General features: G+C 42.1%; 2 protein-coding genes across 6 annotated transcripts; one reads left to right on the top strand and one right to left on the bottom strand.

Annotated features, from left to right (window-relative positions):
• Window positions 1-81,008: 81,008 nt before the first annotated feature.
• Window positions 81,009-115,461, top strand: ZDHHC15 (zinc finger DHHC-type containing 15). Of its 4 annotated transcripts, XR_004002003.1 has the most exons (14): window positions 81,009-81,230; window positions 88,627-88,653; window positions 92,031-92,125; window positions 93,046-93,166; window positions 95,590-95,659; window positions 96,338-96,370; window positions 97,565-97,685; window positions 101,260-101,392; window positions 103,163-103,289; window positions 104,559-104,668; window positions 104,867-104,932; window positions 110,964-111,046; window positions 112,780-114,920; window positions 114,956-115,461. XR_004002003.1 is itself a non-coding variant. In XM_030575617.1 (13 exons), exons 1-12 carry the CDS (start codon window positions 81,113-81,115, stop codon window positions 111,005-111,007), a joined length of 1,065 nt encoding a protein of 354 aa, XP_030431477.1. In that variant the 5' UTR covers window positions 81,009-81,112; the 3' UTR covers window positions 111,008-111,046; window positions 112,780-115,461. The 4 variants fall into 4 exon arrangements, 2 of the variants coding, with proteins under 2 accessions (XP_030431477.1, XP_030431478.1); XM_030575617.1 differs by having other exon boundaries at window positions 112,780-115,461; XR_004002004.1 differs by lacking the exons at window positions 112,780-114,920; window positions 114,956-115,461 and having other exon boundaries at window positions 104,867-105,059.
• Window positions 115,462-121,768: 6,307 nt separating this feature from the next.
• UPRT (uracil phosphoribosyltransferase homolog) lies at window positions 121,769-143,596 on the bottom strand. Of its 2 annotated transcripts, none has more exons than XM_030575062.1 (7): window positions 143,319-143,596; window positions 131,103-131,145; window positions 127,484-127,553; window positions 125,227-125,289; window positions 124,185-124,346; window positions 123,198-123,296; window positions 121,769-122,206 (listed from the first exon to the last, which is right to left on the bottom strand). In XM_030575062.1, exons 1-7 carry the CDS (start codon window positions 143,594-143,596, stop codon window positions 122,100-122,102), a joined length of 822 nt encoding a protein of 273 aa, XP_030430922.1. In that variant the 3' UTR covers window positions 121,769-122,099. The 2 variants fall into 2 exon arrangements, with proteins under 2 accessions (XP_030430922.1, XP_030430923.1); XM_030575063.1 differs by lacking the exon at window positions 143,319-143,596 and adding an exon at window positions 134,191-134,951.
• Window positions 143,597-144,179: the final 583 nt, after the last annotated feature.

Genomic DNA, 144,179 nt, shown 5'->3' with positions numbered 1-144,179 from the left:
CAGACTTATTCCTCTAAAATTTCTCATATGTAATTGCAATGCTGACAGAACCCGGGTGTTGGTGGGTGGGATCAAACCTGAGACCTCTGTATGAGCCAACAGCTATTCAACTTTTAGCCAAGGCTGTAGCAGACTCATCAATTGCTATTGGGCTAGGTGCCACTAGAGGGGGACAGAGCACAACACCAAGCAGGCATGAGTTACATAATGACACACATCCTAGTAGGGTTTAAATTCCATCAGTCTCTTCATCATGTAAAGTTTGGCTCTTTATATTTCCTTTTCAGTCAAACGTGAACACTGTCCTGAATCAAATGTCTTGCTAGTGATTTTTTAATATGTAATTAAATACAAATATTTACTTTTGAATTTATTAGGAGCTCTTATTTTTTAAATGGCTATTAGACCTTCATGTGGATTTCACATGGGCAGGATTTGACCAAGCAACCTAGAGGTGAAAAGCTATACATCCTATTGCAAGTTATCCCCCTCAGCCGTTCAGTGTCCCCACCACACATTTTAGCCTTGATTAATTATTTTTAGCTTTTTAAAGATCTGTGTTTTCCTATATGTGCCTGTGTAATCTGATTACATTCATCCTCATTATGTACTGCTTCCACCATCCATTTCTGACCAGCACTATTCTTTGCCTTTGATTTCTGGAGCAAATTTCCACTTATTCCATAACTGCTACACCTTCAATATTGATATTAACCTCAAATGTAGAGCGCTGTCAAAAATATTTGATGGACACAATTTTATCATTAGGAAACTTGCAGATGGACACTGGAGATGACTCATTTTTATTAATGCTCAGACTCTATACGTCATAGCACCTTTCATCAGTGTAGCTCAAACACTTTAAAAATTAATTTGTGTTATAAAATAAAATCACCGTGAGGTAGATGTTGGTATCTCCACAGCACTTTGAATTGGAAAGGAACATATATGCTGATTTACAAATTCTTTAAAGTTTAAGAAACATTGATCACACATCTAACAGTCGGAAAATCCAATGAAAAATATTCCCATGGATAAAGTTAAATTAGACACACTAGATCCGATTCTGATATTGTTTATACTAGTGTAAACCAGGAGTAATTCAATTGAAGTCAGTGGATTTACATCAGTGTAAGCAAGATCAGAATGAGGCCCATTGTACTCTAAAAATGTCATGAAAGCAAAACATGGTGATATAGTGCTTCTTTGCTTGTTCTGCCAAATTTTAATAGCATTTCTTGGCAATTTGGTGAAACTGGAGGAGACTGAAGTCCCAAAAGGGACACTGTAATGGTTTTAAGTATTGTTTATATTTGATATTGTCGAAAGATATTGGATTCCCCAAAGAAACATTTTGAATTATAATTTGCTACCCTGTTCAGACCTAATTACCATTCAGCCCACATGTTGGGAATGGGAAGACAATAGCTTAGAATAGAAGCCACAGCCCTTCCATGAGGTATTAAGCAGATGTATTAAATGACAGCTGAAGTATAGTATCAGTGTATAGATAACATGGAAAGCTACTGGTCTTCTTTCCTGGTGTTTATTGCTAAGTTTCTGCTTTTTTGTGACTAAGGGCCCTATTCAATATTCCTTATTCCAGCAAAATGCCCATTGGGAAAGAGCCCGAGTCCTATATTCAGTATGCACTCAATCCTTACCTAGGCAAACTCCAAATGGTTTCATAGCCAGTATTTCCTAAGTAAAGAGAATAGGATTATACTCTAAGTAACATCCATAGATATGCTCTCTGATAATTGGATCTGCCTTCAGTGATTCCAAGGGGTGGGAGTGGCAGAACTGCTCAGTTCAAGTCCTCGGATGGCTAGGTTCTGCTCACAGTTGTGTGTGTGTTTCTTATTGACTTGAATTTCTGCACACCTAAGGGCAGAATTTGGCCCAAAGTGACCACCGCTAAATTATTGCTGATAACTACTGCCGTACATCTGCAATAGATATTTCACATCTAAGCAAAGAGCACCTTTATGTTGTTTCTCCCTCTCTAAGGCTAGCACCTGTCCTCGGTTTAATTAATATTTGGAAAGCATTATGATTATGTTTTAGCACTTAGCAGCTCTCTGCACAACAACTGCTCTTAACAGTGTACTGGAGAGGATGAAGCATCGATTGAGTATCATTCAGTGTACTCTAGCGGAGAAGTGAGACTAGGGTGAGAATTAAGGAAGAAAAGAAAAATAAACCCTCAGGTTTTGTCTCCACTTTGTGGACTTGAAAGATCTCCTGGCATGTTTCATAAGAGTAGGGTTTGCACAGTATCTTTTACTAAAATTTTCTTTCCCTCAAACAATTTATTGTATTGATTAGCTGCCACTATTGGTCACAACAGTGATGCATTTCAGTAGTGATGAAGTAATTTGGGAATATTGGGATGAAAGACTTGCTATAAATATAAAATATTTATATAAACCTAGTTAGTTGTCTAGCTGATCGTTCTGTTGTGCATTTACCACTAGTTCATATTCAGTCGTGATATTTGCAATTGCGTATTATGTGTGTGTGCAATTCTCAAAATTTAGCTCATATCCATGTTCCATTGGGAGGGAAATATATATCTGGAAAGGAATACAATAAAAACCTATATTGAACAACCACCCAAAGGAACAGCAAAACTCAGTTGCATAGCAAGTGTGACCTTTATCTAAAGGGGGAACACCATTGCACTGTAAAGCTTGCAGCAGGGGTACTCAACCTTTTTCTTTCTGAGCTTCCCTTCCCCCAACATGATATAAAAACTCCACAGTCCACCCGTGCCACAACAACTGATGTTCTGCATATAAAAGTCAGCGCCGGCATTAAGAGGTAGCAAGCAGGGTAATTGCCTGGGGCCCCATGCCACAGGACCCCCGCAAAGTTAAGTTGCTCAGGATTTGGCTTCAGCCCCAGGTGGGAAAGCTCAGGGCCCTGGGCTTCAGCCCCATGCAGGGGGCTTTGGCTTTTTGCCTGGGCCCCAGTGAGTCTAATGCTGACCCTGCTTGGAGGATACCCAGAAACCTGTGTGCAACCCCCATGGGGCCCTGAATCCCTGGTTGAGATCCACTGACTTGGAGGCTATTTTAAGTGTTTACGTCGAGCAGTGGTTCTCCTATTTTTACTCCAGGCAGGTCATTTCAAAATGAAGAGATCCTCTCAGCACAGAGTTCCCCACTGCTTGGTTCTCAAACTTCCCCTAAGCTTTGTCTGGTGCACTTTTTGTTCATGGACCACATTTTAAGGCCACTTGTTAAGAGAAAGAGCCACCTAGTTTCCATATCTCTGGACCTGCCACAATAGAAGTAAGACTGGGGATGACCTCAGCAAACTGCAGATCTTCTGCCCAGGGGCGGCTCTAGGCATTTTGCTGCCCCAAGCACGGCAAGCAGGCTGCCTTCGGCAGCTTGTCTGTGGAAGGTCCGCTGGTGCCGCAGGACCAGCGGACCCTCCGCAGTCAAGCCACCGAAGGCAGCCTGCCTGCTGCCCTCACAGCACCGGCACAGCGCCCCCCGTGGCTTGCCGTCCCAAGCACGCGTTTGGCATGCTGGGGCCTGGAGCACCCCTGTTTCTGCCCACCTGATCTCCTTGTTATTGTACTCAACTGAGCAAAAATAGGATACAGTCTGGGAAATGATTGAAATGGGGGACCAGGTTGTCTGTTGCCCTGGAAAGCTAGATGTAGCGAATGATTTGGGGCAAGTGCCTGCTTTTCCTTACGTATCAGTGCAACTGAAATATCTGGTGGGTGATAAATATAGCCAAACATTCATTTTGTTATAGAGATAGCTAAGTAACTTGGAGGTGCAGCCAGTCAGAAAGTTTCAAGAATTTTAACATGAGTTGTTTTGGGTTTTTTTCCACTTTTCAACCAGCTCTACTTAGAAGGCCATGTAATGATCCCATAAGAGGATGCTCCCACCAGAAAAAAAAATCCATAATTTCAGCAACACAAATTTCAACACAGTTTCAGCTGTGTTAGGACTAGAAGCCAGCCTCCTACCAGACCCATACTGTAACCACTAGATAATGCTAGCTCTTGCCAATATTTAATTGATCATTATGTAATGAAATTTAAACTCTGGCATAACTAATGGGAAACATGATACTGAGTCTTTTTAATGTATATGTTCAAAAGGTATATTGGAACTAGCAAATCAAATAAATTTGCTTGTAGCAAATATGTATAATGTACTTATGCATTTTCTGGTTAAAGAAGGTAAATGGTACCTTTCCTAAGCTGTACATTATGTGATCAGAACTAAAGAAAATATGTGGCATGTGACATTTCAGGCCACTAAAGTTGCTTAAAGTTAGCTTTTTGCAGAATACCAGTAGAGTAAAATGCCAAGATGTACTGGAGTCAGTTAATTCCAATGGTAAAGCATTGTCAATAATATCTGGATCTCGTGTAACAAAAATGCAGCACTCAGAACTAACTTGGCAGATTGCTCTCTCCAAAGTCAGCAAATCCTGACAGAAACTCATCAATCAATGACCTCATGTCCCTGCACATGTGCAGGTATAACAAACTCCTCATCTTTTTTCAAAACTAGAGAGATGTTCAAACTTTTCAGTTTTCTTTCCTATAAAGTCCCTTGAGCTAAGAAAAGTTTTCCTTTTCCTTGGGAACTTGACACTTGTCACACTAAGATGGCCAGACAGACAGATGCAGCTATAAACAGTAATCATCAGACTGACCTCTTCTTTTTCATTCTTTAACAGGCCAGATGATTTCTTTTATCTCCTTCTTTTCTGTATCAAGCCAGAGAATATGTGTGAGAAACAATGTCCAAACAAGTCCCATGCCAAACTGCTTTGAGAAAGTTGCTTGATTTTGGCCTCCCATGCAGAATTTATATAAAATATAGCAATGGGGCATCACTGAAAGACATTCCTCTGTCAATATCATTTCTAGTGCAGGTCTCTGTGTGTGAATGGAGAGCTGCATTAATCACACTATTACCAATTACTGTTGTGGGTCATTAGTAGACTCACTGCTTCTGTCCTCTTGCCTGTTCTAATTAGGTCTTCCTCCATCCTTTTCCTGTCTGAGTTGCTATTTTATTGTTTCTTTGAGTTTCTTATAACAATAACCTAGCTTGTTTTGGCAAAGAGATCTCACATCAGCCACATCTCCACTGGGCATCTATATTGGCTAGTAGTGTGATAAGGCTTACACACCAATACAAGAGATTGCTGAGCCTCAGTTTATTTTGCTGAATTTCAGAATGGTCTGAATGACTATTACTGCTATCTACAACTGTTATGACCTTTCTATCTGAGCTGATCATCTGTGAGTATTAGGAAGGAATTTTATCCCTCTTAGTCTCCTCAACAAGGGCCCAAATACTAGTTTGCAGACTTCACTGGAAGCTGCTGGGATCTCAGCTCTTTTGAAAATCAGGTCATTTATTTAGGTGCTTAAATATGATGTGGCTAGTTTAGACTCTTATTTTCTAAAATTTTGGCCTACTGTACATCACTATTCTCCTCCTCCTGTGGTCTTCAGCAACAGAAACAAGTAGCATGACAAAGGCCATGAGGTTGCTTGGTATTATAGTTTTACTTTCAGCCAAGGTCCCAGGCTACATAAGAATTTGGTCCAAGGAATTCTTATTCCATGTGGTCTTGACCTGAGAGGAACTTTTACTGTGTATCCATTTTTGTGGGTGCTGCGAATGAGTAGTTTGGCCAAAGCCTTTGTCCTGCAATCTGTGGGACTGTTTCAGTAACAAGAGTAGACGGTACATTCTCAGTAATCTGTTACTGTTTCTTTTAAACTGAGCACATTGAAGGGTCTGATACCACTCTCATTGACATTAATGGAGTAGAATTAGGCCCTAAGTGGTTTAATTCTTTTTCCTCCAGAAAACCCCCACATTTTAATTGAAAAAGCCTCCAAAGAACTAAATTTTTTTTGCTAGTAACTAAATTTAGCTAAATGAATTTATTTTTAAAATGTGCATAACGTGTAATTCCTCATCTGACTGATTAACTCCTTAGTTAATATTTACAGCTGAGTTATAAACACCTGGAATAACAGAGAGATTCTTCAAATGCTGACAGACCCTTCACTTTAAAGTGGAGGAACGGCACTGTTAGAATTAAAAATGCCAACATTAATAATCAGCACAGCTACTCTGCCACCAAGGAGTAGAGACAGCAATGCGATATTTCCTCCAGGATATGCTAGAAGGTTGCTGTCAGACTCCACTAATAGTTTTAATGTCTATTTGATATGTCACCTCTCTCACTCACCTCAGTAATAATAATGCCAGCAGGACCTGTCCTTGACTCATTTTCATTGTACCCAACAATGCAGTTTGCTGCAGTTAAAATGTTTCATCCTGACCTGAGGCCATGAGTGGTCAAGCATTTATTTCATGGGAAGCCCAGGCTATGGAAAAGGCTGTACATTTAAACCTAAGAAGTTAGAATGTTTGATGTTCAGAGGTTTGGCATCTTTAAATGCAAGCCTGATACGAATCCTAGGTTGTGTGGCCTAGAGAACAGAGCACTGGACTTGGATTTAGGAGACCTTACATCTATTCCCATCACTGTCTTGCTGGGTGACTTTAGGCAAGTTACTTCACCTTTCTATGCCTCTGTTTCACAACTGTAAAATGGGAATAATTATACTGGCTTCCTTTGAGATCTACTGGTGAGCAGCCCTACATAAAAGCGAACTATTATTATCCTTTTAACCTTAAAGTGATAAACACTTCATTTCTACATTTTATGCCATGTCTAAGGGCCAAACCTTGCCTATCTGTAGTTCTGCAGCTTGGGAATGCAGGAGGAAGAGAATTTATAGAGACTCTGCAGATAGTCCCTTGTGCACCACAGAGTCCAGCTTTGTGGGCAATTAATTCTCTTGGGAGATTTGGGTTGGAGGGTGCGGGGCATAAGAAGAGTTGTGGTAGATCTCCTACTGTGTAGAAACACTAATCACTGTTCCCACAGAGCCAGTGAGCAGAACCGAAAAGGGCTACTGCCGCCTCAGGGCTGCATGAGAGACTGCAGAGTGTCTCCAGTGGTCTGAGAGGGCATGATTTCTCTTTCTGTGAAACCTACACTGTGCCAAATTTAGCTTCTTGGGCATGATAGAGGGGAGGAGGATTGAGATCTAACATTTCGGCTAGTATTCTGTAATGGAAACAAGTTAATTCCCAGTCTGCTCTGTGTGCGTTGCCATTATTAGTCACCTCCCTAAGCACCTGGTTTCCCATATTAAAGCTATGCAGCTCCACAAGTGAGAATTTTCTATCCATACCTCCAGATGAGTCTTCTTTGGATATTTGTGCCTGGAACCTATTAATATTAATGAAAGCTATGTATGCACAGTGGGAGGAGAGTACAGCCTTTTGTGTGTGAGGTACAGGAATCTCTGTGACTGGCAGGTGAGGGCTAAAGGGAACAGTGCCAACAATGCCTTGTCTTCTGCTTGCAAGATGTATTCACAGATATTAAGCCATTTCTTTACAGCTATTTTCCTCTCATAAACTCATGTAAAACCAACTGCAAACTACTAAATAATTACCCGTTCTCTAACCTTTAACAAGAATAAAAGGCTCAACATTTACTTCAATATTTGCTTTTAAGTGCCTCCTCCCTTCATCTTGACCTTGACTTAGTCACTAAATTTGCCTGTAGCTTTTACCAAGTCATCAAAACTAATGGAATATATTTGGGGTGTCCAGCACGGGGGGGGTGTCATTATTCTTGGGTGGAGATACAATATGGGTAAATAAAATGTTAAATTGCCAAACTAAAGGAAAGGGAAAAGAACATTTATAATGAGCACTTGGTGCAGCTTTCCATTGTTCTTTTGCTCAAGGAGTGTGTCCATGACATTGGATGATGAACATTGTGGTCTTTGGGGTTTTTTATGACACTTACAGACCTTTTTTTTTTTTTGCTAGGTTTTACTGCATTTTGATTAATGTCCCTAAGATGAGGGGATAGATTATCTAAGAGAAAAAAACATGTCCCTTTTAATGCCAGCAAAACTGAAGAAATACCAAACTTCCTCTGTTTCACAGCAGCAATTGTAAATGCCTTTTCTTCTCAGCGGCTTTCCTACTGCTGTCATGGTGGTAGAGTGCACTTCCCCAATCCCCTCAGAAAAATGAAACAACGTCAAAATCATCCTTCCTGATAGAGGCAAAGCTTATAACAAGAACTCTACTATGCACTTGAGTTTTGCCAGCCTTTCTGTGTACAGGAACCTCTACATGGCTCCTTTAACAACTTGTATTAGCTTGTATCACTTTTCAGCTTTTCAAAGATGCAGAGCTCTTCTGCTGACTTATCCTGGCAACAAGACCAGGTCAGTTTTATTGGCTACATCTCGAGAGTACATATTAGTTTCATTTTCTCTCAGAGGCAGAGGACATGATGTTAAGGAACAGAGGGCTGCTGCAGGGAAAAGCCCTAAGGACAGTCAAGCTCGCAAGAAAGCTTAGGCTAAGGTTTATGTTGTAAATTAACATTAAAGGCAAACACAAGGAACAGTGTAAATTTGAACTATATTTAGTGTATTTGTACTGTGGTAGAAGCAGGGTGAGACTCCGTTTTCCTAAAAGCATATATATAATACACCTGTTTGTGTATATGTATACACCATATTTTAAGCTATCAAAACTTCTATTTTTAATATATATATGATTATACAATATATCTCGCTATATAATATTAGAACAACTATTACAGTTCTATATTTAGAGGTACCTATAGTCTCTTAAAGTCACTAACACATCATCCCAAACTGGAAATTTTTACTGTATGAATACTTCACTTGTAATGATATAATAAAAAATGTAAGTCTTAGCTGAACATTTGCAAATTCAAATTACTTTTTGAGTGTTTTGCCAGTTTTCTTAATATTTTTATAATAGCAGATCTTTGCAATAATCTTCTTGCTAACATGAATCTAAATTTCCTTGTAAGCTTATGTCTAAACAATGTTAACAATTTTGTAAATAATAAAGCATTCCTCTATAAATGCTGATTTGTGCATTCTAGATATTCTCTTTGTCCTCTTAATCTCTCTCAACACTCCTTCAAAAATAAAAATGACCAAAAGTTAAAAGTCAAGCATTTCCTTCAGTAGTACTGGCTACTTTCCATTTGTAGTTAAAATTGTTTATAGTCTGTAATGACTAGATTCTCTCTCTCTCTAACTCACACACACACACACACGTCACTTTCACGTAAATTAATCATAAATAACTCTTTTCTTTTATTCAGGCTTCTTTGTTCTTCACCAAATTATTCCTGCTGAAAGCAATGGAGAAGTCAACATTTTATTGTAAGAAAGGTGTAAACAGAACCACTCCCAGAAGACACAAGAAATATGTTTGTAGTTTCTTCTCTTTGAAACTCCTGGTTTTATGGTACTTGCAACCTGAGCCCATATACAACAAACCTTTAATTACAGAACAGTCTGTTTTGACAGTACTAAATGATCCATGCAAGTCACCCTTGCTGTACAAGAATTCAGTAATGTCTCCATGTCAACACTTTTTAAAGAATATGCTAACATTAACTTGCAAACATGGGCCGGAACCCAGATCTTTTCAAAAGAGTGACATTTAGCATAATTTTTGATGTTCTAATGCCTGATCTGTATGCAGATCTTGGAAGCTCAATGCAATGTGAGTGTCATACTGGAAGCAAGAGAGAGCTTGGGAGTTAGCTGTTCGTAGAACTCATTTGCTGACTTGTTATAGACTTACTAGTCATAAGACCAGAAGAACAGCCATACTGGATCAGACTAAAGGTCCATCCAGCCCAGTATCCTGTCTACCAACAGCGGCCAATGCCAGGTGCCCCAGAGGGAGTGAACCTAACACATAAATTGTTGAAAGATTTCAATTCATTCCATCACTAAATAAATTTTGTTGTGTAAAACCTGCTAAATCACAAGTGATTGTCATTATCACTTGTTTATGGTACTTTAACAAATCCATACCCATCAGAACTTCTAGGTTTTCATTATTCTGCATCCTGTGGCCTCTCAGAACTTCTTGGTGACACTGGGGATGGAATTCAGACTCTTTCTGCTCAACTTGCTTACCCACCTCTTGAGCTAAAGGAGAATCTTCTTTGGGTAACACACTACCAAGCAATTCTTGACTATCCACTTGAGGGTATTCAAGGCTGAAATCTTGGCGGGAAAGCTCAGGAGATCATGGCACTATTGAACCTAAACCCTACCCCTCAGACTTGAACCACAAACTCTAATGTAAAGAAAACTAGATCCAATCACTCTCCTCAACTCATCTCTCATGAGAAGCAACAGTTAGGGCCAGGCAGAACTCTGTGGTTTCCTTTGACAGAGGGCTGTGAGGATATTTTCATGGGGGGTTGATCCTACACATTATGTTATGTTTTGAGTTTCGAGTTTGAAACAAATCCAAAGACTCAAAGTGAAACTCATTTGAAATGACTTTAATGGCAAATTCTCTAAAAGAGAAATCATCAGTAAAAACTTTCACCAGCTCTGTTGTAAAGTAACTTCACCTTTGTCAATGCCCTTAGGATGATGTATGGAACTATTGTAGAATCAAATATACACTTGAAATGTAGAGTTAACTGGGATTTCAGCAGGAAAGGAGTCCTTGGATCTTGCTGTTTATATGGAGTTAAACATAAAGGACAACCTATTATGTGTGAAAACAATGTGAGAAATTCCAAGAGGACTATAATTGTTCCTTAGGTTGATATTCAGGACTGTGACTAGAATTTGACTATACTCCGGTGCTACAATGTAAGCAAATCTTCATATTCATCTTCCCAGCTCTTAGGTTTTTTAAGCAGGAAAATAGAAAGGAAGATGGGTCCATTCACTCAGTCTTAGCACACGGTGGAGTAAGCACAAGATTCCTGGGCTAGTGTGCATAGGCGGCTGGTTATATTCTTTTGTGGTGCCTGAGCTCCAACAATATTCAGAGCTGGGGGCTCTGCTCCACCAATATTTGGAGCTGGGTCTCTCCCTCGGCCCTGCCTGGAGCGGGCCCTGGCCCCCACGGGTCTCCCCGCCTCCCCGCCATGTCCCTGCCTGGAAGAAAGTGGTGCGCACCTCTCCTGTGCCTGCTTATGCTGCCCGTGTAGCACATTCCTATGAGGAGCCTCCCTCCTGGAAGCAACTGCTGTCTGCTGCCCCAGGGTCCTAGTACCCTCGTCCGCTTATCGCAGGGCAGGCTGCCCTTAACCTGCCCTTCCACCCTAGCCCTGAGCCTCTCCAATGCCCCAAACCCCTCATCCCCAGCCCTCATCCCCCCACACCCTGATCCTCTGCCCCAGCCCTGAGCCCCCTACTGCATCATGAACCCCTCATCCTCAGCCAGAGCCCTCATCCCTCCGCACCATAATCCTCTGCCCCAACCCTGAGCCCCCTCCTGCATCATGAACCCCTCATCCTCATCCCCAACCCTCATCCCCCTGCCCCCTAATCCTCTGCCCCAGCACTGAGCCCCCTGCATCGTGAACCCCTCAGCCCCAGCCAGAGCCCTCATCCTTCCGCACCCTAATCCTCTGCCCCAGCCCTGATCCCCCTCCCACACACCAAACCCCTCATCCTCAGCCCCGCAGCCCTCATCCCTGCACCCCCTTCTATCCCCAAATTCCATCCCAGAGCCTGTACCCCTCACTCCCTCCTGCACACCCACCCGCCCCAGCTCAGAGCCTGCACCCAGCACCCAAACTTCATCCCAGAGCCTGCACCCTGCACCCCTCCAGCACCCTAATTCCAAGCCCAGGACCTGCACCCCAGACCTCCTCCCACCCCCACTCCCAGAGCCTTAAGCAGGTGGGGGGCAGAGTTGAGGGGGCGGAGTTGGGGGGGTTTCTGTGCATCACCAAAATTTCTACAAACCTGCCACTCATGCTAGTGTGTGCAGGTGGTGGGAAGCATGTATGCCAGGTAGCTGGGAATTTAGCCATACATTCAGCCTGGCAAATCACTTCCTGTTGGGGCCATTGTGAACCTGTATGATGACTAAGGAGATGGCTAAGGGGGAATATGACAGACATCTATAGAATTATCGATGGTGTGGAGAAATTGAATGAGGAAGTGTTATTTACCCCTCCACGTAACATAAGAACTGAGGTCACACAATAAATTTAATAGGCAGCAGGCTTAAAAATAACAAAAGGAAGTACTTCTTCACACAATGCACAGTCAATCTGTGGAACTCATTGCCGGGGAAAGTTGTGAAGGCCAAAACTATAAATGGGTTAAAAAAAAAATAAGATAAACTCATGAGTCTGTTAGCCAAGATCATCAGGGATGCAACCCCATTTAGTGGGGTTCGTATGCCTCTGACTGCCAGATGCTGGGACTAGATGACAGGGGATGGATTGCTTGATGACTGCCCTTTTCCGTTCATTCCCTTTGAAGTATCTGGCATGGGCCATTGTTGGAAGACAGGATATTGAACTAGATGGACCATTGGGGGTCTACTCAGTATGGCCATTCTTTTGTTATCTTCTTATGCATGTGTAGCTAGTTCCTGTCTCTGGCTATCTCAAGTTTGTCTAAACAGTGCAGACAAAAAAATAAATATGAAGCATCAGTCCTTTACTGACCTTAGAGGTGGGCTTGAGTTGTGACATTCAAATCCATACTCATGTCTAAATCTGACCTATCATAAGCTAGGAAAAAGTGGAAAAAAGTCTGGATCCTTTGCTCTTGTTCAGATCTGAATAAGTGATTTTGGAGGCTAAAATCTTGAACAATGCTCCATGAACGTGAAGATAATCAGAAGGAAACATATATTTCTGCTAGTCTTGTAATGTGTCATCTAGGTATTTGTCTGTTCTGTTAAAATTACTGATGTTCGGGGTATGGGCATACTACATTTGCCTGGCATAACTGGGCAGATTCATTACGAGCTTCCTTCACTTTCCTTTCTTTGACGTGTCAGATTCTGGCCAATCATATTCTGGCTTTAATTCCTGATAATTTTAATTCTCCCAAATGCATTCTACTTGTGACCAAATGAGACAGTTCGACCTTAAACTTCTATAACTAACAGGATAACTTTAAATATCAAAGGACTGAGGCATTCACTTGGTGTTTATTGTTCTTCATCTGTTCTGCATGTTAACATGTTAGCTCAGAATTCCTGTTGGCAAGGCCAGAATTGTGATGTCATTGAAGTTTTGGTAAAGTTACTTTTCCAGCCATATGTTTGGCAAACATTATGAGGAAAGAAATTAAAATAATTTTAGTATTAAGCAGTCAAGAAAAAACGCTAATACTTAGACTTGGTCATTTTAAGATTTTGTTATACAAAATGACAGAAAGACAATTAGACTAGACAGTGTCTTGGAATGATAGCAGTGTCCTGAGGAAAATGGACCTTAAATGGTATTGTATGGAACAGTTGTCCCATTGTTAAGTTAACTAGACTTCAGGTTGTAATTAAGCAATTAGACATAACAGGCACTGCCTTTCTATGTGAAAAGAGCACACCTTGGAGAGTGTTATAAAACACAAGCCCACAGCATTAATGACTTTAACCACATGAGAAGTGTAATCATTGCCATGAAATATATGGCCTGAGGTGTCATATTGCCATTATGGAACAGTATTTATACAGTACATAAAAATAAGTTAGACAGTTAGCTACTCTGCTCAGTGTTGTCATCACCTGTGTATTTACTATATAGTCAAGACATGGCTATGACTTCATTAGCAGTCAATCATAAAGCTCTAATTTTGTCCAGCATTTTAAAGTCATTCCAACATACAAAATGCCCAACATTTTTATTCACCCATGAAACAGACTACTAAACCAACCTTGCAGAAAACATGATACTCCATCTCTACAGATGGGGGAGAAATTGTTTTGCTTGTTTTAGAATTTCAGAATATAACAGTGTTTCCCAAAGTTTATTTGTAGCAAGTCAACTTCCATGCCTTCCATAAACATCTGTACCACACTTCTTGACTGGTAGTCTGTTGCCCTTATGACTTTTACCTGCCAACAAATTACTTTGAGACAACTGGTGCCACCATGAACATCCACATTGGAGAGTCATATTGACTAATATTTAGCATTTGTTAGCACTTGTGTTGTTCAAAGAGCTGCGTGGGACAGGTAAATATTACTAACACTATTTTGAGGAAAAACAGACAAAGGACCAGATTCAGCCCTGATGAAAGCTGGCACAAGATCCGTGAAGTCATATTGTAGCAGTGGGTGTTGAGCCAGCTTACGTCAGAGCTGCATTGGGCCAAAAGAAAGTAAGTCAGTTGCCCAAAAGTACAGAGTGAAGTTCCTTGGGAGTGGCACCCATTCTGATGCTTGGACCAGTAGACCACGCCTCTCTCTAAAACTCCCTCTGATGTCTTTACCACAAGAAGCTAATGATATTGACATATGCTGAATGATGGGCTTGTAAGAAACAATTAGTTTACTACAATAGTACTTTATAGGCATGATGAGCAATACCCATGAGACCAAAGTCTCCCTGGGCAGTCTGTCAGATATAGCTACATTTTATCCAGAACAAAGTTTTGTATTTGGGAATTAAAGCCTTGTATCCATTTGTCATAACTGCCCATTTCTGCTTTGGTGGCAGGTTTCTTTATCATACTCCCCCATCTTTTAGAGACTAGAGCAGAAAATGTCTCTCTGTCTCAAGCTCTCCTCTTTCTCATCCGTTACACAATCATTCCTCTCTTGGTTTGCATAGTTGGAAAAGAGAAGTAAAGCCAGAAAGCGAAAGGAAAAAAGAAAGCAGACAAGAATTAGACAAAGGCAAAAGCTGAAGACTACGAATGAAAAAAAGAAAGATGCATAAGCAGAGAAATTAAGAGAGGTGAGGTTTACAAAATCACAAAGGAAAAAAGATGGGTGGAGAAGACAACTATGGTGGTCCTAAATCCTGTTGCTCCACATGATCTTTTCACAAAGAATTATAAGTCACCAAAGTTTTAGGGGTGAGCTACTGAAATTTTTTGGGGGCTTCCCACTGGACTCCCATGCAGGATGCAAGAAACCTCCCATTAGCTAATGCAGAAAGGATGTAATCTAAAGAAAAGGGAATGTTCCAGTGACAGAGGGATCAGAACCCTGCCAGCTCAGAAGAACAGAGCAGAAGGTCTGGGCATGACTCATGAGTGACTCTCCCACCATCACATACCCAGCACCCAGGACACGTTACATGGTAAGCAAATAAGATGTTGTCAATGTTAGAGCTCTGAAGGAGTCTGGGATCAGGAAGAAAAGTGTGTTCAGTTTGGGGTTTTATCAGTATTCAGTCTTTCAAAAACATTAAAACCGGCTTGCCCACTTCCCTGGTGTTTAATAGCTAGTAAAATAACAACAGAAAATATTATTTAATGAGTCTAATTTTCCATAGCCATGCACATTCTGGAGTTATTTATTCCTGTACAAAGTGAGTGTAAAACATTCCCATTCTAATCTAGTACCATTTAATACCACTTTGCACTGTTGTAAATTACTCCACTAGGTGCCAAGACAGTGGTGTAATGGGTCCAAGTACTATACATCTGTGGTACTTCCTAAGGGTACTCAGGGCGGCTAGGCTTCTCGCTACCTCCTGCCTTTAATGTGAGGGAGCCTGTTCTGTGCCTGCCAAGGGTTAGCTCCCTGACTTTCCACCACAGGCAACACAAACACTCCCCTCTCAGCCCATGCCTGTTTTGCTGTACCACATTCCGGCTTCAGATAGGTACATTCCAACCCCTGAGTCCTCCGAGCATGCCCCTGCATTCCAGCCCCTTATCTACTAGACACTCACAGAATTACAAGACCTGCTTTTCTCAAAGGAACAGCACACTGCAGCTTACTAGTTACACCTTGGAATACAGCTCCACTTAACACACAGCACATAGATTTGTTTACAGAGAAAGCAAGTATACGTTTATTTAACAGAGAATACACATTCACATGACCACAAACAAAAATATTGGAAACAAAGGGTTACATATCAAATAAAATCATAACACACATTCTAGAGTCTAAACTCAACTAACAAGTTGCCTCTTGTCTAATAAGATGCTGCTTAACCCAAGTCCTTCTGACAACATTTTTCAACCAGGATGGTTGAGGCCCTTCTTTCATGAACTCAAACCCGTTGGCAGCTTGCCTCTCTCTGAGGTAGAATGCCAGGGAGTCTTTCTGCACCCACAGCTGGATCAGCTCAGACCTTTGATCTTCACCTGAAAACAGCATCATTGTCATCATCCCCTGCTGTTTATCTCTTCCTGTTAATTTTCCTTCTGAGGCCCCTGCAAGCTCTTCATTAACGTCGGACCCAGTATGCTAATAGACTTCTATTGTAGGACACACAATACAGAGTGGGCAGCTAGGGAGCTGAGTGTCTCCCACCGCCTGTTCAGAGACGTCTGTCTCAAGGCATGCTACCTCTGAGTAACCTCTCTTTCAGTACAAGATCTTAAGTATATAATTTCCAACATATATACATATCTTCTTCTCCTTACATATTATCCACACATACATTTAGCAAAGAGTATGATGACCAGTGAGACATTGGTTTACATGAATTGGTGAAACACAATGGAAATACCAGACTTCTGAGTTCCTTGTAACCCGTAAGCCCCCTGCACCCTCAGCCAGTTTGCATCAAGAAGTCCTAGGGTCACAGTATTTCTCATCCCAAAGGACCTCAAAGCACTTTTTAAACTGTAAATGCAGGAATCCCATCATCCAATACTGAAATTTATTCAGCTTAGAGGTGCCCAGAGGCACCTGTTTAACCATGCACAGAAGCATAACACAACATTTGGGACAGGAAGGCAAGCGTACCCCTTTGCCATTAATATCTGTCATTTTATGTTCTGGAGATAGTTCTCAAAACAATGAAAGTTGTTTCACTGTCATTTTGAGTTTGTTAAAGCCCTTCTCATCTGTCTTCAGCTCTGTGTCTGCTGCTGGAAATGGCATCCTCCTTTCCCATTTAATTTGATTTACAATAACACAAGTCTCAGTAACAATAGGGGACCAAATCCTGCAGTCACCATATTCAGGCCATACATTTCAATGGGAATTTGGCTGAGTAAGTACCCTACAGTATTTGGCCCAGTTATAAAGCTTTGCACTTATATGAGCACCTTATATTCAATGTTTGCAGTGTTCTTTTCAGGTCCATAAATTATTAACCTTGTTTTACAGACACGGAAACAGGGATGCAAAGAGGTGAAGGGACTTCCCCAAAGCCATTTAACAAGCCAAAAGAAGAGGCAGTAAGTGTTAAATCTAAAAGGTGATAAGACCACTTAAGTGACATCATCCCTTTCAAAAATTATATCCAGTGATTTCCTTTACCTGCTGTCAAACTTTGTCACAATGGTGAAATGGTCTCACACAGGAATAGGGGTGGATGGAAAACATGGGAAAAGGAGTGTGTGTGTTTGGGTTTGGGTGTGTGTTAATTATCCCTTTTCACCATCTGTGAATTTAGGTGGAGTGTTTGACCCTAAAATGCAAACAGTTCAAATGCTGCTACTTGCTAGGAAGTGAAGGTGGGCTGTTATGCTTTTCTTTTATAAATGTCCATAAAGCCTTAATCATTAGGGAAAAAGGCAGGCTTTGTTATGAAAAGCAATTACAGAGAGTCACTTTTTCCAAAAGGTACATTGTACTTGCTCTCAGATTGTTGTATTGTGTGGTGATGAATAACACTTGGAAGCAGATGTCAAAGTTATCACTTCTCAGTGGAAATAGTACATTTTTTTCCATTTTATGTCTAGTTTAGACTATATCAAAGAGAAGAAAAAAAATTAAAAGCCGAAAACATGTTGAAACAACATTACGGTTGTTACAGAAGTTGACGACAGCCAGGAAATTCCAAGTTATGGCCCTCACTCAGTCCTTTGTGTGAGTTCAGGATAGAAGTTCAGCCTCCCAGCTCCTGGGACAGTTTGTGTCACAAAAACTTTAAGTTTCTGAAAGATGTTATTTGCTATTACATGTTTGCCTGTTAGTTCCTGCCTGTTTTCCTCCTCCCCCTTTGATCTTTCATGAAAGTTTATAAAAACCCACATTCTGTACCATGCTCCTTCCAGTGCTGCTTTAGGCTCTTGGGTAAATATGTACTTACAAAAAATTAGTCTTAAGTACTCACTACCCCAGAAAGTCCCCCAAAGGATTCATTCTGGTCTGTTGGATAAATACAAATGTCTGTTTATATACGTGTTTATAAAGGGATGTGGTATCCACATAAACCTCATGTTAAAATATTTTCCTTCCATCTGTTAGTAATAAGAGCAGCTCAGATTATTAAAACAGAAAGAATGTTTTAAAAAATCATATTTACTATTTTACCATTTGAATGTTTAAAAATTATTGCATTTTACTCAGAGTTTGACATTAAAAGGAGCTTGGACAGTTTCACTTTAATTCTCACACAGTGTAAAAATGATTCATAGATTATAAAGCCAGAAGAGAGGGACCATTGCGATCATCTAGTCTGACCTCCTGCATATCACAGGCCATAAGATTTTCTTGAATTCATTCTGTTTTTACCAGAGCATATATTTCAGAAAAACATCCAATCTTGATTTTAAAAATTCCACTGATGGAGAATTCACAACAGCCTTTGGTAAATTGTTTCAGTGATTAATTACCTTCACTGTTAAAAACATGCACCTTATTTCAAGTCTGAATTTGTCTTGCTTCAAATTCCAGCCATTGGTTCTTGTTATACTTTTGTCAGCAAGATTTAAGTGTTTTGTATTATTAAATTTCTATTTCCCATGTAGGTACTTAGAGGTTGTGATCAAGTCACCCATTAATCTTGTCTTTGTTAAGATAAACAGATTGTGCTCCTTGAATCTTTCGCTATAAGGCAAGGGGCAATATATGACCAGAATCACGATAGTAGGCTCGAAATATTCAGGAAGCCAGTCATTTGGGGAACCATTGGACAAAGCCATGATGTAACCCTCAGATTAATCAAAAAAGACTTTGCAGATCCCCCAAATCCAAAGCTAGGCGTATGTCTACACTACGAAATTAGATTGATTTTATAGAAGTCGATTTTTAGAAATAGATTTTATACAGTCAATTGCATATGTCCACACTAATCACATTAAGTCGGTGGAGTGTGTCCTTACTACCATGCCTAGCATCAACATACTTACATCATGTTCCTGCAGTCTCTGCTGCCCATTGGAATTCTGGGTTAAGCTCCCAATGCCTGATAGGACAAAAAACATTGTCACGGGTGGTTTGGGGTACATTTTGTCAGTCGCTTCTCCCTCCATGAAAGCAACGGCAGACAATTGTTTTGCGCCAGAACCAGGGTGATTAGAAGAGCCCAGCAAGGTGTGCTGCTCATCAGAGAGGCTTTGAAAACCAGTTTCATGACTGGCCAGGCTTTGGTGTGACAATTGTGTGTATTTCTCCTTGATGCAAACCCACCCCCTTTGTTGATTTTAATTCCCCGTAAGCCAACCACCCTCCCCCCTTTGAAATAAAGTAACTATTATTTTGAAACCATGCATTCTTTCTTTATTAATTTAAAAAAATGAGATAACAGACTAGGTAGCCCGGGTGGGGGGCGTGGGAAGGAGGGAAGAACAAGGCCACATTGCTTATTGTAGTCACACTAAAAATCAAATTGTTTGAATGACAGCCTTCTGTTGCTTTGGCCATCCTCTGCAGCACCCGAGAAGGAGGGACATGGCAAGCAGCGGGATGGGTGGGATGTGAAGTAGAGAAGGAGGTGGGGGTCTCGGGGAAGGACCGGGGCCACTGCAGCGTAGGTGTCCGGCAGCGGGCTGGTGACAGGCCTTCCCTGGCCTATTATACCCACCACCCATGAAGAAAGATATACATTTTCTAGAGCTGAGGGCAATAAAGTATGCTTTTCAACAATTGGCCCCAGTGTTGCCAAATGGTCACATTCTGATAATGACACATAAGGTACATAAACCATCAGGGATGTATGAGCTCAAAGGATCTGCAAAAGAAAGCAGCATTGATGTAGTGGGCAGAGGCCCATCTACAGTCTATCAGGTCCTTGCATATCAATGGCACTAGAAATGTGAAAACCAACTGGCTGAGCAGCAGGTAAATCTATCAGGCAGAATGGAGTCTTCACAATGAATCATTCTGATTGATCATCAAAAAATTCAGAGTTCTGATTCTGGTTCTTTTTGCATCCAAGGCAAACCAGAAGGTTCACCAATACTTTGCAAGAAAAGGGAGCCGAGCGTGCTAGGTATAGATGCCCTGTGGCTCAAATGATCAAAGGACTTACTTTATGCTTTTCCCCCAGTGCCCATCATCTCTAGGAGAATACAGAAGATCAGAAAGATGGACAGGGAAGTGATCTTAGTGGCCTCCCAATGGCCTAAGTGGTCTTGGTTTCCTGACCTCATGAATATGTCAATGGAGCCACCATTGTACCTGAATGAGAGTCCAGATTTGTTATCCCAGGTCCAATTCTTTACCAAGATCCAAGCAAGTTAAATTTAGCAGCCTAGCATTTGAAAGGAAGTTTCTAGAATAGAGGGGTTACTTTGCAACTCTGTTAGCATTGAGTAGAAAATTGACGAACTCAAAAATCTAATCTAAATTCAAAGCTTGGTGTAAAGAGAGACATATTCAGGATCATGTAGGCAAAAAGTCTCATGTTCGGAGTTTTTGCAAGATAGTTTCAACATCAGGTTACAGGCTAAACCTAGAAAGTACATGTTTTTGTATTGTCTGCAATTTTGAGAGCATCCAGAAAATCTTCCATTTCCTATCATAAAGAAAGTTGTCACTTCATTAGAGCAGTGCAGCTATTACATCATCATAAGGTGCATAGAGCTCCATCTGGAGATTTGAACATTGTGCTAACTGCCTTAACGCAGGTGCCCTTTGAACCTATGAAATCTGTTTCATTATTACTTGTCTATCAAGAAGACCTTTTTCATTGCTAGCACTTCAGATCGCTCCATCGTGCTGCCTCATTCACAAAGATAAGATGGTTCTGAGAATGGGTCCCACCCTTATTCCAAAATGTAATAAGATTTTTTACTGAGCAAAAGGGTTTTCATTGTCTTTTTTGTCCACATCATTTTCACCCAAAGGAGAAGCTATCACTTTGCTGAATGTAAGGAGAGTCTTGCAATTTAATCTGAAAAGAACTGAGAGCATAAGACAAACACCATCCTTACTGGTTTAATTTCATCCAGGAAAAAGTGGTGCTACGGCATCTATATCATCAGTCTCGTGGTTGTGTATAGAGCAAAAGAATTCAATCCTCCAATGGGCACCAGAGCTCATACAGTATGAGCAGTGGCAGTATTGTGATCTGAGAAACCTGTAAAGCTGTAACTTGAGCATCCCTGCATACATTTACAAGGCTTTACAAAGTAACTACTCAGTCCTCAGCTGATTGTCCTGCATGCTGTGCTCATATACAACAAACTCTGAGGTTATGTTGACCTATTCCTTCAAAGCAGGGGAACGTTTCAAGTAAGCAACCACAAATTCTCCCAAACTTTGTATCATCTGCAAACTTTATTAGTAATGATTTTATATTTTCTCCAGACCACTGATAAAAATGGTAAATAGTGTAGTGCCTTGCAGGACTCCATTAGAAAAATACCTGCTCTGTAATGATCCCTTATTTACGATTACATTTTGAGATCTATTAGTTAGCCAGTTTCAGTACATTTAATGTGTGATTTTAGTTTCTTAATCAAAATGTCATCTGATACCAAATCGAATGCCTTATAGAAGTCTGAACATATTACATTAATGCTATTATCTTTATCGAGCAAATTTGTAATCTTATCAAGAAAATATATCAAGTTAGTTTGACAAGCTCTGTTTTCCATAAGCCCGTGTTAATACACCTCTATCCTGATATACATGAATTCAGATGTAACTCGGTAAAGCAGTGCACCGGGGGGCGGAGCTGCGCACTCCGGCGGATCAAAGCAAGTTCAATATAAATGGTTTCACCTATAACGCAGTAAAATTTTTTGGCTCCCAAGGACAGCGTTATATCGGGATAGAGGTGTAGGTATTAATTATAATTCTCTTTTAATTCTTTATTAATTGAGTCCCATATTCTGCCCAAGATCAATGTCCCGCTGACAGGCCTGTAATTACCTGGGTTGTCCCATTGACTTTTTTAAAATATTGGCATAACATTAGCTTTCTTCCAGTCCTCTGGAACTTCCCCAGTGTTTCAAAACTTATTGGAATTTCAAGTATTTTAAGGCTTATAATAGTGTGTGTTCTTGAATCCAAACACCCTACCCCATTTCCTTCCACAAAAATAAATTAATACACTCCTGTTTTAATTCAATATATTTCTTAAAAGCATTTCCAGGGGTGTAAAGTATTGTAAAATCCTTTTGTTGCAAAAACCTAAATTTTAGGCCTAAAGGTAGATGGCTTTATCTTTTTAAATGCCATTAGAGTCATTCCAATCTGTGGTGAAATGCTAAATTTTGTGCTGTACACAATATTTAAAAAAACATGTAAAGACAAGCAACTAAATTCAGTCTTGAGGGAAGCACTCACCTCCCATTTGAGTTTAGTGAAAGTAGCCTCTTGCTTACTCCAGAGTTCTTCATTTATCCTGCTTATTTCCACAGATCATGTGGTTTCTATTATTTAAAGTATTTCACATTTTTAACACTGATTTTAATATAGAAAGAAAAATTTTAAAAATATTATTGTGAGCTTCTGTTTAACAAATTTGATTTTTGCCACAATCTTGTACATTCAGGCCAGAACAGGCATATTTATGGCTGAGTTATAAACCTCGCCAAAAGGGGCAAAACCTGAAGCCAAACTCAATCATATCTGGAAAACATATACACTTCCATCATCAATGAAACTAGAGATGGGGCTGAACCTAACTGCTGGATGTGAGCCCTATCAGACTTTGATATGGACCCTTGAATGCTAGGTATGAAGCACCATTTGACCTAGTGCCTTCATGGGGATTGTGGCCAGGTCTCCGAACCTCTGTACAAAGGATGCTCTTAGCTATATGCGTTGTGGGTGAATATGGATTTTGATGCTAATTTTAATAGACTGAACAAAACTGTGGACTATGGTGTGTTTGATTTTCGGATCTAGATCTGAATCTTGTAGCTTGAGACCATCTCCAGTGGAAACTCATTTCTGTCTGACAGCTCTAAGTGGGTGATGTGAAATGAGATGGGGATAGAAGTGGATATTTTATTACAAAACTCCAAATTATGTGGCGCTCACTTGATTTTGAATTTTACTTCCAACTTTTGAATTCAGCCTTCATTCACTGAAAAAATCACAACAGTTCTTGATCCACTCAAGAAAACCTCGTCCCTGTGCTGAGATGACTTGGTCTGATGTATGACAAAATCAGGTTAGATTTTTGGTTTTATATTTTAGAATAAAATTATAGAAACAAAACATAAAATAAGCCTACAAGATGATGTGAATACCAACCTCTTTGCCATGAATGTTTAATATGTATATATTTATGTAATGGAATAATATCTGCACGTGCCCTTCCACCTCTAGCATTCTGGCTTTTTGCCAGGTTTTTTCTGTGCTCCCTATCTGACACTAAACTCAGCTCCCTCAGCTATTGGCTAGAAAGCTGAAGGCACAGGCAGAAGATGAGCAGAGTCAACAGAGGGCAACATCTCTTTCTCATCATACATACAAAACTAGTACATTACAAGCTTTCATTCTGCTGCTCTGCCTTCAGCATCCCTCAAATTCATAATGAAGAATTTCACCCTTAAACTCCAGAAGATCACACTGGCCCTATCGCTGACTGGGAGATACTTCAGCTAACCCCCCAGACTATTGCTTTTTTTTCAATCCATTTTCTAAATTTTTAGTGGACCAATAAACGTAAATGGTGTTTGACACTTGTTTACGGTCCCGTATCAATTTTTTTCTTCATTCTAAATAAATAAATAAACTATACCGTGTATAAACGTGGTAACTTGTGTGAATTTACTGGCATTTAAAAACAGTCACTCTTAAAACTGTGACACGTTTAGTTATCTTAATCTACAGTAGCTCATACAGTGAAGCAATTAATGTGTTGAATTAATAAGTCCCCTTTGTCATTCACAGTAAATGGTTCCTAAAATGCCTGTATTCTCTTCTAGATTAATAGTAGCCTTTCCAATGTGGTTCCTGTAAACAGCTACACTCCCATATGAAAATATCCTGATGTAGGATCCTACACAATTGCAGTGATACATTTTTCCAGGAACCAAGTACAAAATCCATCATTCAATCAATAAACAAACCTCTCTCACACTTTTTTGTTCTTGCAAATGGTATTGGAAACTTCTTTTACTAGTGCTGTACGAGTTTGGGAAATCTGTCAAACATTCTGAGCAGCTGCTGAACAGAGCCCTCCGATCCATGTATGCTTTGGCACTGGAGGGATGCACAGGAGCGAGGAGTGAGTGGAGGGACTGGGCTTTGAAGTCTGCTTGGTGATGTTATATTATTCTTGGCTCTTGGCACTTTGGAAAATACAGTGCATCAAGTTCTCATCATTGCTGAAGTGCACAGTTTTTCTCAAGGCTGTGGAAGGGTGGTTTTAGCATTACATTCGGCTATGAAACACCTCAGTAATTTAGCTGCTGAGATTGTTATTTTTACTAAATTCTTGTTAGGTTTTTTCTTTCTGTGGTTGGACGTGTTCCATGGTTTGTTTCTAGGGGTGTTTCATGCTTTCACCCAGAAGCTCATTGGTACTTCGTCTGTGAAAGCCAGATTTTCTTTGGAGTTTCATTCACAACTGAATTTACTACTTTGAAATGTGGATTCAGCGATATCCCACACTCACAGAATTTGCCTTTCTATAGCATCTTCCACCCAAAGATCACAAAGCCGTTTACAAACATTACCAAAATTAGGCTCAAAATACTTGCGTATTACATAAGAATTGTAATGAGTCAATGTGTGTGCACAACTCTGCCCTCTAACTGAAGGATAAGAACCTCCCTACTGTTTGTCAGAGGTCTTACATTGCTAACAGAGATTCTCCTTTAACTCAGGTGCTAGCAACATGTGCTTTTGGAATAAGAGGGTCACCATGAAGGGCCAAGTGTACATGTGTGAATCTTAATGACAGCCACTAAAGTAATGCACAGCAATGATTTCCCTTTAACGGGGAGTGGGAAGAGTAGGGAGGGTCAATTAATTAGAGTTTGGGAAAATGGGTTCAAATTGCAGGAACAAAAGGTTTATCAAAGGAGCCTTGCAAACTCAAATGGTTGAGAGAGTCATATACCCTCAAATTGGTTCATTCTTTTCTTATATGGATGATTCAGTTTGCACCATTACTGGTAAAGTATGGCGATTGCTATGTGTTTGGCTTGCCAAATCTTGATCTGCCTGTCCCCACTTGTTCCTCCATGAAGTTCAGAAAAGAATTCTCATTTCCTATACTTTCCCTGTTGGATATTGCCTTATAAATCTTAAAAGGGTTCTTCTAACCTAAAACCCTAGAGCTAGAGATGGATTGAATCACAAAGTTTGAGTCCATATCTGACTGGCCTCAGAATTCCTTCCAATGGGTTCAGGTCCAATATACTGGTACTACCTACTAGCTTCTAAGCAGCTAAACTGAATCAACAGAGATGTACCAACTTTACTTTATACGTACTACATATGTGATGTAATAGCTACTATGACTTAGCTAAGGTCTCATCTTAGATATAATGCTTGATTTCCTTTGAAAATGTGATTTATGTTTCTTTTGTATTTTGTGTGACACTCACTGGCTTTGTGGCATTTTCACAAATATGTTTGCAAAGAAAAGATCCTTAAGAAATATAGTTTTTGAAAAATTATACAAAGATTGTAATTAATAAGGGGGAAAAATCAATGAATATTGATTTGTACATTGTTCACATCTCTCATGGACTGCTGCTTTTTGTAAACATTTGAACAATCAAGTTTTACTGGCAAGAACATACCTGAAAAGTACATTTCAAAGTTGCACATTACTAATCACAGAAACCAATTTTAAAACTTGCATACATAAGTACTGCTGGCAGAAGTGCTTGTATATTCACTTGTTCAAGGAATAGAAACAATACCCTATGACCTATTTGACCAATCACAATGAAGCAGTACATCTTGATATTTGAATTTTCACAATTGATTCATAAAGTAAAAAATGTGAGAAGATGTTTATAAAAAACTGCGTGTTGAATGGACTTGAGAGGATCATCATTTCCTTGCAGATGTCTGCAAGCAGAAAAAGGAACAATTCTCCAAATAAATTACTCATTATGATTGATTTGCTAAATTCTAATTATAAATTGAACATAGTTAAAATTCTCTGTACTCAACCCATGTTTTTATGTTGCAGAAATAATCTGAACTATATGTGCAGCCTGATCTTTTGAGGTGCTGAGCATACTCCACGCCCATAAATGTCAAATGGGAGTGGGAGGGGCTCAGAACCCAGCAAGTTTGGGCCATTACTTTGTATCAGCTAAATTGCCCTGTGCATCTAGTTCTGTGTCTGGCTGCTCTTGTTCCTGGTTTACTTACACACTTTTCATCCAAATTTGTGGAAATGCAGCCTCCTACATACTTTTACCAAATGACTACATCACAGCCAAATTCCCCTGAAGTCTAAATAAATAAATAAATAAACTGCTGTTTCCACTCCTTTCCTCCTTATTAATCATACCAAAGATGAAGGAGGTCTTTGATCAGCATAAAATTATGCAAATCCATTGGTACCATATTTTCTTAGTTTCATATTTGGTTTATTAAATCTGAAGTCATCCCCTAAGAACTCTCTTTATACTTTTGTCCCTCAAAACAAACACTCTTGAGGGTCGAATCCCAACATGATATTCAGTACAAAACTTTAAATAAACATTTCATCATCAACCAGAACTCAGTTCTTTTAATACTTTACAACAAATGGAAATTAATTAGTAGCATAGGAATTATTCTGGACTTACATATCACATACTACATCCCTTCCAACTCCTTGGTGCCAGCAGAAAGCATATCCTCCTTTTAATCTTTAACAAAACCACAGAAACATTTAAAAAGAAACAAACTTTTTGAAAGAAACCTTTTGAAAGGTACTACAGTCCATGAATCTGACTCCTTTATCCCACTGAACTATTCACATGAGTAAGTGCTATCCAAAGTGCACAAGGGTTGTAGAATCAGGTCCTTAGAGCATGAACTCTTCAGAGCAGAGATGGATCTTTCTTTTGTTTGTCAGTCTGTCTGATGTTATTTATGCTGCATTTATTTACATGGTATGTGTATTTCTATAAAGTGCCTGGCATACTGTTAACTTAAAAATAAAATATATACTATTATTAATGTGCTTTGAAAATGTAGAATAAATATAAAGTTCTAAATGTTATTAATAACCATCAAAATGGATGCTGACCAGTGGACTGTTTGTGTTTTGATCATTCATCTCAAGGAGACTAATTAGAGCACCAGCACTGAATGCTCCATTGTAATTGTGTTGCCTTTCCATTATTAATGGGGTTATTTACATGAGTAACTACTAGCCAGCATGAGTAACAGTTATAATATTGTGCCCTAATTAGACAATGAACAGACAAAAAAGGAAGATGGAAGGTAGAGAAAAGTGTGAATGAAAAGTGAAATCAAGCATATTTCTTGTTAATTTCACAATTTTGTTTAAAGTTTCTTCAGTTTGTTGGATTTGTCTTTATTGTTTTCATTCTCCCCTGTTAGTTCAGACCTCTGTGAGGGAGGGAGGTGGAGGGTAGGTAGAAAGAGGTTCCTAGGCTTTTTGGAAGAAGTGGAATTTTAGGGGGACTTGAAGGAGAAGAGGCACTATACAAACACTCATCTATTGGATAGCAACAGACAATTTTACATTCTGTATTTTTTCATGTGATTTTCAATGCTATTTTTTTTAAATAGTATAGCTAAAATGATTCTTTTATCCCTTTAACTCTATACTATTGTATTTTAATAGATTCCACAATTGCTGACAGCTGGTTGTGATAGAGACAGATTGGTCAACAAAGAATAAACGTTGTGCATTTTTCATATCTATTCTATATTTTGTAAGGGGAACATTTAGAGTAACTGCTGTATGCCCAGGAGGCTTGAAAAGACAAGTGAATTTTGAGGGCAAATATCTCTATCAGGAGTTTACAGAAAGAAAATGGCCTACAAACAAATAAACTCATGCATCCTGTTTGCAAAAAGAATTATAATATAGGCAGCAAAAAAGGTTGGAATTGTTATTGGAAGGAATACAGATTGAGGTCATGGTGTTTTAATTTGGTTGAAGTCAGCAAGCAGTCAGTAGTATTAAATGTATTCCTTCTTTATCCAGCTAGCAAACTGAACTAGTTCTTCCATCATTAGTCTCCCACTTCATTCCCTAAACGATCTATAGGGTCCTCCAATGTGTACTTCAATAAGCATTAAATACAACATGGAGACTTGAGCTCTTTGCTGCCTACATCATTCATAAAGGTACAAAACCCAACATACATGCTGTTGTATAAAGCAAAGTCTCTCTTTAATTCACAAGTTCCCCCAAAGTTGTATGCAGTGGTGTTGTAGCCATGTTGGTCCCAGGATGTTAGAAAAACAAGGTGGTGAGGAAATATCTTTTATTGAACCAACTTCTGTTGGTGAGAGAAACAAGCTTTCAAGCTACACAGAGCTCTTCCTGGCCCCTTAGAATATGTGCTAACTACTTATACTAAATTATCTGTTCAATCTTATATTTAGCTATGACACTCTGAGTACCTTTCCCAGACCTGAGGAAGAGTTCTGTGTAGCTCATAAGCTAGACTCTCTCACCAACAGAAGTTAATCCAATAAAAGATATTACCTTACCTACCTTGTCTCTCTAACTCCTCCCAAAAGTAGAGTCAGGGTCAACAGCAAAGGGTCTCTCACTTGAAAGACATTCAGGGTATTACTAAGAAACAAGAAATAGATTTAAAATAGCAAACCAGTGAGAAATGTATTCATCCTTCACCGTCTTTCACTCATTCATTTGAGAACTCTCTCTTTCTCTCCTTTCATCATGGAGGTCAGCATGCCAGAGGTGCAGTAGACAGAGATACCACACTGAAAGGCAGATTATAAGAACCTGCATAGATAGAATAAAGAAATAACACAAGAATTTACACTCAGCAAACAGATTTGTCACAAAGGACAGCAGAATTGTTAGTATCACAAAAAGTATCTAGTCTCATCTCCCCATGGTGGCATTTAATTGGTTATAACAAAATGTTAGGGCTGGTCAACTTTCAATACACTTATAATGTCCTTTTCCCAGCAATCAACCTGCCTCAAACTCACCTCAGAGATCTCTCGCTCTCTCTCCAGGAGTTGTGACCTCATTCAGTCCACTTTTAACCATGCTGGGCAGATTTTGGAGTAGTCTGCAATGTATCCAGTCTAATCCCACCAAATGTACTCAGACTAATCCCTCCTTGAGAGGCAATCTTTATTCATGTTATTCAGAGGTAATACTGTCATTGCCCAGAGAGCAGGAACAAATTGTCTCTTCCCTTGATCACTTTTTCCTGGAGTGATGGTGGCTTCCAGTTACCAGCAGGCTGCTTGCAATCTAGCAGTGGCTCCTTACTCTACCAGGTCCAACCCATACAGGGACAGGGCACAATATAACTGGAAAGTACTGCATCTCATTCAAATTCTGTGGCCGTTTCTGAAGTCTCCTCTGCTACTGAACACAGCCAGCGTGTTGCTCACAAACCCAGCTGTATTTTGCTGTTAAAACCAATAAGAAGGTTTAATTGACCAGACATTAGTGCCTTCACTTCAAGAATTCATGTCAGGGCAGCTCAAGCTCCAGAAACTTGATGCTCCATGTGAAGAGCAAAATGTTCATTGATCATAGTTGCCAGGACTTGAACTATGATTTTTCAAGACCAGAATAGCTTATAAACTAGCACATTAGGCTGAGTCACTGATCTGGTAGGATAGGTGTAATTTCTTTTTATATAAACTTATCTCTGAAGTACTTTATCATTCGACAAGCATTCCAATACAAATGTCTTTGGATAGCTGAGTTTTGCAGATACAAAGATTTACATCAGGTAGGGAGGGAGCAACACCATGTTAGGCCTTTCATAAAGAGAAGTAAAAACAAATCAAAGACTTTATTTTTGCCTTGATGCTCAACTGCCCCTTAGACCACTGAGATGTTTATTTTCCATACCAGTTTCCCTTATCCTCTCCAAGAGCATTGGTTCACTTCACATGGCTTTTGAGAAAGGCTCTATCTGTTGTATAAACAAACATACACGGACATGACTTGAAAAACCATGATTGGTAAACAAGACTCTAAACCACCGTGTAAATATATTCTGCCAGAAAAAAACTCTCTCTCAGGGCTAAGTTCACAAATCCTCAGTGTTGTTCATCACCTTTCTATAGCTGTAGGGGCAGAATCAAAGCTGAATGGATGGCTGACAAAGGACTAGACTCCACCTTCTGGAGACCCCCTCAGTTTTGTTCTGCCTCTTGTAGCTACTGGCAGACATTGAATCCAGCACCTCCTGCAAAAGGGAGAGTTTAAAAAAAAAAAACCCTGAAGAGGGATATTGGCTGTCTTCTAGCCCTGTATCCCTGCCAGAGGGTGTAGAAAAGAGAGGTTTGTGTCTTGTGTACTCCAGCCACCTCATCTTCCAGGTCAGAAAGGTTTAGCCTTGACTGCCTTTAGTCGAATCTAGGAGCCAGTTCCCCAGACACCCCACCAGCGGGAGTCAGGCCACAAACATCTCAAAGGATGGCAGAAAAATAAGGAGAGTCCTTTGGCCATCAGAGGTGGTTACTTCAAAGAGCAGTGGCCCAGCACAGGGAAAACATAAGCTGGACCAGCTGAATGCACCCTAGACAGAGTAAGGAGCAGCAGGTAAGACCATTTTGGGCACATTCCCTCCCTCAATGTGGGTCTCATCATCCTCTCCTCACCCCTTTCCTTGCCATGCAATTCAGTCTCCTTTCCTTAGCCCCAGGAGAAGTCAGGAATTATGCATTGCTGGGGGAAAGAAGGGAATCTCCTCTACAGGAAGAAATTCCCTCTTGGGCTAGGAGCTCTTGGATTTGGCACAAAAAGAGCCTTTATCTCAGAGCCTGCCACACTCTAAGCCTTAGGCAGCAGCTGAAGTGTCTTCCTTAAAGGCTGTGATGAAATGGGAATTTTCTGTATGAATTCCTGTGTGTGCCTTAGTTTCCCCTATATGCTGCATTGTTACCCAGTGGAAAGAAAAAAACATAATAAAAGGAATAGAATTGTCTTGTGTGGTTCTTCATCGTCATCATTATTTAATTCATTTTCCTCCTCATCTTCATGGGCCTCACCAAAGAAAAAGAAGGCTCGAACATGTAAGTCCAAGAGAGGAAAAAAGAAGTCCAGGGTAAAATCACGATCTTCTTCATAGTAGGGGTGTGAATTCTCAATCTCAGAGTCTGAATTGAAGGATGAAGCAAAACAAGGACCTTTTCCCAACTGAACCATTTGAAAAGATGTTATGAAAGATGATTGGATACTTGAGTATGCCATCAAATGAACCCATTAAAAAAGACCTTAAGGAAGAAGAAGAGAAGATTGGTACAGAAATTACAAAGAAAGAAATATTTTCCAACTGGTTGGAAAAATCTGAATCACACATTCCCCTTCTTGTCTTTTTGGAAAGAGTAATTAAGTCCAAATGAGAGATACCAGAAGAGTCTATGGATTGTCCAAACATGCCCAAATATTCTACAATATACACCACAGCAAAGCTAATTTTGTGTGTCTTCCCAAAGTGGATGGGGCCATTTCAGCATTAGTCAAAGACACTGCTCTCCCAACAGAAGGGGATCTTTCCTGAAAGAATCCAACAGCCAGAGAATGGAAATATGGTGTCATATGTTTGAGGCTAAATCTTCCTCTCTGAAGCCTTCAACTCTGGCCTAATATTTTGCAAGAATAGTACTGTCCTGACAATTTGGCAGTCACACTGCCAAAAAAGGCTAAGAAATCATTGTGTTTAGGTTCAGAGTTTAAAAAAAAATCTCAATGGCTTCAATATTCATAGCCAATGCAACCAGAGATATTTTGGTGTTTTCAGCACATGCTGTGGCCTCCAGTGTGGTGACCAGATGGTGCATCTGCTTACAACACCTGGAAGGGCAATATAAAGGCCAAAATCATGATAGTGGCTTCAAAATATTCAGGAGGTCAGTAACAAAGTGGTGGTATAATCCTCAGGTAAATAACAAAAGCAAAAAAATCCCAAACCCCCTTAAAAACCCCCTCCCCTCCCAACTCCAAATCCAGGAAAAGGAATAGCTGATCTTATTACAGATCTAAATATTCTTTTCGTGGATGCTCCTGTAAGTATAATAAAAGCAAATGGAACATGTCTAAACCCAGAAAGGGAAGAGTCCAGTCTTCCTGCAATGCAAATTTAAACACTAGAAACAATGCCTGCCTACGTTCAGGTGAGTTCTGATGAGCAACACGTATGTGAGAGACTATTAAAATTCAAGACCCAATGGCCTCTCTGCTCATTGGACAGAAAAGTCCTTGATAGCGTTCTACAAGAGTATATCCTAGAATTTTCAAAGATTCCAAATCACTGTTTTCTCCTTTCTCTGGTATCCTGAAACCCACAAAAGAGGTGAAATATGCTAAAGGCCATAGAACATGTTTTCTGAATCAGCATGATAGAGAGAGTTCTGTAGCTGGAGATGTACTCCAGCCACTACTCAGTCTTGTTTCTGGTACTCAAGAAATCCAAGGAGAATAGAGTGGTGTTGGACTTAAAGCATCTGAGTAAGTTCATAAGGAGAATTAGCTTCAAGATGGAGATCTTGAAGTTCATAGCAGTGGCAATCTGCCAGTGGTGTTCTCAAACTGACTGATTGTAAGGTAAGGCCTACATTCATGGGTCAATTCACCAGGCACACAGGAGAGTTCTATAATTCGCACATGAGACTGATCATTTTCAATACAAAGTGCTGCCTTTCAGAAAGTCATCCATACCTCGAGTGTTCACAAAAGACCTTGTTGTTCTGGAGGCTTGTCTCAGGCAGGAGGAGATACAGGTATATCTTTTCCTGGATGACATTTTGGTTAGTACCTCATCTAAAGAGATAGCTCAGTGGTTTGAGCATTGGCCTGCTAAACCCAGGGTTATGAGCTCAATCCCTGAGGGGGCTGTTTAGGGATCTGAGGCAAAAATCTGTCTGGGGATTAGTCCTGCTTTGAGGAGGGGGTTGGACTACATGACCTCCTGAGGTCCCTTCTAACCCTGCCATTCTATGGTTGTGATAACTCAGTCAACAATTCAAACATTGATGCAAAGAGCAACAAAATCTTTCTACCAGCCAAAAGATAGGACAAAATCAGATCAGCAGCTATACCCTCCTGAGGATGATAGTAACAAGTATTGTAGAATTGATTGTATCCTGCATAAGTGTAATGCCTTGGGTAAGAATTTATATGAGGACTCTAGAGCAGGGGTCTTAAATTCAATTTACCTTAGGGCTAGGGCAAGTCCTCAAATCCTTCCAGCAGGCCAATAATGTCACTGAAGATGGTGTTCAGAAAAGAAAATGTTTATATTGTATTTTTTCTTTTGAATTTCTTAGAAATAATAAAACTGTCATACAACTTTATACAATTCTTCGCCTGCCAGAGAGTTTTTAGCGTTTGCCAGACACCTGGCAATGCTTCAGTCCTGTCAGTTTGTTGATGTTTGGCCTCAGTGACTGAGCAGTTGAAATCTTCAGGATTGCAGCAAGGTGTGCATCAGATAGTTGTGTTCGGTATTTTGACTTGTTTATAGTCATTGAGGAAAAAAGTGATGCTGGATGACTCTGCCCGGCAACTAATGATGCTGCCTCCATGGCTGACTCTGCCCAGCAACTAGAGATGGTATCTATGTCCCTCTTCTCCAGCCAATGATTGCTGCGGGAGGCAGCACCTGCACTAGACATTGCCGACAGCGTGTCTGCCTGCATCTGTCCTCTGCAGGCCACAGTAGGGAGGTTCTCGGGCCGCAGATGGCCCGCAGGCCTGGACTTTGAGACCCCTGTTCTAGAGTTTCCTGCTCTTTTTTCACCACCGTTTTCTTATTTTTCCATCTCGGAAAGTGAACGTTCCGTCACTTGTCTTGGAATTCCTGGCTTGGTGGATGAGTCCAAAGAGATTCCAGGGAGGGATGACCTTGGAAGAGCCAGAGAGGTTATTGTAACAACAGATGCCAGTCTGGAAGGATGGGGAGTGTTCTCCAAGAACTTAGTGGCTCAAGGGACGCAGTTGTTCTCAGAGCAAAAGAAAAACATAAAGTAATTGCTATAGGCAATAAAGTATACTTTTCAACAACTGGCCCCAGCATTGTCAAATAGTCATATTCTGGTAATGACAGAATACATTGGCAACATACACAAACCATCAGACTGGTAAGGGCTCATGGGATTTTCATGATGCAGTGGGCAGAGGCCCACCTAGTCTATCAGGGCCTTGCATATCAAGGGCAGTAAAAATGTGAAAGCCAACTGGCTGAGCAGCAGGAAAATCAATGAAAGAATGGAGTCTTCACACCAAATTATTCTTATTGATAATCAAAAAATTCAGAGTTGTGATTCTGGTTCATTTTGCATCCAAGGCAAACCAGAAGATTCACCAATACTTTGCAAGAAAAAGGAAGTCTCTGCCCCCAGCAGCCCTAGGCTTAGATATCCTGTTGCTCAGATGGTCAAAAGGCTTACTTTATGCTTTCCCCCCCAGTAACACTAGGGTAATGCAGAAGATCTGAAAGAAGACAGATGAAGTGATCTCAGTGCCCCCCCGCCCCACTGCCAAGGAGGCCTTGGTTTCCTGACGTCATGAACATATCAGTGGAGCCACCATTGTTCTTGAATCAGAGTCCAGATTTATTGTCCCAGGGTCCATTTTTTCCCACCAGGATCCAAGCAAGTTAAATCTTGAAAGGACGTTTCTTGCACAAAATGATTACTCCACTGGTCATCTTCCAACGCTGTTAGCATTGAGGAGAAAAATCAACAAACAGGGCTTGCTCAGGGATCTGATCTAAATTCAAAGCTTGGTGTAGAGAGAGATGTATTCAGTATCATGTAGGCAAAGTAGGCTTACTGTGCTGTTGCCTGGAGCCCCTCCTGCTCATGTTCTAAAGTTTTGATAAGAATCGGTATCAGATTGCAGGCTAATGCCTGGAAAGAACATGTTTCTGTACTATCTGCAATTTTGAGAGTATCCAGAAAATATTCAATTTCCTACCATAAGGACAATTGTTGCTTCATTAGAGAAGTGTAACAATTGAGCGCCCTAAGATGCACAGAGCTCCATCTTGTAATTTGAACATTGAGCTCAATGCTTTACTACAGGCACCCTTTGAATCTCTGAAATCAGTTTCATTATATTACTTGTTTATCAAAAAGACTTTTTTGATCACTATCACTTCAGAAAGAAGGGCTTTTGAAGCTTTGTCACTTGATCCATCTTGCTGCATCTTTCACAAACACACGGTGGTTTGGAGAGTGGATACCACCTTTATTCCAAAAGTAAATTAGATTTTTCATCCAGCGTAAGAGATCTTGTTGCCTTCTTTTTGTCCACATACTTCTCCCGCAAACGAGAAACTATGGCATTTGTGGGATATAAGGTGAGCCTTAAAGGCTAATCTGAAAAGAATTGAGAGCATAAGTAAAACAGCCTTTCTGGTCTTATTTTATCCAAGAAAAAGAAGTTCTAAAGCATCAGAATCATCAGTCTCACAGTGACTACGCTGGTGCTTTGGTGAGGGGTTGTTAGGAACTGGGACTTAAGCTGTCTGGCCTACTGGTCAAAGCAGCAGTAGGGTTGCCAACCATCCAGGTTTTACCCAGACAGTCCAGTTTTCGGCTTCTGTGTCCAGGTGCCCTTTTGGGTTGCCAGGTGCCCATTTTTTTTTACCAGAAAGTCTGGTCGAAAAGGGGGCCTGTTAGTGTCAGGTCAAAGGCAGACACCCAAAGTGCAGATACCGCAAGGCGGGGAGAACTGCCGGGTAATTAACCCTCGCCAGTCCCTACTCAGTCAGGGCTGCCTCCTACCTGCAGGCAGGTTCCTTGTCAGGCTGCAGCAGCTCCCATCCCAGCCCTGGAGGAGAGGGAGCCCAGCTTGGAGCATTGAGGAGGTGGAGATGATCCAGTGAGCAATGGGGGAAGGGAGGCAGAAGAGTGAGAAAAGGGGGTGGGGCCTTGGGAGCAGAGAAGGGGCAGAGCCTTGAGGGAAGAGGCAGAGAAAGGGGCAAGTCCTCAAGGGAAGAGGCAGAGCAGGGGCAGGGCCATTGGGGTCCAGTTACCAGCAATTAGAAAGGTGGCAACCCTAAGCAGGAGTGGGATCTAGTGGGTGGAGTGGGTGTCTAGGTTGGGGAACAAAAGCAGGGGTCAGAACCAGAGTCAGATACCAAATGCCAGAGCCAAGGATGTCAGAGACAGGAATAGAGCCAATAGTCAGGAGTGAGGCAAGGGTCAAGCACAGGTCAGGAGCAAGGTAGGAGCTAGGAGTGAGGACAGGAGTAGTGCAGGAGTCAGGAACAGGGTTGAATGTGGATTGCAGGAGGCAGGAAAGTGCAGGGCCCAACACAGCAGCAGCCGGGAATCTGCACAATTGTTCAGATGGTCCATGTGGCTGACTTCCTGTAGTGGGAGCGAACCGTTCAGGCAGCCTCAGGCTTTGGGTGTTCCAATAGGACGTCCTATGCAGCCTGACCTTCCAGGACTGGCAGGATTCTATTTCATCCATCTCCCCTGTTGACAACAAGGGAACGTCAGAGATGCTGGATGCCTATAGCTTTTGGTGTTAGATCTGCAATGTCAGATCCTTACCAGGCATATGGGACAAAGGATTCAATCTTCCAGTGTTCACCAGAGCTCAACTCAGTGTGAGCATTGGCAGCATCATGGACTGGGAAAGGGCAGGCTCTTTACAATGAAATCTGTAAAGCTGCAGCTTGGTCATCCCTGCATACATTTACCAAGTTTTACAAGCTAGATACTCAGTGTTCAGATGATGCAGTCTTTGGCAGCTGGATCCTGCACACTATGGTGATTCCTTAGAGTGAGGGAATCCTTTCTCTCAATGACATTATTTTGTTCCCTCCCTAGGAATTGTGTGGTTTCTGAGAAAGTCACACATGGTGGATTTGTGAAGAGAGTTGGAGAATTTGTGGTTGCTTACCTGAAAATTTTCCCTTGCTTGCTAGCTCCAGGGCCGGTACAAGGATGTTTCGCGCCCTAGGCAAAACTTCCACCTTGGACCCACACCCCCACCCTGAGGCATCCCCCTTGTGGCAGATCCCCATGCCCCTACCTTCCACCCTGAGGCACCCCCCCTCACGCCCCAGCTCACCCCTGCTCTGCCTCCTCCCCGAGCATGTCGTGGCCGTTTCACTTCTCCCGCCTCCCAGGCTTGCAGCACCTAAGCCGATTGGCGTCGCAAGCTTGGGAGGCGGGAGAAGTGAAGCAGGTCACTCCTGCTCTGCCTCCTCCCCGAGCACGCCATGGCCACCGCCCTCCTTACTTGCTGCAGATGACCCTCCCTGCACTCCTCTGCCCCAGCTCCCTCCGCCTAAATGCCGGCGGCGACCAGGGCAGCCGACAATCCGGCCGCCGCAGTTGCTGCAGAAGAAAATGGCGCTCCCCAAATCCCAGCGCCCTAGGCAACTGCCTAGGTCACCTAAAGGGTTGCACCAGCCCTGGCTAGATCCAGTCCTCCCTGAAAAAGGGAGATCTGTCTAACTTGTTGTTAAAGTTCTCTGCGGTAGTTAAATGTTTCTTGTTCATAATGTTATCTTGCTAAGTATTAACATGCAGATGAGAGATTCATTCTTTGTTTTACAGTCTAGAGCGACTAGCTTTGGAAGCATCTTGAAACTGAGGTCATCTCTGGAAGGTGAGGGCTAGTCCCTAGTTAGTTGTGCAGTCAGCTTTGATTCTGCCCCCTACAGCTGCATAAGGCAACAACCCACACTGAGAATATGTGGATCAATTCCTTTGACAAGGGAAGATTTTTAGGCAAGCAACTACAAATTCTCCCATTTCCAGGCAGTCTCAGACTTTTCATGACAACAATTTTTAGTTGGATTAAGCTGGACTAAACCCAGGCCCCAGAAGTGAAAAAGACAGTGTTTGTAAGCCTAAAGCAACACTTCACTGCCAATTAGTTTTAAGTATGCATTGCACTGTTACAGTTCCAAGTTATGTGGAAATCTGAACAGCGTTTTAATATTTTAAGAACAAGGGGACAGGAGCTTAACCCATGTACCACTGCTCTGAATTTCATTCTAGGCATCGGTGGGTTCAAAAAGGATTCTAAAGAATATTTTCATCCTGAACACCAAAATGATGGCCAATAAATTATTTTCCTGTAGCATTTCATAAACAGCATTTGCCAAAAAGCCAGATCAGTTTCTAATAGTTAAAACAATTAAGCCTTAGTTCTTTGATTTCATTGGAAGGGCATCCAGTACCTATCCATCAAAGTCTTGGTCTGGAGCAGTTTTTCCAGAGATTTCATACTTAAAAATGATGGATCTGCAAATGCTGGCAAGCCTTTTTTATGTAGATTTTTCTAACTGTTCCTTGCTTTGCAGCAACTGGCTGCAGTTGTATTCTTGAAAGACATCACAGAAGTGCCATATGCAGACAGGTATATGTCCAGAAATATTCCCTGTAGTTTTGAAGATGAACTGCAAATGCTTTTCAGAATATTTTCCCCCACACTGTTTACATTCCCAGATAAGTAGGAAAAATATTAAGGGTCAGATTTTCAAAGGAGCCAGTCCCTAACCTAATATTGCACCCTTATTTTGTACATCCAACTGTTTCTATGTATAAAAGCTCCAAGTTGCCCCAGCAACTGCATTGGCTCATGCAAAGCAGGTGGTTAGTCCTCTACCCAATTTCAGAGCATAGATGTAGATGGCATGTGCAAATGTAAGTTTTTGCAGACAAAGAAAAATGATCACCGAGAAAATGTGGCTGCACAAAACTCTGGGGGCAATTTTAGAGGTTGCTTTTGACATTTTGGGCTCTATTTACGTATTGTTGCCCCTTTTCGACCCAAAGTGGCTAGTCAAAGTTCAGGGCCCTGGGAGTGTTCCAGTTGCAAATAGAAATTGATAGAGTCAGGTATTTTCCTTGGTGCAATCTTGTTTATTGAGAAGAGATGTATGAAGTCTTGTGTCTCTGAATGCAGAAGGAACCAAGAAGAAAAGTAGTTTCTTTTCTTACAGTCCCCTTGCCTCTTTAGCAAACACTGGACCTAAAAGCTCTTTCCCTAGGTTCTTCCAGTGTTACACTTTTCTTACAGGCTCCTAGGACTGGTCTACAGTAGGGGAGGGGATCGATCTAAGATAGGCAACTTCAGCTACGTGAATAACGTAGCTGAAGTCGAAGTATCTTAGATTGAGTTACCTACCGTCCTCACGCCGCAGGATCGATGTCCGCGGCTCCCCATCAAATCCGCTACCGCTGTTCGCATTGGTGGAGTTCTAGAGTTGACAGGAACGCGTTTGGGGATCGATATATCACATCTACATGTGACGCGATATATCAATCCCCGAGAAATCGATTGCTACCTGCCGATACAGCCGATAGTGAAGACGTACCCCAACTTGGCTTTCTTGCCTCTGCCTCTCTCTATCTCTGTCCTTGTCTTTTTCAGTTTCTGTGTGTTCTCTTCCTATACTCACATGACACAAAACCATACTGAGTCCAAAGATCCTGGGTGGGTCCACATATACCTTTTATCCAGCATGTAGAAACTTATGCTTACATTTACTTTAATTGAAGGGTGACTTTACACCTATCAATCGCAATTGGTTTTTAACTCATAACTAGGTTTTACCCATCTCATAACAATATTTTTAAACCACCAAATAAATATATTTCAAAGAAACATATTTTTAAAGAATCAGATTTTTCTTTTGCTTCCCTGCTAAAATCCCCAGTTTAGCAGTCGATATTTCCCTTGCAGGAGTTGTTGCCATCAAGGAATCATAAAGGAAAATACTCTGTTCAACGGTAGCTCTAATTAGAGATTTGAGAAGCTTGAAATCATTCAGATTTCATGTTGATAATTTCATTAATACTTGCAGGGAAATGCAAAAACTGAAACTAAGGACTTGGCAGGTAAGTAAAAGAGGCAAATGGTTTTTCATTTTTATTTTAATCTGCAGAATTAGTCTCTGATCTTGCAAACACTTTTGCCCACATTTAACTGGGACTACTCACATGCTTAAAGTTAAACAGGTTTGCAAGTGTTAATAAGGCCCTGATCCCACATTGTGTAAGGTGTGGATGTGTGTCTTTTTTCAGCTTTTTGTAATTGACCTATGATGAAGGTGATTTTGGAAGTGGTGTGTCTGAAGTATTTCTTTATATATGTTTATAGGGTTTTTTTAATTTACATTCCAAAAAAGATACAAGATTGAGGCTTTTAAAACAGATTTTGTTGTGATTTTTGCTTTGTTTGTTTTTTGCTTTATTTTTGGTTTTGTTATAATTTATGTAGTTCCCCTTTAAAGAAACTGTTTAAAAGAGTTGAACATGACAGGTTGATTAATCAAGAATAGCTATTTTCTCACTCCAGCAGTCTCTTCCAGGGTTAAAACAAAGAGCAACAATTGCCAGATCTCTTAATTTCTGGGCCTCATTGATTTTAATGCCTGTTAACCCCTAAGGACTACTGAAACATTTGTGCTCTGTAGGCCCTTAGCCAAGCTTAGCATGCCACAAATGAAGTAATGCCATACCTGTCCATCTGTTTGGCCTATAGCTTTACAATATTTGGAATAAAAATTTAATTTCATATAATTTTCTGTGACATTGTTTAGAAATAGACCGTTTGTACGTGTCAGAATGAAATGCAGATCACCCTGTAGTAAATGGAAGTATGATTTTTGATTGATGTTTTGTAATGCATGATTGTTATGATTGCTACCCTGTTGTATATCCTCCCCTTCCTTCAGAAGAAAATGTAATGGAAAATGTAACCCTAACAATTATATACAGATGGTACCAGCCACATTATTTCAACTCTGTATACTGGCTTATGTTTCTGTACTACAACTGGTGCAAATTAAATTTTAGTCATCTTCTGTACATACATTATACTGTATCTCCACTGGCTAAAAGAATAAGAACTGCACAGCTGTTGGATGAGAGGTCATGTTGGCAACGAGTTTGTTCTATTTATTTGGCTGTTCTGTGTTGCCTGTGCCAATGAGGAACTTATGATCCAGCTGAACTTTTTGAAAAAGAGTATGGCTGTAGCCCTGAATTAAATGCCTCAGATAAAACCATCCTAGACTGTTTTATTTTCATGGTGTGACAAATCAGGTAGAGGTGTAATTTTTTGTTAATCTTAGATGTTGGAAAGAACAGTCAGCAACAGGTGACTTTATCTCAGTTGTGGGATCCAGTTCTGCTTGTGCTGAAGTGATAGATGCTTTGTCATGGAGTACAATGGGACAGGATTGGGCATGCATGCGTGTCTGTGCGTACTTTAAAAGTCGAAAATCAGTTCCTCCTTCATTTACTTCCAAAGACTTGAATAATAAATAGAAAATAGAGATGTAAAAGACCTAGTAGGTCATCCACTTCATCTCCCTTTCCCCCAAAAATTGATGATGGTATTTCAGCAGGTGGCACTCTTCCCTCACAGTTAGTACTGAACCAGTGCTCCAATATAGTGTTAAAAGCCACTGACACACTTACTTAAATTGCTGTAGCTCTCTGGGACAGGAACTCTTCTTTTGTTATATGTTTGTCTAGTGCCTAGTACCATGGGGTCCTGGTCTATGACTTTAAATACTTCAGGGGAATTCGGACTTCTCTTTCAAAGGGTTTAAGCTGGATTGAGTTAACGCAGGTTAGTTAACACAATACACAAACAGCACTAATCGCATGCACATAGGATGAGTGCACATAATTGTGTACATATAATGACTACTTGCTGCATACCAAGTGCATGGCATTCTTGGAGGATAACCCATGGTCCTTTGCTGCGTTGCAGAGCAGTGTGCATTGTGGGCTTTTTCTTGCTATGCATAATGGGGTGCAAAGCAGAAGCCAAAATTTTAAAATTCCGCTATGTCCTATGCTTTCATTCCGGGTGGGTTCGTGCCATTTTCAAATTGCTTTCAGCTAGCATGAATCACCAATGTTCTGCACCACTATACTGGCAACTATGAATATGCAGAGGCTTCTTGAGCTGTAATTCAGCTCTCAAAGCCAGGTGGTTTTGGTTTTGGACTTTGCCTGTCGCTCCACTGAACACAGGGTGTGGCATCAGCAACATCTCCTCCAGCAGCAGCAGCAGTAGAGTCAATGGCAGCAGAGGAAGTGGGAAGAGGACAAGGAAGAGCATGACACTGAGCAACTGCTACTACAGGAGCCGTTCCCGGAGCAGCATCACACCATGTTTTGCTGTTTCCAGACTCAGGAAACTAGTGTTGATTGGTGGGAAAGGATCACTCTGCAGACTTAGGTGACCAGCAGTAGCAAGAGAATTTCAGGATGGCAAAGGCAACCTTTTTGAATTAAGTAATGGACTAGCCCCACAGCTGCAGCAGCAGCATACCAATGTGCTATGCCCCATACCCAGGGAGAAGTTGGTCCATACCCATGGAGAAGTGTTCATCTGCATGGTGGCCACTGCCAGATGCTACCAGTCCACAGCTAGCCATTTTACCATAGAGAGATCGATTGTTCAGGCCATTGTCATGCAGGTTTATCATGCTATGCATATAACCAGGTTTTAAAGCCTGGTAACGCTCAGGACATTGACAGCTTTGCACGCATGAGATACCTGAACTGTACTGGGGCAACTGATGGGGCTATTATTTCACCCAATCAGGGCTCAGAATTTAAAAATGCAAAGGAATATTCCTTCATGGGGTTCAAAGGCTGGTTGACCACCATGGTAGGTTTACAAACATAAATCCAGGGTGGTCTGGAAAGGTCCATGGTGCTAGGGTCTTTTGGAACTTAGCTCTATTAACCTTCATGCATAAGGACAGTTTGCCCCCAGGATCACTATAGACTTTAATAGTGTGGAGATTGATTATCCTGGGAGACCTGTCTTCTCCTCTGCTGCCCTAGCTAATGAAACTATCCACAGGCTACTTGGACAGAATGAAGGAATTATTTAACTATCACTTCAGTATTTGCAGAATGACAGCAGAGTATGAAAGGAAAAGGTAGGAAACTGCAGAAAAAATATACCTTACATTATTGCTGCATGTTGTATTTTGCACAGTATTTGTGAGAGGAAGAGAGACAGCCTTAATGATGGCTAAGGGACTGAGGTGCGAGCCTTGAACAGTGGTTTGAGCAGCCAGCAAGATGTCCAATAGCAAATGGAAACAACCAGGACAATACTGTCTGAGATGTCTACTGCTGTTGCTTTGAGTCTCTGGGCTGAAAATGTGCAGCTATACATCCAGTTGTTAACCCAGGGAGTGGGGGTTGGCAGAGGGGGTGGGATGAATTGTAAGAGGTTCAGTCTCTCTTACGGGTGGGAGTGGTGGCAAGTTGTGGCAATCCTTAGGTTACCTTGTGTCTGTTCTTTGTAAAGCCTGTGGATTATTTAAGAGGCTTGAGTTTTCTCAGGTTACTGGCTGGGGGCTTGAGCCAGTTCTTTGTTGTATTGTTAAAAAGGAACATGTAGATACTGAAGTCGGCCCTTGTAGCTGCCAGCTCCACCTGGCAGAAGAGTTACAATTTGAATATGCCTTGGAAGGGCCAGAGCCATATTGTCAGTCCCCATTTTGAGCTGGTGAATGGAGTTGGAGCAGGGTGTATTGCTGGGCAGGACAGGAAGAAGAAAGGAAAACAGGTAGATGGGCATGTACCCTCCATGGTGTGGGCTTGAAAATAGTTAATAGGACTTTAGCAGGAGCAACCACCATTTTGAAAACATGTTGAGTGTGGTTCCAAATGGACAGCGTGGGCCAAGGAAGGGAGGAAAGGGGCTGGATACCTGAAAAGGCTCCAACTTTTATCTGCCAATAATGGCCACCACAGTTGAGCACCAGGAACAGTAGTTAGCATGGCAGTGTAGCATAATAACAATAAATTGTTAAGCTAGATACTTACATGGCAAGGGTCCTTCAATAAGATCTCCCTCCTCAGTCCCAGCTTGGGTTTCTGGCTAGGAAGTAGGCTCGATTCCTACACAGCAGGAGTTGGGCTTGTTTCCTCCTTGGCTGGTGTCAGGATTCTGAGTCCCAAAGAGATCCTGGTTTTCAGTGGACAGCTCTTTGTGTTCCTCCTCCTTCCTTGGGGGGAAGAGGTGGGGATAGCAGAAGGGCAGCACAGTACACAACTTTCTTATGTTTAGTTGTGGTATAACTGATCAAAATCCTGTCCAGCTGGCCAAAATAAATGAACAAGTTATATTTCAACTGCCAGAACTTTTTCTGGTATCCTTGGTTTTAATGTATATTCTCCTGAGCTGTTTGTGCTGTATCCTGCACTGGTAGGCATCCTGGTTGTGACTCCTTGAGGACTCCTTAGCAATGTCCACAAAAAGATCTTCATTCCAGTGGCTGGCCACAAGAGCTTGTTACATCAATGCATCTCCCCATCTGGCAATGCAAGTTAGGGTCCTAGCATAGTTCCAAGCGGATGTTTGAGGCGTGTTGTAAGGTTTCTGGAGTAATCACAGCAATGCTGATATACTCAAATCCAGGAACATACAGGCAAATTCTGGCCTGCATCTGTTTTTAAAAAAGGAAGCAGACATCCAGTAAACTTAACACCAGAGCAGTGAAGGGCACATGGGTAAATAGGTCAGTAACGGTCACTCACAAATCAGTGTGGGGTAGCAATTGAAGGACTGTCAAAATAGTGTGCAGTAGCATTGCGTGCACATGAGCAATAGCTTGAACTATTCAATTTGCATCAAACTCAGTTAACATTGAAAGAGGCCTCCAGAATTCATAAGAAATGCAGTTAGTATGCTCTAATGAATTGTGTCATGTATATGCTAGCTTTTTCAAACCAGATTAACCCGATTTAAAGTCCCCATGTAGACAAGCCCTCAGTTTATACTGGGGTAACTGAGAACATCTTTTAGACACAATTTTAAAGGATTTTTGGCCTTTTGATAGAAATGTTAGCAATAGAATCTTGCCAACTTTATTTTTCATTAACATTTATATGGCTCTCACGTTAATGATCCAGGTAATTAAAATTCCTCCTACCTACAGTTTGTCTTGCAGTTTGAGCTGACTACAAGAACCTTCACTTCCTGTCTTAAACTATTAATATTAAACAGCTGCCAAGTTTCACCCTGAAATAGCTTCATTTCTATGGTAAAAGAAATGTCCTTCTTTTCATTATCCATTACCTGTTGATACCTCTAAGAGTGTAATGAGGTTTGTAATATATTGTCTATACAATATTTTAAGATCCTCAGATGATGGGTCTTTACGAAGTGCAAAGTATTGTTTTTATTATTTTTCACTATGTGGATAAATAAACTAAATGTTTTAATTAGGGGCACTTTTTCTCTTTAAGTAACTGGTCCATTTCTTTACATATGGTACACAGATAGCATCTAGCACATGTAACTGTAAGATTAGTGGCCCAATCTTGCTTTTATTGAAGTCAGTAGGAAGAGGACCTACTTCATTAATATTTTCTTCAGAAAAACCCGGATCAGAGTATACACATTTACTATTTATTAGAAAGTATTTAATTTTTAAAAAGTTGTTAATCTCAGAAGTCAGTCAAATTAGCCATTTCTATGAAGGTTTATACGTACGTGCTACAGACATTGGCTCCTATAATCATAATACTTAGCACTTAACTTGCCCAAGATCAAACAGTGAGTCAGTGGTAGAGCCAGGAATGGAATCTCAATGTCTGAAATTTTTCATTTTATTCTTGGGGGAATTTCATGTTTCATTTTATCCACCTGATTGGGGAGAGGATATGCATGGTCCTGCTCCCCAGGAAGCAGAAGCCTGGGTAACTGAGCCAAATTTGAATGAACGATGCTGCAACCCGGTGCACCAGGTCTCAAAGCCTGAAGCTGGGAGCCAGGCCCAGTCTCAGGGGACAGGAGTACCAGGAGTTGCCATTGTGGGGTATGTTTTTCATTTTACCTTGTTTTAGGCATTTTTGTTGTTGTTTTATTTCATGTTAGTTCATATTTACAAATAACACAGGGCTCTATCTATACATAACTGTACTTTTGGTGTGTACATAGCCAAAGTAAAGATGCTGCGTCTTGTAAACCCAGTGATATGGAAATATTGTAAAAATGCAGAAAAGACAGTTCCACTGATATTTGTTTCTGCATCTTTCAAATACTTGTGTTTAATTTTTTTTTAATGTTTGCACAATGCAGCCATCTAAATTCTAGGGTTCTCGAGAATGGGACAGGAATTGTTGGAAATTAGCATTGAAATAAATTTAATTTATAGTAAAACTCCAGGAGCACTTGACATATATGTTTCCATGGAACTAGAGATGAGACCAAGCCACAAAATTAAGATCTAGATCCAGATTTCAAATCCTCCAGCCTTACCCTTAGCGGATGAGAAGTTCAAGTTCAGACCCCAAGTTTGATTTGAACCCATCTCTCCATCATCTAATTACAGTGGAGTTCTATTTATAAGGGTCAGTTTGAGCAATTCCTCTTTCTTATTGTTATATCTGAATGATAATTATGCATGAATCCATGAAAGCACAAACTTCCCAAATCAAACTGTGTATATGTGCAAAATTCCACCAGTTTCTTCCACATCTTAGTGCTATGGCATGACAGTCAAGATAGAACTGGTTCAAACTAGCACTCTAGGGTTGCCTATTCTGGTTGGACGTATTCCTGGAGGTTTCCACACATGACATATTTAATTAAGGATTAATCTTTAATTCCTGGGGACTCCAGGACAATCCTGGAGGGTTGGCACCCCTAACTCCCACCAGTCATAACATTCTTTTCCTGCAGTTGAGCTGACCACAACAAGTAATGAAATTCTTTCCTACTTTTGAAAGAAATCAACAAAAATAGAGAAATTGCTTCAAATGTGATCCTTATGTTGACATTTGATTGTAAGTGATGACAAACGCATCAACTTCCTGGTTTTTTTTGGAAACTTAGATTTGTTGCCAAGAATCAAATCTACAGGTTGTGACCACTGATGCTGAATTCAACTGGATAATCCATCCCCCACAAAAACTTAAGTTCCTGTGGGTACATCTACACAGCAAAAAAAGACCCATGACAGTGAGTCACAGGGCCTGGACCAACTGATTTGGTTTTGCTCTGCAAGGCTAAAAAGAGCAGTGTAGACTTCCAGGCTCAGGATGGAGCTTGGGCTCCGAATCCCAGCAAGCAGGGGGGACGGTCTAAGAGCCTGGGCACCAGCCCATGCCCAAAAAGCTACACTGTAGCTGTTTAGCACTGTAGAAGGAGCCCAAGTCAGTTGACGCAGGCTCTGAAACCATAGGAGGAGGTTACTGTGTAGACATACCTTTGGACAATTAATATTTAAATTAGGAACTATGCTGCTGCTATTTATTTCTTTATATCATCAGTCAAGTGTGGGTATATTATAGCATTTCTATATGGATGCCATAATACCACTCAACCTACTTATTTCAACATTGAACCCAAGGATAATGCGGTACGATCTCTTGGAGGATGACTGAAAAAAATCTCTTTAATGCTGTATAGATAACCCTGATCACTCAGAACAGTTTTCAGTAGTAACATATCCTACCTGTCTCCAACTGACTGGCAATGTATGTGCTATATAAGCAAAATGTGTTCAGGCCAGCGGCTGTGCAACATGATATGAGTCCATTTAACAGTTGTGATCTAAATTGTGTAATAAACACCACAAGAATTTACATTTTCTTGCCCTCAAACATTATTGCAGGCAATGTTGTCTTGCATTGAGCAATGCGGATTTCTGGTGGTGAGTCATAAAATAACTGAGAATGTCAAAAGCAATAGCCATATAATTTGTTATGTAAAATTGTGCTAATCACAGATTAGAACAGTTGTAGAATGTCTCCTCCTATTTCTCTGAGATAAAATCAGAGGTGACATAAATGGGGCGGTATAAGTTATGTGCTAATACGTTCATTTTAAATTGTGTGCTGACAGGGAAGAAGGGCTAGGTTTGTAGATGGAAATACTGCCAACTGGAAAGTGTAAGAAGGTGTAAGATAAAGGGACTATGTGATGTGTAATATACACCATCATTTACATCACCTCTGAATTTGGCCCTCTGTCTTTGCATCATCTGTTAGTACTCATTTAATGTACCAGTATCTGTCTCTTTCTCTCTCTTTTTTTAACTGTAAGTTAATATTTGTTACCATGTTATCTTTGTACTTTAGGATCAGCATTGGTTCTGATAATGGATACCTTTGTTCTTCTTAAGGAGGAAAGGATGCAGAAGCGTACTGAGGGAAATAGCTATTTTATTCAGCTATTTGAAAAATCAGGTATTCTCATTTTGATCCCTTATACTCCATTAAGTAATTTTTTCAGCTGAATAAAGGTTCATAGAGAGTGTTTGTGGGAAAGCTGAGGGAAACAGTCTACCTAATCAGTGACTGTGTGATGACACACAGAGTCTCAGCACTTTCTGAGGAAATTTTGGAACAATTCTGGTCTATAACCCCAAAATTAGGCTCCATTCTTCTCTCTGATCCCTTCATTATTCCTGAACGGTTCAGATTCTTGATTTAATCTTTCACAATCTCGTTTTTAATTTAAAAGCAGTTTACACACACACACACGCACACACGCACACACACACTTTCTTTGTTGGGGGTCCAATGCTCTGTGAATGCACCTCCTGCAATTTTTCCCAGTTTGTAGCTCTTCCCTACTATCCCCAAGGCTCCAAGTTGTATCAGTGTTTCAAGAGAGAAGTCACTTCAGAGTAACACAAAGTGTTCAATCCCTTTTCTCCCCTTTTCCAGAAACACAAAGTGACCCTTGGTGGCCCAGAGGAACAAGAGTCCAGGATGAAATCCTAACCCCACTGAAGTCAATGGGACTTTTGCCATTGACTTCAAAAAGGGGTCAGAATTTTACTTCAGATGTGTAAATGGATCTTAGGTCTCTGATCTGGCAGTGCATCTGAGCAAGAACTAGAGGAATACTGGATAGGAAAAAATCATAGTGTTCTGAAGCTGATCGTTTTTCAGCTGCTCTGTAAATCCAATGCTTCCCTCCTCTCATTTTCTTCCATCTAGTGCTGGAACTCTTTCATGGTGAATTACAAGTGGTTCAGAAATTAGACTGGTTTCTGGTGCTCATCAGAACTTTACTTATTGCTTCTGGAAGTCTGGCCATGGAATCTAATAAGAACAGTCTTTCTCAAAACATTTTGGCACTGGCACTTCCACTCATGGCCAGAATCTGGATGTGCAGAGATAGCAGCTGACCTAGAAAACAATAGGAGGACAGGCAAAGAAGTTACCCAAACTTTTTAGGATCTGAAATAAAATTTGTTTAAAGTTTTGGGCAAAATTATATGCAAGTTGTTACTCTATCCGAATTGTTTCACCCATCCCTTGTCATGACGTCTACAGGGCATATCTTCTAACTTTAAAATAGGAAAAGATTTCTATGTTGAGTTCCCAATGTCCCCTTTAGTTGTTCTCACTTTACATTGCTGTTCCTCCCTAATTTTTGACATTAATCCAGTTTTCTCACAATTATCATGTATATTCTCAATATGGTCATCTGCTTGTGCTACTTCTTCCTACCTGCTGACATGGTTGCATGCATGGGTTTACATGGCAGTGCCTGAAATCAGGGCTGCCCAGAGGGAGGGAGCAAGTGGGGCAATTTGCCCCAGGCCCCAGGCCCTGCAGGGGCCCCCACAAAAATATAGTATTCTAAAGTATTGCAACTTTTTTTTTTATGGAAGGGGCTCCCAAAATTGCTTTGCCCCAGGCCCCCTGAATCCTCTGGGCGGCTCTGCCTGAAATGAAAAGCATCAAAAAGCTAAGACAGCCGTGATGGGGTGACAGCCAAGCCTGGTAAGTGCTTAAAAGGCACTTAATCCCCTAGTTCAGAGCAGCATGATTGGCAGCAGAAGGATCTTCAAAAATCATCATTGACCCTGAAGAGTTCCAGGGGTCTGTGTGTGTTTGGCACTATAAACCAACAACAACAAGAAGAATTTAAGAAAGAATCAACCAAATTCTTCTAAATACATAGAGCTTGAGCTAAAGCACATTAAAATCAATGGCTTTGGTTCAAGCATTTATATATACAGTCATAGGTTGGTATTCAGTCTTCATATTTACCAAATATAACATTTATAAGGTGGGGTTTCATCATCAGGGTTTATTGTGTGTCCATAATATTGCCCCATATATGAGAAAACTTAATTTTTTTAGAAGAGAGAGGTGGTTCTGAAAAAGTGATTGAAGCTGACAGACACTTTCTGTAGTCTCTTTCCTTTCAGCCAAACTTTTAGTGTCTGATTTTGCAGACCTTCTGAAGGCAAAACTCCCACTGAAAAGAAAAAATGGGGGCTTTCTCCTAGCAACAACAGCAGGATCAGGCTCTTAAAGTGATTTTTCTACCTTAGTTTTTAGTGGGAAATCTTATTATTCTTATTTTGAGTGAACTGAGTGAACCATTAACAGATAGATAATTTGCAGAAATCTTTTCATCCCTTTACCTTCATCTTTAAATAAAAAGATCCCCTGAGGTTGGATATGAAAGAATTGTAATATAGTCTTAGCATATTAACAAAATATCATTTGGAAACTTGTGAGTTAAACCCTGTGAAAAATAGCTAAGTCCTAAGTTATTAATATGTAGAAAATTCTATGACTTTTGTGGTGTCACTAAGTGGTGGTGTTCTGGGAAGCTTTGAAGACTCCTGGCCGCTAAGAGGCAAGGTACATTAATAGCCTGCCATACAGTGTGACCTGTCATGGTTCTCCCTGCCAGAAACTTTCCTCCTCACCTGTCACTCCTAATGTGACTCAGCTTCCCATGCTACCAGGTCCTGACTCCTCCCTCAGGCCAGGAGTCAGCAATAGGTAGGGAATCCCTTTTGGAGCTCATTTTATGGGTAGCGAGTAACAAAGGTGGAAGCCAGCCATGAGAAGAGTAGGGAGCTGGGACTAGAGACAGTGAAAAGTGTGTGGGCAGCATGAGCCTATTGGCTTGCTTGAGGGGGAACATATTACAGTGGTCAGCAGGGAGAGGGTTAGAGAAGTAAGAACAGATTGCTAGGAGAGGGAGGAGCAGGTAATAGGAAGACAGAGATCAAAGTGGTGGAGTAATGAGAAGAAAGAGAATAGGAGAGAGTACAGTATTCTAAGGGATAAGTTGTCAGAGATGCCTCTTTCCATCAGCTTTTGTTTTGCCTCTTGTGAATACCAACACCTACACAATAATCTCTGTTCTAAAAGCACTGTCAGAATTCCCAACACTGAACCCTGCAGACAAGTGTGTTCTCAATTAGGACAGGAACTCCCCACCCCCTTTATTTGATATGAGTGTTTGGCTCACATCTGCTGGCCTCCAGAGGAATCACATTAGCACATGTTCCAGAGTGTTCCACCTCCCAAAATCATAGAATGTGCATTTCTTATAAACCAGTGCAGATAATTGCCTGGATTTTCTTTTTCATGGCCACCCACCTCCTCTTCCCAACTAGCTTTGATATAAAAAGCCAAATCCCTTCCCATCCACATCAAAAGCAAAATGGTTGCTCTGTGTCACCTCTCCTGGGATTTGGAGTCAAACTTTTCAGAAGAAAGATAGAAAGAATAGCTTGATTTTTTTAATGCTACCACCCTGTGTCTCATCAATAATTTTCAGGGTCATTGGCGGAGCAGCCTCATAGACCAAACTCATAAATATAGCACAGGCGATTGTTTATTACTGTTGTTTACAATTTATTCATGCTCTAAATGTGCTGAGTATATTACAGAGGATATAGTCCTTGTCCTGAGGAGTGTATGGTCAAAGTTAGATATATGTTTTGTATATTTGTAATGTGCGTTCAAGCACCTCAGGCTCTGGATAGGCACTTCTAAAAACAGATCTGAAGTAGTAACAGTAACACAGTGAGTGAGAACAATAGACATTAGGGGTAAGAGGAGGATGAGGGGTCAAACATATTGTGCATTTGTTTCTTTATGTCATGCATGGGACTTGGTAATTATGTTGGTTTTCTTTCCTTTTACTTTTAATGTGTTTTTTTGTAATTGCCTTCACTTTTGGGAAGAAGGAAGACAGACTGAGGAAGAGGAGGAGTGGGTCCTGGAGTGCAAGTTAGTGGTGGAACCCTCAGCTGAAAGAAATGAGTTGGGAGGGGAGGAGAGGCACTTTACAGCAAAGTGTTTCCTTTCAGTATTATCTGGAAACCCTTTTGTTTTTTAGGGAAATACATAGGTGTAAAATGACACAGTAGGGAGGAACACAGAATGCATCCCAGTCAGACACATAACACCCTTGCTAAGTCTTACATTTGGGTTGTCTCCCTGGTACAGTGGAATGCTGATTAGAAATGCACAGTGTGATAGACCCAGGCCAGTTGGGAACAGCAGAGTAGTCGAAGGGAGATATACTGGCCAGTGGATAAGCAGTTTTCTGTTCCCTGAGTGACCAGAGCAGGGGCTGCTCCAGGCTAATGAGAACACCTGACTCCAATTAACCTGCCAAGAGTCAGGTGAGCCAGTTAAGCACCTGACTCTAACTAAGGCCCCTCTGATGCTACAAAAGGGCTCACTCCAGTCAGGCCAAAGGGAGCAGAAGTGTATGCATGTGTGGAACTATGAGCAAGAAGCATGCAAGAAACTGAGAGTGAGTAGGCATACTGCTGGAGGACTGAGAAGTACAAGCGTTATCAGACATCAGGAGGAAGGTCTGATGGTGAGGACAAAGAAGGTGTTGGGAGGAGGCCATGGGGAAGTAGCCCAGGGAGTTGTAGCTGTCATGCAACTGTACCAGGAGGCACTCTAGACAGCTGCAGTCCACAGGGCCCTGGGCTGGAACCCTGAGTAGAGGGCAGGCCTGGGTTCCCCCCAAATCTCCCAACTCCTGATCAAACACAGGAGGAATTGACCTGGACTGTGGCTTCTACCAGAGGAGAAGGTCTAGGCTGTTTCCTGATCCACAGTGTGAGTCTGTGAGGCGAGAAAATCTGCCAATAAGCGCAGGACCCACCAAGGTAGAGGAGGAACTTTGTTACAATAGACAGATAATCTCTTAGAGCCAAATGCTGAGGTTTTCTTTCTCAGTTCTTATTCAGGCAAATGCCACAGACATTTGTCTAAGATCTAAGCAAAAGCTGAGTACAGTCTTTGAGATTCAGCCTTTAGAGAATGGGATTCCAGTTTAACCCGGTATTATTTTCCACCAGTACACTTACATTCATGTTTTTCCTCTCTGAAAGTATCAGATACCCTCCACTTTAACTATTCTGTGCACTTTAAAGTGTTTGGAGCTAACACTGGCTGTTTCGGCAGAGTTTTGGGGTTGCAGTTCTGGACAGCTAGAATAAGCTTCCGTGTTCCATTGAGCAAGGTGGTTTGACTTTTTTTGAAACTCTTAAACCCTTCTCTTAAGGATCCTTGTCCGTGTAACACGGTCTGATATTGGGACTGTTTTAAGTTGTTTGTTGTTTTATTATTTGTATTGTACCAGAATATGTTGAAGTAAGATGATAGTAGGTTTGCTGTTTCCCTGAGGCTCTCACAGGATGTCTCAGGGACAACACAATTAAGAAACTTCTAAGATCAATTAATTAATGGGAGTTGAGTGCATTAATTAAAAGAAGAATTGACTCCTGAGCATTCCTCTGGATTTAAACAATTACAGCTGAGTACAGAATTCAGAGTGCACCACCTCACCAATGCATGTGAGGGACAAGGATGCATTGCCCTACTAAAGATATAGTGAGTTTTAGATCCAAGGGGCTAATTCCTTGGCCCTTCAGCCAGCTGCTTTGCATTGCTCATGCAGCACAAAGGAGACAGAAAGCTACCCTTATGGGGCTGCTAGGAATGTCGGTGACACTGTGGAATCCTTGAGTGACCTAAAGCTGGCACAGCTGGTGCTACACCACTCATTTCCAGGATACTGGGTTAGATGGACCATTGGTCTGACCCAATATGAGCATTTTTATGTTGTTCTGGGGCCTGAATTAGCCCTCAGTCAGCCTCAGGGTGGGGGAAACAGAAATGTGGCTTAGAACTACCTCTCCCTTCCCCTCCCCGCCCCCTAGATCCTGTGTCAAGCATAGCTTGACTGGATGCAGGAATCTGGCCTACTAAGTGTTGTCAATATGGGGTAAAAATTATAGAATCAGAAATGTAGGGCTGAAAGGGACCTCAAGAGGTCATCAAATCCAGTCCCCCCATCACTGAGGGCAGGACTGAGTAAACCTAGACCACCCTGACAGGTGTTTGTTTAACCTGTTCTTAAAAACCTCCAGTGATGGGGATTCCACAGTCTCCTTAGAGACCATATTCTACAACTTAACTAATCTTATAGTTAGAAAGATTTTCCTAATAGCTAACCTAAATTTTCCCTTGCTGAAGATTAAGCACATTATTTCTTGTCCTGCCTTCAGTGGACATGGAAAACAATTGATCACCATCCTCTTTATAACAACCCTTAACATATTTGAAGACTTATCAGGTCTTTCCTCAGTCGTCTTTTCTCAAGACTAAACATGCTCATTTTTTGTAAACTTTCCTTATAGGTCAGGTTTTCTGAATCTTTTATAATTTTGTTCCTCTCATCTGGTGTTTCTCCAATACATCCACATCTTTCCTAAAGTGTGGCACCTAGAATCATACTCCAGCTGAGACTTCACCAGTACCGAATAGAGCAGAACAGTTACTTCCCATGTCTTACATACAACATTCCTGTTAAAACATCAGAAGTGGGAAGGTCCAGTGACCAGCTGGCTTAGTGGTCAGGTCATGGCCTTACGGTTTCTAATGGCCTACTCAGTCCAGGGCTCCCAATTTAGGGCTCAGTTGCTCCCACAGAGGTTCTGTCACTATGGGAAGGCAGGAGAGTGGCAAGGTAGGGCAACCCAGGCCTACCCACTCCACTAGGTCCCAACCCAGAGCCCTAGGGGTTTGTCAAAACATCAGGCCCAGTTATTGAGCTACCTCAAATTACATTTCCCCCTGGGTCACTTCCTACCAGTCTGGAGCTTCTCAGTTTGGGGCATGGTTTCTGGTTTAGCAGACTTCCCTTCGTCTCTTAGTGTCCTGTCTCAAAACAGCATCACATTGTTGACTCATTCAGTCTTTGATCCACTATAACTCCCAGATTCTTCTCAGCAGTACTACCACCTAGTCAGTTATTCCCCATGTTATAGTTGTGCATTTGATTTTTTTTCCTCCAAAGTGTAATACTCCGCACTTGGTTTTTATTGAATCTCATCTTGTTGATTTCAGATGAAATCTCTAATTTGTCAAGGTCATTTTGGATTCTGATCCAAAATGTTTGCAACCCATCCCAGCTTGCTTTCAAATTTGATAAGCATACTTTCCACGCCATTATCCAAGTCATTAATGAAACTATTGAATAGTACCAGACCTATGACTAATCACTGCGGGACCCCACTAAATATGTCCTCCCAGTTGACAGCTAACACTTGATAACTACTCTTTGAGTTGTCTTTCAACCAGTTGTGCACTCGCCTTATATTAATTTCATCTAGACCACATTGCCGGTTTGCTGATGAGAATGTCATGTTGGAACTGTGTCAAAAGCCTTACTAAAATCAAGATATATCATGTCTACTGCTTCCCCACATCCATTAGGCCAATAGTCTTTTCAAAGAAGGAAATTAGGTTGGCACAGCATGACTTGGTTTTGACAAATCCATGCTGGCTATTACTTATAATCCTATTATCCTTTAGGTGCTTACAAAATGATTGTTTAATAATTTGTTCCAGTATCTTTCCAGGTATTGAAGTTAGGCTGACTGGTCCTCACCCATCCTCCATGAGTTCTTGAAGATAATTTCTTATGGTTCAAAGATTGCTTCAGCTAGTTCCTTAAGTACCCTAGGATGAATTTTATCAGGCCTTGCCAACTTGAATACATCTAATTTATCTAAATATTCTTTAACCTGTTCTTCCTATTTAAGCTTGCATTCCTTCTCATTTGTTGTTAATATTAATTGTGTTGACTATTTGGTCACAATTAACCTTCTTAGTGAAGACTGAAGCAAAATAGGCATAAAACATCTCAGCCTTCTTCATGTCATCAGTTATTAGCTCTCCTTTACTGCTAAGTAGAGGACCTAGACTTCCCTTCATCTTTCTCTTGCTCTTAATGTATTTAAAAAACCTCTTCTTATTGGCTTTTGTCCCTTGCTAGGTGTAACTCATTTTGTGCCTTAGCCTCTTTGATTTTGTCCCTACATTCTTGTGCTTTTACTTTGTGCTCCTCCTTAGTAATTCTTCCTTGTTTCCATGTTTTGTAGGATTTCTTTTTGATTTTCAGGTCCTTAAAGAGTTTCTGATGAACCATATTCTTCCTAACTTTCCCTTCCATCAGGATAGTTTCTGGTTGTGCCTTTTAATACTGTCTCCTTGAGAAACTGCCAGCACCTCTTTTATTTCTTAGATTTTTTTTCCCATGGGACCTTATCTACCAGTTTTCTGAGTTTGTCAAAGTCAGCCTTTTTTAAGTCCATTTGTCCCTATTCTGCTGCTCACTCCTTCTTTTCCTTAGAATAATGAAATCTATTTTGTGATACCTTTTACTCAAATTGCCATCTATCCTTCAGATCCACAACTTATTCCTCCCCAATGATCAGAATCAAGTAAAAAATGGCTGTCCCCCTGGTTATTTCATCCACTTTCTGAAATTGTCCCTAGTACATTCCAAGAACTTACTGGAAATTTTGTTTTGCCAAATTACTTTTCCAATAGATGTCTAGGTAGTTAAAGTCCCCCATTACTATCAGGTCTTATGTTTTGGATATCTGTTGTTTGTTCTAGAAATGCCTCATCCACCTCCTCTTCCTGATTTGATGGTCAATAGTAGACCCCTACCATAACATCACCTCTTATCTTTACCCAGAAACTTTCAACTGGACAGCCTCACACCTCCTTCTGGACCTCAGAACCAGTGCATATATTATTGATGTACAATGCAACAGCTCCTTTTTTTCCAGCCTGTCCTTCCTGAGCAAAATGTTGAGTAGACTACACCAGTGATTTCCCTATTCTTTCTTCTATGACCTCAGCATAATTTTCTATCCCCCTACCAGCATCTAGTCCTCTCTTAAGATGGCCTTTTTTATGCTTACCTGGCGGCTTTTGTCACCTGCCACCTTTGAACCTAGTTTAAAGCCCTGCTCACTAGGTTGGTGAGTTGGTGTGTGAAGATGCTCTTTGCCTTTTTGGTCAGGTGCACCGCATCTCTTCCCAGAAGTTCTTCTTCCCAGAACAGCATCCCATGGCTGAGGAAGCAGAAGCCCACCCATCTACACCATCTGCACAGCCATACCTTTATCTCTAGGACATGCATGTCCCTGACATGCACTTACTCTCAACTGGGAGGATGGAGAAGAACACAACCTGTGCGTCTGATGCCTTCACCCACACTCTCAGAGCCTGTGGTCACTGCTGACCTGCTCAGGGTCATACCTAGCAGTAAGTAGCATTAGTGCTCACTATTATGCAGCAGTGCTTGCACTTCTGCTAGGCAGAACTGAGTTGGCAGCCCCACGACAGCACTCTAATGCTCATTAGGGCTCTCCACTGTACTCTGTCTTGCTGATCACTTTCTGCTTTATGAATCTACATGCTACACTTCACACCTGCCTTGGGTAGGATCAAGCCTAAGTCAATAGGTTTGTATCTTTTTTTTATTGAAATTTTAGTTATGTTACATTACACCATTGAGGGTTCGGCTCTGGCAGCTACAGTCTCAAGTTCAACAGAGTTATCTCTGCTTGTTTTAGATCTAGAGCTCATAGGCAAGTAACAATACAATCCACTATCTTTTATCAATTTTATTAAAGTTACTAACAAAGTTATGAATGTCACCGCATATACAACTCCTGGATATATCCACGCACCAGATATAACTACTGACATACTCAGTATGTCAGGAAATAGTGTTAGAGTCTGATGGCTCTCTTGTGGCTCGATCATCAGTAGAGGGATGGTTAGTGCTGGAGTTTTCCCATAGGAAGCTCAATTTTCCCTCTCTGGGCACCCCCTTTTAATGTGATTTTTGCCTATGCCTACATTCTGTGCATATACATGAATGTGTCAATCCTCTTTTTTTTTTTTTCTCCCCCTTACTGGTCTATGGTCCCCTAGAAACTTAAGGGACCCCAACTTCTATAGGATGTGTAAGTTCTTTGTTCTCATTAGCATTGATCCACAACCTGTATCCTGTGGTTAAGACACTTGTTGAAAGTCAATACCATCTGGCTTTCACATTGGAGGGGGTTCAGTACACTTTCTAAGTCTTCCCTCAAGGATTCCATAACAGTCTAACTATCTTTCATGGATAAATGAAGTGAATTCTGTCTAGGTTTTCCAAACCATCTGTTTTATTCAGTATGTAGAAGACATTTGTTTACCAAGAGAGCCTTGAGAGAAATATCTGGAGTGCCTGGATGAGCTTTTACAAATCATCATGGAAGCAGGATTAAAGTGTAACCCAACAAAGGTAAAACTAATGGTCCTAGAAGTTTCTTTTTTAGGTATCACATTGTCTCAGAAGAAGATGGATGCAATTCAGGAATTGCTTATGCCCACTGACATAACTTCTTTATGCTCTTTCCTAGGATAGCAGGATATCATCAAGACTTCTTCCCTAACTTTGCTTACATTGCAGGTCCACTCTACAATCTCTTGAAAAAGGGAGTAGCTTGGGTCTGGACAGACCAGCATGTAAATACATTTGTCAAATTAAAGCAAGCAGGAATACAGGCACTTGTGCTAATCACCCCAGATCCTAGCAAACCATATTATCTAGAGGTATCTGTGAATCCAACTGCACCTGCAGCAATAGCTTCTCAAGAGAGTCCAGTGAAACTTAAATTGGCTACAGGTTCATTGGCTACAGGTTCCTGCAACTATGTGCAAAAAGTTACATGCATGACAGGAGAGGTGGGCTGATGGTGAATTTGTTTGTAGGATTATGTGTTTTCATTACACTTAGCATTAGCATGAACTCACAAAACAGATTATACATTTCTCTCCATTTTCTACATTGTTCTTCATTAATGAACAAATAAATCAAAGCCAATTGCTTTATTAGGTGCTATTTGCAAAGATATTTGTTATATCCAGTGAGACTGATTTTCTGTCAGATGCTTACCTCGGGTGGGGGTAACAATAGGTTTAATTTGATAACTCTTGCATTTTATTAGCTGTGAATTTAGTAGCTTTGAAAAGCAGAATAATATGACACAAAAGAAACAAGCTGCAGTATCCATGCTGTGCTTATCCTGCTACAGGGAGGTCCAAACATCATATTTCACAACCCAGTGAATTGCTTTCTTGTGGGTCATAAGAAGAACATACACTATGTGACTGAGGCAACTAACTTTTAATATCTTCAGTATAAAGTGGACGATTTCTAACAGATCATGACATTATCAAACTGCTGTTTTAAATCATCTCCATGTGCTGTCGCAATGCTGAAAGACTTGCATCTTCAGATGTTATTCGTTCAAGTTCAATGAGGGGAAATTAGAAACATTTGAGTAGACCCTACTTACAGATCTGTTAAGACCACACTGCAGATACGTAATTTAAATGTATGTGGAGGTGGGGAGTGAGGAATTGGGAAAGGGGTGAGCAGGAATAATTCTATCTACTGGTCCTTTTAGGATCTCATCATCACATATTTTGTAACTGTTTCATGAACCCTGCCATCCAACCCACATACTGGAGACTATGGGATTTTCTTGAAGGTGGCATTTATTCATATTGTAGGGGTCAGATTCTGCCTGGTTGCAGAACAGAGTTAGGTGAAGCAGCACAATGGTGCCTGGAGCCAGATAGCACAGGCCACAACGTGTGAAGTGTCAGTCCAGAAAGTTACTGAACTGGCACCTCTGCCAGCAGAGCCCCAGCTAGATTTTAAAGCTGCCTTCCCACAGTGGAACCCCACTCCCATGAAAACAGAATGGTAATTCTGCCCCTTCCCCCACTGGGAGGGGAACAGAGGTGGGGGAAAATCCCTCACTATGCCATATCTAGCTGTGCAAGACATCATTGTGTGATTTTTTTTCGGTGCTTAAATACTGATATATAAATACCTGGAGAAAGAGAGACATTTTAACTAGGGTGACCAGATCACCACACTAAAATATTGGGACAAACTGGGGTGCCACCAGTCCCACTCACAGTTCACCCCCACTCACCCCAGGCTCTGCCCCCACTCTGCCTCCTCCCCACTCAGCCCCCCCACTGTTCCCTTCCTCATTCTCCAGCCTGCCACTGGTTTGCTGCGTCCCTCATCAGTCCCCCACCCACTGCTCGCTTCCCCGCCCGCCACTTGCCACTTCACCCTGACCACCCAAACACCACTCACCTGCTACGGTGCCAACTTCCCCTCTGCTCCCCCCCGCCTCTTCCCGCCCAAGCATCCGCCCTCTCTCCGCCCCCATTCCACCCTCTTCCCCCAAGTCCCTGCCCCTGCCCTGCCTCTTCTCCACCTCCTCCCCTGAGCACGCCGTGTCCCTGCTCCTTCCCCTCCCTCCTGGAAAGCACTCAGTTTTTAGGGGGCAGGAAGCACTGGGAGGCAGGGAGGAGCAGGGACATAGTGTGCTGGAGGGAGGGGGAGGAGAAAGAGGGGGGAGCTTGTCTGCAATTTTTCCCCATGGGTGCTCCAGCCTCAGACCACCCATGGGGTCAGCACCTCCTTCCCACTCACCTCCTTACCTGAATATCGGGACAAATGGCATCCCAATCATACATTGATCAGGACAAAGGGTTAAATATCAGGACAGTCTCAATTTTATCAGGACATCTGGTCACCCTAATTTTAACTGGTTGAAGAAAACATTAACTGTGTGAGGGTTGTTTTGGGGTTTTTTGTTAGGTTCATATTTCTCCGTAAAACAATTTGTGGGAAGTGAGTAATTAATAAGAATGCTTCAGCTATCATTGCTACAAGACATGCAAAGAGGCAAAGAAGATGCTTACCAGCAGCTTCACCAGGCCCTACCTTTGCACTAGTAGTTTCCTTTATGAGAATATATTGCAGCATGCTACAGGAATTGTCCAAAAGACACCAACTTAGCAGTTTTACTACGGTGTTTTTAGCTATTACTACATGATTCTATAGAATAGTTTCATAAGGTTTATATTGGTGAATACAAAATAAGGAGTAACTTGGAGCAATATCTGAACAAGCTAACTGCATGAATTATTCTTTACAGAAGACAGTTCAATTTTGAACGTACATGTGCAGATTATGGTTAATTAAGTGCAGAATTTAAAGAAACCAAAATCCAATATGGAGTCATCTAATGAAGTACAACTGTACATTCTTCTTTGAGTAGATGCTGCAGTGTATTCCACTTAGGTGGGTGCGTGTCCAGCGCTCTGAAGCCAAGGACATTTGCCTAGCAATAACCATAAAGGGGCAGCATCCATGCCTCATGGCCTTAGCACTTCCCTGGCTACGTGAGGCAGTGCTTCTTCCACTCCTTACTGCCCGTGGCTGGAGTCAGAGTTCTGCCCCCTCCCCCAGGAAAAGTGTGGACCGGCATCGAGTTGGTGCCAGTGTGCAGAATGGCATGGGTACCGCTAACCCTTCCCTGGTATCGGGTAGAGAGGCCGACACACTGCCACTTCAGTTCTTTCCTACCGCCTATGACGGTTAGCCAGAATGCTCGTTCTCTCCTGCTTCAGAAGCCTTCTCCCTAGTAGTCTTCAGACTGTTTCTTTGGTAAACAGTTAGATCAATAGTTAGTAGTGGTAGTTGGTTTAGTCAGTATATAGTTAGAATCCTAGTAGGGAATTATTCTGGGGGTGCCCCTTATTCCTCCTCCCCCACCCAGTACCAGGGCATGCCTCCATCCCCGGGGTTTAAACCCTGTGCAGCTTGTAACAAGCCTATGCCCAGGAGTGACCTCACACTTGCTCTTTGAAGTGTCTGGGGGAATCAAATAAGCAGGACTGTTGCAAGATCTGCAGGGGATTCTGCCCCAGGACTCAAAAAAGAAGGGAACCAACGGTTGAAGATCCTTCTGATAGAGACAGCCCTCTGTCCCCACTCGGAGCCAGGGTCGGCAGAACCGCCGCCTAGCACCTCAACATCAGTGCACAATGCTCCGGCGTTGACATGGGAAATTTCGGCACTGAGAAAAGACTTGGATAGAGATGCTCGGCACCAACAGGGCTCCCTGCACAGGGGCTCCATACAAAGTAGACTGCGGCATTGTTCCCAGTCCCCGGTGCCCTGCAAAAAAGGAGCTGGACAGAGGTCACTCACCTACACCAAGACCGGGACAAAAGAACTTAAGCACAGTAAGACCCACATTAGGCCACCACCTAGCCTGGCACCATTATCTCCTGCCCCAAGAAGGGGTCAGTCAAATCCGGCTCCCCAAGACTCCCCTCCCTGGTGCTGTCCCAAGGCAAGCCAGTGATCATAATATGTACCGGTCACCAATACATTCTGGCAGCAGACCAACAGGGGAGCCACACTGGTCCCCAATCTCCCAGTATGGCTCCCCAGCACTGGTAGGCACTGGTCCCCGCCATAGTCCTCCTACAGTGAATCCTCCCAATCGGAGGCGGAGTCTGTCGTGTCCAGGCGGAGCCAGCACAGATTGGAATGTAGATTCTTTCTCATAGGAGGAAAGTATAGCTGAATGAGACAGCCATCTAAGACACAGTCCAGCTGTGATAGGATAGTACCAGGAAGTGGTGTGCAACATCAGCTGTAGCTCCAGCAATCTTAATTAACAATTCATTGAATTGGCATAAGAGAGAACGTTAAGGGAGTTGCTTGCTCAGCTTATCCATTTCCAGAAGGCCATGATTTTAACTTTGAAAATGTTAGTCAATCTAAAACTGAGTCTTGTACGCACTGCATGAGTGATTCTTAGTTTACTGTAGAGCCTGAAGCTAAGAAAAATACATACACACCTTTACTTCTAGTGCTTTTATGAATCATTTCAAAGAACTGTAACTAACCAGCAGCAGCTATATTCTATGAAAAGAAAGGACTGCATTGCTTATTTTGTTTCCACAAAAATTGTTTTGTTTTGCATTCCCAGAAGTTACTTTTTTCTTTCTGAATAGGTCAAGCAGGAACATTGATGTAAATCCTGTGTATGGTGATTTTGTTATGTTCCATTGCAGTTGCTGGAAATCTATCTATAACAAGCATGTTTGTTTTTCTCTAGAGTGATGCCATTAGTCAAAATATGTTTTATCATATTTCCACTACATAAACACAAATATCTTTCAAGACTCAAGCTTACTGGTCTTGAGGCTTACAATAGCCAATCTCATAAATGGTTCATAAGCCCATGCAAACCATGATTTCAACTAAGCATGGAAAGTGTTTGTTGGGACAACTATCTCCTACCAAACTAAAAGGCTTGACAACATAGGAGGATAATATTTTATGAACTGGCTGGGCTGTGCCCTGATAAAACAGCAACTGTGCTGAGTCTCATACTTTAAGCATGTGACTGCTGATTGAATGTGATAAAGAAACCAAAGTTGTGCTTCAGTCTCATTGCTATGTCATGTCATATTTATCTATCGAAGGTATGTACATAGCTTCAATGACATAGTGTCTTAACACCTCACAATCTTTAATACATCCAGTGTGCCAACAATGAACCTGCTATCCCTACTGAAATGTAGCAACCATCCTTGCACACACCCACTTCATTGTAGCAACAATCTTTGCACACAATTCTGTACTTGCATTCCCAAACTAGTAGAGGTTGTAAAGAAACAAACTTTTCAGTGATTTGGTGACTGTGATGAAAACGAAAGAAAGATTTGAGCTCCAAAAAGCAAATGACATTATTGGTAAGACACCAGACTAGAAGTAACCAGAAATTTTAAAGCACATGATTGTAGTGACAGAGTGAGTTACCATAAGCCACTTTCTGTTCTCAGTACAGTCACTTTCATTTAGGTGAACATTAAAATGTATTCTCCCAAGATCAAGAGGCAAATATTGATTGAGATTGCAATGAGTCTGTGGTCCTCTCAAGTAGTTACTAACCAACTGAATATGAATAATTTATGAAAGGAAAATGTATAGGCACCTGAGAAGTCTAAACAGGAATTGGCTTGAAATGTGCATCATCTGTCTTGTTCCAAGTTTATTTGGCGTGAATCTACTAATAGAACCTGATGCAAGTACAACTACTATTTTTTGAGAATTTCAGAAATAACTAAAAAGAACAGACTGGAACATTATTTTTTGACCTTCACCTTGTTTCCAGTTTTAAAATATAAATGGTCAAAACCAAATAAGATCCTTAAAAATATGCTAGAAGAATCTCTCTTGCACATAAACATGTACAACTACATAAAACAAACATGAGTAAAACTTAGAAGGACTGAAAATGAGAGATTCCTTCATTCTGCCATGAGTCAAATGCAGCTACAGACATATGTTTTCCCTTGTTGGGGTCCATTAGCAAGTGTGGTAACTATTTTCTGGCAGTCATAACACTAGCCGACGTATATGTCCATGGATCATAGTGAGCTGAAACAGAATTTCAGGGGTGAAATCCTGCTGAATAGCATTAAGGGCGTTGTTATGTATCACCATGCTAATAAAACTAACTACAATTTAGCAGGAACAAAAGTTGGCAAAATATTACTTAATTTAGTCTGCCAGTATTTATGAGCACGCTTGGGGCTCATCAGCATTAGGAAAAAGAGAGAACTTTGTGAGTTATATTTATGTTCTGAAAATTTCAAGCCAAAGCTTGTCATCCACACAGCATTTTTAGAAAATTCTGTTTTTCTCACAGATTACTGAATTGGTAATAAGTTGTACCTTTCTTAGAGCCATCAGCTATTATTCACTGTTCATTATATTGTTAGTAGTCAAACTCAAGACTAGCTGAAGTTTATATGACCATACGAGAAATTTTACTTTGGATGGCAACAGCAGGCTGATCCCGGAGCAGAATTGCTACACTAACTTTCTGCACTCTGAAGACTGATGGTGATTGGTTTTAAAGGGTTATCCTGGCATATATGAAGGATAATTATTGTGGGATTAATGACTTTGTGTAAAGAGAAACAGAGAAATATTCATCATCAGTGTAACTTCACTGTTTTTGCTGAAATTGCACGAGAGATTAATTTGGCCCATTGTTTAGTGCTTGTTATTACTCTGAGGGAAAGTTGAGACAGATTACTTCTGTATATAGAGAGGGAGAGAGGAAAGAACAAAGACTTATGCTAGGAATAAAGAACAGTTTGAAATATATATAAAAATCTATCAGATCTTCTCTACTATCTGGTTAAATGGAGTATCTCATGAAGAATAATATGGCAGGAAATAAAGACAAAAGACAAAATCATGACACTATTGAAGTTGATGGGAGTTTTGCTGTTGACATCCATGGAGCTAGGATTTCACACAAAGACATGAAAGTGGAAAGAAAGTTCAGGACTTAAGACTTTGTGGAGCATATTGTCTTTCATCCTGAGGCCTTTGGTTACTTACTTTCTTCCTTCACAGACCAAGAGTCTACATGAAACTACAAATGCCAAATCTCTATCAGACAATGAAAGCAAAGCAGATGTGCACAAGAACTTAAGAAGACAAAAGAATAAATGAAGAAAGTGGACACTATCTTTAGAATAAATAGGCTGAGGGACTGGAATAGTTTACCTGTGGAACTGTATTAGAACAGAGAATGATAAGAGAGGTAAAGAATAATGTCATTAACTGACAGGGTATTAAATGGACTATAGAGGTTTTCTGAAGAAGATACGTCAACTAGATAATGACCCACACACACATATCTTGCGGTGGAGTACGTCCTTCCTAGCTGAGATGAGTGAACATAAACATGAGTGAAAAGGAAGAATGTGATGGAAACAGCAGGCTACTGCAGAAAGAAGATCATGACTGACTTATGAGAAGTGTTTAAAGACTAAATAAATTCTTTTCCTTCATCAATGACACCCCTGGCATATAATTCAAATCTTAACCCAAATCCCAAACTAGCGAGTTTTAAAGAATGGGAGAGCCATGGAATTCAGACAGTTGGCCAGCTGCTCAGCAAGAAACTTTTCTAATCTATTTGGAAATCAAAACTAACTGTAACTGGCCCGCTCTCCCATGGTAACAGTAACTTCAAGCTAGGAATTCTATGTCTTAACTTTCTGGAAAAGTTGTTTTATACAGAAAGCTAGCTTTAGTAAAAGTGATGGTGTCTGGTGTCCTATCAATTAGGAAACTAAAATTTATATCAATCTTTGCACATAACTTTACTTTAAAAAATGCCCCTATATGACATGCTGGAAAAAGACAAATTACATCAGAGGAATGGGATTTGATCTGGAAAAGGGGACTGGCAACCTCAGGCTGTAGCACAATTAAAGGAAATTTCTTTAAAATACTGTTTCTTTAAGATACTGGGCTTAAATTGCTGCAAGGGAGTTTTAGGTGGGACATTAGAAAGAACTTCCTAACTGTCAGGGTGGTTAAGTACTGGAATAAATTGCCTAAGGGGGTTGTAGAATCTCCATCATTGGAGGTTTTTAAGAGCAGGTTAGACAAACACCTGTCAGGAATGGTCTAGATCAGGAATCTCAAATACGTGGCCCGCGGAGTTATTTGCTGTGGCCCGCCAAGCTCCCTGCCTCTCCTGGAGTTATTTGCTGTGGACCGCCAAGCTCCCCAACCCCCTGGAGTTATTTGCTGCTGCCCGCCAAGCTCCCCACCCCCCTGGAGTTATTTGCTGTGGCCCGCCAAGCTCCCCACCCTCCTGGAGTTATTTGCTGCAGCCGCCAAGCTCCCCTCACCCACCCCTACCCCTGCAGCATGCCACGTCCCCATTCCTCTGCCTACCTCCAGGTGCTTCCCGCCACCAAACAGCTGTTTGGCGACGCTTAGCACTTTCCAGTAGGGAGTGGGGAGGAGCAGGGAGCCACCTGCTTGGGAGGAGGCAGAGAAAAGATGGGGCAGGGGCGGGGATTTGGGGAAGGGGTTGGAATAGGGGCAGGGAGGGGGCGGAGTTGGGATGAGGACTTTGGAGAAGGGGTTGGAATGGGGGCAGGGAAGAGGTGGGTAGGGGCAGGGCCTCATGGAAGGAGTGGAGTGGATTGGGGGTGGGGCCGAGGACGGGGGGGGCTTTTGTATCTTTATATGACAAGATGTCAGTGATGTGGCCCTCAGGCCAACATACTAGTCGTCGTGTGGCCCTCGTGGTGATTTGAGTTTGAGATCCCTGGTCTAGATAATATAGTCCTGCCATGAGTACAGGGGACTGGACTCGATGACCTCTTACTTTAACACCAATCAAGTTAAAGTAAAGATATAGATTGAATAGGGATAAATGTTGGAGGAATTGTGGTGAAAGAGGAGATTTTATGCATATGTGGTGGACATGCAGAATCATTAGAGTATTGGGATGCAATTCTTAACCAAATATTACAAATTGTCAGCTATCCCTTACCAAATGATCCTTTGGTAATTCTCCTTAAAGAGAAATTAAGAATTCATCTCAGGTTCTAGTAGCTGCTAGACTACTAATAGCCTCTCATTGGAAAAAGAAAAATAGTTTAAAACTAAAAGAAGAGTTACAAAATGGGGCAGGTTTTTGTTGTGAAAAAATCAATGCAGGAATTACATACCCAGTAAAATAGAGGACAAATAGGTATTTGATTACCATTTATTCAATATTCAGACAAAGATAATTAACCTAAAAAAAAAAAGCACACTGCCCAATTTTTTTAATATTAACATTATATAGAGGTTTCACTCAGCTGTATAAAATTAAAAAAAAAAAACCAGCATGTTCTGGGTAGGGTAGAGAGCCTTACTCTATGATAGAGAGAGATCTGATGGTTGTATTGTTGTATAACGTTTTTCTAAACAAAAGCTCACCGTTGTAATGATTATTCTCTTGTCTCTGATATTTACGTGGCAATGATTTGTGAACCTGTTAATAAATTAATAGATTTTTTTAAAAACAAAGACTAAATGACAAGGACATGGAAATCTTTTCTACATATTTGAAGGGTGTGAATATCCAGGAGGCAGTAGAACTCCTATAAACAGTATAATGAAGACTCCATGTCTGCTTGGTCCTCTTACAGCTTCAGTGAGAGCTACAAGCATGACCATGCTGTTCTCATTCTGTCCTTGAGATTTTTCCTCACTTCAGCTACTTCAGGAGCAAAGCTGTCAATTTGAAATGTGTATCTGTACAGCCTGCTGCTTTCCACATCCATATGCACAATCCCCTAGAATCCAAGGCAAAGATATTATTATACTCAGGTGTTAGCAGGCCAGATACAGTTAGAGACATCTAGCAGCATGTTAATAAAAGGCCTGATGAAGAACAAAAAATAAATAAACTTGCTATTGCTCTTGTAAGAATTGCTGCCACCAGGAAATTAAAAAAGTTGTTTGTGGCATATGCTGACTGCCTATATCCATGCACTGCTTTTCATCATTGAAATAATAGCCACCATATCCAAAGAAAATTGTGTAGGCTGCAGTGAGTTAAGAAAGTCAATCGTTCCTGGTAAATCCTGTGCATCACTGATGTTACTAAACATTTGCTATAACTTTAAAGTGAACTTTCAATTAATCACATAATTGCCTTTATTTTCATCTTGGAAAGACAATATTGAATGTTTTCCTTTTACCTCATTTCTACTATGCTAAACAGCCTCAGGTTTTGCAGCAGCTTCACAAGAGTCAGAGGATTAAACCACAGAGTACATTATGCTAAAATGTTGGGAAGGCTACCATAACCTATTGGATATAATTGTGTTTATCAGAGCTCAAATACAGGTATGGGGGGGGGGCGGAATGAATAAAGGAGTTTGGCAAGACTAAAGTAAAGATTTAAAAAATACAGCATGGAATACAGCTGATCCAGAAAGCACTGCACATCCTCCTGAAGTGCCTACGGAAGTATTGTTACAAACCTAGGAACTAAGGGGGGGGGGAAGCATAAAGAAAAAAACAAAGGAAGGGCCCACTTGTTTCCTGAAGTCCAGTGGTGACATGCCCATTGATTTCAAAAAGAATTTTGCCTGCGTAGTGGAGTACGGAATTGCGTTCACACAGTTATTATAAGAGTTGCTGATGGTGACCCCTCTGTTAAGATTGCCTAACACTTTCCATTATAAAAGATTCTTGCAAGCTGTTTTTTGTAAAGAAGTTCTGACCAACTCCATTGTTTGCAGCAGGCCACTGATATTCAGCAAAGAGGAAGTCATTGGACTACAGAAGTGCCTTTTTTTTTGACCTTGAAATTCCATTTTGATGTAGCTGAGTCATAAAAATCACCATTTCTCTTCTCTCACTTGCATGCCTCTGGAAAACTTTGGCAGCATACCGAAATAATAACTGAACATGAAAACATTTTGAAGGAGGAGGCCCATACGGCCATCAAAGCAGCACTAGCAGCAGACATTTGACTAGAAAAAGTGGGAATTGCTGTAGAAATGGGGAGAGAAAAACACGGGGCTCCCCATAGCGACACCCCCCTTACCTTGCAAATGGCCCCAGCACCCCATGCCACACCTCCAGTGACACCACATGGGACAAGAGTGCTACCAGATCCGGGGGGGTGTGCAGAAATCTAGGCCTCATCTCTCTAATCCCTTCTGGACACAATGCATTTCCTCTGTAGCCCATTTCCTCCCTCACGGGGAGCACCAGATGGGTAACAGAGAGAAAGACAGACCAAGTTCTGCCAAGCCAACTCTGGGCCCATCATATAACAGCCTTCTTCTATTGCCCACTAGTGAAGTTAGTCATATAGATCAAGTGGTAAATGTCTGTGCTGAAGGTTTAGGGTTCAAATCCTGCTAGTGTTGGGGGTATTGTTACAGTTGTACTTAATAGAATTTAATTTTACTGTCATAAACAGATAAGTAAAAGTTAATAGAACAAAAGTACTTCATATCTCTTTTGCCTGTAAAGGGTTAACAAGATCAGTGAACCTGGCTGTCACCTGACCAGAGGACCAATCAGGGGACAGGATACTTTCAAATCTTGAGGGAGGGAAGTTTTTGTGTGTGCTGTTAGATTTTGGTTGTTGTTCACTCTGGGGGCTCAGAGGGACCAGACGTGCAACCAGGTTTCTCTCCAATCTCTCTGATACAGTCTCTTATATGTCCAGAATAGTGAGTACTAGGTAGATAAGGCGAGTTAGGCTTATGTTTGTTTTCTTTATTTGCAAATGTGTATTTGGCTGGAAGGAGTGCAAATGTGTATTTGGCTGGGAGGAGTTCAAATGTGTATTTGGCTGGAAGGAGTTCAAATTTGTATTTTGCTGAAAGGATTTTAATTTGTACTTGTATACTTAGGCTGGAGAGTATTCCCAGTGTCTACAGCTGAAAGACCCTGTAACATATTCCATCTTAAATTTACAAAGATAATTTTTACTGTTTTTTCTTTCTTTAATTAAAAGCTTTTCTTGTTTAAGAGCCTGATTCTTCCTTTATTCTGGTGAGACCCCAGGGGACTGGGTCTGGATCCACCAGGGAATTGGTGGGGAGAAAGGAGGGAAGGGGGAGAGAAAGGCTAAATTCTCTCTGTGTTAGGATTACTTTCTCAGGGAGAGTCTGGGAGAGGGAGAGAGAAGGAGGGGGGAAGGTGGATTTTCCTCTCTGTTTTAAGATTCAAGGAGTTTGAATCAAGTGATCTTCCAGGGTAACCCAGGGAGGGGAAGCCTGGGAGAGGCAACAGTGAGGGAAAGGGTTTACTTTCCTTGTGTTAAGATCCAGAGGGTCTGGGTCTTGGGGGTCCCTGGGCAAGGTTTTGGGGGGACCAGAGTGTACCAGGCACTGGAATTCCTGGTTGGTGGCAGCGCTACAGGTTCTAAGCTGGTAATTGAGCTTAGAGGAATTCATGCTGGTACCCCATCTTTTGGACGCTAAGGTTCAGAGTGGGGAATTATACCATGACATTTACTTTTTACAAAATCTAGGAAATTGCATACAAAAAACTATGTTAAAAGAATGTTATTTAGATTGTAAAGTCAAGCACTTAGAAGTTAGAAAATGCCAAATGCTGTAGACGTCTTCTAATGTTTGAGTGCTTGACTTTGCAACTTAAATATCTACTCTGCAAGTGTCTCTAAGCAGACTTCCTAAACCCCAAGAATATATGACAACAACAATCATGGGGAAACTATTCTGAGAACAATCACTGGGAAAAGGTATATATGTTATAAAGCATGATAAAACAGGTAGTCTTTTTCAGTGCCCAGGATGTATGTTAATGCACCAACCATCACTGAAAACTATAAATTTTACTTTCATGTCAAAAGAGATCAATCAGCTACAGAAGAACCTCAGAGTTACAAACACCAGACTTACAAACTGACCAGTCAGCTACACATTTCATTTGGAACCAGAAGTACACAATCAGGCAGCAGCAGAGACAATAAAATAAAATAAATCAAATACAGTACAGAACTGTGTTAAATGTAAACTACTGAAAAAATATAGGGAAAGAAGCATATTTCTTCTGTATTGTGATGTTTCAAAGCTGTTTTAAGTCCATGTTCAGTTGTACACTTTTGAAAGAACCACCATAATGTTTTGTTCAAATTATGAACATTTCAGAGTTATGAACAGCCTCCATTCCCCAGGTGTTCATAACTCTGAGGTTCTACTGTATTGGACTTTGATAGACTCTCACAATAAACAATATTATGTGGACTCCAGCACCCTCTAATGGTCTGTTCATGTTTTTTATTACGCACATGTTCCTTACAGTTACATATGCAGTGTTGTCGGAGCCGTGTTGGTCCCAGGATATTAGAGTAACAAGGTGGGTGAAGTAATATTTTTTATTGGACTAACTTCTGTTGATGAGAGAGACAAGCTTTTGAGTCTACAGAAAGTACAAAAGTTCATCTCTCTCACCACAGAAGTTGGTCCAATAAAAGATTTTACCTTACTCTCTTACAGCTACATACATAGTGTCCATGCTTGTAATATTAGGAGACAAAATCTTGTACTAATAGCCACCTTTCCATTTGGTGCCAATTAACAAATTTGTAATATCCAAAGCAGTTTTGCGCACAATTGAGGCTCACAAAAATGGAGATGTATCTATTCACTGTGTTGGCCAGAATTACTGTGTCAAATTATTATAAGCTCTAAAGTGGGAGTGAGAAGACTGAGAACTCTGAAAGAGCAGGAAGCAAAGGGGAATTTAAAAAACCATGTCACAGTGCAAGTAATTTGAATTTAAACATAAGAGAGAGACTAGAGCATTGGCAAAAACTCAAACTTTCTAACCTCTATAGGGGAAGCGTGTACCTATTCTAATTTGTTTTTAATATTAGTGGTAGGCTTGTCAACTTCTCCAGATCTAGTCCATACTTATGGAGCCAGATCCGCAGTTGGTGTAAATCAATGTATGCTGATTTATATTAGCTGAGGGTTTGGCCCATAGTCACCTGACTTTATTTTAGGCCTTACAAGTAGCATCATAACATTCTCTTCACATTGTATGCTTCAGTGTGTGATAACATGGTCATTGTGTATAAATGAAATTGCATGATATAAGGTGCAAGAGTCCCAAAACAGAGTTACAATTTTGTGCCTAAATTATTTTCTTCAATAAAAAAAACCAAAAATAGGTCTTCGGGGGGTGGAGGGATGGGAAAAGAGCAGGTTTTTAATGTGAAAATATGACCTTTACTAGACAGGTTTTAAAGATGATAAAAACATGATATATTAGTACTAGCCAAACACATTTTACACTTATAACATCATTTGTCAAGTAGCTGGAAAAATTAGGAAGAAAAACAAAAGTATGGATAAAAAATATGAACCTCTCTCCCAAAACCATCAATCCAAAACAAACAGGACCTCTTCTGAGGTTTGAAAATGTTCAGCTGACTGTAATTTATTTGTTAATGTTATTTAGTAGTCTTGATCTCAACATCCGCCAGTCCTACAAGCCTCCTAATACTATAGTGATGGAAGCTAGAGAAATCAGTTACATTCCAAATTTACCAAAGTCTTATACAATATCCAAAACCTTTATAAAGTTGGGGTTTCTTAAAAACAAATATCATTTTCAATAAGAATTTCAGATACAGGACAAGATAAGAATTTTGATAACAGAGATCCATGATTCAGAAAGTAGGGGGTTATCTGTATGGTAATCCTGAACCTTAACTGCAGCAACTCCATGTCTTTGTCAAGGTCTGTAAGATGCGATAAGTACATTTAACGGAGACTTCAAAGATATAATTTTATACAATAATAAATCCTGTAAATGATTGTATCTTCTCAATAATTCTACCTACAATTCAGTTTAGACACATGAATTCATTAAAATGCATCTCAAATAAACAATCCCTTTCCCAAACTATTTATAGCATGAACACCTCTTTGTCAGTTTTGAATTGTGCTCTGCTTGGCACTAACCATGAAGGCTATTCTGAAACTTCAGCTAGTGCATCATGCACTGTTACTTTCTTGAGCAAAGTGAAGAAGGCTGGTAATAGCATATAACACCTGTGCTTCACACTGCACTGGCTACAAACAAAGTTCTGGGTGAAAATAAAAGTGCTAGTTTCTAGCTATAAAGCCTTCCAATCCAGCTCTCCCTCTGCAACCTGCTCTGGCATTTCCATTTGTCTGGAATGCTTAATCTAACCATCCCAAGGATGAGACTTGGGGAAGCTGGGGCAGAGCATTCTGAAGGAACTCAAATGTGAAACTGTAGCACTACTAATTGTAGTCTGTAACCTATCATTTACATCAGCTTCTGTACCAAATAACTGGAGGATAGCTAATGTGATGCCAATTTTAAAAAAAGTCTCCAGAGCTGATCCCAGCAATTACAGGCCGTTAAACCTGACTTCAGTACCAGGCAAATTGGTTGAAACTATAGTAAAGAACAAAATTGTCAAACACATAAATGAACGTAATTTGTTGCGGAACAGTTAACATGTTTTTTAAAGGGAAATCATGTCTCACCAATCTACTAGAAGTCTTTGAGGGGGTCAAGTATGTGGACAAGTGGATATAGTGTATTTTGTTTTTCAGAAAACCTTCAACAAGGTCCCTCACCAAAGGCTCTTACACAAAGTAAGCAGTCATGGGATAAGAGGGAAGGTCCTCTCATGGATTGGTAACTGGTTAAAAGATAGGAAACAAAGGGTAGGAATAAATGGTCAGTTTTCAGAATGGAGAGAGGTAAATAGTGGTGACCCCCAGGGGTCTGTACAGGACCCAGTCCTATTCAACATATTCATAAATGAGCTGGAAATAGGGTAAACAGTGAGGTGGCAAAATTTGCAGATGATACAAAACTACTCAAGACAGTTAAGTCCCAGGCAGACTGCAAAGATCTACAGAAGGTTCTCTCAAAACTGGATGACTAGACAACAAAATGGCAGATGAAATTCAGTGTTGATAAATGGAAAGTAATGCACACTAGAAAATATAATCCCAGCTATACATATAAAATTATGGGTCTAAATTAGCTGTTACCACTCAAGAAAGAGATCTTGGAGTCATTGTGGATAGTTCTTTTAAAACATCCACTCAATGTTCAGTGGCAGTCAAAAAAGTTAACAGAATGTTGGGAATCGTTAAGAAAGGGATAGATAATAAGACATAAAATATCATATTGCCTCTATATAAATCCATGGTGTGACGTTGCACTGTATATGATTTTATAAATATCTGCTAATGAGTGAATATAATGTAACTGGAATATGCTTCATGCAAAAGGTCTCTTGTAAGGTATCATTACAAAGCTTATGCCCTACTGAATGTGGTCATCCTATTTGTATAAATGTATCACTCATGTATAGAAACTAGAAATACAAAATATAACTCTGAGGGCCTATTGTAATTATGCAAAGTGTGGGCCATTAATGGTGGTTTGGAATCTTGATGGCTCCGATCAACCAGAACAATTGACTGTGGATGGGTCTGTTTGCAGGCAGGCCTTCCTGTGAGTCAAGCTGGAGGAATGAAGGCTTGAAGTCTTACGGTGACATGTGATCGTGTCACCTGAACTGAACATCTGAACATCTTTGACCTGGTGTCTTTCCATTGAGAAGGAGGGGGTGGGGAACCCAGAGGGACAAAAGATTCCCGCCTTATGCAAAAGATATATAAATGGGTAGAACAAAACAATGGGGAGAGTCATCATGAAGAATCCCTTAGCTACCACCTGAGCTGGAACAAGAGCTGTACCAGGGGAAAGAATTGTGCCCAAGCCCGGAAGATGTCCAGTCTGAGGAAAAAACTTACTGAAGCATCTCTAAGGGTTAGATAATCTGTATTCAGTTTGATTAGACATAGATTTGCATTTTTTATTTTATTTTGCTTGGTGACTTACTTTGTTCTGTCTGTTACTATTTAGAACCACTTAAATCCTATCTTCAGTATTTAATAAAATCACTTTTTACTTATTAATTAACCCAGAGTATGTATTAATACCTGGGGGTGAGGCAAAGAGCTGTGCATACCTCTCTGTCAGTGTTATAGAGGGTGAACAATTCATGAGTTTACCCTGTATTAAGCTTTATACAGGGTAAAACAGATTTTTCTGGGGTTAAACTTCTGTAAACTGCTTTCAGATAAGCCTACAGCTGTTAGGGGACGTGATTCAGACCTGGATCTGGGTTTGCAGCAGGCTAGCAAGTCTGGCTCAAACCAGGCAGGGCACTGAAGTCCTAAGCTGACGGGGCAGGAAACCAGGGTCAGAAGTAATCTTGGCACATCAGGTAGCAGCTCCCAAGGGGGGTTCTGTGATCCAACCCATCGCACATGATATGCCCACATCTTGAATACTGTGTGCAGATGTGGTCACCCCATCTCAAAAAGATATATTGTAACTGGAAAAGATTCAGAAAAGGGCAACAAAAATGATTAGGGGTATGGAGCATCTGCCATATGAGGAGAGATTAATAAGACTGGGACTTTTCAGGTTGGAAAAAAGATGACTAAGGGGGGATATGACAGAGGTCTGTAAAATCATGACTGGTGTGGAGAAAGTAAATATGGAAGTGTTATTTACTCATCATAACACAAGAACTAGGGGTCACCAAATGAAATTAATAGGCAACAGGTTTAAAACAAACAAAGGAAGTATTTTTTCACACAATGCACAGTCAACCCGTGACACTCCTTGCCAGAGGATGTTGTGAAGGCCAAGACTATAACAGGGTTCAAAAAAGAACTAGATAAATTCATGGAGGATAGGTCCATCAATTGCTATTAGCCAGGATGATCAGGGATGGTGTCCCTAGTGTCTGTTTGCTAGAAGCTGGGAATGGGTGACAGGGGATGGATCACCTGTTCTGTTCATTCCCTCCGGGGCACCTGGCATTAGCCACTGTTGGAAGACAGGATACTGGGCTAAATAGACCTTTGGTCTGATCCAGTAGGGCCATTCTTATGTATCTGACCCACTCCTCTGGCTCAATGTAGAAAGTGCTGTAAGATGCATCTCACTGTCCATGTTTATTGCTATTACAGACTTAGCCTCCTTGTTTGACTCTCAGGTTTTCTTTGATTCTATTAAGGTTGCAGGACAGGTTGTTGAGGCCCAGAGCATATTCTCTCCTTATTCTTCGATAATGTTTTTGCTTTTAAAATGTAAAATTAACTGAGATAAAAGTGTGTGTGATTATTAAAATGTTACTGCTTTATTTTTGACTTTTTTCTCTTATAGTACGCACACGAGATCAACCTATGATAGCATTATCTTAGTGGACCAAACCCAGGCAAAACTCACATAGACTTCAGAATGCATTTTCTGAGTAAAGTCCTCAAAGGATTTTCATGGATGTTTTTCTTCACTGGTACATTTCCATTTCTCCTCATTCTTACACATTACAAATGTGAGCTGGATTCAGGTTGATGACATTTAAAACTCTAGCCATAAAAGTAGCTCAAGTTTTAAAGGTGAACTAATGTGAGCATTCACATCTTCCTGGATCCTTCACCTCCATGCCAGTCCTCACCATAAGTGTCTCCCTCTAGTCTTACCCAGCTTTCCAAAGACACACACACCTCGGACTACTGCCACACATCCACTCCACATCCTGAAGAAGGGAGGAAACAAAACCTGTCTGAGGTACTAAGACCCCAGTCCTACAAGTATTTACACATACTTAACTTTATGGCCTCTGAGTAGTGCCATTGAAGTCACTGCACATGCATAAATCCTTGCAGAATTGGGGCCTGAGATGTTTTAGTGCTAAAAGCTTGTGGCAGAAGTCTGACAGGGGATCTTAACTAAGCTGGGACAGTGTATGAAGGGAAGGAAGACTTTTGATATCCCACTGGGGGTCTTGCTATGGCAAGCAGTTTCAGAAGACTGTATAAGGCAGGGTGCTATTCCTTAATTATGCTGCAGATAAAAAATATTTATTTTCAGTGTTCTAGTTTTACATGGTAGCTTTTTTTCCAGAACAGTTTCTTTACATTGCAGGCAATTGAATGGTTGTGTAATCAATCAACATTGCTGGAGAATTTAGAGCCAATATGCCAAGTATATGTGGTGTTTGTCAATGCATTTCAGATAAAGCTGGTTGAAAGTTTTCAAATGTAAAATAAAAAATGTTATTAAGGAAAAAAATGAAAATTTCATTTTTTCCTTAATGTTGATTTTTTTAACTAAAAAACAAAACAAAATTGCCTTTTCAGTTTTTCTTTAACTTCACCTTTTGTCCCCTCTGATTTTCAGAAGCAAAATGGAAAAAAAGGCAGAGAAAGGAGAAATAAGGGGAAAAAATAGAAAACCAAAAATTTTGAAGCTGAAATTTTTCAGTAAAAATGTGATGAATATTTTTTTATCTAATTCTTTTTCAAATTTTGAAACAAAACATTTTTTAATTTTTTGAAAAATGTCATTTTTTTTTGTTTTTGTGCAGCTTTAATTACAAAGCTATTCACTACCCATACATTTTGTTAACACAGAGTTAAGGTTGACCAGCTGTATGCCTTGCACCTTCCAGAATGTCGAGGTCTCCTATATTTAAACTTCTGAAAACTAGGAAATACAGAATTAAGATATTCACCAGCCCCTGACTCTAATGCTATGGCACAGCAACATTATGAAGGGGCAGTAGTATCACTACATTTAAGGATACACCAGAATTTCCATTTTAATAGGGATGAAATGGTCTGCAAAACTTTTCTCTTTTGGGTTAATACATCATTTTAAACGTATATTGTAGTTTGTGCATAGCTTGATTTTTCTATAGCATTTCATAGGGAGAAATGTCATTTGAGGTTTGCTAAATGATTGTTTTTAAAAGGGCAATGTGACAAAATATTTTAATGTCTGCTGTTTCCTTCAGACCCTTTTTTCATGGGAAATACTGCACTTTGAGGGATGAAATTGATATTGATTCCTTGATTTGTGTAGACTGAACAAATTATTGTAGAAAATTGAAATTTGTTCCATATCTGTATTTCATGATAAACATAAGATACTGGTTTTGCCTGACAGCAGTATCCTGGTGCCACATAAATCAATGTTGACTTTATACCAGTTCTTAGATACGGTTCTTTATTATGGATGCAGCTCCTATTGTTACCCTGTGATCATGCTGAAATTATTTTTCTTTGATCACACTAAGTCCTATTGGTCAAGAAACTGGTGAGACATATAAGAAGCAATTACATTAACCTAATATTACTGCTTATAAGAGTCTTTCATCTTCTAGTTAATAAATGCTCTTTTCCATGACAATACTTCTAAAGTAAAATCTGAGTATGCATATGGATGAGCACTTGGAGATATCCGATTTTAAACCGGAAACTTTGCTCTGAGGGCACAAATTAACCTATGAAGAATGCAGAAAGAGAGCAACTAATATGCACAACATGCATTCTCAGAAACCTGCCAAAGGTAAGCAAGACTCAAAGTTGCAGTATATGAACAGTGCTCAGGTTCAACAGCTACAGCATGTCATTTTAAACCACCTATTTATTCTGATGTCAAGCAGCCTACAAACACTCTGTCTTACAACAGAACCCCAAGTCCTGTTGCATGTGCACAGATGACTTTCTTAACCTGTCATCTTGGCTCAAGCTACATTGTAAATCCAACTTTTACTTTGAATTATTTTTCAAGTATTGGTTCCCTAAAAGGGGAGTGGCTACCAGACCACAGCTGAGATCAGTCTCAGGCAGCTGGTATCAATTTGGGAAGGATCAGAGCTATAGTTTGACCCTTGGGTATGTGCAAAAAAAAGTTATAAGAACCATCAAATTTTGATATCACATGATTTTTTTCAGGGGGGCTATTTCTTGGGAACCTCTTGCTCAAATGACCTAAAATCTGAATCACTAACTCTCTCCCTGAGCCCCAGGAGACACAGCAGTTGTAGAGGACTTACAAAAACTGGGCTCTTAATAAGTAAATTAGTTTCAACCTTAATTATAGTGGTGCTCCTGCTCCACTGTAATGGTAAACTGCTGTTCACTTGACAGTGTGTTAGTGCTATCTGGTGGAGAGTTTGCTTTCCGGTTGTAAATACCTAGTTGTTGAAAAACACACAATGCACCTGGTGGGCCTCACATAGTGTGATGAATTACTAAATGTAGCTTAACACTTCATGAGATGAAGGATTTTGCAAGGTATTTCAGTGAGAGATTTATCTCACTGATAATTTTATTTTTAAATCTTCTTTGTAAAATGAAGTTAGTGCTGGTAGCTTGCCAGCTCTGGAGACCAGAACAGGAACAAGGGCCAATAGCTCTGCAAGCTTTCCCCCAGTTTCACCTCTGAACTGCAAGAACCATATCCAAGGGTGAGACATGATTTCTATCTCATTCAGCTCTTCGCTAACACTGCCAACGGGTGAGCCAAACAGTGCTAATTAAGGTAGTGGTTTTGTGCTATAATATCACTCATAGCTCAGGGACCAGGATGTAAATTTTTCAAAGGAATAATTTATACTATAATTTTGCTTTTGTTATTTTATTCAATTTCCAGTATACAAAACAAATACTGTGTGAGGAACCAAATAGGTCCACAAGTAGCTGGTGTAGTTTTTTACATATGGAAGGTGCATGGACCGTGGTGCTTATAGCTGTTATTTGTTCACTACAAATGGAGAGAGATTAACATTCAAGTAGATAGCAGTTCAAATTCATAATCATTAGTGGTTTTGTATGTTGTTGCTAGTTCATAGGCTTTCACCAAAAGCTGTTCAAAGTAGTCTAGGCGCCGGCTAAGCTGAGCTTTGATCTTGTATTTTTTCCATTTCTTTTCGTTTAGACACGTTGTAATCATGGGATTTTTCTCTTGTAAGAGAGCGTGATGATGATGCATTTCCTTGCTGCTGTGAATATTCTTAATAAATACATTTTTGTTATGAGACCCTTAACGTGCTTCAACACGGAGAAGGCAGAATGCAAAATCAGGTGGGGCTACTTAAACAAAGGGACTTCTATGGATTGTGGTTACTTCAGTTGGTCACAGCTGCGGGCGGAAGGGGGGAACTGTATTCCATGCAGCAGATACTGCTCCAGGCTAGGGACAAGGCGAGCAAGCTAATATCGGTCCCTGGACCAGCTGCTGTTGGTGAGAGACACACGCTTTGGCCGTTCCCAGAGCTCTTCCTTGGCTGTAGGAAGCTCCAGTTCTCTCTGGTCCAGCAGACGAACGATATTGTCTCACCTACCAGCATAGCTCCCGTCACGCTGCACATCACCATTGCCACCTTCCCCGCTTGCTCCTGCTCCACCCGCTCCGTGGGAACAGCCTTTGCTGTGCACTGCCAGCGCAGTCCCCGCCAGGGGGCGCTGCGGCGCAATGGCCAGCGGCGCCGGACCTCCGCCAGCCGCAGCTTGCCAGGCCTCCTCAGTGGAGTTCCGAGTCGCCGGCCTCCGCGCCCTGCGCCAGCCCCTCTCTATGGATCGCCGATGCGGATGGGGCTGGGGAGAAGATGGCTCTGTCTAGGGGGCTGCGGTGCTGCCAGCGGGTGTTCGCCTGGGTGCCGGTCGTTATCATCACCCTGGTGGTGCTCTGGTCCTACTACGCCTACGTGTGCGAGCTCTGCCTGGGTGAGTGGGGGAGGGGGCTGATGAGGGGGGCTCGGGGCTCGGCTGGGCGAGCGAGGGCTGGTGGGGGCTCTGCCCGGGTGGGCTGGGTGAGTGGGGGGGCCTCTCTCTGGGTGAGGGGGGGCTCTGCCCGGGTAGGCTGAGTGAATGGGGGGGGTCTGGGTGAGGGGGGGCTCTGCGCGGGTGGGCTGGGTGAGTGGGGGGGCCTCTCTCTGGGTGAGGGGGGGCTCTGCGCGGGTGGGCTGGGTGAGTGGGGGGGCCTCTCTCTAGGTGAGGGGGGGCTCTGTGCGGGTGGGCTGAGTGAATGAGGGGGGGCCTCTCTGGGTGAGGGGGGGCTCTGCCCGGGTGGGCTGGGTGAGTGGGGGGGCCTCTCTCTGGGTGAGGGGGGGCTCTGCCCGGGTGGGCTGGGTGAGTGGGGGGGCCTCTCTCTGGGTGAGGGGGGGCTCTGCCCGGGTGGGCTGGGTGAGTGGGGGGGCCTCTCCCTGGGTGAGGGGGGACCTGCGCGTTTGGGCTGGGAACTGAAGTTTGGGTGAGAGGTGGAGTGAGGCTCTGCTTGAGAGACTGGGGAACAGGATTGAGGGGGCACTGGATGAATAAATATGTTTGTGTGAAGCAGCGTCAGTAACCTGGGGTGAAGTAGAAGGTGACACCCCCATATTCCCTCCCATCCTATATATGAGGGGGTGTATATGTGGGGTCTCCCAGAAGGCAAGGGAGGACTGAAGAGAGTCTGGCAAGAGGAAAGGGTCTAAATATTTGGCCCCAGCGGGAGGGGGATTCATTCCCTTCCAGATGGGGAGACAAATATTCTCTCCCATGACGATGGCAGCAGCACTGCCAACCGTAAGCTTTAAAAAAAATCACTATTTGGGCACCCCAAAATAATGGCAACTAAAAATAATAGTTTTTAGATGCTTTTTATTTACCTTCTGGGGGTTTGAGTAAAGGCTCAAGCTTTTTCCTGCAACCATGAATGCTAGAATCTTTTTTAAAGAAATGAAAGCTGAGATTCTTATATGATTGTGTGACCCCAAGAGCTTGGGTTTGACAAAAAGCCCTAAATATTCTGAGACTTATGATACCATGAGCGTTGACAATATAATGATGGTAGTAAAACTGGCATTAATATGCAGGATGAGAGCAGCAGTGTTTGTACTGAACTGTACATTTGGCTGTAAATACATTCTTTGCACATGGGCCCTTTAAATTCTTGTTGGGTAGATTACACAGAAAAGAGACACATCCAGATATAGACCAGTCAGCATCTGTGGTCACTTGGACACAACATCTGTCACCACTGATCTTTCATTGAGTCTCATCTCAGAAGTGTAAGACAGTAGGTAACAGTGACTAACTTTGGGTTTGCATTGTCTAATGCAATAGCAGTAGTTCAGAAAGACACCATTATTTGTGAAGTTATTGTGGATAAGGACTAGTATTACTGAGTCTTAATAGGATGATTCATCTGGTCTTGTGTTGGTACAGTTGGGTCCACAGGGAATGTAATTTACCATGAGTTTCAGGAGAGTTGGGGAGGTAGCTCTACTTTTTGCATCTTGCTATGTATATACAGCTGCAGTAGCAGAGGGGAAGTATGTGTAAATGATCGGGAATCACACCCTGTAGCTCATACTATAGATGTAGCCTTAGATGTAGAAAGTGACTTGTTCTAATGATCGATATATTTGTGTTTCCCATTAGCATGCCAGTTCCAGGATGGGATTAATTTGGGGAATTTTAGTGGTACACCAGGCATCCCACTACCCCAGATTCATGACTGGGTTCTTTTCTCAGCTGATGTTGAACTGGTATTGTTGGCTGTTGAATGTGGAGTTGAATCTGAATGTCACATTCTCAGATGCTATGGGGATGGGTTCATAAAAATAAATATGAAGTTGAGGGGATCGGAGAAGACACAGACCTCCAATGAAATTTCATGTTAATGGACCCTGAACCATATTTGACAGTGGTTTCCATTTAAATTAAATAAAGAATAGTGAGTGATTCTCTGCAGTGCAGACCAATTTCTTTTGTCTCTTTATCTAACCTCGGCTTTTGCTACTTAAATGACCAATTCATAAGAGCAATCAGTGCAGTCTACAATAAATGGTTTTGTTCCAGTATTACCTAAGAGGCTAAATGATTATTAGTAAGTTTGCAGGCAAGTTTAAAATAATATAATCTGTGTAATAGTAGAGTATTTAGCATTTCTATAGCACTTTGTGGTAGGATGTCTGGGTGCAATCCATGAAGGTATTTAGGCAGCTATGTCCCTTTTATAAGCACCTGAGTCCTGTTTTTAAGCATCACTGCAGTGCTTAAAACTCCTGCTTGGCTGCCACCTAATCCAATAGGTACCTAAACTCGCTCAGTGCCTCTGGGCATGTGCACTGCAGCCTTTCTCTGGGAACCAGAGATAGATCAGGTGAGTGCCTTAGCCACCAGACTGTGGAATATCCTGATATAGATCTTTCTCAATCTCTCCTATTGAAGGCATTCCACTTTAATTTAAATAATGGAATAATAAATAGTAATTGGACCAGGGAAAGAGTTAAAATGACTCCATAGCCCAGTGATTAGAGCACTCACCTGACAGGTGGCAGACCCCTGTTCAAATCCCTTCTACCCCTCAGTAGGATGGAGGACTTGAATCAGGGGGTCTCCAACATCCTACAGGATTACCCTATGCTTTAGACTACAGGTTATATGGGAAGTCCTCCTGGTCCTTCTGTCTCCCTGTCGTTTGGGTTGGGCCCCACATGCAGCTTTGGTGGCCAAACACCTATCTTCCCCTGGTTCCTGGATCACTGGCAAAGATAGATGCCTCCTTGCAGCCCATAGTTAGGTGCTTATCTCTGTGAGAGGGGCCAGGCTTAACATAGACCCCTCTGGTCAGCATCTCTCATTGGCTAGCTTAGGTGGCTCCTCACCGAACATGCTGGCTTTATGGGTTGCAGTCTAAGGGGCCTGTTCCTCCCCTTTCATTATATAAGGAACTTAGTACCTAACACAGGCTTTCTGGATCTCAGCAGCATTTGTGTGATTTTTCTAGGCACCTAAAAGGCATCACAAAGCCTGAATCTCTTCATGGGTCACCACTTATGTGCCTATCATGTGACCCAAGAAGGAGTTAAACCTCCTCACTAGGCAGAAAGGAAGATGCTGCTCCTAAAAGAGATGGGTAGAGCTGTCAGTCCTGGAAAGAAGAGCTGACAGCTGTGTTTGTTAAGCTCTTGGGAGGTAGAACTGGTGGCTGTGCCTCTTTATTGGGTAAAACCAAATAAAGGAAGCAGAGGTCACCAAGAGGACTGAGGGATGTTTCTGAGATGAGGAAAGAGCTGCTTTCTGGTCTCCTCCTAACCTGAGAGGCTCTTGAACCAAACACCAAGGAGGGGAGTGGAGAAACCGCATAAACATTTGCTTGTCTTGTGCTCAGGACTGTACTGGTGGTAGCCAGAACAGTAACCATGGTGAGATCTATTTTTGTTTTTCTACAGTTGGACTGGTACAAGGAAGTTGACTACATGTTGAAATGAAACAACAAATGCAGGACAAGAGAAGCCACCCCATGACTTTTTTTTAATTTTCCTTTTACTTTATTCCTTTTAAGAATTAATTTAAAGGGACTGTAACCCCCATCTATGCAGATATAGTCTGTAGTTTGCTATCCCAAAGAGGTTAACAAAATATATGCCTAAAGTACCACTGGAGTTTTGGGAAGTGTTTTGATAGCGGGGCTATATAAGTTTAGTAATAATAATATTTAGCTCTTATAAGATCAAATCCAACTCCCATTATAGTCAATTGGGCCAATATCGCACTTTTCAACTGTAGATTGTCCTGCAGCCACAAACTGGGTGAAGTGTTTCAAACAGAATGACACTGAGGGAACAGGAAGTTTGTTTCCTGTGTTCTTGGTCAAACAAACCATTTGTCTCTTCAAAGCCCATGCAGAACAGACAGGACCTCAATGTCTAAGATTTCACCTGACTGACAGACACTCTCTCTCACACTCATTGTATGAAACTCAGTTTATCTGTATTGGAAGGATGCATGGCTGAATTGATGCTCTTAGGATTTGAATCTGCTTTTCTAAGGAATGCACATATCTGAAAACTGATGCTTAGAGAAATAAGTTGTCCCTTCCAAACTCTTGGCATGATACAGTTTTTCTTTCAGATTCTGTAACATAGTACCACTGTGAGTTTGAAACAGTGTAGAGGTGATGTGCTCTATTCCAGAGGGAATATCTCATGCTGTTAATCACTGCAGCTATGGCTACCTGATCTGGATATGAAGCCGTTCTTCAGAGGGGGTCTGGTTCCAGTGACTGTCTGATGGATGCTGCCACAGCATGAGAATGAAAGGGAATGAGTGTGCTGGAGGCGTGAATATTATGCCACGTCAAGGAGGAGGGAAAAGAACAAACTGTGGCAAAACCATAGGATTAAAACTTCTACTCCCACTAAAGCAGAACCTTGGGCTTAGGATGCCTGGGAGGATCCTAGTGTGGGCATGAAAATGAGCCTTAGGAGGGAGCCAGGCAGCAGTTTTGTAATGCTAGTGAGGCCTTGTAGTGCTGATTTTTCAAAGAACCAAAGAAAAGGGAAGAGGATATTGCATATTCAAATATGAATGAGTGAAAACATGATTACTTAGCTAATTTCAAATAGCCTACAGCTCAAAAGTACCAGGTAGCATGGCATTAACAAAAGCCATCTTCATCAACGTAAGCAATACATCTCAGATCTCATTCTAATTTGTATTTTCCATGTGAACTGGTAGTTATCAATGGTTCTTTGTCAAAGTGGGAGTGTGTTTCTAGTGGAGTCCTGCAGCACTCAGTTCTGAGTCAGGTACTGTTCAGTGTTTTCATTAATTACTTAGATAATGGAATGGAGAGTGTGCTTATAAAATTTGTGGATGACACAAAGCTGGGAGGGATTGCAAAGTGTTTTGGGAGATAGGATTAGAGTTCAAAATGACCTTGACAAATCAGAGGTGTGGTCTGGAATCAACAAGGCAAAATTCAATAAAACCAAGTGCAGAGCATTACACTTAGGAAGGAAAAATCAAATGCACAACTACAAAATGGGGAATAACTGGCTAGATGGAAGTACTGCTGAAAAGGATTTGGTGATTATAGTGGATCACAAATTGAATGCATGTCAACAATGTGATGCAGTTGCAAAAAATGGCTAATGTCATTCTGAGGTGTCCTAACAGGAATGTTAAATGAGAGGTGATTATCCTGATCTACTCAGCACTGCTCATGCCTCAGCTAGAGTACTGTGTCCAATTCTGGGGGCCACGCTTTAGAAAAGATCTTGTAAAATTGAGGGAATCCAGAGGGGAACAATAAAATGATAAAAGATTTAGAAAACCTGATCTGTGAGGAAAGGTTATAAAAACTGGGCATGTTTAGTCTTAAGAAAAGAAGACTGGGACCTGATAACAGTCTTATGTGTGTTAAAGGCTGTTATAAAGAGGGCTTTGAGGTAGGACAGGAAGTAATTTAGATTATTAGAAAACTTTCTAACTGTAAGGATAGTTAAGATCTGGAATAGACTTCCAAGAGAGATTGTGGGAGGTTTTTAAGAGCAGGTTAAACATACACCTGTCAGGGAAGGTCCAGGTTTACTCAGCCCTGCCCTCAACATAGGGAGCTGGACCTGAATTATGTTCTGTCATGGATAAATAAGATAAGATAAATTGATGAGATGAAACTCGATGTAGTTAAGTCTTATTTACCCAGGTAGAAACTGCAGCTGTTTTGGAAACATTAAGAGTTCCAAAGGACCAGAGCATTGATGTTTTCCCAGAAGCTGAATAATGACTCTAGAAATGGTATGGAGGAGCCAGCCATTGTTTCTAGATAAATGTGGATCAGATCTGCTCAATTTTCAAGGTGGTTTTACCCTGTTTCCTAAACTCGTATGTTTCCTGCTATTTACACAATCTCTTGTGTCTTATCATTCTAACTTAAGCATTTATAAGTCATCTAAATCATATGACCCCAGGACAGTCAAGAATAGTAGGAACTCCTTAATACCGCAATATAGTACCAACAACTTCTCTTAATTCATCAGTATCTCTTCCTGTAGAACCCTGTGTTTTCCTGGGGGAAGTCTCCCTATTAAATACTGTCTTGATCCCACTAGGTTTAGCTTGTTGGAGCAAATGAATCACCGCCCAAAAGCTTGCTTGTTTATGAGTGTTTGCCAAAAGGTGTTGAACCTTCAAAAAAATCAAAGCTGTAATTACACATGCTAAGCTGTATCAAAATGTCTGATCATATGTGTAAAGTTACCTGTGTAACTTTATATCTTCAGTTTCCCACCTGGAGTAATTGTGTTTTTATTCAACAGTCATCTTTAGAAATATTTGCCATACTTGTAACAGAGTTTAAAAAACACCAAAATTTCTGTAACAGAGGTTTTTTAATCTTGTTCCCTCCACAGAGAGAGAGAGAGAGATTTGGGAAGAGGTAGAAGTATATGCTAAAATGACAGATCTTTTTGGACCTCAGTTTCTTTACCAAAAATGTATTGTGGCTAACGACACTTGTGCATTTCCTGAGAATTTGTTCTTTTTATCCACCAGCAAGGCTCAGCTTTGTAGCCACTAACCACCAGCTGAGAACTGAGCAGATCTCCTATTGCAGCTTGCCAATTTTGCCGCTCCTTAAATCAACCTAGAGGGGTAACTACTGAGCAACACAAATTTCTCACAGCTCTCCCCCATCTCCTCACTGTGCAACTGCTCTTTACTCAGAGTAGCTGTTGAGCAATGTAACCCTCCTCCCTGCAGGTTGAAGCAAGCAGTGAGCTCCATAGTGCTCTTGGTGTCCTGTTAATCCAGATCCCAGCTAGATGGGTCCAAGTAAAACCCTGTGTGTCATTGCAGAGTACCACTGATTGGCTGCCTGGCGAGGCTATGACAGTCTGTTTTAATTTTACACTGATACAAAATTAACTGTACATCCCTGGATATTAATAAACAAGATTTCCAATGTAAAAATGAAAGCAGTTGGAAACTAGCTCCAAGCAGGCATATCAGTAAATAAGTGAAGCTGTTATTTGGACAGGCCGTTAGAGGAGCCCTGATTATCTAGCAGGCATCAATACCATTGGGACTCCTGAGAAAAATTACATTTTGTAGGAATGGAAAATACATTTTATTATGGAGACCATTCAAGTGAATAAATGAAAAGAGATGCTTTCCCAGGTGTAGTGTTATGTCTGATCACGGTTTAATGATCAAAATAGGGAATCCTTTCTTTTTGATCTTCTAACATATTGAAATTCTTTTTTTTTTAATTTTGTTTTAGAAAAGATTATAGACTGCTTTGGGAATTTCATCTGCTGCATGAACATATACTTGTTTTTTTCTTTTTCAGTGACTCTAACCAATCCCGTAGAACAAGGTAGGTGAATCTTATTAAATACCTTGTCCGTAGTTCCGAAAGTGCATGAACATCTATTTAAAAGAAAGCAATTGAAACCATTTTTTGTATATTTATATACATGCAGCTCTCAAGGGAAGGAAGGGAAAGGGTATTTGCACTGAATCTCCAAATAGTAGGATCTTTCAGTTCAGTAACAAGAAAATTTAAAAGCAAACGTTTCCACACTCCAGCAGACCACAAACAATAACTTCTTGTAGAATTCTATTAAACCATCATACTCTTTCAATATTTCCTCCCCGCGATTGCAGATTACCAGTATGTATATAGCATGTATCGAGAAGTGTTCTAACCTCTCTCCATGCTAGTGAAAAGTGCCAGCTGGAAGTGGAAATCCTCTGTTTATTCCCAGAACAAGTACAACACGGGCAACAGGGCATGCTCCCAAATTACCTCCACACACGTTATCCTACTTTTTCTGTAAAAACACTATCTCTAAATAGTAGTTCAGTCTCTGTGGCCCCAGTTAATTTTCTTCATTGCTGTGTCAAGGCATTCAGTTAATGCCCCTTTTAATAGTTTTGTAAAATAGACACCTCTCGACCAAGACCACTAAACTCATTTTCCATAGGCCACTGGGCAGCCATTGAATGATAATGACTTTCAGACTACAGTCTCTATATGAATTACAGCTAGTGGCCTAGGGGTGAAAGGTTTTATGTCCCATTACTAGTTCACCACTGCACTCTCCTTGTTTGCATGCACATTCTTCAAATTCACTCAGTAATGTGTAAGTTTATTCTCATGGAGCAGAAGCAGAACTGCAAGGTCACTGAATAAATCAGGCAGGAGGAGCAGGCAGGATTAGACAGAACTACCATTGGTATGTACTGTCGGGGTTAAATTCCAGCCCCATGCGATGGGGTCAGTGGGAGTTTTGCCATTTGGCCCTTTGATCCAGATTCTCTGTCCTGCTCCATCCCTTTTGTGCTACTTTAATGGTACAAAGGAGATGCAGTCTGTCACTGTCTCTCGTGCTGGAGTTTTCCACAGCATGAGAGAGTCCCCAGCAGGTTTACAACTGGCATGCATAGCTCCCACACAACCCATCCCAGGGTATGGGGAGGAGTAGTAGCTTTGCTGATCTTCATCTGGCAGATTGGCCCTTGAGGACCCATGTCAGCCAGAACACATAAGAACAGCTTCCAAAGCAGAGAACTGGGGAGCCATAACTCACTCCCTGATGGCCTCCTCTTTCAGTGCTGCACCAAGCAGGTTCTTTACAGCAAAGTACTGCCCCAGTATCTTAAGTGATCACAAAGGAAATGTAGAAAATAGGGCAATAAGTTGATGATCCAGCAAAGTGTATCTTATTTATAAAGTTTGCCAGTGAACTTAAATCACTGCATGTAAGTTCCCTGGAGAAAAGTTTGCTCACCCTGACCCTTTTTTTCCCAGAGAAGCCCCACTGTGCCACCCAACCAGCATAACTAAACTTTCAGCAAGAGTTATCTCCTTAAATGACAGTTTAAGAATGACTGAGTGCTTGCCCTATCCTGCTGGGATACTACAGAATGAGCTAGTGGCTTGTCACTCCCAAGTAACTAGCATCCCTTAGTTACATCTCTTTCATTCTGCCTATGTTGTTTAAAAATATGTGCCCCCCAAAACAGTGCATTGCTGTTCTGCAGTATGCTGTTTAATCTGAAGTCAGTGGAATATTTGGATCTGCCTCAGTGGGAGCCATTTCCAGTGTGAATTCTGTTACTTCTGAGATGAGTTTCTTAAATAAGCAGGGCCGGCGCTACCATTTAGGCAGCCTAGGCAATCGCCTAGGGCGCCAGGATTATTCGGGGGGGCGGCAGGCGGCTCCGGTTGACCTGCTGCAGGCATGCCTGCGGAGGGTCCTAGGTCCATTGGTCCGCGGCTCCGGTGGTCCGCGGCTCCGGTGGAGCTGCCGCAGTCATGCCTGCGGACGGTCGGCTGCTCGCGCGGCTCCGGTGGAGCTGCCGCAGTCATGCCTGCGGACGGTCGGCTGCACGCGCGGCTCTGGTGGACTGCCCACAGGCATGCCTGCGGCAGCTCCACCAGACCCACGGACCAACAGACCCTCCGCAAGAATGACTGCGTCAGCTCCACTGGATCAGCGTGGGGGGCGGCGAAATGGCCGTGCGCCTAGGGCGCGAGAAACCCTAGCGCCGGTCCTGTAAATAAGTATGACTTGCTTAAGACTACTTTGCACTATCCAGAGTAGAAATTCTTTTCTGATGTCACTCAGTAAATCGTGGGAAGGAGCAGGGGAAATGTTTTGGAGGGATTGTGAAGTAAGCTACTGTTTATTTCACAGAGAAAGGAAAATAGCTTTTAGGACACCTCAACATCTCGGAATTTTTTCAGTCCATCACATGTATACATACTATGTATATTATTGGTATGCACAGAGAATCCTACATTACTTCTAAATTACTATACTCTAGTTCTATATATATATATAGCGAATGACACACTGGAAAGATCAATAATGCATCTAAACAGGTGTTCTGTCTACAACAGTGGGCAACATGGATGCTTCAGAGGAAGGTATAACCTCTTATTGCATAGAATTGCTGGAGCCCGGAGCACCACTCCCCCCGCAGCTCCCCCTGCACGCCCTCAGCCCCAGCGCTGGATGGGTGGGTGGCACAGCTGGAGCACCCCGGTCACGGAGCACTGGGCAGGCATGTGGTCCCAGCACTGGCTGGACAGACGGGTAGTGCAGCGTGGCCCCAGCCCCGGGCCTTGTGCGCACCAGTCCCAGCCTGCCTGCCCCAGCGTCTCTGCCGCATAAGAGCAGGAAGGGAACTGGAAGCAATCAGGAGGGGTCTTGGGGGCGGAGCATGGGCAGGGCCACGCCAGGCTGTTTGGGGAGGCACAGCCTTCCCCTGCTTATGCTACCCACTGCCCATGGATGTAACAGTAGTTCATACTGTAGTGTGTTTGAGCATTTTAAAAGATATCCAAGCGCTTTGCAAAGCTGAATCAGAACTGCCCTTTGCCCCTCTGAATCTCTTCATATGCCTCATTTCAATGTCTCATGTCCTCTCAAATTCTTTCAAGTAAAGAAGTTTGTATATTGAAATAAGATTGTTGCAGGTACCTTGGTTTTTTATATGATGGATTGCAAACTTGCTCCACAGCTGTGATCATTTCTGTTTTGCCTACTTGCTGAAAAGAAATGTTTCCCATTTTGCCTTCTCATATGAGCTTTGACAGCTGTAGTTAACAGTTCATAAGATATTTGATTTTTCCCATGATATAAAATTCTATTGGAGCATAATGTTTTTAAAATGAAGCACCCTGAATGGTGAAGAGTATAGAGTGACTTCTGTTTATGATTCATTATTCTTTTCTTCTCTTAGTGGCCTACCTCATGGTATTCCATGTCATCTTTGTGCTCTTTGTGTGGACATACTGGAAGTCTGTTTTTACTCTTCCGCTGCAGCCAGATAAAAAGGTAAGGACCTAAGTACTCTGTCTACACTTTTTTCTGTTCCTTGTCTTAGGCTTGCAGTGGATGAAAAGTGGAGAATTCAAGAAATCCACCTATATGACTGTTTCCAAGGACAACTGATGAGTCTTTCTGGCTAGATGGAAATGTGTCTGTGGCTGTCCATAAAAAAGAGTGCAGTTGAACTGTTCTGAGAATTGTTTATATTAAGCTGTCTAGGGACCTTACAGCAGGCATGGTGTTGCTTTACTTTCAAGTGGTTTAGAAGTGAACAGGATTTTAAATGGTCGAGGATAATGGGATTTATTATTAATTTACATATTTTAATGTCTTCGATCCCCAAGCATTTAACCAGTCCTGAGGTTCTTACTCAGTCTAACTTCGTTATACCTGTTGGTAAAATATTCGGCAAAATACCAACCTCAGAAGGCTATCATGAGATTGAGTTAATGAATGTTTGTGCAGCACTTTAAAAATACAGCTCCAGAGTCTGTGCTTAGTTACAAAGATGTAAATTTATGTCTGTGGAATACTCCAGATTTGAACTAATGTAGCTGAGAAAAGAATCTGCCTCATAAAGTGCAATGTAAATGCCGCTGTTATTATTATCATTATTATTTTAATTATTTAATGAAGAGAAAACATCTAAGGCAATATGTGGTAGTGAAGCTAATATATTATATTATGCTGTGACCTCAGTTTCAGTTTGTGTCTCTAATGAGTGGATCAGTTAGCTCCCCAACATTTGGTCTGTCCAACAATGAATATCTCTCTGTTTATCTCATAAATGAAAGCCCTTCTAAGTGTGATTAATGTTTGTGCTTTGGAAGTAGTGAGAGGATAATGGCTTTTCCAACCTGGCCTACCTTTGAAATATTACAGTACTATACATGGATAACTGGTCCTCTCATCATTTCTGCTTCTAGTTCCATATGTCCTATGCTGACAAAGAGCGCTATGAAAATGAAGAGAGACCGGAGGTGCAGAGGCAGATTCTTGTCGAAATTGCAAGGAAGTTGCCAGTGTACACAAGAACGGGGAATGGAGGTCAGCTAAAGCAGAGGGCTTTGTTGATGTAAATCTATTCAATCTTACTAAGCATGGTACTCTGGCAATCCAGCTTATACTGGCAAGTAACTGCAAATCCCTCATGCCAAGACATACTGCTAAAGGATTTGGGTGCTCAGAACTTTAATGCTGAGGAAATAATGTTAGTTTAAAAGGATTTTCTTCCTGGCTTCCTACTCCAGCCCTCCTGATTGGGGAAAACGAGAAATCCTTGAACACTTACCCCATTTCCAAGTAGAGTGCCAGGTGCTTAGTAGTCTTATGTTGTCGTCTTTTCTGTATTTATAGTTTGGAGACCGTAGCTGGGTTCCCAGTATATACTTATTAATGTAGAATCATGGGCATAGCTTGGGGGGAATAAGAGGGTATTCCCCTCCTTCCCCCTCCCCTCCCCTTCCTCCCCCCCACAAATTGCAGCTCAAGCAGGCATGGAATTTGTTCCCCTGCCCCACCATGCCCCCTTTGGCCTAACTGCAGCTGCCCCCTTAGAGATGGAAGCCAAACTACACCTATGTGTAGAACCAAATCATTGTCTTTTTTTCCCATTTCAAAGGGGATTTGACCTGAGTAAAGACTGCAGGACATGGTCCCATAATGAGGTCAACAGTTATTGTCCCTCATGGACCTAGTTCTGCAGCCAAATACAAATTGTTACTCCTGGGGAGAATTCTGTGCCACTACCCATGTACAGAATTTGTCCTCTGCAGATTTCTTTGCTTCCCCACAGAAAAATTACTTTCTGACAGGGAAGCAAAGGGAACCCACAAGAATGGTCATGTGACCCTCCCCAGCAGTATGTTTTGGATGCGCAGTGCAGCCTGCAGAGAGGTAAATCACTGTGGGGCAGAGGGTGGGACTTGGGAAGACGCGGCTGGTGGCTTCTACCCTGTGCTGGGCTCAGCTGCTAGTTCTGGCTGGGGTGGGGAGGATGCAGGACTTCCTCTTCCCCAGCCTGGCATCCAGGGCTGTGTCAGACCCACCCCCAGATTTCTCTCCCCGCTGTAGGAAGCTCTGCAAACTCCACCCCCTCCCCCTCCACACACACCCCAATGTGCTTCCTGCAGTCATCGCTCCTCAGCTGCAGAGGGAGGGATCGTTGTACAGGGAGGTGCTCCCCCCTCCGTCCAGCCCCCATGCATCTACACCCTTCCCTCATACCCAGACTGTCCCACCAAACCTCATCTCCTCCCTGCTGCAAACAGACCTCCCCAACGAGGCCTACCCCCTTGCACTTGGACTATCCTGACGAGCCGCTCACACCCAGATCCCCACCGTACCGAGCCCCAGCAAGCCACCCATACCTGGATCCGCACCATACCAAGGCCCAACGAGCTCCACCTTGATCCTCACCCTACTGAGCCCCACTCCCGCAGCATTTGGATCCCACCACTGAGGTTCCCCCACCACCGTTCTCTGCACCCGGACTCCCCTGCTGAGCTCTGGCCCCACACAGCCAGACCCGCACCCCACTGAGCCCCAACCACCTTCATCTGGACCACCTGCTGAGTCCCATTAATGTTGCACCCAGAACCCCCCAGCAAACCCCTGTGCATCCAGATCCCCCCCACACCCGGATCTCCCACTGAGCCACCTGCACTCAGATTACCCCAGACAGAACCTTCTCACCCCACACCTGGAGCCCCTCACACTAAGCCCCTCCACACTTGGATCCTGCCTTGCTGAGCCTGCCTGCCCACACCTAGTGCAATTGGCACAGAGGGGTGAGGTTCTGGGGTGTTTCTGGGGCAGGCCTAGTCCTTGTGCTGTGTCAGGATTGGATGCAGCCTCACCACTGAGTCAGTGTCCTGAGGGAGCTGCACAGTGATCTCCTGCCTCTGTGCAGCCACTGGCCTGTGCTTCCCAATGCCAGGCTGGAGCCTCCACATTTATTTATTGACAAATAAAATTTGCAGAATTTTAAAACATTGTGTTCAGAATTTTTAATTTTTTGGCACAGAATGCCCTCCGGAGTAACGCATGGAACTCTTGTTGAAGCCTAAAGGAGTTCTATGGTTGGGGTTGCTGCAGCATTCAGGCCTGTGTATTCTTTAGTCAGCAAACTTAGGATCTGAAGTATGCAACTTTTGTACTAGGCCATTGTTTAAATGGAGCTTTTTTCAAAGCCACAACACAAATGTAAATGTGTACACACATCCTGTTTCTACGTTTCTTTTAACTACCTTCGAGCTAGATATACGTTCACCGCAAAGCCACCCGCTAGGAGTATTAGGACCACCATTTATCTGTTTTTTGCCTGGCAGCCTAAATCAACTGCCAAGTTGTATAGGACCCAGTTATGCGGGAAGGGATGAAAACATGAACAGAGTGTTAAGTGTGTGTTCTCTTCTTGCTCATTATTTAACACTAGCTACTAACACTAATACTTCTGTGTTTAATTTTAGCTATTCGATTCTGTGATAGATGCCAGCTAATCAAACCTGACCGTTGTCACCACTGTTCTGTTTGTGCTATGTAAGTTGTTGAAATGTTTTGACACCAGTGAATTGAGCCACTGTTAAGCAACAAAAATGACAATGTCTTAAACACAGAGGTCCCCAAATGTTTTTCTGTGTTCAAGAACAGCCACACAATAAGGGCAAAACAATCAAAAGGCTTCTGCTAGGTCTTGTGCACATGTGTGTGCCAGCACCTACATGCACATAAGTGTCAGCATTTGCACTCCCAAAACACTCTGTGTCCCTAAGAAGTTTTGTGGTTATAGTTTCCTACAATAGTGCCTGCATGGGTGTGAATCTGCTGGAACGTTTGCCAACTTATGAAAGGTACTAGCCACCGTCAGTGCACTCAAAAAATAATGTTTTTTTTTAAATATGTCAGGCCTTTGCTATGTATTGGTAATGCAAAGATTGTACGCACCCCAGAGCAGAAACCATCTTCATTTTTTGTCTTGTACAGCACCAAGGACGTCAGTAGCTCTTACAAGAACAACAAACAGTCCACCTTAAACATGGTGACTGCCTTAAGAATGATGGAATGATAGCAGCCATCTTAAATCTATCTCTTTGTAAAAATACAACACAAAACTGAAGATTTTGTTGCTGATCTGCAGTTGGTGGAGTCTTTGTTTATGAGTCTAAGTTCCAATCATACGGATCCTCTTTGTTGTATTCTTTTTCTTTCCTTTTGCAGGTGTGTGTTAAAAATGGATCATCATTGCCCATGGTATGTCCAGGATATTGGTCTGTATCTTTCTGAAAGTAAAGGCTGTTTAAATCCTTTTCTTGGTATAGTGTCCGCATGCCTCTCTCTTTTATCACAGAGGATGTCTCTCTTTCTGTGTTTGGCACTGTATGAAATGGCCACACTGGGAAGACTTGCTTGGAGCATTTGATTTCTTTTGAGGGACAAATAAGGAATATTCTTGTTTTATTAACTGCATTTTTAAAAGCTGTTATAAACTAACGTACTCTTAGATTATTATCCAGATTTGTAAAGGTGCTTCAACACTACCTTTCATTTTGGGTACATAATCATTTGGGCAAGCAGTTAGTAGTTGCACCCACCAATAATATTTGCATGCAGTATGCATATGAAATGATGTCATTTCTGCATACGTGATAATGTCTGCAGAATAGTGCATGAAAAATTTAAGTTCACACATGGAGAGTTTGCCCTCATATACTACTTTCCCAGAACTACCTGGGTTGATATTTTTGAATTATTGTCATTTGGTTTTCCCAGCTTTGCTAATCTCTACCCTTTACTAGAAGGGAGACTTCAGGAATCAGAGTGAGCACAGACATAGGTCTGTACAGAAGGTTCCAAATTTGAACCCAGGTCCAGATATGAGTCTGATTCACCACTGATCCACACCTAGTGGAGAGATTTACGCAAGTATAAAGAAGGCATAAGACACTACCACCAATGTGAATGGAGAATTTTGATTTACTACCATTTTGCAGTCACTTTGCACATGTGTAAATTACTCCACGAGGTGGATGTCAGTAGTGAATCAGGCCCAGATGGCCCATACAAGCCAAATCAAAATCCCAAAACCCAATACCTTCAGAGTTTGGGGCATTTGAAATCCAGATCCAGATATGAATTTTGCAGCTTAAGCCCATCTCTGTGACAAACTAGCAATGAGACCAAACTGATTGAGGTCTGGTCTTTTGATGTTATCAAATACATCTATCATGTTTTGCTTGGTGTGACTTCTGCTTGCAGGTAAAATAGAAAATTAAGCAAGAAATCAGTTATTTCATTGTTACCACTAAGGGGAGCTATTATTGAACAGAGTGTTTTTATGTAATCAAGCACCTAAAGAAAAATTTTTAAAAATCACTTTTGTATTCCTTGTCTTTGGACCACGTGTGCTATAAGTATCCTGATTTCAACTTTGCTTTAATTCTCTAGGGTGAATAACTGCGTTGGATTTTCTAACTACAAATTCTTTCTACTGTTTTTAATGTATTCTTTGTTGTATTGCATGTATATTGCTGCAACAGTCTTCAAGTATGTCATCAAGTATTGGACAGTAAGTTTTTGAAATCATGTTACTTTTATGTATTTTATTATTCTTATTGTGGCTTTAAATTCTGCTGTGTTACTCTTACTGTCACTCCACAGAAAAATATATTGCATTTCAGTAGTAGGGCTTTATCTTAAATTCTGTATGTCAGTTTAACTCACATTGTGACTCAAATATGCACAAACTGAAGGGAAAATAGGCTCCAGTTGTGGAAAGGTTTTGGCTGAAAAATACTAAACCTGATTTTTAAATTTCTTCCACAAATGCTACCAAGTTTGTGCATGGAAAGGGCATGTTTTCTGCCAGTCTTTAGGACTCAGAACTTGCAGCCTAATTTTAGACAAAATACAAGTGTGTGTGTTTAAACTATAAGAAGGAGTAGGTGATGGAGGGAGAACTAAGATAACCATAACACATGCTGTCCCAGAACTGATTTGAGCAACACAGCACAGAGATCATTGTTGCCAGTTGCAGTTTTAATGTATTCATTTTTTTAACTGACCTATGTATTGTGTAAGGGGAATGTAAAGACTCAGACAGAGAGATCAGGTATAAGAGAACTACAAATAAGTATCAATCATGTCTGGAATGACCTTTATGACTAGAGAGGTAGAAGTATGAAGCAAGTCAGCATCAGTGCATCGTTGTGGTGATCTTGCAATAGAACACGAAGAATCTTCCTAAATCCAAGTACAACTATTATTTGGGAAATAGTGAAAAATTGTGTGTAAGCCAGTCGTGTCGGGGCTCGTCCCTCTCAGGCGCAGCGGGGAGCCAGGGCGCCTCCTAGCACGCTGCAGTCCGGGTAGGCTTAGCCCCTCCGCAGGTGTTGAGGGGGTACAGGGTCTGCAAACAAGGGAGAGCCTTGGCCCTCTAGCCGGGGTCGGGGCTCTCAAAGTAAATAAGCCCCAGCCCTTGGACAGGGCGGGGAAGTAACAGTTCAAGCTCAGGCCTCTAGCAGGGACTGAGCAAACACAGTATCAGCCCAGGCCCTTGGCAGGGCGAGGCACCAAACACAAGTCTAGTTAGCTCTGGCCCTCTGGATCAGGGCAGAGCAGTGGCAACAGGCAGGAAGGAGTCTGCCACCCGGTTACGGGTGGCAAGGGGAACGCAGGCCTTCCCACTCCACTGCGTTCCAGCCCGGGGCCCTAGCAGCGGTCAAGACCTGCTGTGGTCAGTGGGGATCCTGGCCGCAACACACTGACATGGGTTCGGGCTCTTCAGGAGCCAAACCAGGGTCGGCTACCCCCGGGCCACTTCCAACCTCCCCCTCTCTGGGTACCTGGTCCTTGCCAGCGTCGTCTGGGGGGTCCCAGACCATGGGCTTCTCCGGGTACCGGTCGTGGGGAAGCTCAGGCCACTCCTCGGGGCATCGGGTACACGGCAGGTCAGGCCGACGTTCCTCCGGGTACCGGATTTGAGGCAAGTCCAGCCAGCGCTCCTCTGGGTAGTGGGCGCGGGGCAGGTCCGGCCAGGCCAGCGCTCCTCCGGGTAGTGGGCGCGGGGCAGGTCCGGCCAGGCCAGCGCTCCTCCGGGTAGTGGGCGCGGGGCAGGTCCGGCCAGGCCAGCGCTCCTCCGGGTAGTGGGCGCGGGGCAGGTCCGGCCAGGCCAGCGCTCCTCCGGGTAGTGGGCGCGGGGCAGGTCCGGCCAGGCCAGCGCTCCTCCGGGTAGTGGGCGCGGGGCAGGTCCAGCCAGGCCAGCGCTCCTCTGGGTAGTGGGCACGGGGCAGGTCAGGCCCGGCGGGAGCCCGGGCACCAGCGTCTGTCCTCTCCGGCAGCCTGACCCAACTGAGCGCTGGGGCCGGGCTTTTATACTTCCTGTCCCGCCCCTGGACTTCCGGGGGGCGGGGACAGGCAGTGCTGGCTCCGCCCACTGAGGCACCTGCTCTGGCTCGTCCCTCTCAGGCGTGGCAGGGAGCCAGGGCGCCTCTTTACATATGTCATCTCATCTCCTTATGTGCTTGTATTGCCTGGGGGGATAGTTTGTCTCCTGGGTAAAAATTGGCATGGTACCAACATTTGAAATGTATTTTAAGTGGCTGCATGATCACCACATATACGTTTTCAGTAGCATTGCAGGAAACTATTAAGTGTGACTTTGTTTCCTGTAATTCCCAGACCCACTTTCTCTGAATCCTTGCTCCTGTGGATCAAGTCTAGTGTGTTAAGGGAGCGAGTGAGAGGAAGAATAAATTAAACCTACTTTGGTGTTAGTTTTCATGGTGTTACTTGCTCGCTTGTCTCCATAAGCTTAGTTCCTGCAGGACACTTGCCCATCTCTTCTTTTCTCTGAGTTAGAATTAATATAAAGAGCTTTGTCCTGCCATTGATCTACACACATTCATATTAGGATATGGAATTCAAAGAAACTGCTTTGATCTTCATTGTCTCCTTATAATGTCTCTTTTTTGGCTTAAAAGTCAGACTGAAATACTGAGCACTACTTTATATTACAGTTGGTTTATGTGTAGGCAGTGTCAGCTGACAGACCAGGAGATGGAGCCTCAAGACTGTTGCTTTCTAATGCCTGCTAGTTCACTCTGTGACTGGCCAAGTCACTTAGAGTATGTCTGCACTGCAGTAAAACACCCGCAGCTGGTTTATGTCAGCTGACTCAGGCTGCGAGGCTATCAAATTTTAGTGTAGACATGGTGGCTTAGGCTGGAGCCTGGGCTCTGGATCCAGCTGTAGGTGTTTTTGTTGCAGTGTAGATGTACCCTTAATCTCTCTTGGCCTCAATTTTGTAACAGATGGTTCTGTAAACCATACCTCCAATCCAGACACCCCTATGGAGCACTAATGGGAATTAGGCCACGTGCTAAGGAGGGCAAAAGTATTGTAACTCTCTATTACACTTTGTAGGACTTGTAAGATGGAGAAAGGCTTTTGCACATTTGCTCACTTGCAGGGGGTAGGTACAGGGGGTAGGTACAGTCTGTCTCTAAACTGCAGGAGTTAAGTGCCAGAGGGGTCCTCATGCTCCAACAGTTTAATGTGAAATGAAGCATTTTCAGCCACCTGTAAGATTTTCTGGGCTATTACTAACTGTAGACAGCTGTCATCAGGATTTGATGTACCTGCTTGTTGCTGTTATAGCTGAGAAAGAGGGAGTTCAAATTTCTGATCTCTTAAATTGGAATGTAGCCATTGGAAAAGATGGCAGCGTATTAATGTGCATCCAGGAAAATGTGAGAATTAAAGGAAACTCAGCAGAATGTGAACAGGCTTTCAAAGCACTTGTTATTGCCTGCCAAATTCACTGTGGGCATAGGAGACACTTCTCATACCCATATGGGGGACTGTGAACATACTGGCCCTGTTCCATGCAAAAAAAATTAATAGCAAAGCCCCACTGTATATCTGCTTTGGAAGTGATGAGGGAAAGAGCCAGCTTATTTTCTTCTTTGTCTTGCCTGTTCATCATAGGGAGAGATGGGGTTTTTTTCTGCAAGTTTCAAACCCCCACACATCTTACGTATCCTTAGTAGATACAGTGTAACTACAGCTTATTCCTTGAGGCCACCAAGATTTCTCTCTCTGTGTTTTTCATGTCCTTTATCCTTTTTTGCTTTTATTTCTAGGACGAATTGACCAATGGACGTTCCAAGTTCCATGTACTTTTCCTTCTTTTTGTGGCAGTCATGTTCTTTGTAAGCCTGATGTTTCTTTTTGGCTACCACTGTTGGCTTGTCAGTAGAAATAGGTCTACTTTGGGTAAGATTCCATGTGTACACCATAAAGCTATGTTCTAAAAAAGCATGTGCTGTTCACCTCTACATATATCAGCAAATATTTGAAAAAGCATTTAAATAAAATGATTTTTAATTCTCACTGCTGGGTGTTTTCCTCTTCAGCTGACAAAAGCTCAGTTGGAGACGTGGAGACTAAAATAGAAGGGCCCAATCCTGCAAATGCTTGCTTACTGAAGTCAGTGGATCTACCTGTAAGTAAATTTACTTACATGTATGTTTGCTGGAGCAGGCCCTAAAAGAGCTAGTGGGTTTGAGCAAAAAGACATCCATCTTTTCTGATGGTGAGTGAGGGTAGGGCTGTGTGGAATTGGACTAGTTTTGTGGAAAACTTCTGAAATTCCATGGGTTTTGAGCCAAAAATCTTCCAACTTTCAAAATTTGAAAATGCATTTGGATAAAGATCAGGTTTCACATCAAAGCACAAATATCACGTTTTTCAATGCAGATACTACCATTTTGTGACCATTTTGTGACTATTTTTTGAATGACAAAGTGGCTTGAAACAAAATTGAAACTTTTTTTTGCAAAGTTCATATATAAAATTAATCTCTGTTTCTTGCACAGACCCGGTATAGGTTTGCCTTTAAAACTTGTTTTCAAAGGACTCTAGATCTCATCTATAGGCCTTTGTGCTAGCCTGAAGCATCAGGTCTCTGCACAACAGTGTAGAAGATAACTTCAAAAATACTGTTTCTAATGCCCTCTATTTTATCATTTTCTCCCTGCCCCGCTTTTCTCTCTCAACACAGGGTCTGTGTATCCTACCCTAATTCTTAATAGATAAGTGTTAATTCATCAAGCAGTCTGAATTTCCATACTTGAGATATGGTTCATAGAAGGAAGTTTGTTTCCATTTTATGCTTCCAGTCTTTGGATTAGAAATTCTCCAATTTTTGTGTCTTTCCATTGAAATTCAGAGCAAGTCTCATGAAAGAATGTTTAAACACATTAAATAATAAACTTCATTCTGTAATTTTTGTTTGGGGGATTAAATGAAAACATCATTAATTGGTTTTCTGATTATTCTGTGGTTTCATCTGCAAAACCAAATCCACACCATCAATTTTAAGATAAGAGAAATAAAAATGTAAAGATGTATAGGCATGGAAAAAGAAATGCCTGTGATCTCCACATTCATTCCTGTAACTTTTCCATTTTGGTCCACTTAATTGCCGAGTGCCGTGGCTCTCAACCTTTCCAGACTACTGTACCCCTTTCAGGAGTCTGATTTGTCTTGTGTACCCCATGTGTCACCTCACTTAAAAAAAGAAACTACTTGCTTACAAAATCAGACCTAAAAATACAGAAGTGTCACAATGCACTGTTACTGACAAATGGCTGACTTTCTCATTTTTTAGAATTATAAAATAAACAATTGGAATACAAATATTTTACTTACATTTCAGTGTATAGTGTGTATATAGAGCCCTGGAAGACCTCTGAGTACGCCCAGGGGTACACGTACCCGTGGTTGAGAACCACTGGCTTAGTGTACTCAAAGATAGCTACTGTATAACATACACAGTAATTTACTTTGCCTTGATTAAATGTGTTATTTTCCTAATAGTCTAAATGGGCTTCCTTTGATTTTGATGAAGCTTACGAGTGAGGAAGGGACCTCAGGATTTGTTCATTGTAAATTCCCATGAGGATACAGTGCTTCAACATAAAATATTTTATTTAATATTTGCTTCTTTCATTTTTTTCCCCCTATAATGGTATCTGTCCATAGAGGCGTTCTCAGCTCCAGTGTTTCAAAATGGCCCAGATAAAAATGGATTCAATCTGGGCTTCATAAAGAATCTTCAGCAAGTGTTTGGAGAGGAAAAGCGGCTGTGGTTACTACCTATTGTATCCAGGTAAGTGGTAATCAAAATACTGGAAAAGAGGCCAATACCATGAAACTGAGGGCCAAATCCTGGTCCCAGCCTGAGTGTCAACCAGCTATGTACGGCAGAGTTCTGCAAGGATCAAGAGGAGCTGGTATCCTCGTATGTAGATGAGTGACTCCCTAGCAACTTCTCCTAAGCAACAGCTGCTGCAGCCTCATTGCTGCGTCTCCACCTGTACTGCTGACTGGAAGATGGTTAGGCATAGACCCATCAGCAAACATCTTTGCCTTGTACCCTCAGGCTTCCTGTTAACATGGATGAATGAAACTGCCACAGAGCACAGCTCCATAGTGTACAGGTGGTCTGCAGCTTGTGTGTGTGTGTGTCTGTCTGTCTGTCTCTGTCTAGAACGGGGTGGGCAAACTTTTTGGCCCAAGGGCCACATCTGGGTTTGGAAATTGTATGGTGAGCCATGAATGCTCACAAAATCGGGGGTTGGCGGGGGGGGAGGTGAGGGCTTCGGCTGGGGGTGTGGGTTCTGGGGTGGAGCTGGGACGCAGAAGGGTGTCAGGGGTGCAGGCTCCCAGCAGTGCTTACCTCACGCGGCTCCTGGAAGCAGCGGCATGTCCTCCCTCCGGCTCCTATGCAGAGGCATGGCTAGGTGGCTTTGCACGCTGCCCTGTCCGCAGGCACAGCCCCCACAACTCCCATTGGCTGTGGTTGCTGGCCAATGGGAGCTGCTGGGGCAGTGTGCAAAGTCCTCTGGCTGCCCCTACGCATAGGAAGTGGAAGGGGGACATGCCACTGCTTCCGGGAGCCGCGCAAAGCCCCAGCATGCATGGAGTGGGGCAAGCCCCCAACCCCAGACCCTACTCCCCCGTTGGAGCTCAAGAGCTGGATTAAAATGTCCAGATGTGGCCTCCAGGCCGTAGTTTGCCCACCTCTGCTCTAGAACGATTACAATTAGCTATCTATCTTGATTATATTTAAATGATTGGGCTGAATTCCATTTGAGTTACACCAGTAATGAATTCAGACTATAATCTTTATCCCACTGATCTTTTGCAAGAATTTAAGTTCAAAGTCACTTTAAAACATGATCTATAAGCTTCTGTCAAAACAAGGTTCCAAAACTGAACCCAGTATTTTCCAGAACTTAATCCTTTAAAAGTAATCTCTGGAAATTCAAAGACTTGCTTTGGGCTTGAGTCAAACCTAAAACAAGGAATAAAGTTGTATTTCAACCTTCAAATGAAGCAAGTTGGAAGTAGCTTTTTTGTGCCTTTGTCTCCCCAGCAAGGGTGATGGACATTCCTTCCCTATGAGAACGTTATGTGAAGTTCAGAATCCACTGCTAGCAAACGAAGAACAGTGGGGAGATGATGGATTAGATGAAGAGAACCATGGTAAGGTAACACAAGGAAATTAACTGTGTTTGAACTAAAGTAACTGGTGAGTGGATTCAAAAATAGTCACTGAGAACCCACTATGAGAGCTGTTTTTATGAAAAAGCATGTTGGCTAAGTCTCTGACAGCTCTGACTTGGTTAATGAATATAGAACAAACATAAGGCCCAAGTTTGAAATGAGTCTCTCATTTTGCAGGAGGAGCTCTGCCCCTACAAATAATTGGACTTGCAGTTTTGCACCAACAAGTTGCAGGCAGAAATGGTGACTTTTCCTCATCAAGCTATTTGATTGCTCCCACAAATTAAATACGTAGATGTGGAAATACTCTCTGCACCATATATGCAATTTAGCTGTAGTCCTATTGGCCCCAGGATATTAGACGGACAAGGTGGGTGAGGTAATATTTTTTATTGACTCAGAACTCTGTGTGGCTCAAAAGCTTGTCTCGGGGTATGTCTACACTACCTGCTGGATCAGCAAGTAGCGATCAATCTGTCGGGGATCGATTTTTATCGCGTGTAGTGTAGACATGATAAATCAATTCCCAATCGCTCTCCCATCGACTGCTGATCTCCAGCTCGGCGAGAGACGGAAGCAAAGTCGACGGGGGAGCCATGATGCACCGCGAGAACATGAAGTAAGTAATTTTAATTCAGTCTAAGATACCTTGACTTCAACTATGCTGTTCTCGTAGCTGAAGTTGCATATCTTAGATCAACCCCCCCTCACCCTCCCAGTGTTAGACCAGGCTTCACACTAACAGAAGTTGGTCCAATAAAAGCTATTACCTCACTCACTGTTTGCACCCACAGATATTTGGGACATGAAACTGTGCATGCTCAATGAAACGTTTACCCAGCGTACATGTCAGTGTGTGTGTGTGCACATTCATATGTACAGTAACTGCATTTTGGCACTGTGAAATCAGTCAGTAAGGGTGCCCAATTATACTTTGCCTCAGATTGAGACTGTAACATACATGGTACCTCAACAAACCTGTCCATGTTGCTGTAATTGGTGTTAAAGAAATACTTGTGCCTGCAGCACAATGAATTGAAATTGAATTGAAAATTTAATATTTGGATTAATAGATATAAGACTTGATGGACCTCTAAAAACATGTACACCCTTTTTATGCTATGGTGCTCCTGTGAAATAGCCCCTGCTAATATGTCCACTTTCTGCTTGCTTTTGCTCTGGTTAAGATACCTCTACAATCAGCTTCAAAATAATTCAGTGCTTCTGCCTATTGAATCACAATTTTTTTTCTCATGTACTTATTAACCCCCGAACTCCAGCCTTCAGACATGATGACAAGCATCAACACATCCATGTGTCCTGTAAAGCTTCATGCTCTCCAAGTTTTAGGGTTCCAAAATAGTGTCACTTGGTGTCATGAGGGAGGTGCTTTCTGTATGGAGCAAGGATAACCACATCTGTATATGTAGAAAGGATAACAATAAAGGCATCAAGATTCCATCCTGGTGTGAAAGCTCAGCAGATTTCTATTTAAAGAATTGGATCATGGTTTTTCCCTATAAACTCTTGTGTAACCATAACTTGTGAATTAAGCAAGTACAGGTGAAGAGCTCACTAATGCACATCTAGTGCTATAGAGACTAGGCTTTCATTAGGAGCTCAGCTTTGGTATCATGTTAACTATTTCCAGGCTTAAAACAAGACCCTTCATGCTAAAGTTCACTTTCAGGAAGCCCCCTTCAGTCATTTTCAACAGTGCGCGCTTGGTGACCTGTGTGGAAGCAATAGCTTTGTTTAAAAACTAAAGCTAATATAGGTTTTTATAAGTGTGTGCTGTCTTGTGTACTCACAGAATGGAGCTAGAGGAAGGCTGGTCCAGTTATTGGGGCACTAGCCTAGGATCCAGGTTCAGCTTTCTGCTCTGCCACAGACTTCCCGTGTGACCTTGGGCAAGTCACTTATCCTCTCTGTTCCTCATTTGTAAAATGGGGATAATCAAACGGCCTTACCTCACAGGGATATTGGGAGGATAAATATGTTAAAGACTGTCAAGCACTTTGAGATCTACTGATGAAAATTGCAATATAAGACCTCTAGTAGTAGTAGTTTTTATTTCTGACTATACATCACTTGCAGCCTTACTGTCCCCTGGTTTAATGTTAGCTTGTGTTAAAGCTTGATTGCGGAGGGGGCATGTTATTGCAAAGTAAATAAATGAAGCCTTGTCCAAGGCACACTTCAGACACTAGCACTCCCTAGATTTTATGAACAGGGCTGAAGAGGCTCATTTCAGCATTGGTTCAGATAAGTGATTTCAAGTGGCCTTTATACATCTGTGCTGAAAAAACATCTGCTTCTGCTAAGACGTGTATATTATAGTTCAGCTAATCCGTCTGACACAGTGATGCATTGCTGATGGACTTTTAAAAATAACATTGGTATTTATCTGTGTGCTATTTGTGACAATTAAAAAAATCAATCTGTCCTTTCAGGAGTGGTTCCCAAGTCCCCTACTTTTTACAGAGTGTTATGGTCTCTGAATAAAAAGTCTGCTTAGCTCTCTAATTATGAGCATAAGCATGCATAAGAATGAAACTAGCTTTTGCCAAGCCAGCTCTCAAAATCTGAGTTTCAAGCCTTTACACTGAAGTCTAATGATTATAGTGATCATATAATGATCAGTGACCTGTACTAGGATCTTTCCCAGTGAAGAAAATGGTGTGTAATCATCTTGCTCTGAAACTTGATGAAGTTTTGTTCAGCACCAATAGGTAAGGCCATTTTGGTTAATTTCACAGCCAGAGGGTTTTTAAATTGGTCAGTTTCATGTTTTCAGATGTTTGACATCTGAAATTTCAGGGTGTTGTAACCGTGCTTCCTGCAGCTAGAGGAGGTTCCCAGAGGTAGAGGTGGTCTGATCTCCCCCATACTACTGAGAGTGCCCCCATCGGGGGCTCCTAGCATCCAGTCCTGGCCAGACTGGGGTGGGTTGGGACTTCCTCTTCCCCTGAACAACTGCTGTTTGGTGGGGGAGGGGAGATCAAACCCACCTCTGGGCACCTCCCCGAGCTGCAGGAAGCTCCATGGCTGCGCTGCCCTTCAGAGCCTCGCTGAAACCAATGAGGGTGCAATGCAGCCACGGAGCTTCCTGCAGCCAGCGGAGGGAATGGGAGGTGGGTCTGATCTCCGCCCTCAAGAGCAGCCATGCCGGGGAAGAAGTTGTCCTGTCCCTCTCCAGTCTGGCAGACTAACAGTTGGAGCCTGATGATGGATAGAAGCCCCTGGCTCGAACACCCCCAGCCCCGCTCCTTCCCCTCCCCTCCAGTAGCTAGAGTTCATAGGGGAAGTCTAATTTCACAGTCTGTGGCGTGTTTTTCACGGTCGTGAATTGGTAGGGCCCTACTAATAGGACTCAAATTCCTTCCTAGAACACAAAAGCCAAACTAAGTGTATTACAGAGTTAAAGATCAAAATGAAAAAAGCTAAGTTGGGTATATTGTGTAGCTAGACATGCTAGGGATTAGAACTTCAGTCGTCAGAACGGGAAGGGTAGTTTTCCCCTCACTCTTTTGGGGAGTGGGTGAGGAGCTCTTTCTGTTCGTTTGTTTGTTTGTTTTATCCAAATAAAAGTTTGTTTTGGGTTTGTGACTCAGAGACCTTTTCTGGTTAGGACATTCTGCGTCCCCAGTCAGTATTGTTTTATGGACAGGTGCCTTAATATTGGAATTCAATTGATAGAACTACGAAGTGCACATAATACATACCATTTACCCTTCTCCCAGAAGAGCAAATCCTCTGTCCCAGCTGCAAGCCTGACTAACTGGGTTTAGCACAATGGAGGTCCCCCGGGGGGACGTCCTCTTCCCTCTAGGTCTTTCTGTGGCCACTACTGCAGCATAGGGAATGGCCAGTGAAGTACTGTAGTTGCGGTTATACCTGCCTACTGCCCAGGATGGGCTTGTCCACTCCCCAAGTTCCAGTACACTGTGCTGCAGGGAGCCTTCGTATAAAAGCTCCACGGCATGCAGGGATGCCCAAATCCAGTCTCCCTGTAGCTGAACTGCATTAGGTCCATGGTGTCTCTGGCCCTCCATGACCACTGAGAAGGGTCAGGATTTACCTTGTAATGACTGATATGAAAGGCCCTTGTTGGATAAGCAGCACTCAGCCCTGGAGTAATTCCATCCCTTGAGAGGCATGTTTTCTCCAGACCTTGAATTGTGGCACCACTTCCTATTAGTGTAGATAGCAACGTTCTGTGTGTTTATAGCTTCTCGTGATACTAAAACACGTTTATGAGGAAAAGATGAGATAGTGAGTTTTTGTTCTTGCTTTACTCCTCATTGCTTAAGATTCTAATTGACTGGTGCCAAAGCTAGAACTGATAGAACATGAACTTCCAGCAACTTTGATCATGCTCTCTTAGAAAATGGCACTGCCAGTCACACCAAAAGCAGAATGAGTCCACCCCTGATGTTGAAGTGGTGTGTCTCTCCTCTTGGAGCTTCTGCAGCGCACACCTATGATTGCTTGTGCACTTGCACTTCATGACAGAAGTAATAAGAACTGTTCTCATCATCAGAGTCCTTCCTCTAGACATATGCGGAAGAGGAATTGATATGCCACAGAGATAATTTAAAAAAAAAGAAAGAAAAATGCTTGATCAAGTGTTGCTGTATAATGTTCCCCTTTTTAACCACAACACTACAATCCATTGCCTGTGCTGTGATTGATATTTCTGAACACAAACAAAGCAAATGCCCAGCATAATCTTAAAGTCAAAAGCAAAAATTGCAAAGGCAAACCACCTGTGTATGATGTTTTAAAATCAGTGTTAGGGGAAACTGGGAGACTTGTGACTACAAGATACGTGTTACTGAAATTCAGGAGGGGGGGGAACGCCATGACCTGGACTAGAAGGTGTATGGAAACAAATATTCTCAGTTGCATGTATCTTCACTGTAAGATTGTGTCCCCCTCTGTTTGAAATGGGACTAGACTTTTGCTGTGACTTTTTTGTACATAGATTTGCTAAAGATTGTAGCATTTCAGTTAGAATGAAAAACATTCTGAGCTTCTTGATCGACCAGAAACCAAGAACACTCACTTACAAATGCACTTTAATCCTTAAGTTATGGCATTTTTTCTAATTTCATTAATGCTGTCAAAAACATATTCTAATCTATCTAGTCAGGAAGTTTCCCCCAAATGACATGCTGGCAGATTATAAAATAGTCTTTTCGTTTTTTCTAAAAATTCATCTTGAATTTACTTAATATCCAAATCCTGAATTTGTTGGTGCTGTGTGTGCTTGGATTCTGTTTGCCCTTATAATAACAAGATAAGGCTGTGGACAACAACTTTTTAAATACCTGTGTACTATATGATGTTAAAAAAAACTAATCACACATTTGGATTTAAATGTATGTTTCAGGGCAAGTCAAAATTCTAGATATAATTAATCATATGTAGTACTTGGATATGTAGTACAGTAAATTTGGGAGCATAATCATGAGAGTAGAGCTTCTCCTGAATTGATCACATATTCAGTTCCAGCCTATGGCAGACTCCACTATGTTCAATGTAATAGTTGGAAGCTGATAAACACAGATTATCACTTAAAGCTTCAAATGTCTGAAGACACCTGATTTCAATTTAAATGTTAATCATTAGGAAATACTGTGTGCATGAGAACTGCCTTGACTGCAGTTGAGCACTGACTGCAGTGCCCTGACTAGGAGGAATTAAATAACAAGAAAACTCCCTGTCCTGAGAAATCATGTTAATTTGCATAAATCCTTGAAACAAAGCAAATCACTTATTTTTTTCATTGTAGGGATTAAAGTCCAGTGCATGCAGATACATGTGATAGAAGGGGATGGATGTATTTGAGACACAACCAATATTGCTTTGCAGTCTCTCATTTTCTAGCCATCTCTTTCCTTCCTATCGAAGTACCAGCACCTAAAGAGCTGTAATAACTGAGTATTTGGATTGCATCCAGACCAATAGCAGCAAGACAGTATAATTTTCTGACTAATCAGACCTGAAATATGCCATTAAAATTGGAAGATCTTTACTTGTCAACGTGGCTGTTAAAGCCTGTGGCATGGATTGTGAATCTGATAATGCCAGTAAATAAACTCTCAGTTTAGAAATCAGCAGGGTTACCACTGATGGGGATGAATGTCTGATTTTTGTTTAAAATGGTGCTTAAAAAATTATCTGTAACATTTAATGGTGTATTTGGAGCATAAGGATGACAGGAACACTATTCTATCTATCTCTAACCATTTTGTTTTCAATTTTATAGATTACCATGAAGGTTCATCTCTTGCCATAGAAATGGAGACATAGCGGTTTACAAATCTGGTGGTACAAAACTCACTCACTCAGGTCAGCACTTTATTTTCAGGTGACTCGAGACAGTCTGGCTCTGACATGGGACTTCTTCTGAGGCCTTGTCATTTAACCTGTTTGTATCTCCTTCTGTAAAATAGGATAATAATGCCTCATAGGGACACTCTGAGGATTAATTATGGTGTGTTTGTACAGAGCGTTGAACAGAAAAGTCTGAGATAAGATAATGGAGGTTGCGGTTTAGGAGGGTTTTAATTTAATTTTATTTTCTTAACCTCCCAGGACTGTGGTGCATAGAGTGTTGCCTTCAGCATTCTCTCTTCTTGTTCAGAGATCTAGAAAATAAATTTTACATATCTCTGACCTATTTGTGTGAGCTAAGAGAGCCCAAAGAAGCCCCCTCAGTTTACACACCCCAGAAGAGCACTGAAAGGCATTTAACTTGCAGGAAAGGATCAAAGAGCTGGGAGGTATTTGATGGTGGAATGTGGCTGGGCAGTATATTCCCTAAGATTTAATCACATCTCCCCCCCCCCCCCCGCCCCCCCGCATGACCACAGGAATGAAGATCTGTTTCATGTACTTCCAAAAGTGGCGGGAAGGGTTTGTGAAATAGGGGAGGAGTTGGGAATAGTCATGCTACATGGTAAATTCCTCTTCCGTGCAGTCAGGACTAAAATACAGTAGCTTACAATGTGCAAGTCATTAGTGACTCTCCCATCTGGCTTTTTTTCATCATGGAGGGGCCTGCGTATAGCAGCAGATGGCATGAGCTGGGTGAGGAGTCAGGTCCTTCATGTCAGAATGTCACTGATCCCATACGTTCTGGCCTTCACGACACTGGGAGGATGCTCTCTCACAGCTCCACTCAGTTATGAGCTGTCCCCTCCTCAATTCTCTGCAAAAGAACCATGCAATGAAGCAGCATTCACCTAGGAGCCAGAGATCTACTTCCCTTTCTATTCTGTAGGTAGGGAAGTGGGTTGACAGGACATTTAACCCTTAATTTGCTCAACATGTTAATTGTAAACTCTCTGTTAACGCAGCATAATCTACAACTAGGGTGACCAGATGTCCCAATTTTATAGGGACAGTCCAGATTTTTGGATCTTTTTCTTATATAGGCTCCTATTACCCCCCAACCCCCATCACAATTTTTCACATTTGCTGTCTGGTCACCCTATCCACAACCTAGTTCTGTGCTTCAAAGAGACGATTTAAGGCCAGATCTACACTAGAGAATTCCATTGGTAGAACTACGTCGCTCAAGGGGTGTGAAGAATCCATGCCGCTGAAGAACGTAGTTATACCAACCTAACCCCCAGTGTAGACAGCACTATGTCAGGGGGAGAGCTTCTCCCGTCAACATAGCTACCGCCTCTTGGGGCGGTGAATTCACTATGGTGACGGTGTAGTAACATCTTCACTAAAGCGCTACAGCTGCGCCGCTGTAGTGCGGTACGTGAAGACAAGCCCTAAGACTATTTGATAAACTACTACTTATAGCTTTTGAATATGCATCCACTTTCTTCTGAGGAGGACAGTGCTTCCAGCGCAGGAAGGAAATGTTGCAAATCTTGATAACATTGAAAGCCACTTGCTGCCCTACACCCATCAAATATTCTAGTGAAAAGGCAAAGTGTTTCCTCGAAGTGTGTATGATTTAAAATAAAGAATGTTGAACCCACTATAAAGGCTGAAGCAGGCAGGTGTGAATTGCTCTGAGAGAACAATGCTTAGTTTATTTTTCTTGTTTCTTTAAATTTCAGCTTCCTTCTCAGGAGCCAGCATCTTCTCTTTGCACAGACTTCAGAATTGAAGGTCAGGAAGCAAATGGATCTTCAGGATAAGAAAACATCATGAAGTATTATCTGATTGGAATCCTAGACTGATTGTCCAGAATACCTGCTGGTCAGATCTTTCAGGGCTTTACAAGTTAATGTCTGGGTGGAGCATTTTCATAGAGACTGGGCCAGGGAAGACTGGCCTGGATCATTCCCTTTTAATAGATACAATTATATATTATCTGTAATAGGTGAAAAGTGTTGGTGTAAATGCATTTCCACAGTCCTTTCCATTGCTGCAAACATCAGGCACTCTAAATCTAAAAATACATCAAGCCTTTATGTTCCCAGGCAGGCTGTTTATCTTGGGCCTGATTCTTCAGTCTTTACTCACAGTGAGCAAAATTTACACATAAATCAACAGAATTTCTTGAGTAAGTACTACTCAACATGAGTCAGGTTTGCCAAATCAGGGCCTAAATTGGAAGAGCCCTTTGTGTGTGTGTGTGCGGTGTGTATTTAGATAACATGCATATACATTTGCAACTCTATATGTGCATAAAATACCTGCTCATGCTGGCAGAAGCAAAGTTAATATGCCAAGACCACTGATGCTGTTGTCTAGAAATGCATCATCCTCAGTAGGATTTTGAGGTTTACTGGCCGTGAAGCACAATCCTGTAGCAGGTACTCCAATGTCAAAGGAAATTTTAGACAATATAATGACTTCATTTAATTCCTATGCCTAAAGAATGAGAATCTAACAATATCACAGAGCACATTCGTCTTCCCTCTCCCACCAGGATCCGTGTTTTACAAAGGTTTTAAATCATTGTTTTCAGTTCCATAAGCATTGATTTAGAAGCAGGTAAATTGGAAACTTGCATTGAATGTATGGCTCCAGCGGCTGTGATTGGAGCCCAACCTCAACAAAGATAGGTTTAGCCCCATAATGCTGCACACCGCAGCTGATGTTTTATGTTAGCTCAGACTTCTGCCCGATTAAATATATTGACTGGTGCCGTAAAGATTTTTCAGCACCAAGCTGTGGTCATATTTTCCAGTTACTTTGCATTCCTTTGACTGCACATCATTGTTCCAGATTTTTTTAAACTAGTTTTGCAATCAAGAATTTTGTACTATGTTTGGAATTTGGAGTTTGGTTTGTAGATGTTATACAGTTCTTAGGTCTAGGTCTTAATTTTCTCTTTCCACCTGTAGATTCAGGCTTGGCAGCTCATCATCATCCATGCTGGAAATTAGATGATTGCTTCATAATAGTAATGTATGGAACAATACTAATATTAGTCCTTAAGCATGGGTCATAAGATCAGTCATTACGCTCACTATATACCATTTTAGATACAGTTTTTTATTTAGTATCAGTCTTTACTTTCCTGTTGACAGTTCCTGAAACAGCAAGTGTGGATGTGATGAGAAACTGCTTGATAAATGTTCAGTGACAAAGGCCTTGTCTACAAAATGGACTTTTTTCCCCCCTGAGATTTCTCTCTTGCCGCTATGAGAGGAGAATATACCAGTAGTAGCAGCAGCTGGAAATTGTAGGGGATAGAACCTGGTGTACATAACACTTCCTCCTCCCACCTTCTGTCACAGATATAAATCACTGCTTTTGGGAGAGATGTCGTTCATCTCTGTATTTAAATCCTGGAACTGGTAATCGAACTCTTGCTTTCAGCAGCAACGTATTTTACAAACACACAATTTAACTCCTAGAAGCTGGGGTAGGTGGGACTGCAGAGCACGTCCATATCTTAGCGTAGGTTCTCTACTCATCTCTCTTTGTTTGAGTGTGTTTAGCTAATTAATCTGTACATTGTACAGATGGGACCTCAGACACCTGTTTTGGTGGCTGTTCTGTTATCAGGTGGCTCTAGACATTTTTTTTTATCAAATCTAAATTTGCCTTTCTTTAGTTTAAGCCCAATATTGCTTTTAATACATCCAACAATAATCCATTTACAACTTCTGTAAAGGCTTGCTCCTTTCATTACATTATTATCTGTGAAATATTAAGGAAAGATAGCCGTGAAATCAAAGCAATTGCCTAATCTCATGGAAAATGTGTTTTAAAGTGAGATTTTCAAAGGGAGAAATGCAGTTAAGTGTCTAACTCCCATTGAAAATCAATGGGAGTTAGGTACCTAACTGCTGTTTGTGCCTTTAAAAATCTTCCCCTAAATCACTACTAACTCTTTAAAACGGCCTGTGTGTAAAAATGCGAAGATGAGGATTGAAACAGGAAGCTGGCATATTGTCTGTTAGCTTGATTATATCCTTCAGGGCAGGAAGAACAGCGCTGTAGCCAGAGACACATGGAACTCCTGGAGTTTTTTAAGTAGGTTCTTTTATCTCTTGTTTTGTTTTTCTGTTTATAGCCATCTAATTCTTTCGTTTCTTGCCAAATCTAGCTGTACAGTGATAGCAGGAGAGTATCTACAAGGAGCTATAGGCCTCCTTCTTTGGGTAGACCACATCAAGCTGCATTTCCTGTTGCAAGTATCACTAAAATGGCAGGCCGTCAGTGTTTATACAGCTGTCCAATTCATAACGGGACAATCTGAAGTAATTTCAGGTATTTTGAAATACTGTTTTGAAATTTCCATGCTTAATTTTACATATTCTAATTTAAAAAGCAACAAAGAGTCCTGTAGCACCTAGACTAACAGACATATTGGAGCATAAGCTTTCGTGGTGAATACCCACTTCCTGCATCTGACGCATGTATTCACCCACGAAAGCTTATGCTCCAATATGTCTGTTAGCCTATAAGGTGCCACAGGACTCCTTGTTGCTTTTTACAGACCCAGACTAACACGGCTACCCCTCTGATACTTAATTTAAAAAGCTATTCTATAGCCAAGTAAGGCTGCAGGTCTCCTTTTAAGGTAAGTTGGCAACTATCTCCTGTCCAAAAAGAAACTATCAGTTTCTTAGCGGTTCAAAATGCACTTTAAAAAAACATCAGTACCTAACATTCACAGTCATCAGTTTTTACAAGGCTCAAAACTAAATGTGCTTGGGAGAATAAAATAAATGCTGAAGCTCAATCAAAGTGAAGCATGACAAATGTAGTACAGAGCAGGAATGTCTGAGTGACAAAATAAGCCAGTTTTCGAATTAAACCTGTTTGCTTTTAGAAGAAATGATCATACTGTGATTGCAGATCTAACCTGTGGATGCTGCAGTCCAAGAAAGAATCTGAGTACAGAAAACTGTATTGAACATAATTATGCCCCAAAATGAAGAGATACAGTGTGCCTTTATTTCTTTCCCTAGAGATATTCTGCATCTGACTTTTTCAAGGCTGCATGTAGATGAATAACCAGGTCCTTTGGGGAAGCCTAGCACCTCATAAAATATTTCTACTTCCGTTTCCCGGCTTTGATAGTGTATCGTGCGTGACTACAGCTCTACTCCTAAGGTCACAGATGATGACATACTAAGAAGTATAACACTTTCAGTCAGTATTTTTCACCACTAAAAAGGATTCTGTCAGCTTGAAATCTAGTCACCATAAAAATTGAGTTAAATAGTTTTGACAGTACCTGTGTTTTGTTGTGGTTTTACAGTCAGTTTCCGATTTTTTAAAAGTTTTTTCTCTCTTCCTTCCCTGTTGCTGTAGGAAAGCTGTGCACAAACATCAGGGGAAATGCACTATGCACACAATGCTATGAAAAGCACTAAGTAAATGCACTGAAAAAACAGAATTTTTCTCTAATCATTGTTATAGCTGACTAAAGGTAAAATATTCAGCCAGAAGTGTGATTTTTAATGTTATGACAACCCTTTTAAATTTAAGGGTGCATTTTCTCGTCCACTGGTGCTATTTGCTGGTAATATTTTTATGCTGCATCACAGAAAGATGTTTAAGTCCTGTGAATCATCAGGATCCAGTTGTCTCTGTTCTTGCCAAGGAAAAGAATGGGCTTCACAGCAGTAAACTGAATCCCAGAAAACGGGAGTTAAAGCTCTGTTAAACTTTTGGAGCACAATGCTTCTAGCAGGTCCCACTCTTTATTTTTAAATTGTGTGAATGCAATTCTCCTGAAAGGCACCAGATTGATAGCCCTGCAGTGTACTGTTTAGCCACAAACTAGGCACAGCAATACAAGCTTTCCCTGAAGGGAACACCTCTAGGGCTAATATAGCTGGCAATCTGCTTTGAGAAATGAAGGCTTGAATGGACAGAGAGGCAAGTTGCCAGTTAGTGCTATCCGTGGTGGCTTTTTGTGCTTTGGATGTGGGAACTGGATTGAAATCACTAAAATCAATTTATGTAATTCACAAAACAGCCATCAGAGAGTAATTTTTAGTCACAACCAACCTGGACTGAATTCAAACCAGAGACCTAATGTCTCTTTGAAAACACTAAACATTAATTTAGATCAAAGTCTAAAAACCTGGGTATTGAACCCTCCGCATGCAAAGCACTTTCCCCTGTGCCCCCGTCACAGATCCATTTTACACTGATTGTGGTGTTCACATCAGATAAGAAATATTTATTTGTCCTATCCTCCTCTTCCTCTTCCCCCCTGCCCCAAATGACCGTGAGTACTATAAACACTTTCCCCAGTGAACGTCACCACATGCACAAAGAATGCTGTGGGTGGATTTTACTGTAATATGAATCATTCCATCAAACTGCCTGTCTCCTATGAATAACAGTCCAAAATATCCCACTGACAATTATCCCCTTTACATTCCAGACACCCTGCTCTGACAAGCAGGGAAGGCATCACATTGATGTCTGCATAGGGTGTCTTGTGACAAGGCCTCTCCTTGGCCAGTGAATTGCTCTCCAAGGAATTAGTGTTTATAAGCATCTCTGCACTGCAGTTTGTTTTGTAAATTTGGACTCTTGCTGAATCAGTGTAAGATGTTTTTGGAGTAGAATAAGTTTTTGTATTCCTTTAAACAGGAAGCAGTACTGTACATTTTTAATAGAGTGTACTTGTTGCATGTAGGTGTACCGTAATCAGTAAGGATTAGGAAGCTTTCTATTAGCATGATAGTGTGATGAATGTTTACTTCCCAGAAATGGCCAGAGCTGTGGTTCAGTGGAATCTACAGTGTAATGTAAGTGTAGGAGGTGTGAACTCTGGCACAGGCTGAAAGCACAATTTTGTACCAGTTATAGGACTAGCTGCATAAAGTCTGTAACACATGAATGTAACATGTCAGGAAATACTTCCTTTGTATCTAACAATGGGGGAGTTGAGATTTTAAAGATGCATTCAGGGAACAACTGCCTTCAGTACAGTTGTTAAGCCAGCACCGCAGACTTGCCATTCGTATGACTGACTGTTTCACAGAAGTGTGAGGAGACCTGAGCATTAATAATTGTAAGCGGATTAACAAAACATTGCTGGACCCTTGCCTGTTAGGCCTGAGTCAACTCAAAATTACACATGCTCTTTTTGTGTCTGTGGTACAATGTTTTGAAACTGATCTACTTGAAAAATGTCTTGTTCTTATTGGTATTTTTCAGTTGTCAGCAGGTGTTCTGCTGCAGAGCATTTCAAACTGAGGTGTTTTTTTCCGCAAACCATCAATTAAAGTATTTGCATGGCAGAGTTGCTTTTTCATTAAAACTAATGTTCTGTCAGCAGCTTGGAGGGTGGCAACCAATCCAGACATGGGGCATTAGATATGTACTTTTCCTGATCATTTCCTCTTTTTATTTCATGTTGTTTCACTTTTTTGATAATTAACAGACCACCAAGATGATATCAGCTTGTTCATTTTAGTTTTTACAGGCATTATTTCATTTTGTTAAAGAAGAATACAAAGTGAGAAGATTTTTTTTTCTGATCACATGCAAATTATTTACAATTGATTATTTTTCAGCCAGATGCATTTTTTCCTTTAGTTACTAAAGCAGTGAGTGGATGGAATGGGCTCACTCTCAAAAAATGTTGTGCAATGTAATTTCTTGGTTTGATGTCAATTTGTCGATGGATATCTTTGCATCTTCCTTGTCATTCTGATTTGTTTTTTTGTTCAGTGCAGCAAGATCCAATTTTCTATATTTTCTTTTGAGTGCTTAAATTTTTTTTAAAATCCTATTTTACTGTTTTCTGGCTGCAATTTGGAAATGTACACATTGAAATTTTTAAAAATGGTATTAAGTTTTACATTTATGTTTCAAGTAAGACCAAAAATCTTTAATGCCTGCAAAGATGCTGTTTAAAGTATTCATTCTATATCAGGATTTGAGGTTTGCAGCAGCATCTGCAGTAAAGCTGGTATTAGAAAAATGCATGATTATGTTAAAATACACAAAATGGATAAAAAGGTCATTCTTGCTCTTTTATTCCAGTTGTGTTTAGGAGGAGGCATTCTTTTTGCACTGGGTGCTAATATCAAACAGCCCATGTAATGCAAAGGTGATTTTTCTAAACAGAACTTCTTTGCTACTTGTAACTAACTTTGCATTTATTGTGACCAAATCCTGTACCAAACCTGAACAGACAGAGGTGTCTTTCCCCCACTCACAAAGCTGCGGAGCCTTTGCACTGTAGTATCTATTACAGATTATGTGCTTTCCTTCCATGCAGGTGTGTATCTCTGTGTTTTTTCTTTCTTCCGTGGGCACTGGTGCTCAGTGAGCCCTAAAGCTGTTTTGCGGTGCATCTATAAATGGTGCAAAGTTATGACACAGGCATCTGGTATCTCAACTGTGCAACAAACCATCCTGGTTCTGGTGCAGACAGGGCCTTCCTACATGGGTGAAAGAGACGAAGCGCTTGTCTACACATGAAAGTTTTATTCTAGAATAAGGTAGAGTGTGAATTTCAAGTGCAATGGCTATTCCAGAATAACTTGTGTGTAGACAAGCGCCAAATACCATAAAAATATAAATTGCTTCATTTAAGCAGGGAGCTTCTATTTTAACTTCTGCCAGTTCTTTTATAAGGTTTTTAGTGTGTCCTCATTTAGGGACTGACTTGAGCCATCATTTAGTCAAATGAGATCCCCGTTCACTAAGTTTAAAATGGGAGCGTTTTAAAAATTCTTTCTTACCCGTGAGATGTAAACACCCTATATGTTAGAGTTCACTTTTCATTAGTTATTCTGTTTAATATTTTACTCCAAAATCAATTTTGACTGGTCAGCTTCACTCTTTGCTGCATGGGTTTTGTTTGCTGGGGAAGGTGTGAATTAAACTAAACATTTGCTCAGAATTACTCATAACTAGTTTGGTAAAGATTTGTTTGGGGAGAACAACAATATCCATAAGTTTGGGGTAAAAATTACTGTCACTTGCCCCCTTCAATATTAACAACCAGGGCAGAGAACTTTTCCTTCGCCCTAAGGTAAACTAGCATAGTGAGCCATATCATGTCAGCAACTTTAAACAGGACTTCCATTTGATTTAAATTAGTTCTGCCTTATGTTCATACTAATAAGTGTTTTCTTTGCTTTTTTGAAATGCATCTTGGAGATTCAATGATTAGTGGAGTGTTCAGCTAAGACACTCTCACACTTTCTTATGTTAAGAGCGGGGCCAAATGTTTTCCATAAAGGTATGAAAAGTCTGACAGCATTGGGAATGTGTTTGCCCAGTTTCAAGAGTTTTTATTAGCCATGCTGGCATTGGTTTTTAGTGTCAAATGGATTTTTACAAAAACTTTCTGTACAAACCACCATTTTTATTGGCCAACAAACATTCTCTATATTTGATGTGTAAGTAAGTTTCAGTAGCACTTTCAAGGAGTTTTTATGGTTTGAATACTGTATATTATGCATTGTTTTCTACGATTTGTTTTTTTACTAGAGAATCGCATGGTTTATACTGTACTGCAGTAAAGAACTGCATTAAAATTGTTTTATCGTTACATTGATGTTGATTATTGGCCGTACATTAGTCCAGAGCACCATTTCACAGGAAAGGTCTTGTAAGCCTGAAACAGCAGTCTGATAAGAGGGTGTGATAGCCCAATCCCACCTAAGAGAGGTCTGAGAAGAGCTCAAGTAACAAGCTCAATTTCTGCCTCCTTTGCCCTGGTGAAGGGATACCTACACCAGCTTGTCTTTTTGAGAACTTGCATTCCACCCTATTACAGGCAGGAAGTTTACCACTACACCACACTACAGCATTTAAGTGTTGGCATATTTTTGAAGGATATTAAGTACCATGTTAAGATGAGGTACAAGTTTTACAAGCAGGCAATCCAGTTGCTATCACTGATGTGGGAAAAAAAACATTTTTTTGCTTCTCTTTCCAGAATAAAGTGTTCGCGCTAGGTATTCCAAAAAATTACAGCAAGACAAGACCCTATTTTGTTGTGAACTTGAAGCTGAGAGACTTATATAATTTACTGGAAAACATTTACCAAAAGCTAGAACCACATTTAAACTTTCAGAGTTTTAGCATGGGTTTAAGAGGCATTTAGACCTAATTACTAGACATAAAATGCAAGATAGCTACCAATATAAACCCCTTTCCTAGGAATGCTGGCTAGTAGACAGGGCTAGAAACCAGGCATCACTTCATCTGACAGTTTACTTATCTTTAAAATGGCTAATTACAACATGTATGTAGCTTAACACATAGGGATTTTAATAAAATACTTTGCAGTTGTGCCTTATGTAGAGATTTTTTTGAAGACTGTACTGTTGCCATCTTGAGCAGTAGCCACTTGAGCATTTTCACTACAGTGGCAAGTGGGTTATGGTGGAAAGTTTATTTATTTTTTTAGTACTACAGAGCTTAATGAGGCACCTGCAATATGTTTTACTATGTGGAATTAGTCCATAGAGAACACAGTGACTTTAAAAGGGTTGAAATCCATGGCTGTGAGCACCAGCCAAGGGCCAGAAATCTACCTCTGGTGCTAATGTCTATGCAGAGTTCCAAGTTCCTTCATGATTTTTGAATTATTAAACTAAGCTGTAATGCACCAGCACAATGCAAACTATACCAACATCAAATGAAATGTACATTGCATGCTTTACAGGATCATTTTATTTTGCTATTGCAAATAGCTACAGAACAGAGTTATGAAAGAATAAATAAGTTAAAGCACTGAGTAGCAATTTCCAAAAGCACATAAAAGGGCCTTTAGTTTATAATAATTGAATGTGCTTCATTATTGCATCTGATTCAATTTTCAGAAAGTAACCAAAAATGAATGTAGATGAAATATTTTTCCCCTCTGGCCAAAAAAGATTTTAAATATGCCTGCAGCCAGCCCTGCTACAAATAATAAAACGTAGAAAAAACACCATTGTAATATCATACAGCAACGTATTGACATAACCAATCTGTGTTAAGTGTCTCAGTCCGTTCCAAAATACTTCTGTCCAAAGTGTGTTGGTGCAACAGGATGAACTTCTGTAGTTAAAATTGTGATCTCTGGGAACTCCTGGATGATAGATTTGGCACCTTTTAAGGAGGAAAGAAGAAAATAGCTGAAATTACACTTTGTAGTTCAGCCCTGCGCCTGTAGGATTTTATAAGCAGTTGAGCAGTACCTCACCTCTGCTGTCCGATCCACTGTTTGCATTTACACATGGCTGTGCAGCTGACTGGCTATCAGAAAGTCTTTTCAAGGATTGTGTATAGTCCTACTCTGATGAACAAAGTAGTTACAGGCTACTGTGAATTACCTAGGTCTACTGCATGCTAGTGGCAAGAATTTCTGCTAGTGTTAAATCTACAGTAGCAGGAAACCACAAAAGATCCCACCCCCCAGTTTACAGAATTGGTGCTTTCATTTTTGAAAACTGATTGAGAAGTCAACAGCAAGAAATACATGGCTATGCTATCCCCGGATGAGAGCTAGCCCCAATACAGTTCACAAACAAAAGGTAGCTTTGCAATGCTCTGTAGGACAGGGACATATTCTGTGTAACTGGCTACCAGGTAATTCCTGTTACCAAGAATTTTTCACAGCTGCAATTCTGCCCTCAGTCCTGGAAGCAGGCCTGCTTTCCTTTACTGCTATGTCTGTTTGAATTTCATGAGTAGCCCTGACAGGCATTAGAATTTCTCCATTCTCCCACCCTACTAAACAGAAACCAAAAGTCATTCTCAAAGCCCCAGATCTCAGCAGAATAAAATGGGACTGAATTCCTTTCTTAACCGGTCAATGCTATTGTTATTCACAAGGGATCGCTACGGAGTCATACGACATGATCTTGAACAGAGGGGAGAAGAAAACATCAAATTGAACCAATGCTTTTCGCATCACATTTTATAAACTATCACGACCACCTTTTGTTTTGTTTACATTTTATCCATTCTTTTTCTCGCACTTCAGTCCCCAAATAAGACTACATTAAGTCAGCTCACTGGAACTCTTTAAAAATCTAAGCATTGTGTACAGTTCGGTGTTGCATGAATAACCTCCTCCTCACCTATTCCTTCAACTTACCATGAGGTGTGGAGAATAGGCTTAGTAGGATAATGACACTTGGTTGAACGCCATGTTCTATAAGAACTTTTACAGCTTCAATGACAGTATTGCCGGTGCCTGGGAGGAGGGGAAAAACAAGACTGTCCTTATCAGAAAAACTTCACAAATCATTTGGCACTAGAAGAAGAAGAATTCACATTCAGAGGGGATTAGTGTGCCACCAATACTAGCGTGTAAGTAAATAGAAGGAATATGTCCCTTTTCTACTGCAGTACAGACCACTCACTCTGTTACCCATGGAAGCTTAGTCCCTTGATGACACTATTGCATCTGTACACTAAAATGCTGTATTAAGAGCCTAATCCAAAGTCTATTGACATCAGTTGGCTCAGGATCAGTCCCTAAGGCAAGAAATCACAGTTGAAACAGAAAATGGCAATCGAGCTCCGTGTGAAGGAGCTGAATTAAGTATTAGAGAATTTGCTTCAGCCTGACATAAGCTCTGCCAGCTTCTGAGGCTCTTTGGTGGCATTAATTAGTTTAATTTTGAAATAATTTAATATAAACTTAAATAGAATTATTAATTTTTAAATGTAAAATGAACATTAACTGGTATTTAATTAAATTGAAATTTTAAAGTGTTTAGTTCTAAAACTTTTCTACACTTACATACTAAAATGTATATATTAAAAAAGCAATTTAGAGCAAATCCCAGTTCTCCCCCACCCCACATACACAGTGGGTCATACTCAGGTAATTTGCACTACATTTATTTTTACCTCATTAGAGCTATGGCCTCAACATGTGCATTTTAAAGATAATGCCTGAACAACTAATGCAGTTTGACTAAGGCTTAGTCTAGCAGAACTTGATAAATTCTCTGCCGTATTGCCCACGGCAAGCTAAAATCCTACTAGGAGCCACTGAAATTCAGGGAATTTTACACAGAACACCCCTCAGTCAAACAATATTTAATGCCACCTAAGACCGCTCTAAGATACTCACTCAGTATTGGGTACATGAGAAGAACTTTTCTCCTGTAAATGTCTGGTGGAAACTTGGCATAGTACACTTTGGCTCTCTGAGTCTCTTCGTCGCTCTGTATCAGGATTTTTCCTATTCGGATGGATCTGCAGCAATCCCGTAAGCCTTGTTCCATTGCCTCTCCTTCAGTTCAGCAACAACAACAAAAACCCTGTTACACATCAAGGAAGAAAGCACAACAAGCTCCTACTACTGAAGGGATATTCAATATTTAACTATGGTAAAGAGATTATTAAACCAAATGACTAAAATCACATTAGATTATTAACTGGAAATTTTCACTCTGCTTAGACAATGAAGTTAGCCTGATCAGTATCACTCATTGGACCCAAGCACCAACACAAGGCTGGTTTTCCCGGATATACCAAATCTAAATCTAAAATAGAGCAAAGTTTCCTACAAACATTTTGATCATTCCTACTCAGTATGAAAAACCCCTTTAAGCACTGAGAAGGAAGCTCATCTGCAACTCTCCAGATACTGATGCAACATCATGATGCTACAGAGGGGACATAAAACATTGCATCAAGTGGATTTTAGCTTCTTGCTGTTAGATCTTTAAGAGCTGTTGCTATCAAGCTGCTAATGAAGCTAGATAAAAAAACCCACTAGCGTTCCCCAGGATGTGCGCAATTTCTACCAGTAGCTGCAGTTTATTTGGAGAACGGGGGGGGGGAGAGAATTAATGTCAACGACAATGGGGGTTTCTAGAGGAAGGGAGGCCTTGCTCCATTTGACCTAGCACCCCTTCTCTAGCAGCCACAGGAAATCCCCAGCAACTGTTCTATTTCCTGAGGGGTTAATAAAACACATTACTTGACAGTGGTGGGTGTAAGCTTGGTTGGAACAGGACACTTATGAAGAGAGAAGAATAGCAGTTGGAGGACTTCAGTGAATTTTGTTCATCAGAGGAAAAAGGGTTGTTGCTGTTCTTAAAAGCAAGGTGGTAAAGAGATTTAAAGAAGCGCTTTAAACACAGAAATGTTAAGAAACCAGGGCCTACCACTTCTCATGATGCTGACTCCACAGTTTCCCTTCTCAAATTTCACTCCTTCATACTTGTACCCTGTGGGAGGAAAGACAGACCTGATGATCAGTGGAAGTCATTGTTCCTTTTTAACCCATTTGGTGCCCCTTCAGGTTATAATCTTAAATGATACTCCCATGAATGGAACTAATCTCTCTCTAAGTACATACTGTATAAAGAGGAGCTACGGATGTGTGCCAAACTCTGCATGGACCAGCAGTATGACAGTGTGCCAAATATTATAGGCCTGAAAAAGTGAAGGGCAGAGGAACAAAACCGTAAGTTGGCAAAGGGCTGGTAACATGGGGTTTAGAAAAGAGCCTTCCCTGCTGTAGGATTTTAGTATAACAACTCGTAATCTGGGCACTCTTCTTATGAAGGATGCCATACAAAACAAAGCTGAATGGTAACTTCCAAAGAAGCCAATGGATACATGCCAGTGCTGTGGACAGATACCAGAAATATAAAACTACCGGAGTTATTTGATTTGTGCAAGGAATAACAGGAAAATACTATGAGTGTGATGGGGTCAGCTGACAGCCCTGGAAGCTAAAGTCCTTTACTTATTCAAAGAACAGCTTGGACAGCAGGGCAAGCGTCCCCTGCCCAAACGCTGTGCTTCAGTCTTAATACCAAGGCTGATGCCGAGTTCAGTCTACACCTGTGGAGAATGAGGGAATTATGTGTACTATTTTTTATAAATATAAAAAGCCCCTGTGGTTCTCTGTGAGATGTTACCCAGCCTGACTGCCAGGAGATAAATCAAAAGAAGCTGTTAAGAGGGAAGCAAACAAAAACTGAAATAATGTCCTTGAGGAAACACTGGGAAAGCTGTTTATTGGGAACTAGCCTGGATGAAGCCAGGAAGTGGGTAAGCAAGATTTACTCTTCTCAAGGCTAAGCCTAGGATCAAAGGGGATGCTAAACAAAAACGCTAGCCTCAGGCACGCAGAAGTGAGTGGCCAGAGGTTGCCCAGGGAGTGTCAGCAACAGCTGCCACTCTGGCAAGGAAGGACAGATACAGAGGAGGCAAGCTGCAAGCATGACAGTCTGCTTCTCCCTGCCAGAGATGAGGGTTACTCACAAATGCTGGCAAGGCAAGATTACAGCACAGTATGGGGAAATGTGTATAGGGCTCTGTTGCATTAACTCTTTGCTCTGGGTGCTCCGGTCTTTTGGGTGTAAGAATACTTAATGCTTTGTTTTGGAAAAGCTGCTCTTCAGTTGCTTTAACTAGTAGAGGGTTCGAGAGCGAAAGTGATATAGGTGCCAATGCTGCTGGGTCTGTCAGATTAACACAGTTGGGAACACAGAGACCTGGTCAGTCCATGTGGTGCCATCCAGAATGAGCTGTAGGAAGCCAGGCCTGTCACCTAATGGGAACACTCAAGAGGTCTACAGCACAGTTTGCTCTATAACCATAATAATGGCCCAGTCAGAAATCCTGGGGCGTTCTTCTGCAAAGGAGCTACCAACTGCAGATTGGAACACGGTGAACTCATTTCACAGAGGCCACTTAAACAGCTTTCAAGTGGTGTCAGTTGTTGATTGACATGGACTGGATTTGAAGCGAGTGTTCCAGAGGAGAAAGGCAAAACTGCTGTTAAACCAGTAAGACTGTGTTAATCTGTATTACTTTCAGAGCCCCTTTTCCAAATTCTAGCTAATGCTACACTGTTTCCTGTTTAACCTGTTTTGTCTGTAACCTCATATTTGGCTTCAACAGGAACAAGCCAAAATGAGTCACCTGGGTTCTCTCTAGTGTTAACACACAGATGCTTCCCTGCTGATGTAGAAACTAACTTCCTGCTCCTTTGTCATCACTGCCAACTGATTCATGGTTGTAGGCAACAAGGCACAGAGAATTTTGCAAGGCCTCTTGAATCTGCCTAAATCCCCCGAACTCTCCTTAATGGGTAAGTAAAACATCATTAGTTTTATTTTCATCATCACAGTAAGGGCAAGTGAGCACATCTGGCACCTGGACTGGTACATTTTCATGATCATTTTGCAAGATTGATTTAAACTCTTACTAAATAGCTTCTGTGTTTTGCTGAAATGCTTTAGCCAGTAAGGTTTGGGTTTTTTAAATATCAGGAAGAGGGGCCTTAATTTTGCACTCTGACCTGAATGTTCAGCTGAGTCAGCCTCACAAGGATTCTAAGTTCTACTTACATGTAGTATGAAGCTTTTACTGCCGACCCTACCAGCTGGGGAGTAAACGCCCAGTTACCTGTTGGAGTGGTCACTGTGCATTCTGTATATGGTAGCTGATTTAATCCCTCTTCAACCACAAGTCTGATCTGTAGAACCAAAGGAAAGCACCAGCTTAGAGAGGTTTCTTATCCATCAAGGTAAGGTACTGTATTCTAGTAGTGTTACCAACATGCAGTGAACATGTCCCCTTGCCAGTTTATTTTCACATCCTGATCTCCATTCAGGAGCTGCAGTGGGCTGCCCAGAACAGCCTGAACCACAGCACAGTAAACACAAAGCCAAGTTCCCCAAGGTAAGTCAGTCAATAGAGAAATCTCATCACCCCTCCTTTTGACACCTGTCAGTTGTCATTATTATGGGATGTTCTGCAAAGAGATCGCACATTCACAAACATGGCCCAGTTTTAGCAGGGAGCGCTCTACAGGAGACAAAGCCAGTAAGTTCCACAGCTTCAGGTGACCTGAAAACCCCTAGTCCTCCCCCAATGATAGCTTTGTAGCTGTACCCCAGGCAAGGTTATTTAAAATGTATTAATCTGACGCAGGGATGATTTCCCATGAAAGGAGCTCCAGGTAATAAAGATTTAGAAAGTATCGTGAGCCAGCGATTCAAAGCCCAGAATGCTCAAAAAAACCTACAGCCAAGCAAAAGTGAAAACCCATTAAGCAAAAGTCACTGTATAATGATATAAGTGAGGCAATCTCTCTCAGGACTGAGAGCACATATTTCTCCGGGCAATGGATAAGTTAAGGTTCATCTCCACTGTTCTCATTCCAGGAACAGGGCAAAACCCACCAGAGGAATCTTTTCCATCCTTCCCTCTCAACCCAGTTTCCATAGGCTGTCTGTTTAAGGAACTTCTTCAGTTGCAGTCAGTGCCAAAGGCCTTTTGATTCTGAATTTCAGTACCTTTAGTGGCATGACAAGTTTGATAACACTCATAGAATTATAGAATATTACAGTTAGAAGGCACCTCAGGAGGTCATCTAGTCCAACCCCTTGCTCAAAGCAGGACCAATCCCCAGACAGATTTTTACCTCAGTTACCTAAATGGCCCCCTCAAGGATTGAACTCACAACCCTGGGTTTAGCAGGCCAATGCTCAAACCAACCTTAACACAAGAATGTCCATTTAGAGCAAAGTTTTCTAATGGGCCACATTCAGAGGTGATGGAAGGTTAAGTCAGTGAGTGAGTGGGTCAGACTTGGTGTAATTCACACATCCAGGGGCCAAAAGACAAGAAAAACAATCAGCAAGATGCTGTAAGTAAATGTCAGGAAAGATGGATACTTTCATTTTTCTCCATGGCATATAAATTACACCAAACTGCATATCAGGAAGTGGGTCCAACAGAGTCCTGCAGCTCCACTGGCATCCCCTGTGAATCTGGCCGAATGTGTCCATCTCTAGTCTGGTAGTTCCAGCTAACAGGAAGCTGTCACTGCCAACTTTTCCCCTTTTTTAATGTGAAGTTTTCTTTCCTGCTCTTTACTGGCACATTCTAATTCTGACAGCTTGAAGGAAATGTTTTGATATTTCACCACCAAAGCTCTAATCCAAGTCTTTATAATGCTCAGATCATCTTCTTAGACCATTATTTTAACCATGTGCCTCCACTAGCTTCCCCTTCTCCTCTACAAACACCAGATTTGTCCTCACCATCATGATTCAGCTGCCTGACACACTCTTCACAGATGCATTAGCACATCAGTGACAGCCACTTTCCCTCTGCCAGCCTTTCCACCTATTAGTCCCCTTCTCCCCGTAGCACCTTTGCACACACCCTCCTGCTGCCTATCACGTATGGAATAAGCTGCATGAAAAAAATTTGTACTGCAAAATTTATCGGCCTTCAAATCTCTCCCTATGACTCACCTCTGCTGTGACCCTCCAGGAGACTGCTAGCAGCCAGTGCCAGGCGGGCAAAAAGCCAAACTGTGCTCACATCCAATCCCACCACTCTGTTTACTTCATCCGTTACATTTTGTCATTTGGGCAGTGACTGGATTTTTATTAGGTTTGTACAGCGCCTAGCACAATGGAGCTCCAATATGTCTGAAGCTCTAGGCGCTACCAAAGTACAAATCAAACAATAAAATACACAAAGCAAGACATCCCACAATCCTAGGCATGGGTTTTCCATTTCTTTCCAGGTCTCTCTCTCTCTAACAACTGTCAAGCCTGTTGCACGATCAGCAGGTAGAGGCAATCCTGTGAGCAGCAGCTCTTGATCTGTAAATGTGCTAATTAAGTAACACTGGACTCCTGCAGCATGAGCCTGAGTTTGCCTCAGTGACTGGAAAGTGTAGTCTGTACATCCCCGACACTGGCACAACACCTCTAGGAAAATATGAGAGGGCCCAGAGTGAGAACTTTCACACTGGGGAACTGTAACAGGGGTAAGTTAGGGTTAATTAAGGTTTTCTTCTGCCCGTCTTGCAATAGCCATTATTTCTCTTCTATCAAAACTTTAGCAACATATTTCTGACCTATTTTTTTGAAGTGATTTGATAGCCAATTCACTGGGAGGAATACCCCTTTGAGAGTAGGGCATGGTGGGAACCCTCTCCAGGGTGAAAAATAAAGTGCTTTCAGAAGGAGCGCAGTATGGTAGAAGCTCTTGTAGAGAAAGCATCCTTGACTGAGAGAACCAAGCTCTGTTAATGTTCAGTATGGCTTATGTCTGGCTTTCTTTCGGGTGAACAGTGTTTGAATTTATTAGCATTGGACATCTGGGCTTTAATATCTTTATTGTTTGCAAATCTTGACTCTGCATATAATAAGATTTTGGGATCTTCACTCTGCATATAATAAGATTTTGGGAACCCTGACAAATAGGAACACTGAAATGGAGCTCACCTAGAAATAAGTCTTTCATATCCTGTGTGTATCTTCCATGATTGTCCTTTATCTGCTTTAATTGTCACAAATGTGTGCTTAAAACCAATGACGTTTGTTGAAGACTGTGACACCCCACATTCTTCACAGAAATATGGTTATGACATGAATATGGCATAAATAAGATGTACTTTATGCAAGATGGCTTATGTAAGATACCATTGGAAAGATGATGATTTACTGAATGCGATTATCCAATTTGTATGCATGTATCATAGTTTTAACATGTTAGCAGATTGAAGTAAAAACCCTGGGCTCCCCAGCAGTGTTACTTTGACCTGTTAATATGTACTGGTGGAGGTATAGGCTCTTGGATTATTATTACTATTATCTATTTGTAATATCGTGTAGTCATGGACCAGGACCCCATGTTCAGGCCATTAAAGATTCCATGGCACTTTTAACAAGAGTATGGGTGTTACTCAAAGGGAAATTGGAGCAAGCACTTCTTGCTTACCTATGTTTCCCCAGCATTCTCAATTACCTACATGCTTTTCACTTGTGTCCTAACATAGTAGTGTGTGCTGTTAAAACAGCTGCTGCGTTCCTCAGGTGGCAGAAGGTATTTGTGAAATCCTTTGGCATGAAAGGCATCTTATTACAAGACATTAAGAAAGTTACTGTCAAACAGCATTCACTTTGTATAGGAGTGCATCACTCCCACACGATGACTGCTCTAGCATGAAAGTCCTGTTTAACACAAGCACAGCAACAAGAAGCAGAAATTCTCCACCTACCAGACGATCAGCAGAAAATACAAAGTCCCCTCTACTGGCTGTCCTGAAAAAGGTAACAAAAGTGCTAAATTAAACCGTGGAATAACTTTTATTTCGATAACATTGATAAATAATTCAAGGATAGTACATTGTGCATAGCAGGAGTTCTCCGCATAACTAATTTATACTGGATAAAACTAATTGGAATCTCTTGATAGTGGGTAACTAATATTCATGGAACGTAAAGCTACAGCCAGGCTTGCCTCTCACTATAGGCTAACATTTTGCAGCGCTTTGCCCAAAGCAATTAGAATATGAAAACTTAATACTGTTCTGTAAGCTTTCCATGGGAAAATCTGATCTTGCTTCCACTCCATCCTAGTAGGCCACCCAAACTATCATATGTTCACTGCTTGAATTTACAAACATTGTGCCTGATATCCTGCTTCCAATCAAGTCAATAGTCAGAAGAATTGCCACCAAATGGGAGCAGTACTGAGCCCTCCAGCACTGAACTAAGAATCCAACTGTCTAACAGCCCTAAAAAAACCCCAAACAAGCCATCAAAATATCATGTAGGTATAGCATATAGCGGGGTAGCAGCAGCAGGACTCAGGCGGTGATTTAAAAAGCTCCGGGCTCTGGCCACTGTGGGGAGCCCGGGCCCTTTAAATCACCAGCCCAGCCTTGCTGCCACAGCTCCGGGGTAGCGGCAGCAGGGCTCCGGCAGTGACTAAAAGGGCCCGGGGCTCCACACAGCAGCCGGAGCCCGAGACCCTTTAAAGCGCCACCAGAGCCCCCCTGCTACCGTGCTATATGTTATATCAAAATGATGCACTTATTAAATTAATTATATTGACTTGGGAGGAGACCTGGGTCTCACTAAGCAAGCAGTGTTTGACTGCATAAGAATAGAGAATAATACTGAAAATATGGCAGATCAGTGGTACATCCTCACCTGGAAAACTGTGTTCAGGCCTGGTCACCCGATGTCAAAAAAGATAGCAGACTCAGGAGTTCAAAGATGGGTGATGAGAATAATTAGAGGCATTGAAAAATTGTAATTGGAATAAAGTAAGGTAAATAGTCCCAATCTTTTCCTATAGTACCATGATGAAGGTATATAAAACTAAGAATGGTACAAAAAGGTAGATTGGGAACTATCATTCCCACATTCCTAATAAAAGAACAAGGAATATTCAAGGAAATTGTAAAGAATAATATCCTGCTTGTCACAGGATATTATTCTGGTCAAAAGCTTAGCAGGATTTGAAACAGATTAGTCATTTATCTGGACGACAAGACTATCCATCATTGTTACAAGCTTAAAACATAAGGGTTTCTGAAGGGGTATAGCTCTCCAGCTTTAAAGCCTAAAGCAACCTCTAACTAATGGGGGAGAGGGGTTTCAAAGGAAACCTTCCTTGGTGGGAGGTTATCCCATAAATACCTACTGCAAAGTAACTTGCACTTTCTGCTGAAGCATCTGGCACTGGTAACTATCACTGACAGGATACTGGACTAGATGGACCATTGGTCTGATTCAGTATGGCAGTTCCTCTATTTCTTTTCCTGACTACTGGGCAAAAGTACTATATGACATCAGTGTGTATATTCAAACAAACTGAAGAACTCTTGCCTTTAATCTCTGTTAGATAACTTGGCTGTTACCTAATAACAGTAAGCAGTTTTCAAATAGGGTGGTAGGTTTGTTTTTAAGCATCTGTCCCTTTTAGACCCCTATTGATATGCAGGGGAAGGTTCAATCCACATAATATTTCAGTGAAATGTCATGGAAACATTATTTATGGAAGATTATTTTTTTAAATTCTGTTTTGTATTAAAGCAACAATATCACAAAGAAGAGAAAATATACTGAAGCAATACAGCCATGTTCCGCTTGCTGTGAAAACTAAATGAAGGCACCGAGTGTATTTTAAATGTCTGCCCTGCTAGAAGTGGAACAGGCAGGGGATGCCACCCTCCACTGCCCCCTCTCCTCTCCCCCCCCCAGCAGTGAAGTCATCTCACTGATGTGTTATGCACTGCTGAGTCATCCAGCTTTGTACAGCAGTCAGGAGCATATACCCTGCTGCTTTACTGTCTTCAGTTCTATATTATTCACTCTAAACACTGCAGGGAATAAAAAGCCTAAGTAGAATACAATAAAATGATCACATACAAAAGCCACAATAACCTTTAAATACCTACATTAAATCCTGCCTAGTGTTAAGTCTGGATTTTAAACAATACAGACACACTACTGATCTAAACTATTGAAGTTGCTTCTATGGAAACCAGAGATCTTGGGTTCACTAGACTTGATTTTATTGTAAATTGCAATACTACAAGTTTTAGCCTCGAGATCACTAAATCTAATCTATCCCTGCTATGAATGAATGAACTTTTGTGAGATGATTTTTATAGTCTCATCAGCACCGAGCTATAATTAAGAGACTACAGCAGTGTGCTCCCACATAACCAATGTTTAAATGTACAAGTATGCACTCCATTAGAGGATTCAAAATTCACATCCATTAGACTTAAACTGTGGGCAACCACCTCTAACTAAACTGGAAAGGTTGCAAAATTGAGCATGTTTGTGAAAACATCTTGGATGTAGAGATTAGGAAGTGGGATGGAACCTATCGTATCCCCCAGTCTCCTGTACACGTGGCCAGCTCCTGTTAACATTAAGGACAGCTACATAAAGCAAAAGGAACGTGGACAGCTCTAGAGAGAGAAGTGGACTAAGTCAGTAATGACGATTCAGTGGACTAACATGCTTTCTTATCCAGTATGAGGCAATAGAAGGACTAAGAATAATGCCAATTATTTTAACATCTGTAGGCTTCAGCGGCTGTACTGACAACAATGCCAGGACAACGTCCTGGTGATGGCAGAAGAACCTAAACAGAACAGAAAGGAGAGAAATACCCACCAGCTATTTGTGGTGATAAAATACATATATTAAGACTTCATCTTGCAGACACAAGGTTTATCCAAGAACAGTCACTTGCCAAATGGGCCCAAATCTTGGCCATCCTGTACTTTGTCACATGCCGCTGACCAGAGCGCCACAGCATGGCATGACTCCTAGGATACTTACAAAACTCTGTGTCCAAGAAGGGGAAACCCATGGAGTGCCACCCAGCCCACAATGGTGAGAGCTTTTTTAAAGTTTCTGATATTTTGCCTGATTTTCCACACCATATTTTGCAGCAGATGCCTGATAGTTATTGCAACTGCAGGATTCCATTAACTTCCCTGATTCCTGGAGAGAGGGGAGAAAGAATTATTTGCATGAGCTCCCGCTTCCCCACGCATCTCCCACCATGGAATGAATACAGAGCTCCCTGTGCCCCTCTTCTGCACTAGCCCCAACTGTCCTCAGGATCCAGTAGGCTAATATGGAACTAACCTATGTCAGAGTAAGGCCTGGTCTACACTATAGTGTTAGGTCGAATTAAAAATGATTGTGTCCACACGACCAACCCCGTTTCGTTGACCTAAAGGGCTCTCAAAATCGACTTCTGTACTCCTCCCCGGCGAGGGGAACAGCGTTAAAATCGACTTTGCTGAGTCAAATTTGGGGTAGTGTGGATGTAGATCGACGATATTGGCCACCGGGAGCTATCCGAGAGTGCTCCATTATGACTGCTCTGGACAGCACTTTGAATTCTGATGCACTAGCCAGGTCCACAGGTAAAGCCCCGGGAACTTTTAAATTTCATTTCCTGTTTGGTCAGCGTGGCAAACTCAGCAGCACAGGTGAGCATGCAATCCCCCCAGAATCGTAGCACGTAGAATGTTTCTACACTCCCCCATCATCTCCGTCCCTGAGGTTGTCACAGATTAGAAGGTGAAAAAAACGCACTCGTGATGACATGTTTTCCGAGCTCATGCAGTCCTCCCACACTGATAGGGCAAGGCTTAATGCATGGAGGCATTCAGTGGAAGTGGCCAGGAAAGAATTAAGTGAGCGCAAAGAGCGGAGGCAGGATGCGATGCTGAGGCTAATGGGGGAGCAAACGGACATGATGAAGTGTCTGTTGGAGCTGCAGGAAAGCCAACAAAAGCACAGACCCCCCACTGCATCCACTGGATAACTGCCTCCCCTCCTCCCCATGTTCCATAGCCTCGTCACCTAGATGCCCAAGAACACGGGTGGGGGGGAGGCTCTGGGCACCCAGCCACTCCACTCCAGAGGATGGCCCAAGCAACAGAAGGCTGTCATTCAAACAGTTTGATTTTTAGTGTGGCTACAATAATCAACGTGGCCTTGTCCTTCCCTCCTCCCCCACCCAGTGCCAGCGCGCTTTTAAACATCCAAAGGCACATTCTACCACCATTCTGCACTTGCTCAGCCTATAGTTGAACTGCTCTTTACTACTGTCCAGACTTCATGAACGGATCCCTCGAACTCGTTGCTGGGGAGCCGGAGAGCAGAGTTACAGCGGAAGCGGTGGATGATGACAGTTTGCAATCCTACTGCACCGTTTGCCGCCAGCAGCACCCAGAAGGACCAAAACAGATCCCCCAAGCTTGTCGCTGAGAAGCAGGAGAGCAGAGTTGCAGCGGAAGCGGTGAATGACGAAGGTTAGCAGTCCTACTGCACCGTGTGTTGCGAAGGCAAGGAGCTGCTGCTGTGTAGCAATGCCAGCTGCTGCAGGTGCTTCTGTGTCAAATGCTTGGAGGCCCGGGAAGGGTAAGGTACCTCGGCCAAGGCAAAAGAGGAAGAGCCCTGGAGTTGTTACGCGTGTCAACCACAGAAGTGCTATGGGGTTTTACAGCGCTGACCGGACTGGAATGTATGGCTGCAAGACTTCTTCCCCAGTGACAAAGAACAGGAATATGATGCACCTAAAATCTAAAAAGGCCCACACATTTCCCAGAGTCACTATCCTTGATAACAGAACATCAATGACTGCATTGGCTACTTGGATCACAGCAGCCCCCACAGTACTTTCCCACAACAGCAGCAGTGACGGTGAGCTGAGCGGCCTCTGTGCTTACCGTGGTATGGCGTCTGCATGGGTAACCCAGGAAAAAAGGCTCGAAATGATTGTCTGCCATTGCTTTCACGGAGGGAGGGGCGACTGGCAACACATACCCAAAACCACCCGCGACAATGTTTTTGTCCCATCAGGCATTGGGAGTTTAACCCAGAATTCCAATGGGCAGCAGAGACTGCGGGAACTGTGGGATAGCTACCCACAGTGCACCACTCCGTAAGTCAATGCCAGTCACAGTAGTGAGGACACACTGCACCGACTTAATGCGCTTAGTGTGGACATACACAATCGACTGTATAAAATCGATTTCTAAAAATCGACTTCTATAAAATCAACCTAATTTCATAGTGTAGACATACCCTAAAAGACTACCCTCCTCTGCTCCTGAATAAGAGCCACAAATTGCCTCTCACAGCCCTATATATTGGCCACTCCTCTCTCATCCTGCCCCTCCTCACTTTGTGGCTTTTTCACACTGTCTCAGTGCCTCGATCATCCGTCTTCTGGTGCGCTAAGAAAACACACTTCCCCTCTAACACTTGCAATTGTGGTGCTCTGTTCCTTTTTATACTACTTTCTACTTAGAGAGAGTGCTGAAACAAGACGTGATCTGGATACCTTGTAAGTGAGCCAATTTTTCCTTCCTTCCCAGCACTGTCTATTAATGTCTCATTACGATATCCATATCAAGTAGACCAAGCTCTTGGAAGCAGGGAACTAGTCTTGGCTGTAAAGCTCCACACCCATCCCTGCTGCATCCATTCTTAAGAGAGGATTTCCAGCACTACAACTGCTTAAAAAGACCAGACAAGATGAATTATGCTATTCCCAGAAAAGATCATCACGGCAAGTTCTAGTCACCCTGTGCCTAACTGTTCCTTCTCCCCTATGTGGTTTAGCAGGGGACATTTTAGAATCTTCCTGGATGAAAGACTATTGCACCCTGGAATCTTTCTCCACCACTGAAATGCAGCTGTCTTTCTCAGATGGAATGTGGCAAGAAAAATGCTGCAATTTTTCCCCCCAGTGAAAGTGTAACAAAATGAGAGGTGAAAGCCCATGTTACATTGGAAGCCTACTTGCCTTTTTGAACAGCCTCAGTGGGTTCCCCTCCCCTCTTACACAGTAATGTTTTTTCTAGTAAATGTTTAGTGAAAAGCTCGGAGTGTCAGTTACGGCTCTGCTGCCTTGTCATCATGTCATGTTCAGGATCAAGAGCAGCTCTGAGACTTGTCATCATTTCAGTAGATGTTTTAGTGATCCATATTTATGAGTCTCCACCTCTTCTAAACAAAATACCATAGCCTTGCAATGAATCTAATATGTAAATCTCCTAAAAGGAAGAATCAGTCAGTGGCTTGTAGGCTTGCCAAACCCAAAGACCTATTGAATACACTTGGAAAAGCTGAACACTTTTTTACTTGCAGCAAGAAAGATACCCATCTGGGTTCAGTAAGTGGGATATTTCCCTACATTCCAAAAATTACAGTTTTCTTTTACTAGCCTCAAAACTCTTTACAGGTGAAACCCTTCTCACCAACAAGTTTTGAGTGGACACAACAACACCATAGGTTGGGGAGGCAGAACTTAATCCTCCCTCTCTCCACAGCCCACTCTCACAGCCCCTTTCTGCTCTGCAGTGGAGATAGCTGCCAGGAAGTGTTTCTGATGTGCAAAGTCGCTCTCTATGGAACCTCCACACCCCGTACAGCGACACTGCAGCAGCTCCGTGCATTCTGTGCCTGTGATACGATTACTCTTCAGCACACAGAGAAACAAGATACAGAAAAACCCTAATTCAAAATAATTTAAACTACAGAAGATAAGGTTACTTAATGCATACAGTGTCCTGGAGAGGTGAAGTATTGTACAGATATGGATGATTTGAACCATTGCTTGAAAATTTTACACAACAGCTATTGTCAGTGGCCCAACCAAAGGCAGATACAAAAGACCAGGGAGGGCCACTGGTAGTGCCCGGTGGCAACTGCTGCAATAGTCTGCTTCCTAGTCAGCAACAAAGAGACTCTCACAAATGTTGACAATTTCACTGCTGCCCAACCCTGTCTGAATAACAGCCAGGAAACTGGCAAGAGTGTCTGCTTCATGCTGCTGCTCACTAACTTTTAAAACCCTGAGAAAACAATCAAAGGCAGCTCGCTCCCTTAAAATTGTTCCAGAGGCAGCCTCATTCCGTTCTTCTCCTCTTTCACAATTGCTTTCTGGGAAATCCAGCGCTCAAGGACTTTCTCTATTCCTTTTCTTGCTCTGGTAAGTTTACATCTATTAGCTACTGGGAAATGTTAGTCATATCTGTGTGGTTCCCTTCTCCTGTTCAGCCACAGAACATGTTTCAGTCATTGCAAGTCAGTAGCAGAACCTAACTGGAACTCCAAGTCACGTGCTGCTTTAGATTCTTCTTGGTATTCTTATGTGCATTATTTCAATACTTTTTTAACAGGTGAGGCTGCAACATATACCTCACACTGATTTAGTGTCTTAAAAACTTGGGTTTTTTTAAATAAGCCACGCTTACAAAAAGGGAGGCTCTCCTTGAGCAAAGGAATGAACGTGGGGGTTCAAAGCAGTAGGAATTTGAAAAACAATCTGCTACATGCCAGAGAAGTGGGGATTGTAATGGAACTACTGACCTATCCAATAACACAGTGGCACCAATGGATGCGTCTACAGTAAATCTGACATCATAGCCAGTGAGCAATGGTTCTTCCTGCTCCGAAGCACAGGACCAATGTAGTACTGCTTTCTATTCTCTGTAGGTTAATAGCTCCTCATTACATACTGTTGTCATAAACAGATAGCTAAGGGTTAATGTCTCTTTCACCTGGAGCACCTGACCAGAGGACCAATCAGGAAACCGGATTTTTTCAACTTTGGGTGGAGGGAATTGTGTGTCTGGGGTCTTTGTTTTTCTGGCTGCCTGCTTTCTCTGAGCTTTGGAGAAGTAGTTCTGTTTTCTAATCTTCTGTTTCTAAGTGTAAGGACAAAGAGATCAGCTAGTAAGTTATATGGTTTCTTTTCTTTGGTATTTGCATGAATATAAGTGCTGGAGTGCTTTGATTTGTATTCTTTTTGAATAAGGCTGTTTATTCAATATTCTTTTAAGAAATTGCCCTGTATTGTGTCACCTTAATACAGAGAGACCATTTGTATTTTTTTCTTTCTTTTTTATATAAAGCTTTCTTTTAAGACCTGTTGGAGTTTTTCTTTACTTCAGGGAAATTGAGTCTGTACTCACCAGGGAATTGGTGGGAGGAAGAAATCAGGGGAGATCTGTGTGTGTTGAATTGGCTAGCCTGATTTTGCATTCCCTCTGGGGGAATAGGAAAGTCCTTTTTGTTTCCAGGACTGGAAACGGAGAGGGGGAGTCACTCTGTTTGGATTCACAGAGCTTGTGTCTGTGTATCTCTCCAGGAGCACCTGGAGGGGGGAAGGGAAAAAGGATTATTTCCCTTTGTTGTGAGACTCAAGGGATTTGGGTCTTGGGGTCCCCAGGGAAGGTTTTTCAGGGGGACCAGAGTGCCCCAAAACACTCTAATTTTTTGGGTGGTGGCAGCAAGTGCCAGGTCCAAGCTGGTAACTAAGCTTGGAGGTTTTCATGCTAACCCCCATATTTTGGACGCTAAGGTCCAAATCTGGGACTAAGGTTATGATAACTGTGCATTTTAGCATGTACATCCAAAAGCAGGAAGCAAAGTCATAACACAGCAAGGAGGCAGACACTATGAAAGCTACAGCACAGGTCTTAGAAGTAAGACAAGAAGAATAACTGACTCTGAATTAAGGAAAGTGTAAGCCTCTTTCAACTTTTGCAATGTTTTAACTAAAAGTATAAAGAGCTTGTTTTTTTTTAACAAACGCTAGGTCTTTCTACCTGTGAGGATTCCTTCCTGCGCCTGCTTTTAGGGTACTATTAAAAAAGAAAGAAGGAAAATGACGAGAGACTAGAACTATAAAAACTGGGCAGTTAATCATGATTTCATGTTTACTATATGTGTGAGAGGTAACTTCTAGTCTCAATCAAAATATTAACAGGAATGATCTGGCAGTTGATCTACTTTAAAATCACTTCTGTGGCCAAACTAGTGACTTATTGGTCATGCCCTGCACTACTACGAACATGTTTCTGTTCTCAGCCCCGGACTCTTGTTCTGAGATGGGAGACCTGGAGAAGAAAAGGGACTCTGTTCCGTGTAGAAATGAGCAGAATCTTGCAATATATCTGTTACTTAAGGAGTAGTGTTGTCTGACTCCAAACCAGAGAAAACCTGGTTGGATCAAGACGTGTCCTAAGAGTGGGGAGACCAGGAACAAGACAGATGAAGCGGGTGAAAGGACACTTACATTGTTTTTGACTAGTTTCTGTCTTTGTCATGCACAAAATTTAAACAAGCCTGGACATAAGAGACTGCATCAGAATCAAGACAGTTGGCTTGCAACTAAAATAGACAGTGTGGGTGTATCCCATGTGACCAATTTCCAACAAATGCAACAGGGCACATGCTGGTGCCCCATACCTTCCCCAGCTTCTATTTATGGCTCCACACAGACTTTTCATTCTGTGCACAATATAAAAAAATCCAAAGAGTGGTTGAGTTTCACAACCATTTCCATGTCACACCTTGATGTTCTGTAGAGCAGTTTTTCTCAACCAGTGGTCCCTTACGCAGTTTAGGAAGGCAGCAAGCCGGTCCCTGGTATCAAAAAGGGTGAGAAGCACTGCTCTAGAGAAAGGAAGTGGCAGCTTTTTACACAAAGTCTTACTTCTCTTGTCTCAAAGACGACGAAGAGCTCTGAACCTGCCAAGGCCTAAGCGTGGGTGGCAAAAGACTCAAACTAAGGAGTGCAAAGATATTACAGGAAGCTTTAAAGTCACGGGATTAATTTATTTATCATAAATGGTATTGAAACAGAGTTCACAACCAGAATTCTGCATTTCTGGGATTAATTATTTACAGTTACAGAGAGAACAGGCTCTAGGTGAACTGGAAACTGTCCAATTCACAGCCTTTCTCATGCCCAGCTCAAGGCTCTTGAGGTAATCCATGCTCACAAATTATCTGAAACAGCTGCAACAGCTGGCCACTTGACCCAAGGCTTCGGACCATTACTGCAGAATATTACAGTATTTGTATAAGCACTAACATGTCTAGGGAAGATGATGTCGAGGCCTCCTACCAATGCTAAGGCTTAGTGACTATTCTGTGATCATTCTCCTATGAAACAGTCTGCATGTGAGATCGGAATCTGATGCCAAATTCAATAGACATACTCAGAGACTGGATTCCATAACATCCATCAGCCAGGACCCAGAGTGGTCTCAAAGCACATATCCCCACCCAATGTTGGAATCTAATTTCTTCATATGTCAGGACATGAACAGTTTATTTAAATACATTTATAATGCTGTTTGTTTCCTCTGAGAGGGTAGGAAAACATTTCTAATGCTAGAGAGCAGCAATGGAGATACCAAGACAAGACAATTCAAATTTGTCACCAGTGTAACCCCATGTGACTGCACCAACCCTTAGGGTTAGTAAAACTTGTCAGCAAACCCTGGGTTTGTTAATCTAGGGTTTAAGCATCTACACTCATTTGTAACCCCAGGTTAGGAATCATTGAACCCGAGGTCCCAGCCTGGGGTTCCAGCATCTACACTGCATTATGTAACTACTCATACCCCGGACTTAGCCCCCTCCCACTCTAGCCCTTTGTTTGTGGTTCAGTCTGGAAAAACATGATTGTCCAGCAAAATTGACTATCCAGAGGACACAAAGTCAAGCCCATGGAATTGTGAGATGCTTTTGGCAGCTTCCCAGAGCATTAGTCCAGTGAGGCTGCATCTATGCTGCAAAGTGAGAGGGCTTGAATCCTGAGTCCCAGCTGGACTAAGGCTTGGACCTTTCACTCCCATAGGGTCCTGGGACTCTGAGTCCAAGCCCTGGCTTTAGGCAATTTGTGTTTAGACACAAGGGGGAGTTTAGGCTTCAGCCTGAGTTTGAACTCTAGGCTGTAGACGTATCCTTAGGTTATGTCTAGACTGCGATAAAAGACATGGCATGGCCGCAGCTGGCCTGGGCTTGTGGGGACCTGGCTGGGGGGGGCTATAAAATTGCAGTGTAGGCACTGGGGCTTGAGCTGGAGCCCAGCCTCTAAGACCTCGTGCGGAGTGAGACTCTCAGAGCCCCAGCTCTAACCTGAGCCCCAACGTCTACACCGCAATTTAGTCCCACAGCCTGAGTGCCATGAGGCCGAGTCAGCTGACCCAAGCTCTTAGACTTAGTGCTGCAAGTTTTACCCCAGGGCTGGCTGGAGACAGACCCAGAGAGCTACAGCAGCACATTCTGACATGCTGCTCGTCATGTAGCAAAGGGGCACTGCAGACAAAGAGTCTAAGACTCAGAAGCAAAATAAAACCCAAGATACTTACTCGCCCCTTGAAATGCCCACAAAGACTGAGCAGCATCTAGATCTCAAAAAAACTAGGAAGCCTGAACAGTGGTGTCCCTTGTGTGACCAGCTACAGTGCTGCCGGATGCACCCTAGTTGTTACCAAGAACTGGCCCTCCTCACAGCCCTACTTTGCTGAGCCAAGTCCTGTCACTTAGGACACTTTAAGCCTTGCCTGATTCCCTCTCCGTACAATTGCTGCCCATGCATACCCAACAGCCTCCTGCCTGCCCCCTCAATCCCTCCTGCTCCTCCACCTGACCCCCGTTTTCTGCCTGCCCCCCAGCCCAATCCCACCTCCTGACCCCATCTGATCCCTCGTCTTCTGCCTGCCCCCCAGCCCAATCCCTCCTGCTCCCCCATCTGACCCCCGTCTTCTGCCTGCCCCCACCTAATCCCACCTTCTGCCTGCCCCGCCAACCTAATCCCTCCTGCTGCCCCCATCTGACCCCCCTTCTTCTGCCTGCCCCCCAGCCCAATCCCTCCTGCTCCCTCCATCTGACCCCCATCTTCTGCCTGCCCCCCCAGCCCAAACCCAGCTCCTGCCTGCCCCCCCAGCCCAATCCCTCTTGATCCCTCACTTGCAGCCTGGGCCTCCTCAAACCGATCCCTCCTGCCCCCAGCCGGGACGCTCCCTGCCTCCTGCCTGCCCGCCCCCCAGGCCAATCCCTCCTCGCCTCGCACCCCAGCCCGATTCCCTTCTCCCCACGGCGGTCCCCGCTCCCCCACCGCCCCGGCCGGGCCCTGCTCTCACTTGTCCCTGATGATGGTCTGCAGCTCGCGGATCTGGTCGTTCATGGGCAGCAGCTTGAGCTGGGCTCCGATCGGCAGCGGCTGCGGCCCGGGCTCCTGGGGCGGGACCCCATTGCTGCCGCTGTCCGGGCTGGGGCTGCTGGCGGGGCCGGGCTCCGCGAAGCGGATCAGCCGGGTGCTACCACAGCCGCCCCCCGCCCCGGCCGCCGGCTGGTCCTCCTGCTGCCGGGGGCCGCCCGCCGCGCCCAACGGCCGGTTGTGGCAGGGCATGGTCTCCATGCAGCGGGGCGCGCGCCGCCACCAGCCGCCCGCGCGCAGCCCGGGTCCCTCGCTCCAGGCCGGGCCCGGCCCGCCCCGTCCGCGCCCATTGGCTCCCGGCCCTGCCACTCACCACTCAGGCGGGGTCCAGCGGCCGGGAGCATAAAGCCCAGTTTCCCGCCACGCCCGCTTCCTGTGCGGAGCACGCGGGAGACGGCGGGCAGAAGGCTCCTCCCTCGGCGTGAGCGGTCTGGGCTCTCAGTTCCCGTCCTGTGTCCCCTGCTGCCCCTTTGCTTTCCCCGCCGGGCAGCAGGGGTCCTGCTGGGGTAGCCCGGTGACCGTGCTCCCCTGAGCCCCCTTCCTTCCACGTCGGCGTGTCCCTGGCGCTCCGCAGCCGGGTCGCTCAAGGCTCAGCAGGGACGCCTTGCGGGGGGCTGCTCCAGCGGGATCGCCAGGGTGATTTGTAAAAGGATTGAGCGTTCAGCTCAGCAGATGTTGGGGGGGGGGGGTGCCTTTAACTATTACAAAGGGGGAAACCCTCTGCTTAACCCTTTTTTGTTCGGCCCGTGTAAGGATTGTCCGAGCAGGTTAAAGGGTTTGCAAC

This window comes from Gopherus evgoodei, chromosome 9, assembly GCF_007399415.2.
Source record: "Gopherus evgoodei ecotype Sinaloan lineage chromosome 9, rGopEvg1_v1.p, whole genome shotgun sequence".
Taxonomy (NCBI): Eukaryota; Metazoa; Chordata; order Testudines; family Testudinidae; genus Gopherus; species Gopherus evgoodei.
This window is presented reverse-complemented; position numbering and strand designations above follow the sequence as displayed.

What these genes read in the sequence shown, in the direction of transcription:
- ZDHHC15 (XM_030575617.1), top strand. Translation starts at nt 81,113, where the DNA reads ATGGCTCTGTCTAGGGGGCTGCGGTGCTGCCAGCGGGTGTTCGCCTGG. An exon ending in AACCAATCCCGTAGAACAAG is followed by an intron (nt 88,654 to 92,030) that starts GTAGGTGAATCT and finishes TTCTTCTCTTAG; the next exon opens with TGGCCTACCTCATGGTATTC. An exon ending in CGCTGCAGCCAGATAAAAAG is followed by an intron (nt 92,126 to 93,045) that starts GTAAGGACCTAA and finishes TTCTGCTTCTAG; the next exon opens with TTCCATATGTCCTATGCTGA.
- UPRT (XM_030575062.1), bottom strand. Translation starts at nt 143,596, where the DNA reads ATGGAGACCATGCCCTGCCACAACCGGCCGTTGGGCGCGGCGGGCGGC. An exon ending in TATTTTCTGCTGATCGTCTG is followed by an intron (nt 127,554 to 131,102) that starts GTAGGTGGAGAA and finishes TTGGTTCTACAG; the next exon opens with ATCAGACTTGTGGTTGAAGA. An exon ending in CACAGTGACCACTCCAACAG is followed by an intron (nt 125,290 to 127,483) that starts GTAACTGGGCGT and finishes TTCCTCCCACAG; the next exon opens with GGTACAAGTATGAAGGAGTG.